General features: G+C 47.4%; 7 protein-coding genes across 12 annotated transcripts; 2 read left to right on the plus strand and 5 right to left on the minus strand.

Moving 5' to 3' along the window:
• Positions 1-1,294: 1,294 nt before the first annotated feature.
• Positions 1,295-5,059, minus strand: LOC133350128 (inhibin beta B chain-like). Its single transcript, XM_061564156.1, has 2 exons — positions 5,008-5,059; positions 1,295-2,160 (listed from the first exon to the last, which is right to left on the minus strand). Exons 1-2 carry the CDS (start codon positions 5,057-5,059, stop codon positions 1,295-1,297), a joined length of 918 nt encoding a protein of 305 aa, XP_061420140.1.
• Positions 5,060-5,116: 57 nt separating this feature from the next.
• Positions 5,117-5,686, minus strand: LOC133349900 (inhibin beta A chain-like). The gene has a single exon (XM_061563750.1). The coding sequence runs from the start codon at positions 5,606-5,608 to the stop codon at positions 5,117-5,119; it is 492 nt and encodes a 163-aa protein (XP_061419734.1). The 5' UTR covers positions 5,609-5,686.
• An 8,268-nt stretch (positions 5,687-13,954) lies between these two features.
• Positions 13,955-33,962, minus strand: LOC133349898 (coiled-coil domain-containing protein 142-like). Its single transcript, XM_061563749.1, has 6 exons — positions 33,170-33,962; positions 23,354-23,479; positions 22,105-22,219; positions 20,184-20,367; positions 19,287-19,504; positions 13,955-16,034 (listed from the first exon to the last, which is right to left on the minus strand). The coding sequence occupies exons 1-6, from the start codon at positions 33,245-33,247 to the stop codon at positions 15,877-15,879; spliced, it is 879 nt and encodes a 292-aa protein (XP_061419733.1). The 5' UTR covers positions 33,248-33,962; the 3' UTR covers positions 13,955-15,876.
• On the plus strand, positions 24,164-31,605 carry LOC133349897 (tropomyosin-1, isoforms 33/34-like). Of its 2 annotated transcripts, none has more exons than XM_061563748.1 (2): positions 24,164-25,241; positions 31,031-31,605. In XM_061563748.1, the coding sequence occupies exons 1-2, from the start codon at positions 24,443-24,445 to the stop codon at positions 31,186-31,188; spliced, it is 957 nt and encodes a 318-aa protein (XP_061419732.1). In that variant the 5' UTR covers positions 24,164-24,442; the 3' UTR covers positions 31,189-31,605. The 2 variants fall into 2 exon arrangements, with proteins under 2 accessions (XP_061419732.1, XP_061419731.1); XM_061563747.1 differs by lacking the exon at positions 24,164-25,241 and adding an exon at positions 26,225-27,214 and having other exon boundaries at positions 31,031-31,156.
• A 2,013-nt stretch (positions 33,963-35,975) lies between the features above and the next one.
• LOC133350104 (uncharacterized) lies at positions 35,976-44,150 on the minus strand. 2 transcript variants are annotated; one of them, XR_009756017.1, is made up of 4 exons: positions 43,678-44,150; positions 39,981-41,429; positions 37,515-37,601; positions 35,976-36,577 (listed from the first exon to the last, which is right to left on the minus strand). XR_009756017.1 is itself a non-coding variant. In XM_061564127.1 (2 exons), the coding sequence occupies exons 1-2, from the start codon at positions 43,782-43,784 to the stop codon at positions 40,559-40,561; spliced, it is 978 nt and encodes a 325-aa protein (XP_061420111.1). In that variant the 5' UTR covers positions 43,785-44,150; the 3' UTR covers positions 39,615-40,558. The 2 variants fall into 2 exon arrangements, 1 of the variants encoding a protein (XP_061420111.1); XM_061564127.1 differs by lacking the exons at positions 35,976-36,577; positions 37,515-37,601 and having other exon boundaries at positions 39,615-41,429.
• A 5,735-nt stretch (positions 44,151-49,885) lies between these two features.
• On the plus strand, positions 49,886-54,470 carry LOC133349901 (uncharacterized). Of its 4 annotated transcripts, XM_061563755.1 has the most exons (3): positions 50,831-51,382; positions 51,653-51,780; positions 51,957-54,470. In XM_061563755.1, exon 3 carries the CDS (start codon positions 52,084-52,086, stop codon positions 52,987-52,989), a length of 906 nt encoding a protein of 301 aa, XP_061419739.1. In that variant the 5' UTR covers positions 50,831-51,382; positions 51,653-51,780; positions 51,957-52,083; the 3' UTR covers positions 52,990-54,470. The 4 variants fall into 4 exon arrangements, with proteins under 4 accessions (XP_061419738.1, XP_061419736.1, XP_061419739.1 ...); XM_061563754.1 differs by lacking the exon at positions 50,831-51,382 and adding an exon at positions 49,886-50,072 and having other exon boundaries at positions 51,653-54,470; XM_061563752.1 differs by lacking the exon at positions 50,831-51,382 and adding an exon at positions 50,044-50,072 and having other exon boundaries at positions 51,432-54,470.
• Positions 54,471-56,647: 2,177 nt separating this feature from the next.
• On the minus strand, positions 56,648-100,980 carry LOC133349902 (guanidinoacetate N-methyltransferase-like). The gene is made up of 6 exons (XM_061563756.1): positions 100,419-100,980; positions 78,722-78,867; positions 77,359-77,422; positions 68,584-68,651; positions 67,538-67,648; positions 56,648-63,160 (listed from the first exon to the last, which is right to left on the minus strand). Exons 1-6 carry the CDS (start codon positions 100,600-100,602, stop codon positions 63,020-63,022), a joined length of 714 nt encoding a protein of 237 aa, XP_061419740.1. The 5' UTR covers positions 100,603-100,980; the 3' UTR covers positions 56,648-63,019.
• Between the last annotated feature and the right edge of the window lie 1,907 nt (positions 100,981-102,887).

Raw genomic sequence — 102,887 nt, forward strand, 5'->3', positions numbered from 1 at the left:
AAATAAACCTACCATTAAAATGATATACTGATCATTTCTTTGTCAGTGGGCAAACGTACAAAATCAGCAGGGGATCAAATACTTTTTTCCCTCACTGTATGTATGTTGAAGTTCATTCGCACCGTACGGAGTCAACCGTGCTATAATGGGAGGTGTGGGGATAGGACAAAAAACTAAACACAAAAAGCACTTCGAAAACAATGAGTTTTCAATTTAGATTTCAAAGTGCATAGCTTCAGTGGCTTCCTAACATTGAAAGGAAAAGCGTTCCGGACGGTCACAGAAGCGCATCTGAAAGTGCACGATGCAGTGACCGTCTTTATTCAATGTTTAGCCCAAAGCCGCTGCTGCGAGGATGACTGGAGTTTGCTAGATGGTTTATGCTCCTTGTGGTTAATTTGTGGCAAGCACTTTGAGTGTAACGAGGGCGACCTTGTGCGTAGTTCGGCCTGTGTGACATCGCTGCGGCACCCCTGCCGTCATCCTACGTGCATAGCCGGTCAAGAGTGACTGAGCAACGCGCTTGGGTCCTGATGAGATTACCGGAAGGATGAAGCTGATATTTGGCACAAAATATAGTTGAGTCTATGCTCATGACGAGATACGTCGGAAAGCCACATAATTTGATTTTAGATCCTTGAGAGAAAAAAAATCGATTCATTTTAGTTATATTTCATTAATCTTTTTAGTTTCTCACTTTTTAACCTAGGCATATAAAAGTGTGAAGGATTTGTATCGTTCTAAATTAAAATATGACTAAAGATTGTTTAATCCCCCCAAAACTGTACATGTTTTACCTCCGCAATAATTGAGCATTAACATTTCAATTGTTTGTTTTTGAGCCAAGATCCAAAAACATATTGCATCATTTCGTTTTCAAGAGGGATGAATCTGTATGTGACATCAAAAAAGAAAAAAATATTTTAGGCCCCCAATTTTTTGTCACTTTTTCTCTTCTGAACCTAGCCCGAGAGACATTTGTATCTGGGGTGTTTTGGAGGGCGCCGAATCCATCTCTACATATAAATATAAAAAGACATACGAAAACGGTTTAATGAGCGACTTGAGATTGGTGGGAGGGAAGTGGATCCTTTGAAAATAAATTTGTCCATAAATGTTCCCTATCACTATAGATGGGCATCTGCAAATTTGATCACCCTGTATTTGAGAAATTACCTTAAATTATTACGATTCTTTTTCCTCACGAACAAAGCTGTACACGTATGTGAGGCATATCGTGGCCTTGCGTACGCTTAGGTGCGTGACGGCACGACGAGAGGTTGTTTTTATCCTCTCAGATGCAGCCGCACTCCTCCGCCACCATGTCTGGCACGTCCTTCTTCATGATGTTGTTCTTATCGTCGTAGTAGAGCATGGACACCGAGCTGAAGCGGACGGGCACGCAGCAGGTGGTCTTAGCGGCCACGGACCCCAGGCCGCGCAGGTTGTACTGGTTGATGATCACGCTGCGCAGGGAGGAGGCCGAGATGGTGCCGTTCAGGACCTGCGCCGCCCTGCACTCGCCCTGGCAGTAGTTGCTCTGGAAACCCGCCGGCTGGATGATCCAGTCGCCCCAGTTGATCTTCCGAAACTCCACGTAGAAGCGCTGGAGGCAGCACAGGCTGGACGAGCCGTCGCACTCCACACTTCTCCTGCGCGTGCGGCTCCCGCCCTGAGACGACGCCATGCGCAGCAGGAGGAAGGGCCACCCGTGCGGTCCGAATTCCGCCAAGTCCACGTTCTTCTCGCCACCGCCGCCGCTATCAACAGCAGCAGGGGCGGAGGCGACGGCGGCGGCCTCGCCTTGACCTTTCGCGGCCCGACCCGACAGCACGACGCAGCCGTCGCACTCCACGCTGACGGCGAGCGCCCCGTCCGCCCTCTGCAGGGCGGCGCGCATGGCGTCGAGTAGCGGCACGGCGACCCACGCGTCCTCGGCGGTGACCTGGACGCGCCGCTGCACCTCGACGGCGGGGGCGCCGGCCGAGAGGACCCTGACGCGCAGCAGGGCGGCCACCGCCGCGCCGTCGGGAAGCCGCGGGCCCCCGTCCGCGGCGTGCACGTGGAGCCACAGCTCGGCGCTGCGCAGCCACGCGACGCGCAGCTGTTGCTCGGCGGGGAACTCCAGGCGCAGTTGCAGGGCGCCCGAGTGCCAGCCATCTGCGCGAGTTTGGAGTGTTGGGGTTGAGGGGGATAGCGGTTAGTGCGCCGCGTTACGCTCACTGTTCGGGGCGACACGGTGGCGAGGTGTTAACTCCCTCCACTTGGTATGCAGGAGGGCGTGAGTTCGATCCTGACCCTGACGCCTGCTGTATATTTGGGGTTTGCGTGTTTTCCCCGTGGTCGTGTGGATTTTTTTCCGGGTTTACGGTATTTGGCTGCGATACATGTCTACGTGATAAGCCACTTCGTTGAGCTGTCATTTGTGGTCAAGTCGCTTTTGAAAAAAAGCTACATAGCTCAGTGGACCCTATCTGGTAAAATAAAATAAAAATGTTTAGTTTATATAAAAAAAAAACTTTTCGTAATACCAGTGACGATTATCTGAACCGGTTGTGGGCCTCCTCTAGGTCGACTCAGCCTCAAATGCGTACCTGGTGGGGTGTAAATATCGCCACTGGAGAGACAAAGGCGGACAGGCGTGGTGCTGGCCACCCACTCCCTCGTGTGCCGTGCCCGCCTTCATAGGTGTTCCTCGCTAACAGCACCTACCCCGTAAGTCTTTTGAGGCTTTATGGGGGATCGTTGTCTTTGCACAGCGATGATGAACCGCAGCCGCCCCACTCCCGACGGGAGGCCAATTGAGGCCACGTGCGCGGACACATTCGGGTATTATTTGTTATGCCACTGGAGGGGAAATATGATACTGTAAACAGTGATGCTGCATCACATTATACTTAAATTTAGATTTAAATCTTCCGTGACTGCAGGGATTCATATGCTTGGTTCTTTCGGTAAAGTCACGTAGAAGGGAAAAAATATATAAAACACATTATACTTGTTGTAAATGTAGCAAAACCCAACATTATTCTCTAACACTGCCTTAAAAGGAAGGTAATATATAATAGACAACGTTTTGGGCAATGATAGAAATAGTTAATTTTAATTTGTATATATTTTTAAAGTGATTTGTTTACCTTTCCTATACTTTGCACTCATATCGTGTTTTTTGTGTTGTTTTTTGTTGTAACGTTCTGAGCTGCCCCTACAGGACATCTGTAAAAAAAGCTTCATAGTTTATCGGATTCCTCTAGTATGAACAAATATTCTGATTCTCAATGGCCTTTCAGCACACTTCTACACTGGCGTGCTATCAAGAAGGGCCATTACCCGAAACATAACCTATGATATATACAAATACTTTTAAGGCCACGGCGTTGTTGAAAAAAGCTATGCGTTTTTATCAGAATGATAATAATGCAACTTGCTTATCCAGAAAAAAGCCTCATTGAGTCTCATGATGCATTTTCAGAAGCCACTATCACAAGCGCTTCATGTGCGGGGGAAACCGGAGCACACAGATAAAAACCACGCACCACGAGAGGAGGACAGCGTTCTAAGTTCCGCATAACCTAGTTCACTAAATCCCCAACTCGCTGCACTGCCATCTACTTGATGCCCCAATTTTTTTGTTTAAGCTTTGGATTACGGCCATGCACCGCCATTGTTGCACAGGCAGTGTAAAGGGAATAATTCGGAATGTTCCAGCAAAATTGCTTTCACTTTTAAGAGACGCACTGCTCGACGCCTCCTTTGAACACGCGGACGGCTTTGACATTTTCACTTGACCCCGTGGTCCTGCGGTGGGAACGGGGGTTTGCTTTCCGCTGACGTACTCAGGCTGCTAACGCATTCACGCCTTCAGCCGAAACATTTTACGGCTGCACTCGCACGAGCTGCATTGACCCAACTGCCAGTAGCAACGGTGTGCTGGCCACACTGTGGCCCGCGACGATGCCCCCTTTGCGCGTATCTGCGGGATCAGCTCCAATTTAAGACCCACACCTGCCAGCAGGCTTATTTCACCAAATGATTATGATGTGCTCCTTAGGTTTCTGTTATTTAAATTTGTTTTACAATTATCGGAAGCTGCTTAATCACCCAGTTGCGATCTACACCAAAAGCTCAAATTGGTCAGTGTTGTAAATGTGGTTCATTCGTGGCGAATTTGACTCACGATCAGTAGCTATCGATCGAATGGAATGAAGCAGTGGAAATTGGAAGGGGCTCCTATCGATGAATGGCATTGCAGCTCAGAGCTCAGACCTTTAAAAATGTATCCACAATTTGAATGAGTCCATCCTGTGATGTTCCGGTTGAAACCACAGTAATCCTTTAAAGACAAAAGCTGGGTTTTCCCACACGACACAGGAATGGATCAATGAGAGTGCGACTCTGTTTGAGGATTTTGGTGCAAATGGAAAACTTGACTGAAATTGCCAGGGTTGGGAGTTTAAGAACCATTTGGGGATCAAATCGGCCCACTATCCCTGTGGGATCAGGCTAACACCTCCCTCGTGGATACCTGGACTTTGTGGAACATTGCCGGCTGCCATCCTTTGGAGAAAATTACATTTGCCAAAAGAATGTGGAATTTACACAACAGGGATGCAAGCCACTGCATTACTCATTCGTGCAGGAAGATCCTTTGAATTTGACAAAAACACAATTTCACCAGCTGAAATTGGAAATGAATGTTTACATTCAACACTTATCATTGACGCTGCAATGACTGAGACACTTCTTATTAAAGCACTCTTGCGGTTTTGAATTGAAATGCGGTGCTCAGCGAAACGCTAAGCATCACTATCAAAGATCGCCGCATGCCACATGCAGACAAGAACATCACGGTTGCGCTCCAGCTGTGTCCCCCACCTGCATTCACTTTTAGCGTGAAATCCGTCCACGCCTTGTAACAAAGTGGACACGCTCCTCATTGGGAGCCGCCACGGTCTTTTTCCCCCCTTCGACTCTTTTTAATTGAGCTGCCGTCCAACCGCTTGTTACTGTGAACGCTCACCCGCGAGGCAGCAAACACCACTTTCACGTGGGTTCTCATCGCAGCCTTTTGCCTGGATGTGTTTCACGGGTTGTGTGGGTGCAACGCTCGCGTAACTTACGCACCAAAGCTCGCAAAGCTTATGATCTCGGCGAAATCGTGGCCGCGCTGAGTCTTTTCGGTGTCATCGTGGCCTCGCCTGCCCCGCTTCGTGTGGTGCAACTTGTTCACCGCAGCGAGCATCGCCAGCCGCGGAATGGGTCGAATGGCGGTCGGCCTCTCGTGGAGTCCCAGTTTGTTGAGGATATGGCTTTTCACTGCCTCTACGAGCAGCGCCTCTCCCTGCTTCTCCTCCACGCGACGCAGAAAGTCCATACCACAGGACGGGCAATCGTGCTTGTCAAGCTTTGATCTTGCGGTGACTCCGACTTCCGCCATGGCCCAGGTACTGACCCTGGCTGCCAGGTCAGAGCGGCCTTGCGTGGCCACTTGCGGGACGAGAGGAGAGCCCACGGTGCACGCGGTGACCAGGAGAGCAAACGCGATGCCCGTGCGCGTGTGCATCTTGCGGCTTGCCACGATCCGCGCTTCGCACCTGGGGCCATGCATCTTCTTAAGCCGCGAGAACTCCCCACAGGCGTAGGAGCAACTTGTATCCAGGTGTGCCACCGTCAGCGGGTATCTAGTTCTGCAGAGTGAGCAGACAGCCGGTGCTGCAGTTAAATATATATACCCTCACGCATGTCGAGCTGTCTCTTGCTGCAGAGTGGCAAGGGATAAATTATGTCATATATGCGAGAGCCAAATGTGTGTTTTTGGCAGAGCAGTCCTCTTAAGTATGTGCCAACATTGCGAAACACCGTGGATGGCCTCCATATCGCATCGCGGAGAACGCTGATTTTGCGGTTGGTTCAACAGATGCGGAGGCTGGTGGAAATTATGGTTATGTAGAATTGCTATTACACTGGCTGTATTGTACGTGCTCCATTTCTGGCCCAAAAAAAGTTATTGCTTGAAAGTAAGTTTCAGGACGTTTTAAAAGTTGCACTTGTGCATAACTTGTAAGAGTGCACTCATGCGCATATACTATGCAATTAAATTCGTATACATTGTTTGTTCCAATAACTGTTAGACAATCATCTGCATAAAATGAGTCGTAAAATATTACATACGCAGTCGTCTGGTAGTGATATGCACATGTCAGAAGTATTTTATGGAAAATCCAGGCTGAGGCTACAATGGTCCTAAATTATGGACATCTGTCTCCAGTTGTAAGTGTGCACCGTGAATCCTAAAAATCGTGGTACTCTATTAAAGATGAAACGGTGCTCTATACATTTCCAAGTTTAAGCAACATTTCTTCCATACTTCTCAGGTGACTCTGGCCGTCTTGTAGGCATATTTAAATAAATCTTAGACGCGCAGCAGGTGGCCGATAAAAAAAATGTGGTTTGATTTAGAACATAGTTATTTGTATGAATTCGCACTCTCCTAAGATCATCACAAGAATCATGCCAAAGGAATTTGTCATGGCCCATGCGAGCTGCCCCCCCTCCTCCGCCCCCCCTCCCCCCGAGTTTCGCCCCCCACCCGCCGGGAAGCCACACTGGGGCAAGACGAGGAGAGTGACAGGAGAGGGACAGCCCCAGGGTGAGTGAGGGGCAAGGCGTGAGGCAGCACAGAATGGCCCTGCGGTTGTCTCGAATTTAATGTTGAGAGGGTGGAACATAAGGCAGGCAACCTCAATCCACGCCCAGTGCGTGCTGCCAGTGCCTCGGGGCGACGCGGTGCATCCGAGGAGCACGAGCCTGGGCTGCGGGAGGGGCAAAAGAGGCGCGCACAAGAGTTGCGGCCTGATGCCATGTGGGAGCCCTACCTCGCCTGAAAAAAGCGCGTGAGGTGCCAGTTTTGGTGAAAAGACGATCCGGGCTATGTGGTCTGATGAGCTGGGGGGTGCAGATAAGTGATGGACAGGAGTGTGAGTCATAGAATGCCTGCGATGAGCAGATTCAAACCGTTGCTGTCAGTATACAGGAATTTCCAAAGCATTGAGACAGCTCTACTAAAGATCACTGATGACCTCTGCAAGATCATGGATGACCGGTCTGCCACAATGTTGGTTGGTCTCGATCTCTCAGCCGCCTTCAACACCATCGACCATGAAATTAGATACTCATCGGGTAGCTCAGGTCAAGGTTCGGAGTATGGCACTGGGGTGAATTGAGTGATATCTACATGGTCGATCACAGTTTGTCAAGCTGGGTGGCAAACAGTCATCGCCTATGCCGTAACTAGTTGGCGTACCACAGGGGTTCGTCCTCGCATCCTTTCTATTTTCATTATACGTCTCTCCGATCGCTGATGTCATCTCATCGCCTGACATCAAGTTCCATCAATATGCTGATGATACACAATTGTACATCGCAGGGAACTCAAGTTAGATATGAAGAGTGTCTCGGCCTCGCTGTGCGCTGCGTTGCACCGCTACAGTGAGGGAAAAAAGTATTTGATCCCCTGCTGATTTTGTACGTTTGCCCACTGACAAAGAAATGATCAGTCTATAATTTTAATGGTAGGTTTATTTGAACAGTGAGATACAGAATAACAACAACAAAATCCCAAAAAACGCATGTCAATAATGTTATAAATTGATTTGCATTTTAATGAGGGAAATAAGTATTTGACCCCCTCTCAATCAGAAAGATTTCTGGCTCCCAGGTGTCTTTTATACAGGTAATGAGCTGAGATTAGGAGCAAACTCTTAAAGGGAGTGCTCCTAATCTCAGCTTGTTACCTGTATAAAAGACACCTGTTCACAGAAACAATCAATCAATCAGATTCCACACTCTCCACCATGGCCACGACCAAAGAGCTCTCCAAGGATATCAGGGACAAGATTGTAGACCTTCACAAGGCTGGAAGGGGCTACAAGACCATCGCCAAACAACTTGGTGAGAAGGTGACAACAGTTGGTGCAATTATTCACAAATGGAAGAAACACAAAGGACTGTCAATCTCCCTCAGCCTGGGGCTCCATGCAATATCTCACCTCGTGGAGCTGCAATGATCATGAGAACGGTGAGGAATCAGCCCAGAACTACACAGGAGGATCTTGACAATGATCTCAAGGCAGCTGGGACCATAGTCACCAAGAAAACAGTTGGTAACACACTACGCCGTGAAGGACTGAAATCCTGCAGCGCCCTGCTCAAGAAAGCACATATACATGGCCGTCTGAAGTTTGCCAATGAACATCTGAATGATTCAGAGGACAACTGGGTGAAAGTGTTGTGGTCAGATGAGACCAAAATGAAGCTCTTTGGCATCAACTCAACTCGCCGTGTTTGGAGGAATGCTGCCTCTGACCCCAAGAACCCCATCCCCACAGTCAAACATGTAGGTGGAAACATTATGCTTTGGGGGTGTTTTTCTGCTAAGGGGACGGGACAACTTCATCGCATCAAAGGGACGATGGACGGGGCCATGTATCATCAAATCTTGGGTGAGAACCTCCTTCCCTCAGCCAGGGCATTGAAAATGGGTCGTTGATGGGTATTCCTGCATGACAATGACCCAAAACACATGGCCAAGGCAACAAAGGAGTGGCTCAAGAAGAAGCACATTAAGGTTCTGGAGTGGCCTAGCCAGTCTCCAGACCTTAATCCCATAGAAAATCTGTGGAGGGAGCTGAAGGTTCGAGTTGCCAAACGTCAGCCTCGAAACCTTAATGACTTGGAGAAGATCTGCAAAGAGAAGTGGGTCACGTGATCAAACTTAGCATCAAAAACAGGAAATTCCTGTGTACATACGCCCCACATCTGCCGCGAGGCAAGACACCTGCCATGAGCCAGAACACTCCCCGTCTGGTATCTAGGAAATGCCACCATTTATTTCCTACTAGTGGTAAGTACCCGGCGTTGCTGGGGCGAAAAAGGCAGACATACACATGAACTTACATACAGACATCGACCCACACACATAGAAACACATTGACTTAGATGCACACAGACACATATGGTTAAACCCAGAATGGATCGTTAGCAGGCCAGCCTAAATGTTTCTAACCGGCGAAGATGTTCCATTAGGGGGGCGCACGTTTCGCAAGCGTAGAGAAGAGAGGGAATTACCGTGGCCGAGAAGACCTGGAGCTTCATGGGGAGCGAGAGACCAGGTAGGTTCCACACAGCGTAATGCAGCCGATGAAAAGATAATGGCGCTCGACTGATTTGGAGTGAGACCTCTGCTGTTAAACCGAAGCCGGTCAAGAGCACACTGGCCAGGTATGGGAATCTCTCCAATCTCTCCACAACTGCCGCATCACCAATTGTGAGTTGTCGGGGTGGATTGTCCGATGGTACAAAATACCCAGGCAGGTGATTAGTTTTGGTGGGGCTGATGGTGAGGCCCCACCTCTTCGTGGCCAGCTCCAGGTTCAGCAACAGTGCCTCAAACTCCTCCTCTGAGTGAGCAGCAATCACCAGAGCATCGGCATACATAACATGGTTGAGCAATAGGGAGCCATCTCTTGACCGCACCTGGGCATTGATCAGCCTCCCATTGTATCTGTACTATATGGTAATTCCTGCGGTACAGCCATTGAAGGCTTCATGAACTACCTGGCCAAAATATATGTTAAATTATGTGGGAGCCAGAGGACATCCCTGTCACACCCCAAGGTGTAGAGGGAATGGCTCTGACTGATGGCCACGTAGTTTGACGTGGGGCCGCTCACCAGCATGAAGGTACTTAAGGATTGTGAGCAAAGGGTGAGGGACTCCGAAAGCATGAAGAACAACCCAGAGGCCAGGCCTACTGATGGTATCATAGGCCTTGAGCAGGTCAAGAAAGCACATACATTCACTCACACGCACACATGCACCTCCAGACACGCAAAGAAATGAACTTACACTTACTCACATGGAGCCACGCACACAAAGCAACTAACACACACGCCCATGGACTGACACACATAGACATATCGACTCACACACAAACACATGCACTTAGACACACACACATATGGACTCACACACGCATAGACATCCACTTTAGATACACACACATGGAGTAACACACTCATATATCGACGTACACACATACAACGACTCTCACACACACACATCGACTCACACACAGATATACGTGGACTCACACACACATTGACGTAAACACACATGCACTTACACACACATATCGATTAAGACACACACACATGGACTTACACACACATACATATATAGACTGACACACACATTGGCCTACACACACATAGACATATGGACTGTGACACACAGACATCTACTTTAGAGACACACACATGGATTAACACACACACATCGACTGACACACAGACACATAAACGCACATTGACTTACACACTCAGATGGAGCCATGCACACACATCGACCCACACACACGAATTTACTTAGATACACACACATTAAGTGAAACACACACGTATGGCCTTACACACACATGTGGACTAACACACATCACAGCGACTGATACGCACACATATGGACTGACACACACACACAAACACTTGTACGTACACACACACATGGGGATTTGTCCGTTTGAAAAAGACAGACACACACATGGACTTACACACAGACATGGACCCACACACATAGAAACCCATCGACTTACACGCACACAAACACATATGGACTCACACACACAGACATCGACTTTAGGGACACACATGTAGTTTGTGCACACGAACATTATAATTGTAATATTAGGCAACTAATTAGTTTCATAATAATAAAGAATGAAGAGTTGTTATGTGCACATAAACATTTTCATTGTAATATTTGTAAACTTATTTGTTTAATAATAGTAAACAATAAACCTCAGTTCTTAGCGAAAGATGCAATAAAATTGTACTTTACATTGGCGTGGTGACGCCTCGTCCCGTGCAGAGCCCGCGGCCTCGCCTAGATTGGCAAGCCGGAGGAGGTGAGACATTGCCAGGCTGTGGGCTGGGCCGCTACCCCCCCCCCCCCCCACCATAGGCAGAATAATACCATGTAAGCGCTTTAATAATATGAAATGAATATCTAAGGACTTTATAGCAGTAACTGCACGCATTGGGGTGGGGGGGGGGGGAAGAGGACATGACACTGTGAAGAGAAATCGGCAGCGTGATGTGTATATTTATTCCATGTTAAACGCGTAAAAAAAAATGTCCCCATTGAGCTGGAGCGAACGCGCATCACTTGGCAGGGTCCGCCCCCCCCCAGGCAATTGTCGTGAGTTGTCATGGTCGATGTCGCGCAATAAGTAAATAATTAAAATAAGAATGCCACTAATTTGTAAATTAAACGAGTTTAAAATTTACGGACGTGAAAACGGAATAGCATATTCCCCCCACGGGGCTTAAGGCGTGCCGGCTGGCAAATTATTTCGGTCTTAAACCCCACCGTCCGAGAGCCAAATCCCCCGCAAGCGCGCGCGCGGAGACTTTTATATATAGAATAAAATAAGATCTCATAAACAAATGTATAACAACTTCAACGGGTCAACTTTATTGTCCATATCTTTGCGAGAGAGAAGTAGTAACTGTCTCGACTATGGGCCTGACGAAAGTTCTTGCAACACCTTGCTTCGCAATCATAACCTCGACTTTTCGAACTTTTCCATCGGCACTGAGAATTGACTTGAGGATGCGGCCCATTGGCCACTCATTCCGTTTGGCTTGTTTGTCCTTCAATAGGACAAGGTCACCTTCTTGGATGTCTGGTCTGTTAGACTGCCACTTGATGCGCACTTGGAGTGTCGTAAGGTACTCGTTTTTCCAGCGATGCCAGAACGCATTGGTGAAGCTCTGCACTTGTCTCCATTGACATCTGTAGAGATCTGCAGTGCTGACCTCCTCGGTGGGTGCTGTTAGCACGTCTGTCTTCTGGGTAAGAAGCATAGCAGGAGTCAAGATGAATGGTGACTCCGGGTCGGTTGAGATGGGGATCAGGGGTCTTGAATTAATTATGGCTGAGACCTCGGCCATGAGAGTGGTCAAGACCTTGTGAGAGAGCCGTGTGGACCCGACATCACATAGCATGGAGTCGAGAATGCGTCGAGCGATCCCGATAGCATCCATCAGCGCAGGTACAAGTTTGACTCGACTTATTCTATTACAAGGAACATTCACAATAAGGAAAGTTGCAGGCTTCGTTGTTAACTAGGCCTCGTATGTATCATAACAATTTAACAGCATTATAAAGGCATTTACAGCATTATAACGGTCATTCTAACACGAAAACAGCATTCCCAGTATTATAAGAACATAAACAAACTTACAGACAATGCTTCTTAAAGTCCCACAATGGACAATTACAGCTGTCTTCACTGGGATGCGATTTGTGCCGCCATCTTGAATTCTGTGTAATGGCTGCCTCCAGCCTCGTGGTTGAAACTGTCAAATCGTAACTTCCTGGTCACGTGACAAAACTTAGCATAAAAAACAGGAAATTCCTGTGTACATACGCCCCACATCTGCCGCGGGGCAAGACACCTGTCGTGAGGCAGAACAAAGAGCCTCGGTAACCTTGAAGATTGCACGCGAGCGGTGCACGTGTGGTTTGCACGGAACAAAATGCTGCTCAATCAAAAAAAATCAGAGGTTCTGCTGGTTGGCACTCAGACTCAGGCGAAAACATGATGGGAGGATCAGGTGTGATGATGACAGACACCGGGATTCAGTTTTCTACTGATCAAAAGAGTCTCGGCACCATACTCGACCATAATAAGTTGTTTGATCACCACATGAAAAATATAGTCAGATACTGCAATTATCACATCCGGGTTCTACGATACTATCGAGTCACGGTGGCGTATACCATTGTATCGACAATGCTCGATTGTTGCAACTCACTCTTCTACGGGATGTCTGGCAAAAACTTTCCCAAGCTGCGGCGTGTAGAACATAATCTGCCACGTGTCGTGATGAGTATTGCAAGATCCGACCATGTCCGTCTGGTGCTCACCGCGCTACATTAACTTCCTTGCCACAAATGATATTACAACGAAGTGGTTTATCATGTGAAAATGTATAGCAGCCAAATACTCTAAACGCGATTACAAGGGCTAATTAGAGTATTTGGAAGAGGATGAGGACGTGTTAACTCCAAATATACGGGCGTCAGGGTTGGGATCGAGCCCACGACCTGTATACCAGGTTAGGCAGTTAACAACTTGTAATGTTACACACTCAACACGCACAATGCAAATGTTCACATTTCCGTGTGCATCAAGCCGTCCACTCATGAACGTTAGACAGATGCCTAGGTGGCAAAGCATTAACGTTAAAGTGGCAGGCTGGGAAATCAGTGTCAGGGGCGAGCGCTGGGTGTGAGTGCGGTCGTGTGGGAAGAGTGGAGACGGGGGTTTTGTGTTGAGGTGAAATTAAAAATGAAGTGTACACACACGAAATGGAGAGCCACTTAGCATACTTTAGTACAATAACATGGGCAGAAATCATGTAGAATTAGTGAAAAAAAGAGAGAGGGGTTGATAATTTCAAACCCAGGAATGCAACCCTATTTCCCCTAAGGTATATTATTATTAGAAAAAAAATTTGTCCAACACGGTATTTCCAACCCCCTGCATTCGGCAAGGTCTGCCTGTACTGCAGTTTTGGTAATAAACCTGGGCTGACTGAGACATTTATCTGGGTTTGGTCTCCAGTGGAAAAGGTGGCGACCCTAACTCATCCACCCACATTCCCTCCACATTTAGAAATATGCGTTCAGATTATTTGGCTGCTATCATATTTGCACGTGATAAGCCACTTCGTTCAGCTATCATTTGTGCCCAGGTTACCTCTGAAATAGAGATAATAGTTTAGTATGCTTTACCTGGTAAAATAAAATAGTAAAAAAAATATAAACACGCCAAAATAGTATTCTTTATTCATTTATTTCGTCATAAAATGCACGAGTCATCAATCATAAATGTTTTCAAAGTAAAAAAGTTTAATCTGAACAAATAGGATGCTTCCTGATTGTGTAGGAACTGTGATAACCAGTGTTTAAATTCACAACAGCGAGCAACAGGTAGCCGGTATGAATCCCTGTGCAAAAGTAATTTCACATTCACGCTTTTATTTTAAAAAATTATAATCTAGCAATAAGGCTAAGTAGTGTGAGTTTGATCTCCTAGCCATATGACGCAAATGGGACAAACCGAACCTCAAAAGGTCAAAACTAAGCCAAACGCCAAGGCCCTTCAACACACTTGACAGGAAAAAAATATTTCCAGCATCATCCCATGCATCAGAGATGGACAGCATGGTTTAATGTATGTTTACGTTTAAGCCATTCACCTACAATTAGTCTAGCATGCAGTCAGTATCAATTCACAAATACACCAGGATGTCATTATAACGTGTTTGAATAGACTCAAGACACTCCTACAGTGTTATATAGCGGTGTTAAGTAAATATTGAACAGTCCAGGGCCAAGGACCGGAGCCCTGTGATTCTCCAGAAAAGGACAACAAATAGATTCAAATTTTTCCCAATACATATACAAAATTAGGTCGTTCAACGAGGTATGGATGAAATTGGTCAGATAATTTTTCATTAGAGTGATCTGGTTTGACCCGCTGAGTTTTACCTGAGTACCAAAGTAATTTTACAGTGCCTTCGTTTCTCTTGAGCCTGAGGAACTTTCTTCTGCTGCTGCTGCCAAAATATCATAGGTCTGTAAAGTGGTTACTCAGCCATCTGCCCCGTGCGTGTAGAATCTGGTTAACTTTACTCATCCCAGAATTTCCAGAGTTTTCTAGCACCACACCGTGTTCATTCTTGGGTGCTACACGTGAAAGACTATCCATCAATGGAGGAATTTCAAATCTATGTCCACGAAACACGGAGACGTACAACATACTTTTTGTACATTGTTGGGACAAATGAGGTGTGCAAGACACGTGAGTGGGGGGGGGGGGGCACACTTAAGTCACGTGTAGAATACCCATGTGCAGTGGCAGCAGGGTGCCTGTACACAACAGCCATGCATTTAGGCTGTGCAGTTGAAGTGTTCTTCACTCGTGCACATGTATTTCCTCCACACGCTCCGGTTTCCCGCATACATACTAAAACAAAGTCACCAGGGTTGAATATGACCAAGCAGTACACGCTAGCAGTCCAAGGCTTTGCTGAATTAAAAAAAAGTCTAAAGTCAATTCATGGGTCAAATCAAGCAAGTATGGGATTGTACTCAACTCTGATGATGGTCTTGAGCCAGTGTTGACAATTCTACATTCCCATGGTGGGGGGCAGTCTACCCATTGGACAATCACTATTGAATTTTCACAAAGTGGTGCTTATTTTATTTTCCCCCAGAGGAATGCTTGGCTTAGATGACCCCAGACTAGGATTTGACCTAATCACTTTCTTCTGTCAAGTGCTCTTAACTTACCGCAGCACCACCTAGCTGGACTGTTTTGCGTTTACAATTTGTTGAAATCGACCACGTTACAGCACACATGAGCCGCGCGCCTTCTGGGCGTGCGCGAAACAGTAGCGCGCCAACGCGCATCACAAGGATTCAGCTCCCCTTGTGCAGCAGGGCAGCCGTGGCCAGCGCCACCTCCTGACTTCTCCACACAGCCTCAAGGCAAGCCACACCTCGGGGCAATACACGTCCTCGCCACTGGCCAGTGGAAGTTCGCTCCGCAATTGGGCGGGGCTTCTCACCGTGCTTCCATCAGAGTAACACCGTTGCGACAGCGTGCAGTGTTTAACCCTCTGGTCGTTTGGCTGAAGAACGTGCTGTCCACCTTGGTGGTTGACGTGACTAAAGATCTCTGCTCCTCCTCGGTTGGATGATGCTGATGATGGAAAGTGCCTTCCCTCCGTCTCACTGGTGGAGGTGTTAAGGTCCATATCCCTGCTCCTTTCTTGGCTTCACGGCATCTGGGCTGGGCTGTGAAGGTTCGCTGGTCGGAGTGACCTGTGGGTCCACCGTGGAAAACTCCAGGTTCTCCAAGCCAAGGTCGCTGCTCATCTCCGGTGTGTGAATGCACGAACTACCTGCAATGGGGTCGTCATTGACACCATGCTCAACGTTTTATGAAGTTTAGGCAACGTATTATGTGAGTGGTATTTTGCATTTATTTAGGCCAGGGGTCGTAAAACTTTCAGAGAAGAAGAAGAGCCATTGTTTTTAGTTTTTTGTCTTTGACCAAAATAGTTCGAGAGCCAGATCACAAGCAGGGCGACTTGTACACAAACACAGCAGCAGGTATACAGCAGATGACAAACAAATTCTGACTTAAATAAACAAAACAGGTGATGGAATAAACTGCGTCTATTTAGTTCCCCCCCCCTCCTTAGCTATTCTTTCACAATAATTTGACTGTACATGTTGTCATCAAGATATTCAATAGTGACCAATTCCCTGCCATATTTAATCAATTATGTTGTCGGAAAATTATGTTTAAGATTTTTTTTTTACAAAAAACGGCTACCCGCATGGGGGGCAGCCAAAGAACCACAAGGGGGGGAGCCAAAGAGTCACCGCATGCAGCTCCGGAGCCTCAGGTTTCCGACTCCCTAATTTAGGGCAAGGGGGAAAAAGTGCAGCCTTGAAATTGCCACTGCAATGGCCCCTTATAGAGGGAACTCGAGTTCCTGGCAATCGAATAGTCTGGCCTACCAGTTGGGCGATAGAGTGCTCTGGCCTACCAGTTGGGCGATAGAGTGCTCTGGATTGACTCAGCCTTCCATACCTATAAGGTTGATACACTGAGTACTGTAGCACTTTCTGGGAAGTCGACAATGATTGTCCAATGGATGGGCTCATCACTGCCATATAAATGTAGAATTTCCACCATGCCCCAAAGAAGATCTTTGCACCATGCTCGTTTGAGCAGAAACAACGTTTGATTTTGACTTTGTTTTGCAGAAGACGAAGTTGAAATCACTAAAAAATAGTTCATGCAGAAACATCTGTGACTGAGATATTGTCAGGGTAATCGAGTTTTCAGGTCCATATGGCGTACACCCGTTTGAATAGGAGCAAAAATAAATTGTAAATTTTGACTTAAAGCTTTCGTGACTGAAGGAATTAATATTCTTTGGGTCTTTGAACCTATCTACGTGACTTTACCGAAAGACCCAAATAATATAAATTGTCAATTTGTTTGTGTTTCTCCCTTGTGATGGGACTTTGTAGGATGAACGTTGAGATTTATAAGGGTACGGGGTGATCAATAAGGTCTGAGTTGGTCTGTAATAAAATAGCCACTGATAAGGGGTTGACTGGTATGAAGTCGGATTAACATGAGATAAACGTCTTTCCAGGTAGACATTGTTTTCTTTAAGTAATTTTATTGAACAATTCATTCGTCGTGTGTGGTGAAGTAATGTGTCGGAACTTTCACCACTTCCAAAACAAAATCTCGCCAGTATTGAAGAGTAGACAATGGACTATAGAGGGGATCTCTAGAGCTCCCTCTAGTGTTGTCCCTTCCGCCAGCAGTTACATGAGCTAGCAATTGCAGGGCTGTACCTTGACATTTAATTCAATAGATCGTTTCCTATTGAATGCACGACTATAATCAGAAAACAAATGATAATAATTCTGGAATATTATAAGTGCAGACAATGTATCCGTCACATATCCATCTCTTATTGCTTAGTCAAAGTGTGAAGGCTCCTTGATTCCCCATGCAATGAAGGTAGTTATCGTTCCTTGCAGAACCGTGTCGCCGTCTAATAGACACGTGTCAAATGATGCTGTTGATTTCACCATTGCTATGGGATTATTATTTTAAACAACTTAATCCAATTGTTTAATATAGTAGTTTGCTTGCGTTAATATAGAAGTACCTTCAGTTTTAGTTGGTTGTATTAATCTAGAATTAATATCGAAGCCTCTCATGTTTTCAATACAATGTTTCGTTACTTATTTTATGTTCGTGTAATTTTAGTGAAGCGCCTTGAGTTACAGGAGCACATTAGATGACATCGGTATTTATTTACGCGGATAATACATATTCAACCTTCAGCTGTTTTACAAGAATGACAAAAATGGGAATTTACAGCCGTGAATAAATCAAAAACGTTCACAGACCGAGTAGTAACATCTTTTGGGTGGAGAACAACATTCAAGTCATGCACCACTCAAGCCACACGGCGAATTAGAACAACAATTCGCGCGGGGTTCGTTCACCACGTGTGCAAAAGCAGGGATATCTTAAGTCATGGAATGAGTTTTTAAAAAGCCAGGGAAGGGCAGGGCAGGGAAGGGCAGGGCTGTCCATAGGGAAGGGGGTGTAGGGCCCAGGGCAAACTCCACCTTGTGCCCCACCCCCGATGCCTTTCAAACTAAGTATTACATCTGACACAGTGACATCAAAGGGCGGGGCCCGGTGTGATCGCCTCGAACACGTTCCTTCGGAGTGGGCAGGTAGGAACTTGGTTGGACAGCGCATTCGTGCACGACAGACAGACAAATAATCCCTGGTGGGCAGTGTGGAACCTGTTGTTCGTAACCTGTATGTATAAAAGATAACTTGACTTTAGGTAGCCAGGCAGACAGCCCCCTTAACTATCGCCCCCCCCTCCCTTAGGCCCCTCCCCCCTTAGGCCCCTCCCCTGACCACCCCCCCCCCCCCCATATCCTCAGGCCCCTCCCCTGACCCCCCTTCCCTTAGGCCCCTCCCCTGACCCCCCTTCTGTTAGGCCCCTCTCCTGAGCACCGCCCCCCCATATCCTTAGGCCCCTCCCCTGACCCCCCCTCCCTCAGGCCCCTCCGCTGACCCCACCCTCAGGCCCCTCCCCTGAACCCCCCTCAGGCCCCTCCCCTAAACCCCCCCCCCTCAGGCCCCTCTCCTGACTCCCCCCTTCCTTAGGCCCCTCCCCTGACCCTCCTCCCTTAGGCACCTCCCCTCTCCGTACCCGGCAGTAGGTCTCCACCAATCAAAGAGCTGTTTACCTGACTCCCCCCCTCCCTTAGGCCCCTCCCCTGACCCTCCTCCCTTAGGCACCTCCCCTCTCCGTACCCGGCAGTAGGTCTCCACCAATCAAAGAGCTGTGTGTAAGGTCTCGACCAATCAAAGAGCTGTGTGTATTATATATTTATTTATGCACGACAGACAGACAGTCAGACAAACAGACAGCTAAATAATCCCTGGTGGGCAGTGTGGAACATTGTTCCTCCCTATATTATGCCATACCCTAGGGACGGCTCTGGGCAATTGATGGATTTAACACAGGGTGTGAATGTGTGTGCTGTGTGGTAGGTCTTCCTTTTGCAAGGGGTGCTTTGCAAAGACTCACAGCAGCGGCCACCGAGCAGATGTGCGGCGGCCATCTCCGAACGGGTCGGAGGGCGCCGCGGCTGCCGGAGGAGACAGCGCACGGCCTCCTCCGCCTGGAGGAAGACTGGCAGCGCCAAGACGTGACCACAGGGCACGGGGCCCAGGGCGCAGGCCTCGGAGGCCACGAAGTCGCGAACAGCCCACAAGTCTTGGCCCAGCTGCAGACCTCCCTGCACACTGGTGGGACGCCGCACTTTTGGTTCATCACCGGTGCCAGTCGGACGGAATATCAAGATGTCCGCTCTCCTCTCAGTGGCAGTGTTGGCGAAAGATAGTTTTGTTTTTAATGAAGCTCCGCTACTTGAAGTGTAGGTTCACCAAAATAGACGATTGGGATCTGCACTGTGTATGTTACAACAACAAATAGGTAGAGGTGCAGAAATGCAATTGTTTGTTCACACCACTTCTGGCGGTAGGGCCTCCAGATGCGGGAAATTAAGACAGCCTGTCTATAGGGTATTTGGCCTACTCTTCCAGACTGAAACAAAAAAAAACTTTTATTTTACCAGGTAAGTCCCATTGAGCTGTACTGCTCTTATTTCAGAAGCAACCTGGCCACAAATGATTGCTCAACGAAGTGGCTTATCATGCGGAAATTTAGAGCAGCTACAAACTCTAAACGGGTGATGTTGATTCTAAATGTGGAGGGAAAAACCGAAGGACCCAGAAAAAAATCCATGTGATCACAGGGAGAGAGAATGTGCAAACTCAGGGTCGGGATGGAACCCACGAGTTGCTGTATACCAGTCGAGGTATTTAACATCTCACCACTGTGGCCCCCGTGGTGAGATGTTGGCCAGACACCTTCAGCTGACCATCCCACAAACCCGATCCCTCCAAGTTTTTCCGCCGCTACCTGAAGACGATCCTGCTGCGCACAATGTGCTCCATCCAGGCGTGCAGCAGGGCGGAGCAGGCGAGGCCCATGGGCTGCGCCTGTCTGTCGACCTCCAGTGGCTGAAGAGCCTCGGCCACCGGTCGCAGAACGGTAGCCACCAGGGCCAGCACGTACGCACTGGGCCCCTCCGCACACCCAGCACCTATGGACGTGCGAAGCACTCAGTTCTGCAACACGGTTATGGGTTGTGCCGTGCGTTGAACAACAGAAAGGTAAAAGTGGACTTTATCTGTACGGTATTCCCTCACTTATTCACGAACTTGCTGTCCGCGATTTTGGCTGTCCACGAATCGCACCTGGAACTCTACATGACTGCATCGAGAGAGAGGAAAGCGAGAAAGAAAGTGATGAGATAAAGTGATGAGAGAGAATGTGATGCGAGAAAGTTTCGAGATAAAGTGATGAGATAAACTGAAGAGATAAAGTGATGAGATAAAAAGATGAGTGAGATAGAGAGAAAAAACTTCTCAAAGCTTTATAAGCATTTGCAGACATTGGATGTACGACATTCATAAGGCCAATATCATTTTCCACACAATTTGCAATTCATGAGCATCCTCGGAATGTATCTCTCGCGAATAACGAGAAAATACTGTACTGGTTTTGCCTTGTCATTTTTGTGACCGAGGTCACTGTTGCAAATGAGACTCTATCCTGGTCATGTTAATCTTTATTTTCTTTTGGTGAAAACTATAGTGTCCAGAAGAAAAAAAAAGCGTACAGCACGGATTTTTACTGGCTACACTGCTACCGTAGGACTTCTGCTACGCCTGCAACTGTTTAATGAATGTGTAGTGACGCAGATTGGAGACAGTAATACTTATTTTATTTAACAAGCACCGTCGGGATAATACACACCCTACGTGGGTGCACACTATTATAATTAAGACCGTCTATTGTCAGCAGCACTACTTAGTTAGAATAATTGGTAGGCTGTCTGACTAACAACACCCCGGGATGATGAAGATGGAGACGACGACGAGGAGATGGTGACGAGGACTAGATGTTGACGACGAAAATCTTGAACAGCACGACGGGGATCCTACTTCCAGCAACAGCCCTGAGCTCCTGCTCAGGGCATCCTCTGATACTCCCAGCGTGGCCTTGCTCCGCCCTGGCCACGCCCCCCTTCTGGAACCTACTAGCGGGTTCCCGGGGCTTCTGATGGGGCCCTTCTATGACCTTTCCCCGAGATGTCCCCCTCTGTATATATCGTGGCTTGCTGAAGCGAGTACTGCCGTTCACCGCAGTTACCCTTTTCTGCCAGCAGCCAGCGCTATACCACTAAAATGTGATGGTCTCTACATGACTCAATCATTTAAAGACTTGTGCCACCACACCCAGTCATTTTCTTTCGCAGCAATGGGGAAGTGTGGTTTAATTACGGAAGTGGACCAATATTTATATTTCGGATTTGTGCTACAGCGCCCACATACTACGCCCTACTCTTGTGGCCAATATCATTGCATCCGTCCATATCCGTGTTGCAGCACAGGCCACATTGATCACGTGGGCGGCTGAAGGAACCCAAACACTATAAAATCTGTCAAAACTGTTTCGGTGCTTCACAGCGACCGCAATGTTCTATGACATTCAGTGTTGACTCTTAACTTGCTCCTGTGTTCTGAACATTGCATATTAATGCTGCGTAAAACATCCTTTGCTATTAAAACTCAACGTTTGCCCAAGAGGCAATTATATATTACAATTTTGGAGCAGCACATATGTATGTATGTTGCATTTCTTTCGCACCGTGCATAGCCAACCGTGCTAATCGGAGGTAAGGACAACAAACTAATTTAAAAAAGCAGCTCTAAAGCAATTTGTTTTCAATATAGGTTTAGCATGACATAGGCATAGAGTCATTGTGGGCCCTTACTGAGATCGCTGCTGATCCTCCACTGCCTTCGGTCTGGCATGGTCTGCTCCAATGTCTCCCGAGACAGCTTTGTGCAGTCGCTCACAAAGTGCCGGAGGGCTTCATCCAACACGACCTGGAAGACATGTCAGTGCAGGACATTGCACGTGGATAAGCATGGGGCTGAATTGACCTCTTGCATCTCCCACGATTATCCAGAGGGTCTGACTCTCAATGTTCATTCAAAACCCTCAGAAGTGTTTTGTTGCTGGAATGTGAATCCGAATTGTGATGGCTCTTTTTGAATGACATTGGAGTGCCTGCTTGTTCATGGGGCATGCATTTCTTGTATTTGTATGCAGTAATTCTCGCTTTTTTTCGTGTCTTATCCCAATGTACAGTATATAACATATCCAGGTCTTGCTTACGAATATTTTTTGTATTGCTACCGCGCCCATTGTCAATTGACTTCAGCTTATATTTGCGGCTGCTTATTACACATGCATCACTCTGTAAAGCTTTTGATATAAACATAATAAAACCCAAGATTAAATTGGAAATATTATTTAAATTGCTTTAACATTAAAATATCTCTGTAGCACTGCTCTTGTTCTCAGTCCTGTAAACTGCAGTTATATAGCAATGGGATGTTAGTAATTTAATTGTAATCCACAGCCCATTTAAATCCACTGCTGGAGGAATGCCTCCCTATGCTTTGTCAATCATCGTGGTTACATGACCATATTTCACCATGTTGGTCAGTGCGGGTTGATGAAAGGAGCGGGCAGACACAATTCTCGGCCATGGCACAGTGTGCTATGAACCGCGTGACAAGAGTTCAATTCCCAGCGGCTGGGACTTGGAACGTCGGTCACCTGGTTCAAGTCACCCGTTGCACTGTGCCACAATGCGCTCACCACTGCACCACACCGCGTTGGCCCCAGTGGGCCTTGGTATCGTTCAAAATTAATTATGTAGACTTTATGGAGGCACTTGTAAAGGTGATTCAGCTGAAAGGTTTCACATTTTGGTGTATAGCCCTAGTTTTGACAGATTTTGCAAATTTGTGTTAAATTGTCAATCACTTTTAAAATCACCAGTTAAATAGAACCAATTTTAAATTCGTTTTTTTATTTTAAATATGAAACGATAATTTAGTTTAAAAAAAAAAAGATCAGCCACTCCAATTTATTTAAATATAAATAATGACACCAAAAACGTGAACAATAATTCGTTTTACAATAAAAAAAAACTGTGTCACCACATTTACCCCAAAATGTGCTGTTGATCGTTGTAGCTGCTGAAAAATCCTCTGTGACGTCTGCTGCTGCCTTTCCATAGCCTCGCACGTGGCTTGAGCCAGGGACAGAAACTCTGCACTCACTTCGATGAAGTCCTGGAACACAGCGCAAGCACGACATCAGCCAGCTGCGTGATGTTGGACACTGCGCCACAGCATCAGCCCAAGTTATGTTGAGGTCCGTATGTATACAATTCTCTAACAATTTGCTGCGTATGTTTGAATGTATGTTTAAATTCTTTCACACCGTACGTAGTCAACCGTGCTAATCAGAGGTCTGGGGGGAGGAGGGGGGGGGGGGAACAAACTAAAAGCAAAGTACGAATGTGCTACATATGTAATTTTTACAAATTGTTATGATGTATCATCATCATTACAAACCATGCGTAGATAGCCCATTTGTTTCCACTTTCCTCAATCTTGTGTCAATATGCTCAAGTGGTGCCACATCTTTCTGGCACCAAACTCTTCTTACGTCACAAAAACTCTTCTTACGAGCATATTCCTCTTCTTACGTCGTCGTCAAGCCATTATATGTGAGATCTTCATCTCTTTCCGATTCCTTCCTTTTTTCCGAACAACACACTTTTCATACTCTTTGCTTCTTTCGGTAAGTCACGTAGTTAGAAAATAAATAAATAACTAGCACGACGTTTCGATTGCAACACAAGCAATCATCATCAGGTGGGAAAATCACAGCAATATTTTTTTTTGCTGAAGTGGGAGAGAGATGCCGTGGAAAGAGGTTATATAGGTGTAGAGGAGTAGTGGAGAGTGGTGGCGTCGTGTGCGCTGTCAGGTGCGGTGACCTCACGGGACGTGGGGTCGCACGCGCTGGGCAGTGCACGTGACATCACCCCTCCGAGGGTATATAAGGGAGACCCCGTAACGTAAGCGGGGTCACTGGAGGAACGGGGATAGTGGAAGGGGTAAAGAGGGAACCAGGGATAGTGATAAGTGTTAATAAACCCTGGCGGAAGCCCCTAACTCAACCTCCGTCTCCGAGTACCTCCGTCTACGATACAACAACTGGTGTCAGAAGTTTACACCGTCGCCAACATGTATAAAGCGGGCGCACGGCGTAGGAACCCACCGGCACATGACTTGGAGGGTGCCGAAGGCGGAGAGGAGGCTCCAGCAGTGACCCCGGAGCCCGGGACCCCGGTGACGGTTCCCGTGGAGACGAGCGGGCCGGAGCGGGAGGAGTCGGCTGCGGGGAGTGCCAGCTCACCGCCGCCGCCAGAGACGGAGAGCGTCCCCGCAGCTCTGCTGCAGCAGCTCCTGCAGGCGGTGGGGCAGCTGACCGCCAGGTTGGCCGAGGTGGAGGCGCGGACGCAGCCAACCGCCCCGCACGCGGGACGGGAGCAACTGTCAACTGCCAACGTTGAAAGCGCCGCAGTTTTCCCAGCGACCGCTCCACCGGAAATGGCCGCCATGTTGGCTGCGACGCAATCCGCGGCGGCCATGTTGGCTCGGGAGCCATATGCGGCCGCTGCTACGGCTGCCATGGCGACCGCGACGCCGCGTCTCTCCACCGACGCGGCCGGGATTTCTCGGCACGCCGCTCCTGCGAGACCAGCCGCCGGCGACGACGCGGCTCTACATCAAGCTGCACCCGCCGGGGGGGCCCCAGCGACCGCTCCACCGGAAATGGCCGCCATGTTGGCTGCGACGCAATCCGCGGCGGCCATGTTGGCTCGGGAGCCATATGCGGCCGCTGCTACGGCTGCCATGGCGACCGCGACGCCGCGTCTCTCCACCGACGCGGCCGGGATTTCTCGGCACGCCGCTCCTGCGAGACCAGCCGCCGGCGACGACGCGGCTCTACATCAAGCGGCGCCCGCCGGGGGGGCCCAGGGTAAGTACGCGCGTGCCGTCCTCGCCGGGCCGCCGGGGTGGGCAGCGGCGGCTGCTGCTGCCCCGTACATCGCTGTGCCGCCGGAATGGGCCGCGGGTGCTGCCGCGGCTCAACCTGTCGCTGCGCTCACGGGGCCGGACACCGGCGATGCCGCGGCTCTGCACCTCGCCGTGCCTGCGTCCCTTCTCATGGATGACGCCGCAGCTGCGTGTTATTCTGCCGCGTCTTCGGCGTGGCCCATGGAGGCTGCAACGCCGTGGCGCCTCGCCGCGTCGCGAGAGGTTGCCGCGGCTGCGGCCGCTGTCCCGCACCTCGCTGCGCCGGCGGGGAGGGCCGCGGGGGCCACCGCGGCTCCGTGTTTTACCGCCGCGTCTTCGGCGTGGCCCGGGGAGGCCGCAACGCCGTGGTGCCTCGCCGCATCGCGAGAGGTTGCCGCGGCTGCGGCCGCTGTCCCGCACCTCGCTGCGCCGGCGGGGTGGGCCGCGGGGGCCGCTGCAGGCCCGAATTACACCGCCGCGTCTTCGGCGTGGCCCGTTGAGGCTGCAACGCCGTGGTCCCTCGCCGCGTCGCGGGACGACGCCGTGGCTTCGTACGCCGCCGCTGACCGGTGGGTCGCGAAAGCGCAGGCGCCTTCACACTTTGCTGCGTCTACGGCGTGGCCCATGGGGGCCGCAACTCAGCCACAATTCGCTGCGCCTACGGCGTGGCCCATGGGGGCCGCAACTCAGCCACAATTCGCTGCGCCTACGGCGTGGCCCAAGGGGGCCGCAACTCAGCCACAATTCGCTGCGCCTACGGCGTGGCCCATGGGAGCCGCAACTCAGCCACAATTCGCTGCGCCTACGGCGTGGCCCATGGGGGCCGCAACTCAGCCACAATTCGCTGCGCCTACGGCGTGGCCCATGGGGGCCGCAACTCAGCCACAATTCGCTGCGCCTACGACGTGGCCCATGGGGGCCGCAACTCAGCCACAATTCGCTGCGCCTACGGCGTGGCCCATGGGGGCCGCAACTCAGCCACAATTCGCTGCGCCTACGGCGTGGCCCATGGGGGCCGCAGCACCACCGCACCTTTCCGCGTCTTCGGCGTGGCCCGCGGGAGCCGCAATGCTGCCACCGCCGCAACACGTCGCGTCCGCTGGGTGGCCCGCAGGTGCCGCTTGGCTTCCACACCTCGCGGCGCCGCGCGGCCAATGGCAGCGCAGGTTACCCGACGTTGCGCCGTTTGTCGCGCAAGGGGGCGACTGGTCGGCCTTCCAGGACCGGTTCGACGCGGCATACATGTCGGTCGGCTGGTCCATGGAGGAGGCCTTGCCGGCGCTTCCGACCTGCTTGGACGAAAGGGCTCTGCAGGCCTTCAAGTCCATCCATCCGGCCAATCGGGCTACACTCCCGGCGGCCTATATCCAAATGGCCAACGTTTTTGAGCCGCCGTCCACCGCGCAGCTAAAGTTTTCATTGCGGCGGCGGGAGGAGGGGGAACTGCCGCTGGCCTTCCGCTGCTCGCTCCTGGCCCTGGCGCAGGCTGCATACCCTGACCTGTACGGCAGGGCACTTGATTCTATGGCCTTGGGGAAGCTGCTTGACCTGGCAAGGGAGCTAGGAATTGCTCTGTCGATCAACAATGATCGGCAGATCACATCCTTGGCGGTCGCAGAAAACATTCAGGCGCACCTCTCCCTCCGCCAACGGCCTCAGATGGCGGCGTGTGCGGGGATCCTGGCGCCGGACGGGGGGGACACCCTCGCGGCCCTGGCGATGCCCGATCGTCGAGGAAGGGGGACGGGTGGTCGCCGTCCGGAGCAGCGGGGGCGGCCGGGACCTTCCCGTCCACAGGAGGCGGACACGGTGGCCTGCTTCCGCTGTGGTCAGCGGGGCCACATTGAGCGGGGCTGCCGGAATGCCCCGGGGGCCTTTGGAAAAGGGACTCCACCTTCTCCCAGACCCTCCTTGGCATCGGGTTCGGGGCCCCAGGCGAGTCGCGACGCATCATCTGCGCGGCCGCTCCCTTCACCTCATGCATCTAGCGGGGCTAGGGCCCATCGTCATGGGGTTGTCCTCGAAGGGTCGGGTGCACCATCGTCATCACCCCCTCAATGGCCCAGACAGACCCGCCACTGGGATGCGCTTGCGCATAGGATGGTGGCGGCAGCTGCCGGCTCCTCAGCGGTGGCAGGATATGTGCAAGGGGTGCACGTTCGCCTCCTGGTGGATACGGGGGCGTCGGCCACCATTATTTCTGAGGCCATTTTTGGGCTGCTACCCCGCAGCGTGGGTCCATTAAGGCCGGTTCGCGGGGCTTGTGTCGCCGCGAACGGCGGCAGTTTGGGCATCCTGGGCCACGTTGTAGCGTCGGTTCGGGTTGACGAGATTGAGTTGGCCGGGCCGATTTTGGTCTCCAGGACCTTGGCAGTGCCATGCCTCTTGGGGACCGACTTTTTGTCTAGGATGCCCATCCGAATTCTCGTTGACCAGGGCTGTGTGGAAATGCCGTCAGGGAGGCGGCTGCAATTCCTACAATCACCTACCGTCCTGTCTCCCTTGGTCGCCGGTGTACGGGCCTTGAATAAAGTGCCGGTGACCGTACCACCGGCGTCACAAATCCTGATACCCCTTAGGTTGCGCAAACCGCTCGAAATGGGCTCCACGGAGACGGGTATCCTCCTGTCCCCGTCAAGCTACTTTTCAAGGACGAAGGGGTTGGTGGGCGCCTTGACAGCCGTGTCGGGGGGCCAGGACCTTTTTTTGCAGGTCCTCAATTCGGGACCCTTGCCGGTCATAGTCCCGGCCGGCGCCGTCCTGGCACACGCAACCCCGGCTCCTCCACCCGAGAGCGCTGCCCCGGATGGAGGGGTCGTGGCGGGCGTGATGCGCACGGGGGACCCCGACGCATCATGGATCGCCACGTTGTGCGACGAGAATGCCTCGTTGTCCTTCGGGGAACGTCGGCAACTCCGCGACCTCATCGAACGGTTCACCGATGTGTTCAGCCAAAGTAAGTTTGATCTGGGTCGCACTACTCTTTTGGACCACCACATAGACACGGGCGACGCGGCCCCCATTCGACTTAATTCCCACCGCTTTAGCCCAGCGGAAAAAGATCATGTCCGCTCGGCTGTCGAGGAAATGTTGGCGGCGGACATCATCTCCCCATCTACTAGCCCTTGGGGTGCCCCCATTGTGCTAGTCAAGAAACGGGACGGGAGTCTCCGGTTCTGCGTCGATTTTCGTAGATTGAACAAGATCTCGGTGGCTGATGCATATCCATTGCCTCGCATGGATGATTCCTTGGACGCCCTCTCGGGCGCGCGGTTCTTTTCGACTTTAGATTTGCTCTCCGGCTTCTGGCAATTGCCACTGGATGAGGCCTCTAGACCCAAAACAGCGTTCCGCACGCCCCAGGGGTTGTTCGAGTTCAATCGGCTTCCTATGGGTCTCCATTCGGCCCCGGCCACCTTCCAGCGTCTCATGGAGATGGTCTTGGCGGGGCTGCAGTGGGAGTCTTGTCTAATCTACTTGGATGACGTTATTGTTTTTGGCCGTACGTTTGGCGAGCACTTGCAACGCCTTGAGGCGGTGTTCGTCAAAGTGCGTGCTGCTGGCTTGAAATTCAAACCCCAGAAATGCCACTTGCTACAACCATCGGTGAGGTATTTGGGACACATTGTTAGCACGTCAGGTGTCGCCACGGACCCGGATAAAACGGCTTGTGTCCGGACGTGGCCGACTCCCACATCTGTCGCGGAGGTGCGTAGCTTCGTTGGATTCGCATCGTACTATCGCCGGTTTGTCCGCGATTTTGCGACAATTGCGAAGCCACTGCACGCCCTTTCCGCCAAAGGACAAAGGTTTCACTGGGGCGCGGAGGAGGAGGCGGCTTTTGCGGCGCTTCGCACGGCCTTGGCGGATGCGCCGCCCTTGGGGTACCCGGATTTTACGAAACCCTTCCTGCTCGATACCGATGCCAGCGACACGGGAATTGGGGCTGTCCTGGCCCAGGTGGTCGACGGGGTTGAGAGGGTGGTAGCCTATGGCAGTCGCGTTCTGTCCTCGACGGAACAGCGATATTGTGTGACCCGGAGGGAGCTTTTGGCCATAGTTTATTTTGTTCAGTTGTATAGACCATATTTGTACGGTAGGCTGTTTACGGTCCGAACCGACCACGCGGCCCTGCAATATTCGCTGAAGATTAGTCAGCCCTCGGGTCAGCTGTCTCGCTGGCTCGAAGTGCTCCAGGATTACCCTTTTGATGTAATCCATAGGAAGGGGACACAGCATGGAAATGCGGACGGTTTATCCCGATTGCCGGCAGGCGGCGGGTGTGCTTGCGCCCTGGGCTCTAGCCGTTGCAAGGCCCCAGGGGACGCCGCGGCCCAGTTGGTCGCGTCGGCCGAGGCGGACACCCCTCCAGGTGCGGCGTCGACCGCAGATTTCGGCCTTGGACTTCCCCGGGAGGTATGGTCCGGCTTGCAGATGGAGGATTCCTCTCTGCTGAAGCTACGGCGCCGTGTCGGACATAACGCCCGGAGCTTAGCTTCGTCGGCTGCCCCGGCGATCGCCGTGCATGACGGACTACTCATGCGTTGGGATGCCCAATTGGAACGCTATTGTGTGGTTGTGCCCACTAGCCTGCGTGGTAAATTAACCCGAGCCATTCACGAGAAGCTTATGCACCTTGGCTACCACAAGACCTTATTGACCCTTAAGCGGGACTATTACTGGCCGGGTGTTGAGGGTGACGTAGCACTGATTTTGAAGGGTTGCCACGACTGCGCGCGGAGGAAGGCCCCAGTTGTCCAGGACCGGGCCCCGCTGCAGTCCATCCGGGTTTCTCGCGTTAATGAGCTCGTGGCGCTCGACATTTTGGGGCCATTCCCTGCATCCCAACGGGGCCACAAATACCTCTTGGTGGGCGTTGAGTACCTCACACGTTGGCCCATGGCATGGCCTTTGGTCGATCAGTTGGCCTCTTCTATCACCGAGGCCTTCGTCCAGGGATACGTGTTTGACAAGGCGCGCCGGAACAATTGTTGACTGACCAGGGGCGGAATTTCTCGTCTAGGTTGCTCAAGGAGGTGTGTGACCTCCTTGGCACCAAGAAAATCCGCACCTCGCCCTACCACCCCCAGTCAGATGGGATGGTAGAGCGCTTGAACCGCACCCTTACGTCCATGCTGTGCCACCAGGTGAACACGTCCCAGTCAGACTGGGACCTGTTCGTCCCGGGGGTCTTGGCGGCGTATCGGTTGGCCCCTCATGCCTCCACGGGATTTTCGCCTTTTTATTTAATGTACGGTAGGGAACCGGAGCCCCCGGTGCACGTCCAGATGGACGTTGGCTCCTCCAAGAAGGGGTCGTCGGTGCCGACCCCTTTGAAGGTCGCACTTGACCGGCTGCGCGAGGCGCGACAGGCCGCTGCCGAGAATTCCGCAAGCCGGCAGGCGGCTAATGAGCGGCTGCCAAAACACCAGGCAGCTGGCCTCCCGTGGGTAGCGGGTCAAAAAGCGTGGCTGCATTGTCCCCAGGTCCCCGTTGGCACATCGGCCAAATTGCATCGCCCTTGGCAGGGACCAGTGGAGGTTGTGGAGGTCCGCCGGCCGCAATGCGTCCGGATTCGATTCGGTCGCAGGCAGTGGATAGTGCACCCGTCCCGGCTCAAACGTTATGTTCCATCTACCCTGGGGGATCCACCCCCAATTCCGGAGCGGCCGGCTGATGATGTATCCGGCGTGCCTGACCGGCCGGGTCTCGTTGACGGAGGTGACGTCCGACCTGTGTGTGTGCCCCCAGGCCCCTCCCGAGTGAGGCCGACAGAGACCCCCCAGGCACCGGAGGCCACGGCGGTGGGCCTGTTGCCCGCTGACGGCCCACCTGCACGGGTGGCGGACACCGCACGAGGGAGCGGGCCAGCAGCGCATACCCGCTCGAGGGGGGTGCGGCTCCGGTGACGGCCCTGATGGCCGTTCAGCGGGCCTAGCCCCTGGCGCCCGTTCGGCGCTATCCGGCGGATGAGGCCTTCGGGCTCTATTTGTTTTGTTTTTTTGTTGTTACTGTTCTGCTTGAAGGGCCGTGCTGCCCTAAGGTTGATTGCAGCCGGGTCGGCTGTTTTTTTTTACGGGGGGGGGTGATGTAGAGGAGTAGTGGAGAGTGGTGGCGTCGTGTGCGCTGTCAGGTGCGGTGACCTCACGGGACGTGGGGTCGCACGCGCTGGGCAGTGCACGTGACATCACCCCTCCGAGGGTATATAAGGGAGACCCCGTAACGTAAGCGGGGTCACTGGAGGAACGGGGATAGTGGAAGGGGTAAAGAGGGAACCAGGGATAGTGATAAGTGTTAATAAACCCTGGCGGAAGCCCCTAACTCAACCTCCGTCTCCGAGTACCTCCGTCTACGATACAACATAGGTAAGAGAGGGGGGAGGGGCAAGGGGGGAGAGAGGGGGGGCGTTGCGTGGACGCTAGGAGAGGGACGAGAAGCTGGACGGGGAGAAGTGGGCGGGGCTGGAAGTGGGAGGCCGAGAGAGCTGGGGATGTATAGGAATGGCTTTAAGTACAGTATTAACAACTATTTGTGTACTTTTTATGTCACTAAATTACAGTGACAAACAACACGAAGTATGATTTACATTGCAAAAATCTGTTCATGAATTATCTTTATTTGATTCCAGTTGCTACAAATAAATTGACGTGTACTCCTAATAAAAAAACATTAACTGCTGCAATATCTCTTCTGAGAATAATCACAACTTTTGAAATGTTTTTTAGAGCCTGACAGCTCCCACCTTAATTATATTCTAAAAGACTGCCTGTAAACACACTCTTCTTGAAATTGTCTTTTCCGAGACCAAGGTTCTCTACAAACCTCCTGGCTACCATCAAAGGTTTGTACACGAAGCCATACAAATATACAAACACAGACATAATTTCTACCGTGATGATGGTTACAAACTGAGTAATCATTGGAAAGATGTGATTAACCATGCAAAAAAGATTTAACTATACTTATTTGGACCATCTTATTTGACAGACAACTATTACAGGTTATTGATAGACAACCAGGCTTGTTTTACCAGGTTTATTTTTTTCTTTTTTCACACTATTGTTATGTAGGCCAGGCTTAGTCACAAACCGTACCTCTCCATAACAAAGGCTCAGCCTCTTAAGCCTCACCTTACCATATTAATAAAAAGTGTGCCGTAGTTGGCCCTTCCCCCCCTCTCCAACCATTATATATACGGAGTGGTAGCTCTTGTAATCTCTCATTGACTTGATACAGCTGTCGTGGCTGTGACGGTTCCACCTGAAGACGGAAGCTTGTGTTGCCTCCGAAACGTCGTGATTTTTATTTTATTTTACTTTTATTACTTTTAATGTTTTACCTACGTGACTTTACCGAAAAAACCTAAGAATATGAATCCTTGCAGTCACGAAAGCTTCAAATATAGAAACACTGCACGTGGCTAAGTAAAGCTACACCCGACAAAAACTACAAATTCAGAGGAAATGTTTTTAAAACACCCTCGTGTGCTCATCTATGGCTAATATCTGATTCAACTCTTGTCTAAATATCTGTTTTTTTTGTTTCAAATGTGGTGATCCATGCTAACCAACCACACACTCACTGGCCTCAACATCGGGTTGTTGGATATTGATGAGATCACGTGTGTGAAAAACCCAGATGCATCGGTAAAAAAGTTCCTGCAGGAAGTGGCAGTACAGAAAGTTGTGTTTTTGGCCTATTTGTGCAGAGTTTGAGGACCCAATTTATGAAACAATTTTTGCCAAAGACTGCCACTACTATATTTGACAGAATGAAGGCCATTTATGCGAAAAACAGACCATTTTCACACTTTAGGAACAAGAATATCATTATTATTATGCAGTGTAGTTACTTCTTAAGTAAAATTGGTTTAAGACATTAAGTGCATACCTTGAGATCGCCCTGTGTGATTACGAAAAATCTCTGCAGGGACCAAGTAGCCAGAAAACGGGAAGCTTGCGTTGACATCCAATGGGACGCAGACGTCAGAGTGGCGACCGCTCGTTCAGTGATGCCCCGCAGGACCGGTTCACTGGCAACTGGAGCGTGTTCGTGACTGGTGAACCTTTCTAGAGGAAGCAAAAACTACCTTTGTGAGGTGAACAGTGCAGCCCCTTACAATTGAATGTAATGTCGATGTTGCCTGTTTTGAACCGGAGGAATTATTCTTAGTTTGGAAAAGGAGTATTAAGCCCAATTAGAAAACGATAAGAGGGGTGATCTGGTTATTTGACGATTGTGGACAGGGCTGCACACTGTGTAACAATTTATTTTTTTATTTATTTTGATCCTGGGTAGTAAGTGTTATTTCCTAATTTCTTATGCCTCAAAAGTACAGAACATGGCCATTATTCCCCACAAACTTTGCTTTTGTGACCAGGACAGTGATATTTTGAAATTTACCTATTTTCCAGAACATTGCAGATATATTCAGTGCAGAGTAAACTTGGAGTAACTTCTAGAACATTATAGAACTTTCCAGTAATATAAATAGTAGTATAAATACAGGGGCATTAAGCCCACTGATTCAGTTTAGTACCAGCTGCCTAAGTGGATACATATCTGCCTTTTTCTGAGATGGCATCAAGAGGCTGCAAGCATCTGGCAGACGCATTTTGCTATGTCTGTGGCCAATTTATCAAGACAAGAGCGAAAGTACTCTCTGGAAGTATCTGCTAAGATGTGTGAGGCCTACAAGGCATATTTCGGCATGCTTGTCGGGGATCAAGACAAACCCTGGGCACCTCATTTCACCTGCGAGCAATACAAAAAACACTCTGGAAGGTAAGATGGACAATTGTTGCTCGGAATTTTATGTTATAAAATTTGTTAAAACTTTTTTAATTTAAAAAGGTTTTTAATTTGAAAATGTTTTACAATTTTTAATGTTATTGAAAAAATATATCATATATCAAAAATGTTGTGAAAATCTCTTACACATTAATCATGGGTGAACTAAATGTATTTTTGTAGGATGGTACAGAGGGGAAAAGAGATCCATGAAGTTCGCTATCCCAAGAATTTGGCGGGAATCCACTGAGCACTCACGCAACTGCTACTTCTGCATGGTGGACCCTTCAAAACGTCGGACTGGCAAGAATGCACCTGCTATCACGTATCCGGACCTTCCTTCATCCATCACCCCAGTGCAATACTGCCATGAGCTCGCCGTACCCACTCCTCCGGAGAGAGAACAGCCATCTTTAGAAGAGAGCAGCAAGTCAGAGAGCGAGGAAGACGTAGATCCAGATGACAATTTCAGAGGTGGAGCTGAGGTGAGAAACCCATACTACCCCAACCAAAATACCTCAATGGCTTGATCAGAGATCTTGGTCTCACCAAGTCCAATGCCGAGCTTTTGACGTCGAGGCTCAAGCAGTGGAACTTGTTGGATGAAAATGTGGAAGTCGCAGATTAGAGGAAGTGTTACCAACCTTTTTGCAGCTTCTTCACCCGTTAAGATGGGCTCTGCTTCTGCCACAATGTGACCAGTCTGTTCGAGGCAATCGGAATCGCCTATAACCAGAATGACTGGCGCCTCTTCATTGACAGCTAATCCAGGAGCCTCAAAGCCATGCTGCTTTATCATGGTAACAAGTACCCATCTCTTCCCCTGGCTCACTCGGTGCACCTCAAATAGGATTACAACAGCATCAAGACCTTGCTGAACGCCTTGAAGTATGATGAATATAGCTGTGAGATCATCAGAAACTTCAAAATGGTGGCATTCCTGATGGGTCTACAAGGCGGTTTTACCAAGTGTTCCTGCTATCTTTGCCTTTGGGACATTAGCGACACCAAGGCGCACTACCACAGGCGGGACTGGCCACAGCGTACCGAGTTCTCTGTGGGGAGGAACAACGTCAAGTGGGAGCCACTGGTGGACCCCTGGAAGGTGCTGATGCCACTACTACACATTAAATTGGGCCTTATGAAACAATTTGTCAGAGCTGTAGATAAGGAGTTGGCAGCCTTCAAGTACCTTCAAGACTTCTTCCCTAAGCTGTCTGAGGCAAAGGTCAAAGCCGGTGTCTTCGTCAGACCACAGATGAAGAAGATCCTGGAGTGCAATGCATTCCCCAAGAAGCTCACTAGTAAGGAGAACGCGGCTTGAGACAGCTTTGTCGCAGTGGTTCGTGGCTTCCTGGGCAATCACAAGGTCGAAAACTATGTGGAGCTGGTTGAGAACTATGGCACAATGGGCTGTAGGATGTCCCTCAAAGTCCATATCCTTGATGCTCATCTTGATAAATTCAAGGAGAACATGGAAGCATACTCGGAGGAGCAAGGCGAGCGCTTCCACCAGGATATACTGGACATTGAACGCCCATATCAAGGACAGTATAACGAGAACATGATGGAAGACTGCATTTGGGGGCTGATTTGTGAAAGTGATTTACAGTATAATCGTAAATATCGAAAAACTACTCACTTTTAAATGTTTTTGTAGTAATTTTTGTATTACTTTAGTATAATTACATGTTAATTTTGATTCATATGTTGTTTTTTTCTGACTTTATGTGAACGAAAAGACACAAATTCGCCCGTTTTTTCATTGAAAACAGGTAAATTTCAAAATATCACTGTCCTGGTCACAAAAGCAAAGTTTGTGGGGAATAATAGTCATTTTTCTATACTTATTAGGCATAAGCAATTACGAAATAATACTTACTACCTAGGAACAAAAATTGTGTTACATAATGAATTATCACACTGCTGCTGGATGAGGCCTCCTCCAGGCCAGGTTGGTCATGGAGGTTATTTATTTGATCGCCATGTTCATCAGTGCGGGTTAGTGAAGTGGGAGGCCCAGGACCTGTTCAGATATCACTCACTACTAGTGTGTTAGCCATGGGTTCAAAACGTGGTATGCTAACCGCCACAACCCCACGTAAGGTACAACTAAATCATGTGTCCCCATTTTCATGAATATTGGGCAGAATTCATCTCCATTGGGGGACCTTAGCCAGTAGTATACATTACAAATTGTTGTTGGAATCATTCTATAGCACAAACGACAGTTGGCTTCTCGCAAGGTGGTATTCATTTTATACAACCTAAAATGGTGATAACCTGAGTTGATGATCATCTGAGTTTATTCATGAGCAGCCTTATCGCTTGTGAGTCAGTGGGGTGAGGTAAGGTAATATAAATGAATGTGTTACTTGCCCATCACAGATCGAAGAGGAAGCAATGATTGATGGAACATCCTGGCCGTTCTGGTTCTGCAGACACCGGCTCCCTCATCATCCAGGGAATGGCGATTGCTCAAGGTTGAGCCCAGAGCTTGACAAAACTCTACACTCCACCGAAACACATAGATAATGATGATCCCATTTATAATCACCCGCATTGCCAGGGCTGCTCAACTGAATGCAGAAGCCACTTAAATTGCTTTCATATTTCCCAAATTATCATAGACTCATAAACAAATCGGTCTAGAAGAGAGAAAAAAACCACTCGGGGAGCTCCAGAACTGGATAACATCCTGGCATGGCAGTGCTATTGGTTGTTGTATGGGAGCGGTAGTGCAATGGCTAGCGTGCTGCGCTACAAATCCGGCGACCCGAGTTCAATTCCTGCTCACAGCCAACACAAGTGACGATTATCTGAATCGGTCCTGGGCCTCCCCTAGATCGACTCAGCCTCAACTGAGTGCCTCGTGCAATGTGTAAACATCGCCAATGGGGAGACAAAGATGGCCGGGCATGGTGCTGGCCACCCCACTCCCTTGTGCACCGTGCCGGCCTTCATAGGTATTCGCTAACAATACTTGCCTCAACAGTTTGTTAAAGCTATTCAAGGTATCATTGTCTTTGTATGGATAGAAAGGTCACTCATAAAAACGTGGAAATTGCACGACTGGCTCATGACCAAAGCTTTGCACCAATTTGATATTTTTTGGTTTTCCTCGGCGAGTATAAAATTGATCAGCAGACATCTGTTTTGAATTTAAATTGGCGTTTAATTTTAATTCGACTTTAATTGCGTGAATTAACAACCCGAAAAAAACCATCCAAGTAGAAACGATGGACACGGGCATCAGTTATGTGGTATAATTCATTTTGCTCACAGTCTCTTACTGATAAAGCAGAGGCTCCCGTTTCCTGCAAGTGAAGTTCCTCATCGCCACTGTACACAAGTTATTATAGTTGCGTAATGCCTGCATTATTCAGACCAACCACACCCCCAACGTTCGAACGTTCAGAGATGATTGACACGTGGCAATGTTTACCTGTGTCCCAGCACGTAATGGCAAGCCAAGCTTGCGCGTATGCGGAGAGGGCTTGTAAACAGTTCCGACACTCCAACTGCAAATCCTCTGCGCAATAACATTTGCCAGGAAGTGAGACAACTTGATTTAAAAAAAAACATAGGGATATAAATATGCATTTCTAAGCAGGATTGCTTTAAATGTAGAGTACAAATAAGTAGTTTTTTTATGTATTTTGCTGTGCTTTGTCTAGAGAATTAAGCTGTTCTAATCATAGAGGTGACATTGGGGATAATACTATTGAAGTACTCTTGAAGACGCGTGGACAACGTGGTAAGGCACACGTATTTATTTACACAATGTCTTACAGCACTGGAGGGATGTATCGGCCCCCTCACCCGTATAACTGGGAATTCACCTCTAGCTAGCCTTCCTAGCCGAGTCCTCCGCTAACGGGCTAGGGGAGGCTGTCTGGCCCGACACTGGTCAGTCGGGCTACGGTACCCAGAATCCCAGAGGTCTAACTCTGGTTCCGGGACCACGCCACTGGCTCCAGCCTGCGCTGCCCTTACAAGGGCGGCGTCCCAGGGGGAGTCCAGGGCCTATCTGGCCGGTCTTCCGTCTTCCTTTAACTACACTAAGACTGAACCCCGAGCTCTCTGGCTCATCCCTTTTTATACCCCCCTAGAGGATCGAAACCCCCCTCACGCCGTCCAGTGCGGACGTCGTTGCGGGCACCACCCCGTGTGCTCACGGAGTCCCCGCCCACTGTGTTTGTTATCCGTTAGCTCCTATGCAAACAGCCTTACACCAACAGCCCCTCTGTAACAGCCCTACACTATGTTAGATTACACAAATATTCGTTTGTTTATATTTCGTTAAGTTGATAACAGCCGTCTACGGGAAGGATTTGCCGTGTTTGTTTCACACTTAACTTCTAATTTAGCAAACTTTGGAAGAACGTAATCAACCAAGCTACGCGTTAACTGTGTGTTAACCGATTCTCCTAAATTTACGAAACTTGCTTTCTCCGTACTTGTTTGTACGTCCAGTGTCGCTCCTCCGCCCGCTATGGGCAGGAATTCCATACAACTCTCTCATTGTTTTCTACCCCCCCCCCTGCCCCACCCCCTATCTCTATTTAAGGCCTCGACACAGAGGCGTTCTTGCTCTGTGTGCCTATGTGTGTGTGTCTTTTTCTGTGTGTCTCTGTGTCATCTCTCTCTGCTTATGTGTCTATGTGTCTCCGTGTCTGCTATTATTTGATATGTTTTCTTTCTTCACCGAAAGAACCAAAGAGTGATAACAGCGCTGTTCATCACAACATTGCAATACAACTATAGTGGCTTCATTTACTTTCACCCGCAGATGCAAACAGTGATGATTTATGTGCAAAGTCTACGGAGGGAGCGGATGCAGTGTTTCTGTTTATCTACGCCGTGTGTGTGGTTCATTGTCACTTAAGAATGAACGTTAAGCGCCCTGTTAACATAGACTCATGAGCATGTAGCATTCACTCTATTGACAAACCACATAGCAAATAAACTCGTTGCAATATTTACATTGGGCTCTCAACCAAAGATATCTACGTTATACAATACGCAATTGTAATTAAATTACAATTAAAACATTTCAGATATGACCTCAACAACCTTATAAAATTCGCACTCTTTAAAAAGGAGATTTTGAATGAGTTATACAAAAATTGGTTTTGTCTTTTTGCACAATTTATTTTTATTATGCTATCGATGTCAGAGCAGTGTAATTATTTTTTCTTACAGAATGAGTCATGGAAACGAACTTAATGCGGCGATATCTCTAAGATCCCTTCAAGGGACATCAAGTTAACACAGGTGGGGAACAGAACATCCACACCCACTTTGTTCATCATATGATAGTAAAAACAATATCTATATATAAGGGAAATTTGTGAATATGCGTATCTGTTCGAAATGTTTAGCATACTTCCCAACATGCAACAAACTTGAAATTTGGCATGTGGGTAGCTTCCAGACTGTACACAATGAAAAAAGTATAAAAATAGACTTTTGTATTTGGGGGGGGAGGGCGCAATAATGGATATATTTTGCACAAGTAAGCGGTGACGTCACATCTGTGATGTCACCCACATGCGGCAGCGTCACGCAGTGTGCCTGCTGACGTCACGCATCCCCGCCCCACCCGCTTCGTAGGCCGTGTATTAATCCAAGACAAGAATCCAAGTCTCGGGCGAAGCCGGGTAGTAAAGCTAGTAATTGATAAAACATTTGTGGAGCTGGAATTTAATCAAATTAAACGCAGAACCAAATTTTGCATCATTTTTGTTGTTGTTGTGTAGTCATTGGTGACCGGAGTGAGACCATTAACTCATGACAAATGCCGGTTTAATCACAGGTGGCTATTAGGACTCAAATCCAGTATCGGGGCACTGAAACATACACAAGCTTTAAAGATACAGTTTGAAAAAATATCTAACTATTTACTAACCTTGCCTGCTTGCCTTCTGGAGGTCTTCAACCAGGGTGGACACCACAGAGGCAGGGTGGTAGGGGAGATAGCCCAGACTCTCACCACAACTGTGGCTTTTGACTGGAACCAGTGAGAAGAGACATTCCACGAGACTCCACGACAGTGCATGCCACAACCATTGCTGGTATTGCCAGGCCAAGTGTTTCCCGTCCCTCAGTGCCATGGCACGAGCAGTGTCTACCACCTTACCTTGGTCCACTGCTTGGCTGTGTGATTCAAAGTGGCTATCATCGTTGCTGTTAATCCATTTTGCACCCCTTATGCTTGTGTATGACTGTTGTGTCTTTCGAAAATCAGAATGAGCAAATGGAAGGTTTGTGACACATGTAAGATTTGGCAAAATATTGTGAATGAAATCATATTCATAAAAAAACTGCTGTTTAAGGTCACGAACAATGCCTGGTGCTTTCTTGGAAGAATCAACAGTTTTACTCTTAAAACCCGCACTGTCATTGGAGAGCATCTGGCCTAATGTTGCCTGATTACCATCAGAGCTAGAAAAACTTTCCAAATAATGACAGTCTCCTTCTGGATTGTCACTTGAACCAACGATTTTTTGCGTTTCTCCCCGTTTTAAAAGCGGTCTTAACTTGTGAGATTGTGTCGTGCAGAGTCAGCGCGCACGTTGATGCACGTTCGTTTGCCAGCGTCTTGAGAATCCTTTCCATGGAGAAAACCTTCACATTAAACTCTGCACTCTGCAGACAGTGTCCATGAGCATTGCCCGGCAGGTCATAAACACAAACAGTCTTGTAAATTAAGCAATCAAAAATATCGCTAGCCTTTAACTCCAGCACCGTTTTGTTAAACTCCGCAATGGATTTGCAGACATCGTTTTCCAACGTGACCTGAGGGCATATGGCAATTAGGCATAGTCTGGTGCTCAGCAATTTCTCCATGCAAGTCAATCCCTGCAGCGCCTGCTTGGCCAAAGGGAAAATGTTAAAGCAGCACATCGGCCGAGGCAGAATGCTGCAGGTCCAACTGTCCATCGTTTCAGGGCAGCTTGCGGCCGTCTGCACGCGAGTCGGCACGTCCAAGTCGCTCATCGCACTCCGGCAAAGCCCGCTCCACCGAGCCGAGAAATCCATCAGCTCCTGGGTGAGTCCGTTCAGCAGTCGGGCTCGCGGTTGGCACTGCGCGGGTGGCGTCCTGCCGCCGGCCTGCAGCTGGGCACGCAGGACGCGGAGCCCTTTCCGCTCGCAGCCCAGCAGCCCGGCCGCCCGGCGCGCAAACGCGGAGGCGGAGGCCAAGCACCGAACGCGGTCCCTAGCGAGCAGCAGCCGCGAGCGGCGCTCGGCGAGACCGCGGAGCCTCCCGCGGAGCTTCCGAACGGCGGCGAAACCAGGGTGGCAGCCAAATACTCCTCCCGCAGCTTCGCCGGCGTTCGCTGCACGTTGACAGCTTCTGTATGCACCGTGACCAAGAGAGCAATGTACACCTTGTGGGCACGTAGGGTCCTGTCGCGCCGGGGGTTTGGAGGGAGCTGAACCCTCCCTGTTGAAAGCTCAGCCCCCCTCCTTCTGCTTTGATGATAGACAAACTGCAATCGCAGGAATGGGGCTGTATGTACGTATGTTGAACTTCTTTCACACCGTACGTATCCAACCGTGCTCATCGGAGGTGTACGGAATGGCCAATGAAGTACAATTAAACGATGGGTGTCGCAGCCTCTCATTGTATAAACAGGGGGCAATCGCTAGAGCTGACTGCATGATAGACAGTTTAACACGTAACAGGCTTTCGCAACCAATATCATCCATAAGTATAGAGGTTTTTTTGGGTTAAATATGTAAATGTGTCATTAAAACCCCCCACAGCCAACTAGTAATGTATGTTGGCTCATTAATCCCCCCCCCCCCCCCCCACTTTGCGCAAGAGCGCAGAAGCGTGATCACCACATCTACGCTTCTATATAAGGAGCGAAACAGGTGGACTTCACAAATCTGGCTGTCGCCTGATGAAGCTATTTGTAATTACTGGCGAAACGTCGTACTCAGATTGTAAATGTTGTGGCTTGGCTCTCCAATACACCGGTGTGCTGTACTAGTGACGAATTGGCCACATTCTTCTTCTTGGTTCTTTCGACAGACCTGGTCTGAAATTCAGACGCTGTTGCCTCGACAGACCTGGTTTTCACCTTAGGACGGCTGCTTGCGTTGTGGCCGAAACGTCGTGTGAATTATTTTTATTATGTTTTATTATTTTATTACTTCCCTTCTACGTGACTTTACCGAAAGAACCAAGAATATGAATCCCTGCAGTCACGAAAGCTTTAAATATAAATTTGGCCACATTCTGTTTACGTGACAACCCTTACTAGTTACTGTGTCGGGTGGTGGCAGGTTTTAACGACACATTTATATATTTACGCGATCTAACCAAAAAAACCCTCTATTATGCATGATAGACATCAACAGATGGTATCGCTGTTTTGCACTTCACATTTTTTAAAAGTTTAAACGTCGTCTCGTCTCCCTTTTCTACCTGAGTTTGTGTATGGCCCCCCTCCCACTTCAGGGCTGCGTTCATGGCTTTTATACATTCGTGAATGCATATTTTGGGAGTAAGAGTAATACCATACCTCGATATGCGTATCCTGTATTCGATTAACGAAGTTTCGGTATCATGAACATTGCATTTTTTATCATCATTTTGCATAGAAAGCTAAAAATAAAGATAATTAATAAATGAAGCATTTGTCGATCAACTACTATATAAATAATACAATTATTTTTCTTAAGTTTTTTTTCACGTTAGATGTTTTCTTTTAATACTGTACGGTAGAACATATATTATTTTCAATATAAATTGTATTTTTCTTTACAATATGAATGGTCAGTTATCAAGTGTTTATAGTGTGAGATGGTAAGTTACGAAGGCTGGGAACGCATTCTCATTGTTTTAATGTTGTAAGCTAATATACGAACAAAGATAGAGGAACGCATCTACTTCGTATATCGAGGTATTAAGGTTAGGGTTCATCAAGACTTGATTTGTATATAAACTCATAACTATAGTACATGTGGTAACCATCTGTGGTGATGTGAGTGCCCAGAACTGGTTCGTATAGCACTCAGTATTGGCCACGAATTTAATAGAGTGGTCCGGGTATATAGCACAACACGCTAACCACTGTGCCACAGTTCACTCCATTATAACATCGTGTTACGTCAGATTATTTACCCATAGCTCACACTAACATTCAGAGAAGTCCTGGACGACACACTTCATACACACCAGAAGTTCCCTGCATACGTGTGTATACATTTACTAATCCTTGGGTTGGAATTACAGCTCCTATGACGGAGCAGCTCTTGAAAAACTGAGATAAAACACGTCTTCACATAAGATACTTGTAAATAACCTTCCGAGTAAATATGAAACGACAATTATTAAGCATACTGTAGACAGTGGTGCAATCTTTAAAATATCTTCCCGCTTGGAGATCTTGATTTATTTCTCCTTCTGTCCAGTATAGATGATGTATCTAATGTTCGTATAGATTAGTCGATTTTAAACACAATGCATCATATGCATACTTTACCCTGATTCGCGTTATAACCTACTCGCCTTCTATACGAGTAGGTTGCACTATCGCTGCTTAAGGAATCAATCAAAATGCGTGTAAAGTAGATGGTAAAACACGTCTTACCTGCTGTGTGGGGGCTTTAACATGCTCGCATCGCGATAGTGCTTGTCCAGATGCTGTAAGCAGCTCTGCAAGAATTCCATGGGTTCCATCTCAATTTGGTTGGCCATTATTGCCCACGTCAGCCACGAGTTTAAATCCGTCCCGTTTCTTCTCAACTAGACAATCTCGCACCTGCGCTCCGCTCCCTTCAGCTGTTCCTTTCAACCACCACCGCTCACGTTTGGGTCAGGCAGGGCTCTTCTCACCTGTATTTAAATCATAACCACCAGCACCACCTCTGCAAACGATGGATGGATCCTTGAACGGCCACTGGAAATCAGTGCCAAAAAAAACTTTGTTGAGTATATTTACAAGTTGCATCTACTCAGAGAATAAGCACTCGTGCTTTAGTGACAGCCCTCATCGAACTTCCAACTTCAGATTGCACGGTACGATGACTTCACATTCGATATCTAAGCATAACCGGCATTTGGTGTTGGGGGGAAATAAGGAGGATGTTGTTCAACCTTAATCGTGAAGATGTACGGTCAAGCCCACTTACATTGCAGCTCAAAAGCACTCGAGCACTCAAGTGTTACAGCATGGAGCTTTATTAACAGGCAGCACGTGGCGCGGGGCAGCGAAGCCGCTTGGGCGGCAATAATTCCGTAGTGAGAGAGAGACAACCAAGCTGTACCAAAGATTTATTAATTAACGACTCAAGTTCGTATTGTGTCGGAGCCACTTATTACACCAGTAACAAATTGGCATGTTCTGTTTACGTAACAAACCTCACTAATTGGCTGTATCAGGTGGTGGCGGGTTTAACGACACATTTATATTTACGCGATCTAGCCCAAAAAACTCTATTATGGATACTATTGGTCGGGAAAACCTATGTGTTAAACCGAGGTAGCAACCATACAGTAGCTATCTTCCACCATGGCTCTGTAACCGTATAATAATAGTCTACCCAGTTTTCTCTTCACCACTTATAAGTGGTGTAGTGGTGGTGAAAAAAATCGATGTCACGGAGAGCCAGGCTTCAGTCGTATTAATGTGGAATTTGAACTTCTGGCTCAAGGCTGCCAATGGATATGACTGCTGCCTCACACTTGATTGAGAATGGAGGCATTTTAGGTGTTCACTATACAGTACTTGCCAAAGAGGTCCTTAGAAAACACAGTTTTAGATATATACAATGGGAGACAGTATGCAAGAGGAAACCCATTTCAGAACTAAATAGCAGCATTAGGGGAAAAAAGCAGCCTGATATCTCAAGTTAATATTGGCCCAAACGCAATACTGTACAAACATTGCAAAAGCAGGTATACAGTGTATGTCATTAAACATCATTATAATATTAAACACTTCAAAATGTAAACTGCTGTAAAGAAAATAGCCTATTGTTTTTATCATTTTGATACTAGTAAAAAGGTCCCATAAATATTTAGACAATATTGCTATATACATACCGTGCATGAATTTGCACTCTTCTAAATGTAATCAGTCGTACAACATTAACAAAGCATGTCAATTAAAATACATTTGCTGAATTAAAATACTGGAGTGTGGTCGACTCAGCACCATATTATGTAGTGACATAAGAAGGGAGGGGCTGCTGGGGGCTCTGGGTCCCTGGGCGGGCCAGGTGCTTAATCCCCTGGGCGCCAGGCGCTGGGTTCCCAGGGTGGTCCAGACGCTTAAGCCTCTGGGCGCCAGGCGTTGGGTTCCCAGGGGGTCCAGACGCTTAAGCCTCTGGGCGCCGCCAACGGGGGGGGGGGGGGGGGGGGCTGTGTGTGCTCTGTGGGATGTCTGGTGGCACACACGGCCCCACCCCTCGTTGGACCAGGCATAAAAGGAGAGCTCCCTGGACGATCGGGGCCCAGTTGTAACTCAAGACCCAAGACCCATGACCAGCCATCTGAAGACCCTGGGATGCTGTGAGAGCCAGCGCTGGTACTCTGGAACTCCCGACTCTACGACCTTGTGAGGGCGAGTTCCAGAGCGTAGCCAGAGTAGAGTATCTAGGCTGTGTACCTAGGCTGTGTACCTAGGCTGTAACAGAGTATCAGGACTGTTGGAGAGTTGGACTGTTGGAGTGTTGTATTGTAATAAAGAAGTTACCTCTACAAGTGTCTCCGGAATCCGTTACATTTGGCGTCAGAAGTGGCTATGGAGACAAGAAGTAAGCCACGTACCTTCAGTCCTGACGGCGATGAAGAAGAGCAGGCAGCGATGGGGCGGCCAACGCCGGCCGACAGCGACGCTGCACCGCCGGCCGACAACAACGCCGCATTGCCGGCTAAGCAGCTGTCTGCTCCGCCGACCGTCCCCTCTCCAGCGTCGGGAGCAGAGATGGAGGAGGCGCTGCTTCGCCTCGCAGAGCTGCTCTGCGCCACCGCCTCCCTCCTGGGCGAGATGCGGTGCTCGCGGCCGATGGCGGGAGGGAGAGAGGAGGCGCGGCGCTCGCCCGAGCCCGCCGCCGCCATTCCCCCCACGGATGTGAGGGATACTTCCGGGAATGACATCACTTCCACCGGAGGAGCAGTGACCACTGGGAGCGACGTCACTTCCGGGCCCAGCGTGGGTCAACCCGGAGACGCCGCGTCATCAGCGCTGCGTGAGCTGACCACTAGGGCCCCTAGGCCCCTGAGGCTTAAAGCGTGATCTGACCACTAGGGCCCCTGGGCCTCTCGGCACCTACAGTGTGAGGGTCCCTGGGCCCCTCCACGCTTAAAGCATGAGCTGACCGCTAGGGCCCCCGGGCCCCGCAGTGCTTACAATGTGAGGCTCCTCGGTGTTTAAAGCATGAGCTGACCACTAGGGCCCCCGGGCCCCTGGGTGCTCACAGTGTGAGTTGACCACTAGAGCTCCCAGGCCCCTCGGTGTATACATCAAGCGTAACACCTGGGCCCCTTGGTACATACAGTGCATGCTTAAAACGAGAGCCTCTCGGAGATTACAGTGCTTCTCTCTCAGACCATCACCAGGACTATGCCCCCTAGGGCTGGCTGACATGCCGTACTTACTCTGGTGCTAGAGAGAAGCTCCAGACGCACAGTTGCACTCCTGTAACAGTTGCGTAATCACCCTAGTGACACCATTTACGTCACTACACATGCAAACTGTTCTCCAGCAAGATCGGTGGCTTTAGTCAGGGGTTTAGTAGAGTGCAGAACACAGATCATGCATGCTTGCTTTGCACCAGCAGACAAAGGACAGTGGTATAGATGCAGATCTCATGCAGCAACTTGATGGGGAACGTAAATACTGGAGGGACATTTTGAAAAGAGTTGTTGCAGTGATCAAGTTCTTGGGTGATAGAAGACTCGCGTTTAGGGGATATTATGAACGGTTTCGGTCAACCCATAACGGTAATTTCCTTGGCATCCTAGAATTGCTATCACAATTTGACCCATTCTTAGCTGAACATATAAAAAAATTTTGCGGAAAAGGAAGAGGTACAGTGTCTTATTTGTCATCGACAATATGTGAAGAACTCATTGAGCTAATGGGCCAGGAAACTCGCCAAACAATAGCAGATGAGATTCGGGATGCCAAATATTTTTCTAAAATTGTTGACTCCACCCCAGACCTGTCGCATGTGGACCAATTTATGTTCATATTCCGGTTTGTAAACAGCAGCGGGAATGTGGTGGAGGTATTCCTGGGCTTTGAGCCAATTGAGAGCCACACTGGTAAAAGTTTAGCAGACTGTATGAAACTAGATTCGAAGCTTTCGTGACTGCAGTAATTACTCTTTGGTTATTTCGGTAAAGTCACGTAGAAATAAATTAAATAATGATCGAATACGACGTTTCCATTGCAACACAAGCAACCATCATCAGGTACATGATGTTGGTCGACTCTCTGTGTTGTATTGCATTATATTTCCAAGTTTACTATGTTTGTTTTCTCATTAATTTGCACCTGATGATGGTTGCTTGTGTTGCAATCAATACGTAGTATTCTATTATTATTAAATTTAATTTGTTTCTACGTGACAGACTGTATGACTTTGATGGCGGAGGGCCTTGGGTTGGACCTCTCAAACTGTAGAGGTTCGTTATATGACAATGCAAGAAATATGTCAGGAAAATACAAAGGGCTACAGGCCCACCTGAAACGAACAAAAAACCCTCTGATAGAATATGTGCCTTGCGCAGCGCATTCACTTAGTTGGTGTTAACACTTTAGACGGCAGTAGCCCAGAGGCTGACGAGTTTTTGTTTACATGTTGAAGTCATTGTACACATTTTGCTCTTCATCCACGCACAGATGGGGGAAAGTCTTTCGGAAGACAGATGTCAGACTGCCAATACCATCGCTGTCAAGCACTCGGTGGAGTGCTCGGGCAGAGTCAACCAAGGCACTGTGGAGAAATTACACCCACATTAGAGAGGCCTTCGGTGGTATGTGCAATGATGATGAGAAAATAGATACTCGAATTGAGGCCGCTGGACTATTTGCTAAATTGGACACCTTAGAGATGGTGTTCATGGAACATTTCTGGGACGTCATACTTTACCGGTTCCACGCTACAAGCATGCATCTACAGAAAAGTGACACTGATATCTCTGAAGCAGCACAGCTTTTGTCTTCGTTGAGGGATTTTGTGGCAGGACAGCGAGACCAGTTTGAGGCTTTTGAAAGGGCAGCCTTAAATGTGACAGGTGTCTCTCAGTCATATAATCAAGATCTTCAGCGAAATAGGAAACACAAAAATTTGCAGATGAGAGCTCCGAGCCAGGTGTGACACTTGAGGGGAGGGAGAAGTTCAAAATAGAAACATTTTATGTGGTCAGTGATGAGCTCGTGGCATGCCTTGAACATCGCTTGGACGTTTACAAGCGTTTGACCAGTCTCTTTGGAGTTATGTTTATGTCAGATCAGGTGTCTAACAGTGATTTCAGTGGAAAAGGTAAATGCACTCTCCACTGTATATCTGTCAGACCTGGACATGAACTTTGTCAACGAACTCATCCAATTCAAGTCTTTCATGTCTGACTCTAAGGGTGAGAAGTGCCCAACTAAATTGCTTGAGACGTTGCAGACATATAATCTGCAGTCAGTGTTCCCCAATGTTTTCGTGGCACTTCGGATTTTTCTAACTTTCCCAGTGACAAACTGCCAGGTTGAGCAGACATTTTCCCTTTTAGGCAGAATAAAAAATGAGCTGCGGAGTAGCATGTGCCATACACGTCTATGAGATCTTCACTCAAAACTGCTCTAGAGGAGTTGTACACCCCTAGCTGCCAGTGCTATTCAGTGACCTAAAATAAAATGTTTCGCTCCGGATGATCGCTACAAAGTATGACCTGTGTTTTGATTTAGTGTGCTGATCTTAAAGGTGCATTGAAAAATTACAATACTCCGATTGATGCTCCTGCTGTTGTGGAGTGACTCATGCAGCCAGCTATGGCTGCAGGGTTTTGGTAGTACATGTTGTTTATGCCATTTATTGTGAAAATTCCGTCACAGTTCCTATGATTGCTTTTTCATTGCTTTCATGGCTTTATTTTGGTGATTTCGAAAAGTGTATTGGTTTAGCCATGTTTGTTTGTTGTAGTACAGAGTTAGACTGATGGCCTTAATCTAAGCTGTCTTGTGGTTGTTGTTGTTGTTTGACTTGCATCCCACTGAGATTTTTGCACACAGCGTTGGTGTACGGTGTTTTTTCTGCAATATTTTTGCTGTCTTTTCTTGAATTTTCTGTTTGCACTTAGTCACATATTCACTTTAATATGTTTTTTGTTCATGTTTTTGTTTTTTGTTTGTTGCGGTTGCACCCGATTCAAGAGCTGAATGGCTCACAGGGCTATACCTAATAAATGAACTTGAACTTGAACGTCTCAATTCATTGTCACTTATGTCAGTAGAGTCAGACCGTGTCAGACAGCTAGATTTTGACGAACTAGTGGATAACTTTGCGAGGAGGAAGGCAAGAAAGACACCAATATAGGAAAGCGGGAGCCTCCAAAAGACATGTGCCCAGGGGCCTCACAGGACCATGATCCGGCCCTGCCCACGACCTCCTGCCTACCAGGCGAGGTAGTTAACATCTCGTCACAGTGGCACGCCTCACGGTGGCGAGAAGTTCAACATACATGCAAAGCTTAAAGTGTAAAGCTTATCATCACATCCTGGAACACTGAGCAACCAGAATGTCGTGGCTACTGAAGGGGTGGGGAGGTTGAGGGCTCATGGGGGACAGGGGTAGGGGGGATTAGCCTTACGTCGTGACGTCACCGCACACTACCACGCTCCTATTGGTGGACGGTGCGGGATGACGTCATCACGCAGCCACGCGCGTGACGTCACGCGTATGTCGATGAGGAACTTCTGGCCCCACGAACCCGCCCGTTTTGTTTTCCTCTCGCAGCTGTTGTCGGGCTTCTTCATTCGCCGAATAGGTAAAGGCGAAGCTCCGTGTCTCACCTCGTCAATGTTTCTGTTCTCACGTCCTTGTTTTTTTTACCAGACAGCAACATCTGCAGCGGCGGTTATCGCGCGGCAATGTGGAAGTCGCCACTCTGCCCCCTGTGGGCAACGGAGGAGGCGGCTGGGTCGTGTGGACGGTAGATGATGATGATGAGGATCGATGCCTGTGCTGCCAGAGGCGTAGCTAGGATATTTTGCGCCCGGGGACAAACTATAAAATTGGCGCCCCCCGCCCCCCCCCCCCCCCCCGTTTAATCACATTTTCCTATTACATCGAATAAGGAATAACAATTTAAATTTAAATGAAACATTGTATTTAAAGAAGCAAATTTAAAGAAATTATATTACATGGCTCACTCAGTCACTGTCGTAGACTGGTTGACATAGTCTACAAAAGATACATTTTTCTTGATTTCACTGTCGCAAACTGGTCAATCACGTAATCAAAATCTGTTTTTTCCAATGTTTCTCTTTCAACGCTAAGAAGAGCAAGATCGCTGAGACGATCTTGTCCCATTGAAGTTTTAGGTTGAGGTGTAGATTTGTGCAGTAGTTTCAGGCTGCCGCGCCCGCCGCAATAACTTATAATGTCACGTTGTAAGCCTCATTTTGGTGCCCCTTTACCTTGGCGCCCGGGGACACGTGTACCACCCTGCCCCCCCCCCCTAGCTACGCCTCTGTGTGCTGCTGCGTATTATAATTCGCCTGTACGGAATCTCCGATAAAAACAGATTTGTGACAAGTCGTGACCAATATACATAATAGAGGGGGTTTTGTTTGGGGTTCGATCGCGTAAATATTTAAAGACCGAAACTGGCAGGAGTTCTGCATAATTATGGCTATCGCTTGATGATGTTACGGTACTCAAATTGTAAATGCTGTGGGTTTACTCTCCAACATAACCGGTGTGCTGTACTGGTAACGAATTGGCATGTTGAGTTTACGTGACAAAACCTCACTAATTGGCTGCGTCGGGTGGTGGTGGCAGGTTTAACGACACATTTATATTTACGCGATCTTATTTAACAAAAAAACCTCCTCTGTTGGCCTTCATTGTAGAGGGTGTGTGGCCTATTCCACGATGGCCCCACGCGACGTGCCCATTGACTCGCCGTGTATGTACAGTATGTTGAATTTCTTTCGCACGGTACGTAGCCAACCGTGTTAATCGGAGGTGCGGTGTTGTCCCCATGTGTGCTTCTGGATTTGTATAGGCGGTGGGAGAGGCGTTTATACTGGACATACAGTGGAAAAAAGCTTGAAAGCTCATGATTCCATCAGTGTAAATACGTATTCAAATTTTGTTTAAGAAATTTGCACCATTGTTACAGCTGCCGAAGTGGTACATGGCATCGTACCAGTGACCTCTGGATTGCAAGTCTGCTGTGCGCAACGTTCCACCACAGTAGTATTCCTCGCCTCCAATCTGTAACGTTAAAGAACTTCTCTTACAAGATAAATAACAATGTACACTTCTGAAGCGTCGTGGCATGCACACTTGTGCAAGGGTCAAGGATAAACCGGACCTAATGTTTCATGGAATATTTTCTAGCCCCCCCCCCAAACCCCTAGCTTCTCAGACCCTGCGGGGAAACATTTTCTGAAGCATGGTCCCAGAAAACTCCAGCTGAAATTCAGCCCCGAGAACTCTACAATTGAACACACTGCACTACAAAACCGGTGAGATAAATTCGATTCCTGCCACGGGTATGATCAGTCGAGTGATTATCTGTCCTGACCGCCCCCCAGCTCTGCCCCCCCACGAATGGAGTGCCACCCAGTTCTCAAATTAACAGGACACACACTTTGACTAAATTGACCTTCCCCCATCTCTCCTGTTGTCACTGTTGTTCCAGTCGTGACAAACAGACAGACCCAGGAAGGCAAGCAATATCAGTGCCCTCAGAACGGTGGCTTTGTACGTGAGCAACAGCTCGTCATTGTCGTCGTCGTCGCTCCTGTCGCCTGTGCACTGCAAACCTCATGCAGACAAACTCATCAGCACTGCCCTGGTGCGCTCAGGCATTGCGCCAGGGTCAGGAGCAGCGTCATGCTTTGGACACTGAGAAGGATGAGTCGGTGTCTCTGGAGAGCAAGAAGCAGAACTTGATGCAACACCTGCAGTGCCTGAAGACGAGCAGCATCGATTTAGACAATCTTAACGGGATTTACTTGGCCGTGGATACATACGCCACTCTGGAGGAGCGGCAGCAGTTGTCAGAAGTGCTCATGCAGGAAGGTGGGGCAGAGATAATTATGAGGGTGCTGTTGTACCTCTCGTCCAAGGGAACACACATCCCTGACTCCAGCCTCCGTCGCATGGAAATGGCCTTGTGGATTCTGCAACGGTATACGTGTGTCCACGCACCGATCAGACGGCGTCTGGTAGAATGTGGTGCGGTCAAGTACCTGATGAAGCTGTTGAAACAATTGCGGCTAGAAGCAAGATCCACCAACGCAGACATGAGGTACATAGTCCGATCTACACTGGGTACGCTTGCGAACATCTGCCTGAACCTGGAGTTTAAGACGTGCTTCCGACAGGAGAATGCTATGGATGAGATAGTCGCTTACACCAAGCAAGGCGACAACGTGTGTAAGTTGGACAGCCTTGCGGTACTGTCACGTATAACCAACGAAGATGAGGTGTATCTGATCAGTGAATCTATTGGTGCTATAAACGTTCTGGTGGAGGTACTGAACATTCCCACTTATAATGACTACACACGCTTTGAGGGAAAGGTTTTCTACACTCATAAGCTGTTCGCGAATTTTACATGCATATGCATAGCAGGGGGTGTTCATAAGAAAACGATAGAAGCTTCAGCACTTTCAGGACAGAGTCTGAAAATAGTAGCAGATGAGCAGGAGGAATCATCTGATCCGTAGCATTTTAGCACATGATTTAATGGGCTGGACAAAATGTAGTGAGTGCATTTTTATAAATCACAATCTACAGCGGGCACTTCATGAAGGTGTCTGCACATTCCTAAAATATTTTGAAAATTCTCTCACCCAAATTTGCCTGCCTGACCATATTAGAAAAAGGTCCACTGTGATAGAATATGGTGATTACAATGACGTTTGAATGATATGGTTATTCAATTGTCAGAATGGTTCCAACAGTGCTGGCACATGGAGATTTTATTAAATGCGCTATATAAGCTGTAAATAGCCACATCTATCTGGTCAAACAGAAGCTGCTTGGGCATGTGGTGGCTGGGCTACATGACACAGTCAACGCCTCACTTGCTGGAGCTCATTGAAGGGACTGTCCAGGTCTTTCAATGATCTGTCAGCTCCTCACACAATCCACTCTGATTAAACCCAGGGATGATCGGAGGCAAGCTAGCCTGAATGTTTCAAACTGGCGCAGATGTTCCTTTATAGGGCTGCACATTTAGCAAGCATATAGAAGGGAGCGCATTACTGTGGCCAAGAAGAGCCGAAGTTTTGTTTGGAGGGACAGGCCAGGTAGCTTGCACACAGCATTATGCAGCGAATGAAAAGGTAATGCATGCCGCTCGACTGATTCGGAGTTAGACCTCGGCTACCAAACCGAAGCTGGTCATAAGCACAGTGCCCAAGTACTCCACTGTCCACACAACTGCCCCGTCAATCATGGGGAGTTGACCATTGGGCAATATATTTCCGAACACAGTAGCAGTTCTTTAGTAATATCTTTAGTAATATTGATATCTTTATATTTTTCATGCATTTTTATGACCTTATTCCAATTTTCCTTTTTTGCATATACAGTTTAGTATATACAGTCTAGTATATACTGCATCGTCTTTAGTGCTTAAAGTTGTTTGCCATACCATTTTCGCACATGTTTTTGACAAATGCTCATTTGAACCTCTGGCAGGGGTTTTTCTTTGCATGTAAGTGTTGCTTAATGAAATATGCCAACTAAACATGGCTCACTAATTTACAAAAATGCATTTACTCTATTAACTTAAGGTATTTTAATTTTACGGCTGTGAAATATTTCACTCCGGTTGGTAATTTTTTGGGAAAACAGTATTTATAAAATAAGAAAGTATAATCTGTGGGACTATTTACAGCCGTTGCTTTCTGCAGGAGCACAGGAGATCAACAGCTGAAGGAGCTCGTTACATTATCCATGTGAGAGAGACACAAGGCAATGATACTCCAGGCCAGATCGATACCCATTGTTTCAAGTGGTGACTTCTGCGCACTATCATCGCCGTACAGAAAACTCACCTTGGCCACATTTAGGGTGATGTTCTGTAATTCAACATGTGCACGAGTTGTAGGCAACAGAATAACGGCTTAGCACGAGTTGTGAGTCAAGCTTCTGACAAAGATGAAATTAATTGTACAATACTGTGAATGTGTCTTGACTGTGAAAATCATTTTGGCATAAGTTTTGAAACGTAACTGTCCCCAGCGAGTTTGAGTGTGTCCCGGTGAGCTAACTTTCAGTTTGTTGCTGGGTTCACTATTTACTATTTTATCAATAAGTACATTATCATATTTGCTCAAATGTTGAATACTGTATTGTGTATTAGGTTGTACTGCTTTATTCAAATAAAATGAAAATACTTTCATTTAATTGTTCTTAATGTGCTCTGCTAAATATTTTTACACCTTCAACGAACGTGAAAGAATAAAAAAGTGGACCATGCTATTTACGGTTACACCGGTGGTGAGTGGTAGCTGAACTGGTCCTGGCCCTCAAGCGTGATGGTGGTGTAGGGGTCCAACAACACCATCTAAAAATGCACTAACAAAGGGCTATTAAGTGTATTCGTTTTCATCGTATTTAAAAAAAAAATTTACTCTAAAATAAGTTTAATACTTCACAGTATGTGCAGTAACCATAGTGTGATTAGGTTAGTGGACTGATTTACGTAGGTTACTACCGATTAGCACGGTCGGCTACGTACGGTGTGAAAGAAGTTCAACATACATATACTCTACCTAATTGTAGTAATCCACACCATATATCCGTGTCTCTACTTCGGCGTGAAGAAAGTGAGCTTCATCACCTCTGGTGCCCCTGTTAGACCATTTGCTTCACAATTGGAATGCAACTTTGATTCCCGGTTGGGATCTTTGTAGCTCATCAACATAAGGTCAATCATGCAGGTACTACGTTTTGGGAAGTCAACAGTGGTTGTCCTTTAAGGAATATTCCCCATAATAGGAATATGGAATTTCTACCATTGTCTGAGGGCTCTTAAAGATGGGCACTGCTCCAGACTAATTTGAGATAGAGCAGAATTCTCTTTTATCCACGATTATTTTACTCACTACATTAGCCAGTTCTGTTATAACGCGTGCTTTATCACGCGGTTGCGAATTTGATAGAACGCTATTGAGTTAATGGAACTACGTTACGCAAGTAGGAATACGCAGATGCTTCTAGATGCTACCCACGCGCCTTAGTCTTTGTTCAGCCTGCTACGCTTCTCACGTGTTATCGCAGACTGCTTCGCCTGTTATCATCAATCATTCTACATAACAGGGAAATTTGTGAATGTGTCTGTTAAAAATGTTTAACGTACTTCCCGACATGCAACAAACTTGAAATTTGGTATGTGGGTACTTTCCAGACTGTACACCATGCAACATTTTTAAAAATAGACTTTTGTATATTTTTTTTTGGGGGGGGGGGGGCGCAATGCATATATTTTGCACGGCAAGTGAGCTATGACGTCACATTTCTGTCATGTCACCCGCATACGGCATCGACTCAGTGTGCCTGCTGACACCCCCGCCCCAACCCTCCGCGAGTCAAGTGCCATACAAATGTGTTGCAGGTGTAAGGCGTTCTTCGGGCAGCATTGCTTTATTATTTGAGTCGTTTACTGCCGTACGCACCCGGAAAGTTGTGTCTGCTGCAAGCGCGTGTATGTGTACCTATGGACGCGCGCATGTCTGTGTGGGAGGAGCGGTAGTGTAGTGGTTAGCGTGCTGCGCTACGAACCCGGCGACCCAAGTTTGATTCCCGCTCATGGCCACCACCGGTGACGATTATTTAAACCGGTCCTGGGCCTCCCCTAGGTCGACTCAGCTTCAAACGAGTAACTCGTGTAGTGTGTGGACATCTCCACTGGGGGGACAAAGGCGGCCGGGCGTGGTGAATCCAAGTCCCAGGCGAAGCCGTGTAGTAAAACTAGTTTAATATAAAGCGATTTTTTCCATAACGCGGTGTTCTTCAGGAACGCAACTACCACGTTATAGAACAGACTATCTGCTGGGACTGTAGAATCTGCAATAACTCCTACTCGTAGCTCAATTATTCCTCGTATCCACAAATATCTGCAGTTTTTTCCCCGTGGATATGTGGAGTCAATTCACAGGATTACCCTTTGCTGATCATAGCATCTTCCTCCACATCACCACAAAAAGTTTGACTGTGTTTTTTATGGCATGGCCATGTACCCCTGACAAAAAAACCTGTTCTATAAAATGTGGGCAGATTAGAATCTGCCCTTCAATTGTTTGCATTCTGTCCGCGCGTTTCGTGCCAAGAGTGAACTACAAGCAACACCACGCAAAGACAGATGAAAATGTGTAAGGGGACTACATTTTTTTAAATTTAATTTTCAATGCAAGGTGAACACTAGCTGATGCACAGAGGCACACCAACGTGTGCAGTTCCATGGAGCAAATTGGACAACATCACGCAGCAAAAGGATCATGTTCGTAGACTGCTCTCATCAATCGGGCATGTCTATGAGTGAAAAAGCAAAACGACATTAAACAACACTCGTTTTCATCGTTACAAGCTAACTGTACAATCACATCTAATGTCTATTATTTTTTCTCGCGCACTACATCTTGATCGCCAACAAGAAGCTCAACAGAGCCCTTTCTATGGCCTCAGCTGCTCACGCATTAGCACCATTCATCAGTGTCTCATTAAGCTGTTGTGAAACAAAAGAATACAACACACGTCATGTAATTAAAGTACAAAACTAATTTCTACAAGATTACAAGTTCATTTTTAAAACTGCTATCTTGTCCTGCACACGTTGTTAAGGTAAGCAGTTGCTGTAAACTGACGGTTATGTGCAACATGCTGCCCTGTCATGCAAACACCTGCATAGTAAACAGCAACTATTATTAAGCCAAGGATCGAGATCTTGGTGAATTTGAAATATAACACTTTTGTATAAATAAAAAAGAGCTTAATTACTTTTAGCATATTCACAATGTAGGTACAGGAACTTGTCTACTTACGAACATTCGACTTACAAACTTACAGAGATACGAACAAACCTGTCCGTATGTCCAGTTGTCTGTTCGGATCGAGAGTTGTAAGTTTAACTGCCGCGCAACAGATGATGGTGGTGGCATCTACATATGCAGAACATTACGAACCAGGGGAATCTACATCTACAGGAGATTATAATTGTTTTAAAGTAATTCCCCGTGTCTTGTGTACATGCCGTGCAACATGTTTGCAATTAACAAGAGTAAAGTTGGATTTACGAACACATCGACCGACGAACAGACCTCTGCAACCTAACTCGTTCGTAAGTAGAGGAGTGCATGTACACGAAATTTATGTAAACCATTTGAAAGCCTTTTGTGACAGCGTACTGTTTTGTTTTCCGAGGATATCTTGACGTAGTAAAGTAATGTAATTTCAAATTAAATTTGGTCATTAATGCCACATTGTCCATACTTTATATGAATAATATACAGACCTCCAATAAAGTAAACCATAATTGATATGGGGGGCATATCGCAGATCCTGTCATCTGCGGATATTCGTTCCATAAACCGCGAAAAAGGTGCAGATTACATTTCCGTTAAAAATATTCAATTTATAATTTTAAAAAAGTCCGGTATAAAACAAACAAAATTATTATTTCCTTCATTCAGACCTTGATCCTGGCTTTTCATGTAAAGTTTCCCAAATGTGACCCCGATTGAGTTATCGGTGTCGTGTCACGAAATGAAGAGCAGTTGTTGCCACCCTTCGTGTTTGAGAATGGTTCACTGAAGCGGGGTATCACAGAGCTACTACCCTCTTGAGATCCCTGCAAGTGACCGCTGGTCCATACAACAGGGTGCAGAACTTTCCCACCCGCCTCTGCATATGAGAGTGGGTGGGGTTCGTCGAATGACAGTGAATCAAATATTGTTTTTTTCCTCGGAGCAGGAACTTGTCCAAATCCGAGTGCAGAACCAATTTTTTATGCTATGTTTTCTCTTTGTGCAGTCATTATTGACCGGGATGAGACAATTAACTCACTACGGCTTGAGAACTCAGTTTAATCAACATGGGCAACTGCCTGGATTCGAATCGAGGACCTCAGCTATACCAGCTCAGTGCTCCGACTTCTGAGCCATCCGGCCACTCCCTTGATTCTCTGGCATTAATATTAACGGACAAGACAGACTTAGGCAGTTCAATGTAATGCTACAATGTCCACTTAAAATTATCTGTGGTACTGTATTACCATACGTAATTTTAATGTCTAACATTAATACAAAATATTACATAGTACCGAATTTGCTTTAAAATACTGAACACTTAACAGCGTATGAACAGGCATGTACAACTACACGTGTAAATACCGCTATAAAGAAGGGGGAGTTAACAGTGTTACAGTTTAATACGTGACTCTTACCAACTACTCGACGAACTACTCTACTTTGTTATCCCCCTCCAATAGAATAATAACGACAGTTAGAAATCGGGTTAAAACATCGATACGTTCTTATACAAAATACTGCTTTTTAAAATTGTAAAAATACTATTTGCTTAAGATGACGCGAGTGCTGTTGTGTTGCAGGAGCGGAGTGTTTAGAAGCAGCAAGTGAATCTCTTGAGTGGAGCAGTGGTGATAACCAGGCCAGGGGTTTGGAATCTGCAGGATAATTCCACCAATGGCTACGTATGCAGTGCTACAATCGCCATTGATCACACCACCTTTGAAACACTACAGGAACGTCTCGCTTTAAAAGTTGAAGGGAAACAATTGTGAAAAGCATGGGCGTGCAAGCATTTACTGGACAGCATGTGTAAATAATTCCTGACATTGTCTCTGCATGCGGCTGTGGTCGTTTCAGTTTACCGAGTTTCATCGCTAAATCAAAGTATGGGTTGACCTTTAATGCGAACGTTTTGGGGATATTCTGTCCACATTTTGGCTGGCATCTCTCCTCTGAATGAATGCGCTTTCTCGGGTGGTGAAACGTCTCAGCGCAGACACCATTCACACTACTGGCAGCTGTCGATGTGCGGTACAATATGACTCAACGCCTGGCTCGGCGATGGCCATTTGTTTGCCAGTAGGGGAGTGGGGGGGGGGTTGTTACTTTTTAAGAGTAATTTTTCAAATTGGGCAAATTTGAACCGGGGTTGACATTGCATATTTCATAGTTATGTGGGGGAGGGGGGGGGGACCAGGATAACCCAGAAGCAGTGGCGGCTCCTGCAAAATCTCTCAGGGGGGGCAAATGTCTGGATGATTGATAAGGATAAGGTCCACCCATGTAATGGATAAATTAACAGCTTAAGCATGTAAAGGCAACTTCACTACTTTAATATTAATGAAAAATAAAGTGACTCTTACAATACATCTTGTTTGTTTATATACTCACTATTAAAACAAACCACTCAAGTTTATTTTATTAAAGACTCCACTAGGTAGCGATAAATTATATTGTTGGATGAAACGTGCTTACGTATGATGACAGTAAGCACGTATGATGACGTAAGCACGTTGGGGCTTGCCCTCCCGGAGCCATAGAGAATGCATGGGAGCGCCCCCGTTCGAAAAAAAACATCTTTCAATGTAAGTCTATGGGACCACTCGGGGCGATTCTCAGCCGTAGTGAAATCGCCCCAAAAGAGGCGGTACTCCACAGAACGTGACATGACGCTGATTGGACTATATCCAGAGGCTGCAGTGACGGCTAGCGTGACTGTGGTTGAATGACATTGGTGGTGCGTCGCCCAATCGCCCTAATGAAGAAACCGCCCCTGCCCAGAAGTAACCCGTGCAGAACAGGGGAAGAACATACAAACCCCACACACAGAGGCGCCCAAGTCAGGAATGGATGCCCGGGGATCATTTTGAAAGTGGATAAAGTATTTGATTTTGCTGATGTGTGATCTAATGTCTTCTAGTGATCTAATGTCTTTCACCTCGGCGTGCATCGTGCTAGACAGGTAACAAGTTGCCCCTACAGTGAGTTAATGCATTGTCACGATCTTGATTAATAATTTGATCACGAATTCACTTTTTTATTTTCAAATTTTAATGTCTCTTTATTGTTTCTCGGTTTTTTTAGGTCTCACTTGTGTTGTTTGGTCTGCCCAAATTAACCGAATTGTAATATCAGCATATCGTTGGCATATAATTTTGTGGAATTGTAAATACAGTGAGCATATTTTTTGGGTCTTTCGGTAAAGTCACGTAGATAGGTTCAAAAAAAATAACAAAAAAAACTACGACCGCTTGTGTTGTGATCGAAACGTCGTGGTTTTTTTTTATTTGAACCTATCTATGTGACTTTACCGAAAACCCCAAAGAATATGAATTCCTGCAGTCACGAAAGCTTTAAGTCAAAAGAAGGCATAATTGCTTGTTACCAACGCAATTCGATGTGCATATCGCGATAAGAGTTGATTTTAATCAATGAATTGGTGCATTGCTCCACGCCTACATTTTGTACAACCACCAGCAGGAAGTTGTTTCACTTCCTGTTAATCGACAAAACAAGTATTTGGCATGAGGGTATGTTTCTTAGCTACACAAATACTACTCACGTTTTGTTTATGTACTATTTATACCTCCAACAAAGGCTAGAATACAAAGACGAGAGGTGTATGGAATGTGTAGCAGTTCGTAATGTATGTTATTTGGTTCGATACAAAGTACTACTGTATTAGCTTTTGCACCAGGGAAAACATTTAAGTTCAGTTATGCATAGCCTCATTTGCAAGTTAGATGGGGTTTTTTTGTTACACACCATATCAGCACATTACGGATTGTTTTTAAACCACCACTGGGAGACTGACGATGACACTCGCCGTACCTTGAACCGTTGATGAGCAGTCAGGGGTCTTTCAGCCGAAAAAATACCACTTTTGCAATCTCTACTTTTGTTGTACCTTTGACAACCGTACTACACACGTAACAAGCTTAACCACTAACATACAAGTCATACGTAAGCCATCAATCGGGAATATAATTAAAATGTACGAATATTATTTAAAGTAAAATAACCTCATGATGCAAATAGTTCAAGAATATAAGGCATCAAACAACTCCGTTTTTACGTGTTTGAAATTAGTTTATATTTACAAAATTGGGGTCCGTGCAAAACTATAGCGCCTAAACTAGGAATACACTGACGACGAGCTAACGTACAGAGCATATGGCCCCTGCTAGAATAAAATGAGGTTTCCACCATAGGTTTAGTGAAAAACGCTTAAAACAAGTAAAAAAATACCGTACACGGTATTATGATTGTGCTCGCCATGGTAACAACATGACCCATGAGCATCCTGCACGCGAGATGTGGCTCCATCTGGTGTCCTTCGAGTTGTCGATTTCCTCTCCACTGTGCTCCAGATAAAGATCACCCAACTATTCTACTTAAGGGTCTACATTTTCAAACAAAATAAATCCAACATTTTACAAAATTACTACTGAAGTCTGACGTCTATACTTCTTAGCTGCACATTCAGTATTTATTACACGATTTGTTGTTCAAATCCATGCAACCGTGGCTCCATGTTACCGGTAGCAAAAGTGAGATTCTGGTTTTAGGAAAAAGCCTGATGTGTCTGCCGTGTGATATACACTGCTCACACAGCATTATGGCTAAATGAGGTCACCTGGATTGGTCAGCCACTTGTGGTACGTGTGATCAGTATGAAGCTCAGTTCAAATATCAGGCGTAGCCCGGTAACTCGATTTACGCCGACTAGTTATTACGTTCATAAATTAACACTTTTTTCTAATTACGTCTCGTTTGTTCTAAATTGTATTGTTTTGTTGGGGGGGAAAATCAAAACACCTGCAGTAAATTCACGTCTGCATTTTATACGGCTCCAGGCCATATGCCTGGCTGCCACGTTGCATAGCCTCGCCACTCGTTTACAAACCAAGCCGTGAAGTTCAAAACTAAATATACGTTCCACCACGCTTCGGCCTGTACTTACCGTATGTACTGTGCATACTATACATATTGTAGGTACGTCCTCACGGGGGGGGAGGGGGGCAGCTGCGCGCACTGCCCCATCCTCACCTTTCCAGTTACCCCTCCCCCCACATCCTCAACATCTCACATTGTCTGTCTACTTATTATTCTCCATATGTATGCATGACAATATCTTGTTTGTGCTGGAAAGTGTTATTTTAGTCGGTTTTGGGTCAAAAATATTTTCTTAGGAACGCATCTTCGTTTAGATAATGGGACCTTATGGGAATATACGTTTCGATACAGTGCGATGTTTCACTTTACGTTCAAGTTTCCAAAAACGCAACCCTAACGTTTATCGAGATACGTCTGTATCATGATTTTAGTTTTTTTTTTTACAGCCAAAAGCTAGTAACCTCAATCACGCTACAGCAGAGGGAGCAAACACCAATCCTGTGATGTCATCTTTTGCTATGAGAGCATGGCAGAGGGCAGTGAATCTACCTGATATGGCAACACAATCGCCGCCATTGTTGTTGCCAGAACTAGTAGCACATGACACCACGACAGTGCGACAGCAAAGCGGCAATACATTTATCGTTTTGTACGAACTGCAGAGTGACAATGGTGCGATGCTGGAGATGACAATCTCCCTCTCGTAGCGTCGGGGAAAATTGTTACACGTGGACCAGGCTTAACACACGGCAGACATAAATCTTGGCAACAAACCAGAGTCGCACCCTGGCTGCATCGAGCTGCCTGGATGCCGGCCAAATGCCTACAGCTTGACGACAGTAGGGGCGATCATCTGCGCGTGAGAGTAGTATCTGCAGTCGGCAGGTGGAACCAAGTCCATGACCTCGGTGCTGATGTTTTCCCGCTTGAACTTGGCCTCCTCGAGTCGAGGCAGCTGTGTCTCCTGCGTGGACACAGGGAGCAGCAGTGGGTTGGCAAAAGGGGCCCGTAAATTGTTTTCATTATCGAAGGCATGGGACACAGCGTTTGTTGCTAGTACGTATCACTAATTATCAGTAGACATGTTACAACAAACAAAGGTTATACAGCAAAGTACACCAGCGGGTATGTAATAAAGACATGTGTTAGTGCAATGAGAAGATTTTCTTGCACCGGGCTAGTATTGCAGAAGGATAAGGTATTAGGGTAAAGTATTACAACGGACATGTGTAACCGCAGATACGAGTGTAGCGCTTACTGTTGTACAGCATCTGCAACTGCAGGTGGGCACTTAGTGCACACGCCATTGAGCATATACATGGGTGTGCCGGCAGGGCAGAGGAACAGGGGCAAGGATCACGGTCGATCTCGTGGGGAAGCCCCTGGAACCCTCTGGTGGGTTCGAGAAGGGAGGCACGGCTAGAGCGGAGCCAAGCAACGCCGAGGGGAATATAAGCAGCAGAGCGTGAGAGCTCCAGGCTGCCGGTTCTAGGAGTGGACTCATCGCGTCGTCGCTGTCGTCGTCGCCGCCTTCTTTGCTGCCGCTTTGACCGATCATTGCGCGGCCAGACAGTAGTTGGCTGTCTCGGTCGATGCCGTCGGTGCAACGTGGACAGGGTCGCATCTGGGCCGGGTCGTGCGGCAGCATGGACGTGAGAGAGAGGGGACCGGAGTTGGTGGTGTGAACACATCAATAAAAGGGGAGGACGGTGCCTCCTGTGACCACCTCATCTCCGACTGAGTGTGTGTGTGATGCATGCCACCCGCACACACACACAAGCCTTGAGCAGAAGGAAGAGGAGACCTACAACACTACATTTGGTGTCAGAAGTAGGGTATTAATAAACCCACCTGTAGTGTCATCGGGACGAGGACGGCGAGACAGTCATCCCTCCAACAGCCCCGGGACTCGGGATCCCAGTTACGAAGCCCGTGGGCTGTTGGGCAGCGGAGGAGCTGCCGCGGATTGGCGGGACAGCTGCTACGCAAAATTTGCGGGGTGAGCGGCTACGCATCCGCGAGGGGAGAGTGGCTGGGCATCAACGGCGGGAGCGGCTACGCAAGGAGGCGGGAGCGACTACGCATCGTTAGAGAGGGAGCGGCTGGGCGTCGACGGAGCTAGCGGCTACGCGAGGAGGTGGGAGCATTTCGATTTAAAGCTTTCGTGACTGCAGGGATTCATCTTCTTGGTTCTTTCGGTAAAGTCACGTAGAAGGGAAATAATAAAATAATAAAAATAAAACATAATAAAATATTTCTCAGGACGTTTTGGCCACAACACAAGAAGCCGTCCTCAGGTGAAGACCAGGTCTGTCGAGGTGACAGCATCTAAATGAAACACCACCACGCTTGGAGCGTCTATTTAAGCTTATTTAAGCTTAAATAGACGCTCCAAGCTTATTTAAGCTTAAATAGACGCTCCAAGCTTATTTAAGCTTAAATAGACGCTCCAAGCGTGGTGGTGTTTCATTTAGACGCTGTCGCCTCGACAGACCTGGTCTTCACCTCAGGATGGCTGCTTGTGCTGTGGCCGAAACGTCGTGAGAATTATTTTATTATGTTTTATTTTTATTATTTTATTACTTCCCTTCTACGTGACTTTACCGAAAGAACCAAGAACAGGTGGGAGCAGCTATGCGTCAACGGCGGGAGTGGCCGAGCGTCGACGGCGGGAGTGGCTACGCCAGGTGGCGGGAGTGGCTGCGCGTCGATGTAGAGAGAGGCTGCACATCGACGGAGAGAGAGGCTGCACGTCGCGGGAGGGGGAGCAGTTGCACGGCGACGGAGAGAGCGGGGGCTGCACGTCGACGGAGAGAGCGGTTGCACGGCGACGGAGAGAGCGGTTGCACGGCGATGGAGAGAGCGGGGGCTGCACGTTGACGGAGAGAGCGGCTGAGACTTTCCCATGGTCACACACCGACCAAGCAGCATGGCGGAGGACCGCCATGTGGAGAGGGGTGCGGGCTGGAAAAACCAAGCGGGAGCTTCCATCGAAGCGGGAGCAATGGGCTCCGGACGGGGGACCGCGCACATGGTAGGCACCATTTTGACGCCGGAGGACCTCCCATGGCTGGCGGATGCAATTTTGAGGCGAACGCAGGAGCGCACGGAGATGGTGCGAAGAGTGACGGAGCTGCAAGAAGCTGCTCCTGATCTGGCATGGGAGGTTCGCGCAAGATTCATCCAGAGGAAACGGATGGAGGACGAGATGCCCTACGCCTTCCAGGCAGTGCCGCTGGCGCTGGGACGTGAGGCACACTCATTTTTTGGTGAGGGGGCATCGACCTTCGAGTGGTGGAGAGGCTGCAGGAGCTGGCAAGAAAACTGAGGGTTGCCTTGCCCTCTGCCGTCAGCACAGAAATTTAATCCTCAACGGTGGCCAGGAAGATACAGGTCTTCGAGGAGATACAGCAGTTGGCAAGGTGGGAGGCCGCGACATGGAACCTGCAAGATATAGTGGCAGCGGGGGGGGCCAGGGGGCTCAAACAAGAACATCCCCATGGGAGGACCCGCAACGGGGACAGCTCCCACGGCCCTGGGGACCCACGCCCAAGTGCTTCATCTGTGGTCAGTCTGGCCACACTGCTTCGGAGTGTCCAGGGGACAAGTGACCACCTGCAAAGTCACCCGCGCTCGCTGGCCCGCCGGCATAGTCAACTCAAAGCCCCAGCGGACCGGGTCTCTGAGGCCTACCGAGATCGCCAAGTGCGAGGTCTCGGGGACCAGATTCCAAGCAGGCGCTGCCGAGCGGTCAGGGGCCACGCCCTTTGAGCCGAGGACTCCGTCTCCATCGTCTCTTGGCCCTCTGGGTTCCGGAGGTGCAGGACCCCACTGAGACGGGGGTGACCGACATCATGGACTGGATCACGTGAGCTATGTCCCGGTATGGGGGGACTCTCCCTTGCACTGAGAGGAGATCTGAGGGTGAGGGGGTGTTGGGTCTAAGGGCCTGGGTTAAAGGGAAATTGAGGACGTGTGTCGGTTGCGGGGGGGGGGGGGGTGCCGCGTTGTGTGGGGAGTGTTGCCGATTCGCGGATGGGGGGCCCCTGTGGAAGTGTCGCCAATTCGCGGATGGGGGACCTGTGGGAGAGTTGCTGATTCATGGACGGGGGGGGGCGTTACATTGGGGTGAGTGTTGGTTTGTTATCGGGGGGGCACCGGCGAATAGTAAGATGTCTTGTTGATTGCGGGGGATGCCGCGGTTGTAACGGGATTGTGGGGAAGGACGTGGAGATTGCGCATTTAACAAAATGAAGCAAAACAGACAATGGACACGAAGGACTCGAAAATGGAGAAATTGCTAACGTAGATATAAAAATAATAAAAAAATCACGACGTTTCAATCGCAACACAAGCAATCGTCATCAGGTGAAAATATATAGCGGGAGAGCTGCTGAAGCAGGATGTTACATAGGTTTGAGATGGGTTTAGCCTAAGGGTAAGTGGGTGGGGCTAGAGATGGAATTTGCATGTAAATGTAAGATCGGAGAGCTGATATACCTCCACGCCCACTTACCCTTGGGCTAAACCCATCTCAAATCTATATAACATCCTACTTCAGCAGCTCTCCCCCTATATATGTTTCACCTGATGACGATTGCTTGTGTTGCGATCGAAAAGTCGTGATAATTTTATTTTTTTTCTATCTATGTAGCTTTACCGAAAGACCCAAAGAATAGTCTTTGAATAGGCTATACGAGGATTCTTTGTCTTTCTGTGAATTTCTGTATACTCTATGTGTATTGTTATTGCATTTACGTAAATAAATACAATAATCACAGCCCTTTGTCAATCCACTGCCGGATGAAGATCTCCACAGGTCATGTTCGTTATTTGATTACACTTTGCTATATCTACACGTGCGGGTTGGTAGTGGGTGGGGAGACAGAACTGAAACAGTTATCGATTGCTCATCGTTCATGTTAGCAGGAGCCGAGAACTCAACCCAGGTGCCAGGTGAGTCGCTGCACGTTGCCCAAGTCACATCAGACCATGCTTACGATTCCTCAGATTTGACGTAAATGCCAAATATGTATTCGGTGTAAACGTGCGCGGCAGTGAAATGCATTTATACCGAATCAGCCAAACTACAGCAACTCATCTGAGATCCTAATGGTAGCGGGAGAAACATTCCGAGCCATTTTGCACAGCTGTCTTGTTTAAAACGGGCTTAATATGTTAATTATGAAAGCCCTGTGCCATCTGTCAAGAGATAAGCCGTCTCCATAATTGTGACTCAACCAATGAGCCAGCAGTCTTATTTAAGCTTACAGCACACACTGCCTGTTTATTGACGGTGTGACATGTGCAGCCCTCTGATAGTAAGCACTAAGCGGTCTACCTGGAACATCTTGTTGATGTCGGTGAACTGACTCTTCATGAGCTCGCCCCAGGAGGTGAGGTTGCAGTAGGTCAGCACACCGCCCGGTTTCAGGAGGTCATACGCGTAACCCTGCCACATCAGACACAACTTTAGTGTGCAGCATATCTCTGGCAAGTGCAGCATACAGACTGCACAGTACAGTCGCTGTCTTGTAGCCTCATACACATCATGGGCAACAGGATAAGGAACCCTGAATGCAGAATAATTATAATAAAAAAGATATGTCCCCCTCTATGCTCGAATGAGTGTTGGGCAACCCAAGAAACTCGGTGCACACCAGACACAAGGACATTTAACATCAGGGGAGGAGGGAGGGACCTTGCATGGTGGCATCTGGACTCGAAAACATTGTGTGGCGGTGATAGCCCAACACAGTACACAGCGCTACCTGGGCACCAATGCACCAGACACGCTACCCAGCAGAGTAGTGACCCGACAGGGACTGGCGTTTATGTCGAGCTCAAATACCAGGAAGCAGCCCTACACTTGCACACAGGATGGCGCTGCCAAATTTAGCCTGGGCAGACGATTCCCGTGTCCGAACTGTAATATGTTATAACGGTTTCAGAGTCGCCCAAGTGTCTACAATTGACACAGATGCTGCCAGAGCCAATGAGGTAGACACTGCTCTGGTAGAATGATTTAAAAACAACTGAAGAATCACAGAATTCAGAACCAACTCTCACTTGTCCCACACACACAAAACTCGTACAACCGACACAGGTGCAGGAGCCAGTGACTAATGAAAGTGCCAAGTTACTTTCTGAAGGAAAAGCCAATCACAAATAATAGGATCATAATTGGGCAGTTTTAAAGCACTGTCTACATCAAAGCACCAGCCATTCCACCAGTCAAAAAAATCCAGCAGGCTCAACAGGCTGGGAAAAGTAATGCTCACACGAGATCGCAGGATCCCAAAGATTGCCAGCATTTCAAAATATTGAAGTTCTTTTCAGACATATAGTGGATGATAATGCTACTCATATTTCGAAAATCAATGTCACCTGAATGAAGTTGAACTGATGGGTGTGCCAGGTCTCCTCTGACAGAGGGTAAGTGTCGTACAGGATCCCTGTGAAGAGGAATACAAAGACAAAGATTCCCCATATAGCCTTATAAGAAAGTTGGAGCAAGTGCTGTTAGGGATACGGCACACGAGGGGGTGGGTGGCCAGCACCACACCCGGCTGCCTTCGAGTCCCCAGTGCTGATGTTTACAGGTACTCATCTGAAGCTGAGTCGATCTTGGGGAGGCCCAGGACCAGTTTAGATAATCGTCACTGATGTTGGGCCATAAGCAGGAATCGAACTCGAGTTGTTGGGTTCGTAGCGCAAGGCGCAAACCGCTACACCACTGCTCCCCACTGAAGAGCAATACACAGATTCACACACACAGGAATGGCATTTTGTGTTCTTCCTCTCTCATTTAGCAGGTGCTTTCTATTAATGCACCATTACCGTGAAGCTGGAAACACAGCTCATGTTAACCAGCCCTGCAATCGCTGGAAGAATGGCCTCCATGAGAGAACCCCACCAAATGGTATTTGGTCTACTCTTCCATGCTGGCCGCATGTCTTGGAAAAAGCAGGAATATGCACACACACGACTGTGCTGTCCCCATTTATACTGCTGAGAGGACAGTGCCGGGGGATTTCAAGATCTTTCAAGATCTTCGGATTCATCCTGAATATTTACGTGTATGAAATACATTATGTTTTAAATTACCAGACAATTCACCACATTCAGGAAAATGACACGAATGCCTCATATATTTGTCCTGCAGAGGAGAGGGCAATTGTTGCAAATTTAAATCTTATTTCCATATGCTTGAGGCTGATGACTTTACAAGACTGAATGCTGTACAGAGCAATTGCATTTTCTTCCCTGTGCTTGGCGAAGCCCCATCTGTGCCCACGCTTGACATTTGGTCTCCGATTAGCACGGCTGGCTACGTATGGTGCGAAAGAAGCTCAACATACATACATCTGTTCTCACCACATCCCCCCTCGTGAGATACACATGACCGTACGTATGTTGAATTTCTGTTGCACCGTACGTAGCCAACCATGCTAATCGGAGGTTCGGGGGAACAACAACAATCTAAACACAAAATCGGTTCTAAAGAAATTCGTTTTCAATCCAGATTATTTAAAGTGCATAGCTCCAGTGGCTTCCTAATATTGGAAGGAAGAGCTCTCCAAATGGCTGCAGAAGCGCATCTGAAAACGCGCGATGCAGTGGCCATCTTTGTTCGATGGTAAGCCAAAAGCTGCTGTGAGGATAACCGTATGTTGCCGTTTGTATTCATGCAAAAGTTGGGGGCGAGGGGGGGGGCATAGCCCCCCCTTACCTCTTGGATCCACTTTTTCAGGAGGGTCCTGCCAGGTTATTGTAGAGGGTGATGCTGCTGTTTGTAATCCCATCTGAGAAATTTGCAGGTAATGTTTCAGCATTAAAATAATTGGCCAATGTCAATTACACTAGTGTAGGGGTTATTACGGGAGAAACGGCGGACAACAAACACAGGGCTGTCGGCACTCACATACACGGGGGGTCACACCGACGTCCGCATCAGTTATTGCCCACGCCCCCAGCCCTCGGAGGCGATCCCTATAAAAGGTGGAACCCAAAGAGCTCGAGGCAGTTCGACACGAAGCTGACCAGTGAAGATCCAAGACTCGGAGATTAGGCCCTGGGACTCCCCGGTCTCGCCGTCCTTATAAGGGCCGAGCCGGGTAAGCCAGTGGCGCGGCCCAAGAGCTTCCAGACCGCTGCCCTTATCAGGGCAAGGCTGGTTAGCTGGTGCCGAGATCTGTGCTTGCCAGGGCCAGATCAGTCAGCCTCCCGTAGCCCAGTAGAGGAGGACTGGGGGACAGGACAGAGGGCTTAGTACTAGGGTGGGTTTCCCATAGTACGGGTGAAGGGGCCGATACCCCTTCAACTATTGTATCTGTCCCGGAGTTAATAAACAGTGTGTCTCAACTTCCTCATCGTCTCCTCATCAACTTACTACATCTGGTGTTGGAAGTGGTCCAAGCATGGATACGAGACGGAAGACTCGTGCCCAAGACCCAGGAGAGGATGACGACGAGGGAGGGGCAGTGCAAGACATCGCCGCCGACGTACCTGCACAACAGCTGCCGGCTCCGACATCGGCGGGGTCGTCGGAGAGGGCCGGGACGTCGACTGACGAGTTGGCGTTGGCTCACTCGCGGCTGGCGGAGCTCTTGTATGCAGCGGCCGCTATGCTGGAACAAATAATTCGCCTGGGGCCGGGAGGAGCGACGCGGCGGGAAGATGGACAACGCCCGCCAGAAACTCCCGCCTTTACAACAGCGGGGCGACTCGAAAATCCCGCCACGAAGACAGTAGGGGCGGAGGGAGGAGTCCCAGCTCGTCACGCGGGAGACGGTGCCCAACCAGCAGCCGCCACGTCATCGGCGGAGGCGGGTCGCGGTGGCAGCCTATCAGGGGTTGATACGTCACCACCAGCGGACGCCAGCACCGACCATACAGTACGGGGACGCGCTACGGATGCTGCAAGAGACGCTGCAAGAGGATCGGAGACGGAGCCGACATTCCAGCAACGCCTGCCGGCCCTGCAGGTATTTGTTGCAAGCGACGGCGATTGGGGGGGGTTCCAGCGCCGGTTCTTGGCCCACCAAGAGATGGCAGGCTGGTCGGACAACGAGGCGCTGTGTGCTCTCCCGGCGTTATTGGACGGCGACGCCCTGGGCACCCTCACTGCTGCACCCAAGTCGGCACGCTCCACCATTCAGTCGGCGCTGCAGCTGCTGGCCACCGTTTATGGGCCGCCCTCCGATTGTCGCCAGCTCTTCTATGAACGGCAGAAGGGTGATAAGGAATCGCCACTCGCTTATCGCACGGCCCTGCTGTCATTGGCGAAAGACGCTTTCCCGCGTATGGATGAAGAGGGGATCGATGCGATGGTGGCCGAGAAAATTTTGCTGCTGGCTGACGATCTGGACTTCACCATCTTAGCGCAGGACGATGCGGATATGTCATCACTGCGGGCTGCAAGGCACATTCACGCCAATCTCATCTCCCAGCGGAGGAAGGCGAACAAAGCTGCTGCACGACACACCGTGGCGGCAACCTCTTCTGGAATGGAGGGAGCCTTCGCTGCGGATCGTTCTGCAGGATGGCGATCTGCCGAGCGACCGGCTCGGGACGTTCCAAGCCACCGAGACCAGCCCAAGTCCTCTGGAACGCTCGTCGTCTGCTATAATTGTGGCCTCCGGGGCCACGTGGCGTCCGGATGCCGGGCTCCTCGACAGCGCGGTGCGAGACCTGGAGCTGCGGACGGCCCTCCTCACAAGCCTTCGCAACATCCTCGGGCAAGTCATGGCACCCCACATGTTCGGCCTGCACACACACCCACTTTCCTATCACATGGTCCGATACACAATTCTCGGGGGTTGGGTGCTGGTGCGTCGGGTCGCGGCATGTCGGGGAGGGCGCTCCAACCGGGCCAATGGTCCGAGTTGGCTCACCGAGTTGTGGCTGCATCAGCGGGGTCGTCCGTTGTCGCGGGGCATATTGACGGGGTGGAGGTACGGCTATTGGTCGATACGGGAGCTTCGGCAACTATCATTTCAGATTTGATTTATAATATCCTGCCCGTTCAGAGTCGCCCGTTGCTCCCTGTCGATATACCGTTTTACGCTGCGAATGGGGGCTCGTTGGGTATTATCGGTCAAATTCGAGCGCAAATTTCGATAGGGGACATTAAACTATCTGGCCCGGTGTTCGTCTCCTCCTCGCTGGCTATTCCGTGCCTGTTGGGGACAGACTTTTTGGCCAAATTGCCCATCAAAATTCTGATTGACCAGCAATGCATCGAGCTTCCATCGGGCCGACGTATGACGTTCCTACCTGCCACCCCTGCCGTGCGTGTTGCCTGTGCTACGGTACAGGCGCTTGTTGCTCGGACGGTGCGTGTACCCCCGGGGGCACAGATGTTGGTACCCCTGCGCTTGCGTCGACCGTTCGATAAAGGAGTCTCTGACCGGGGCGTTATTTTGGGACCATCTAGAGCCGGGGTGAGTGGGCCAGATCTGGTGACGGCCCAGACTATTGTTAAAGGGGATGGGGACCCGTTTATCGCGGTCCTCAATGTCGGGACACGGACGGCAGTGGTTTCGCAAGGTACCGTGTTCGCACATGCGGTTCCGGTACCTGCGGAAACGCCGATCATTGGCCAGGTGGCCACCGATTCTCAAACGCGATTAGCCTCAGACGCTGACGAGGGTTGGCTGGATGCGTTGTGTGCTGAGTCACCTGACCTGTCTGACGCACAACGTGCTAGATTACGCGCCTTATTGCGAGAATTTTCCGACGTTTTCAGTAAACATAAATACGATATCGGATGTACCGAATTGCTACGCCACCATATTGACACCGGTGACAACGCTCCTATCCGCCAGAATCCTTTTCGGTTAAGTCCCGCCGAAAAGGATCATGTCAAATCGGCTGTAGATGACATGTTGAAATCGGACATAATTTCTCCCTCAACCAGCCCTTGGGGTGCACCCATAGTGTTGGTTAAAAAGCACGACGGGTCCCTAAGGTTCTGCGTTGATTTCCGGCGATTAAATAAGATCTCGGTGGCCGATGCTTATCCGCTTCCTCGAATGGACGAATCGCTGGATGCCCTCGCGGGATCGCGATTCTTTTCCACTTTGGATTTGCTCTCAGGATTTTGGCAACTTCCCTTGGACGACGAATCTAGACCCAAAACTGCTTTCCGAACGCCGCACGGCCTCTTCCAATTCAATCGCTTACCCATGGGATTACACTCTGCTCCCGCGACGTTCCAGCGCCTGATGGAATTGGTCCTCGCTGGCTTGCAATGGGAGGTGTGTTTGATTTACCTGGATGACGTTATCGTATTCAGTAAGACGTTCGAGGAACACCTTGATAGGCTTCGGGCCGTCTTTCTCAAGATGCGCGCTGCAAATTTGAAATTCAAGCCACAAAAGTGCCATTTGCTGCGCGAATCTGTTAAATATTTGGGTCACATCGTCGGCCGGTCAGGTATCTCAACCGATCCCGCCAAAACGCGTTGTGTCAGCTCCTGGCCTACCCCAACCTCGGTGGGGGAGGTTAGAAGCTTCATCGGCTTTGCTTCATATTACCGTCGGTTTGTTGCGGACTTTGCTTCCATCGCTAAGCCACTACATGCCTTGACGTCAAAAGGGGTCAAATTTCATTGGGGGCCGGTGGAGAACGCCGCTTTTGTCTCTCTTCGGGATGCCCTGGTGGGGGCCCCGCCGTTAAGCTACCCCGATTTTTCCATGCCGTTCGTGCTCGACACGGACGCGAGCAATACCGGGATTGGAGGCGTGCTGTCACAAATTGTGGGTGGCGTGGAGCGCGTTGTGGCTTATGGTAGTAGAGTACTGTCCCCGGCCGAGCAGCGGTACTGCGTCACCCGCCGCGAACTGTTGGCTATCGTGTTCTTTATCCAACAGTACCGGCCATATCTGTACGGCCGGCATTTCACCGTCCGTACAGATCATGCGGCATTGCAGTATGCCCTACGAATTAACCAGCCATCGGGGCAGTTGTCCCGATGGCTCGAGATCATGCAGGATTTCGATTTTGAAACAACTTACCGGAAGGGGATTCGCCACACCAATGCCGATGCCCTATCACGCCTGCCGATCGCCCCGGATTGCACTTGTTTCTTGGGTTCGGGCCGTTGCAAATCGGCAAGTGACGGTCAGGATCGGGTTCTTGCGGCCGCAGTTGATACTCCTTCGGACGCTGGTCCTTTTTCGGAGGGTGGGAGTGATTCCCTACTTGGCTTGTCGAGTGCTGAGTGGGGCCGCCTCCAAATGGAGGATGCGACCCTCCTGGCACTACGACGTCGCGCGGAAGGATCGGGTCCAGGGAAGTCGGGCGTTGACTCATGGGGGTGGTGCCAGGGCTTACTCATGCATTGGGACGGGACGATCCGCCGTCACAGGCTGGTGGTGCCTTCCACGTTGAGGGGTAGGGCTGTATGGGCTGCTCATGAACGGCTCCTGCACCTGGGTACCCTCAAAACACTTGCCATGCTCCAGCTTAATTACTTTTGGCCGGGCATGGCAAGAGATGTGGACGATCTGCTGCGGTCCTGTACCCAGTGTGCACAACGGAAGCCGCCGGCGAAGGGAGCCAGTCCACCGCTCCAGTCCATTTCGGTCACCCGGGTTAACGAGCTGGTCGCCCTTGATATTTTGGGACCGTTTCCTTCCACGCCGAGGGGTAATAAGTACCTGCTGGTTGGCGTGGAATATTTCACGCGATGGCCTATGGCTTGGCCCCTCGCCAACCAGTCCGCAGCGGCCGTTGCGGAGGCTTTTGTTCAGGGCTACGTCCTCGACAAAGGCGCTCCGGAACGGTTGTTGACCGATCAGGGAAAGAATTTCACTAGTACCCTTTTACACGAGGTATGTGGCCTTCTGGGTACAAAGAAAGTTCGTACCTCGCCTTACCATCCACAAACGGATGGGATGGTGGAACGCTTGCATAGGACTCTTACGTCCATGCTATCCCACCAGGTATCTGAGTCCCAAAACGATTGGGATCTACGGATCGGGGGAGTCTTGGCGGCATACAGGATGGCTCCTCACGCGGCGACCGGGTTCTCGCCATTTTTTTTGATGTATGGTCGCGAGGTTGACCCGCCTGTCGCGACTCAGCTGACGATTGCCGCGCCTCATGCTAAGTCGAAAATCGCCGACCATGTTAAATTTAACATCCTTCGCTTGGCGGAGGCACGGCAGGCGGCCATGCAAAACTCTGACTCTCGCCAGAAACAAAACGAGAGATTGCGGTCGCGCCGGACTCACACGCACGAATGGCACCCGGGCGACCGAGCATGGTTGCACTGCCCCCAGGTGCCATTGGCCACCTCGGCTAAGTTGTTGCGACCATGGAGGGGCCCCGTTGAAATTGTGCAGGTTGTGCGGCCTCAATGTGTGCGCATTAAGTGGGGGAAGCGTCGGTGGTTTGTGCACCCTTCACGGTTAAAGCCATTTTTTGCTCCGCACGCTTCCTCCCACGTAAATGGCCGAACATGTGGGGAGTCCTCTGACTCCGGGGGGGCGGGATCGATGCCAGCCTCTGATCCACTAATGACTGTCCCGTCTTCAGGAGCCCCAGGACTGAAGCCCTCTGGGCTGCCAGCCTCCCCCGTGGGGGGCGGCGCTGGCACGTCCGGGAAACCGGACGACCAGGCACCTGCTGATGCGACACCTGCCACCGACTCTACCAAGCCGGCCCCTTGTGACGGGCCCGCTGCACGGACTCGCGCCAAAACGCGCCGGTTGTTATGATTAGCTTTCCGCGCGTGTTCCGTTGCTGCGGAACCCGCTCATTGTATATATGTTTTTTTAATGGTTGTATGTGTGTGTAATAACGATGACCACGCTATCTGCTTGTTGCTTGCTGTCCATGTAAGTGTGTGCGTGTGTTGGGAATGGACGGAGAGTCTGCTGTGGTTGCTGAGTTTCAAAGGGAGTGTGTGCGCTGCTGCGTGGAGTTGTTATCTTGATGGTAAAGTTAATTATTAACGTGGGAGCGTCGGGTATCCTGTGCTGTACCATCTCGTGGGTCACCGTGCGCGATGGGCTTAATTGTAAAAAAAAAAATGTTTTTTTTGGGCTGTATTATGCTGCGAGGTGCTGTGTGCGATGCGGTCGTTGCATGAGAGGGAATAACTGTGTTGTGGTTGAAAAGTTACGACGGGATTGATGGTGTGTTGGTCGCCTGCAGATTTGCTTGCTATTGTGCTTCAATGTACGCGTGTGATCGCGATATGCTGATTGCATGTGCTGTTATACCGTTCTGTATATGTGTTGCGGTTCCGGGTGGGGGTTTTTTTTTTTTTTTAAGGAACCATCGGTTGATGTTACGCTTGTTCTTGTTATTGTTACTGTTACGAGGCACACGTGTATTGACGGTGTTAATCTTTATTCTTGGGGGTTGAGGGATTGTTGCAGCCGGGACGGCTGCGAGCTGTACAGGGGGGGGTGATGTAGGGGTTATTACGGGAGAAACGGCGGACAACAAACACAGGGCTGTCGGCACTCACATACACGGGGGGTCACACCGACGTCCGCATCAGTTATTGCCCACGCCCCCAGCCCTCGGAGGCGATCCCTATAAAAGGTGGAACCCAAAGAGCTCGAGGCAGTTCGACACGAAGCTGACCAGTGAAGATCCAAGACTCGGAGATTAGGCCCTGGGACTCCCCGGTCTCGCCGTCCTTATAAGGGCCGAGCCGGGTAAGCCAGTGGCGCGGCCCAAGAGCTTCCAGACCGCTGCCCTTATCAGGGCAAGGCTGGTTAGCTGGTGCCGAGATCTGTGCTTGCCAGGGCCAGATCAGTCAGCCTCCCGTAGCCCAGTAGAGGAGGACTGGGGGACAGGACAGAGGGCTTAGTACTAGGGTGGGTTTCCCATAGTACGGGTGAAGGGGCCGATACCCCTTCAACTATTGTATCTGTCCCGGAGTTAATAAACAGTGTGTCTCAACTTCCTCATCGTCTCCTCATCAACTTACTACACTAGTATAGGTTGGGGTTTTTTTTATATATTGGGAGGAAACCAGAGAACCCGGTGGAAAACCGTGGCAGAACAGGGGGAGAGCAACACACTATGCAGAAATGTACCTACGTGGGGAATCAAATACAGGCCTTTCTTGCTGTGAGGAACAATTGCCACCACTGCGCTAGCCTGCCGCCCGATATGAGAGTGTCTATACTTAATTACCGTCAAAGTGTCCTTTCGGCAGCGTAGGCACGACGTCTTCCCACAAGCCCTTCAGTGGGACCACCTGAAACAACAATGGCATCGCGAATAAAGCAGCTCTGTCTGTTAAACCCTGCACTGCCTTTCCCATTCCTGGGAATGATCGCAATTACTGACAAAGCCACATCGCACAATTCAGTTTCATTATGCTTTAAACATCAATTTCAATGTCCATGCTTGCCAACTTTTTTCAGTTATAGACTTGCATTTTTTTCCTATGAAACAAAATTACTGAGCATAGGGCCCGAAGGCCCAAAATGTCAAGCAACAAACATTATGACTATCAGATATGTAACAGTTGAAATACTTGGTTAGGGTTGACTCGCCTATAGGGTCAGCAAAGTAGCTTTGCAGGGACGAACTCTACTTTGGCAAGGTATCCAACAGTGTCTGTCCGATTGACCTAAAAAATACTGATCCCCGTTGTGGGAATGCAGAATTAACATGAGTCGTTCAGGACTACCGAATCAACTAACAGAGTAAATTGTCCCTTTATTTGATAAAATCCTCGCCGAGTCTTGAAAATAATGTTTCGTGTGTGGAAAAAAGACTAGGGCGCTCAACGAGGAAGTCGACAAATATGAGGGGTGGTATTGAAAAATTAAATCTGCACTGATGAGTTACAATCCCACTTGCTGCACTGCCATATTGTTGAGCATGCTGAGCATGCTGAGGGGGTCACAACACGTGATGATTTACTGTACGTGCGCTCCACCAACCCTGCCTCCAAAGAGGCTGCATTGTGGGCGTATGCCCACCATGACCAGCCGCCATCTGAGATGCTATGCTGACGAGAACTGTACTTACTCTCGGTGAACCCCTTTGTCTGAACCCAATCTGGGACAATCGGACGGCAGCAGGAAACGAAGTCTTGCTGGAGTATTGATCCACACCCGGGCGAATCGTTGTCATGATCAGCAGCAAAAAGCAGTGCTCCTCATAGGCTACTTTGTGGCACGATAAGCAACGACAAGCAATGTCGCAGTACCCAAATTGTAAATGTTGTGGGTTTACTGAAATAGTAATTATCCGTAATACATTTTTTTTGCTTAAATGACATGAATATAAATGTGTCATTGAGTCTGAAATGCCAATTAGGTACTGGTTGCAGTAACGAATTGGCATGTTTTGTTTACGTGACAAACATTACTAATTGGCTGTGTCGGGTGGTAGCAGGTTTAACGACACATTCATATTTATGCGATCTAACCCCCAAAAAACTTATATTATGGATAAAGTGTGCATGCTGCAAGTGCCCCCCCCTCCGCTACCAAAGCTGCCACTTCTCTGCGGCAGACGCTGACACCTGCCCTGCCGCTCTCACCTTGTGCAGCTGCTGCCCTGCCCATCGCTGCAGACGTGCGAACACCCCGTCGTTGCACTCGACGATCCAGTGCTCGGCGATGTCGTGCTCCTCGATCTTGGTGGCCGCAATGGCCATGCCGAAGCCAATTTCCAGCACCCTACCGCCTGGATGTCCAGTATAGCAGGGCACAGGGCAAAACGTTACAACAAGAAACAATACAAAAATACGATGAGAGTGCAAATTATAGGAAAAGTAAAAAATCACAAAAAAAAAGATCCAAATAAAACCAAACTATTTTTTATCTTACCAGGTAAAACCCACTGAGCTGTATAGCTCTTTTTTCAGAAGCGACCTGGCCACAAGTGATAGCCCAACGAAGTGGCTTATGATGTGGAAATATACAGCAACCGAATACTCTTAACGCACGTTTCTAAATGTAGAGGAAAAAACTAGAGGAGCTGGTGAAAAATCCACGCGACCACGGGGAGAGCGTGCAAACTCCAAATATACAGGCATCAGGGTCGGGATCAAACCCACGACCTCCTGCATACCAGGAGAGGTAGTTAACATCTAGCCACAGCAGAAGTGGCTTATCACGTGGCAGAGACGACCGCCGGCCACTCCCGTCAGTGGCTGTCGGCCCCCGGTGCATTGCACCCATCTCAGTCACAGGCGTCGACTGTCAACTGTAACTCTGATTAGCATGTTTGGCTACGTACGATGCAAAATAAGTTTAACATACATATGTACGTACATACACGCAGCTCCGCTCCATCAAAACAGACAAATAAATATATCCATGTTGTTTAAGTGCACAAGGAACCGAGTAGCAGTAAATATTTTAAGCGTTGTTGACAATGTTTAGATATTCGTTTTCACTGACCATTAAATGTGTTAGATAATAGTTTTCGGTAGATGTAATTAGACTTAAGTGATTATGAATGGATTGTTTGTGGTGTACCAGACATTCCACATAACAGGAAAGAGTCTCCCCCTCAATTGGTCTGGCTTTGAGAGGTTTCCACTGCCTTACAATCCTACATTAATTTCAGAAAACATATAATGAACTACCCTGAGTAGCATAACTAACTTTAGTTGTATGTGACATATGTAAATACCAGCCCAATGATGGGTCAATCTGATAATCAAATACTGTGTATAAGTGTAGCTTTTTAAGGCATGCTCATACAAATAATATTATTTCCCTGCAGGTTTAATCTCCACTATGTTTTATGGCAACATTCCAAAGACAGGGATATGTTTTAACAGGAAAGGCTGTACTTTTCTCATGGTGTTAATTCTTGCAGACCGGTCTATTAATGACCGATGGCACACGTAAGACCAAAATACACAGCATTCACATCTATATAATATGCGGAGAACGTTTGAAATTTCAGGCTGGCTTCTCAGCTGTGTACGGTGTGCAGTGGAGCTTCAAATGAGTGGGAGCTCACATCTACTAAATGCAGCTGATTTGGAGTGTAGTTTTAATTGTACAATGTGTAGGTGGACCCCAATGGAGAATGGACCAAGTGGACAAAGTTTAAAGAAATGTTTAATTGTAAAATCCTAACAAATAACATAAAACACATTAACACGTCTTCATTAACACTAAATTATGACAGACTTAAATTTTAGGCAATGACTGCATTTTAGAGCAGCTCTAAAGAACAGCCATTGTCCAAACAGCCCCATAAAAAGTGGCATCGTCTGAAACCGCTGGATATATTTTCTTCCTCTAATGAGGCCACGTTAATGCTGACGTTTGGCGACATGTTCTCATTTGCCTGTTCACCCAGGAAAGGTTCATCTGGTCATCGATAACCTTTTGAGAAAGGTCACTGTGCAAAATGTAAGGCCAATTCTCTCAAAACATTTCCCTTTGTGCCCAGAAAAAAAACCTACACAGGCAAGGGAAGCAAATCTCGACCAGCACCACCTAGCCAGTGAGTTGGAGCACGTACACCAAGCCCTCAGGTTGAACGGATACTTGGACCATACAATCCGCAAAGCTGTCTCCCCAGCCATGCAGAGACAACCTTCTGAGGATCCAACCAAAACCATCACTTTACCGTACATAGCAGGGGTTACCAAAAAGATTTCCAAAATCTTAAACAAACACAAGATCCAGGTTCGTTTCAACACAGTACGCAAAATCCGTGATTTAATCCCATCTGTAAAGAATGATCAGTCTATAATTTTAATGGTAGGTTAATATGAACAATGAGAGACAGAATAACAACAACAAAATCCAGAAAAAAGCATGTCAAAAATGTTGTAAATTGATTTGCATTTTAATGAGGGAAATAAGTATTTGACACCTCTGCAAAACATGACTTAGTACTTGGTGGCAAAACCCTTGTTGGCAATCACAGAGGTCAGACGTTTCTTGTAGTTGGCCACCAGGTTTGCACACATCTCAGGAGGGATTTTGTCCCACTCCTCTTTGCAGATCTTCTCCAAGTCATTAAGGTTTCGAGGTTGACGTTTGGCAACTCGAACCTTCAGCTCCCTCCACAGATTTTCTATGGGATTAAGGTCTGGAGACTGGCTAGGCCACTCCAGGACCTTAATGTGCTTCTTCTTGAGCCACTCCTTTGTTGCCTTGGCCGTGTGTTTTGGGTCATTGACATGCTGGAATACCCATTCACGACCCATTTTCAATGCCCTGGCTGAGGGAAGGAGGTTCTCACCCAATATTTGACGGTACATGGCCCCGTCCATCGTCCCTTTGATGCGGTGAAGTTGTCCTGTTCCCTTAGCAGAAAAACACCCCCAAAGCATACTGCTTCCACCTCCATGTTTGACAGTGGGGATGGTGTTATTGGGGTCATAGGCAGCATTCCTCCTCCTCAAAACACGGCGAGTTGAGTTGATGCCAAAGAGCTTCGTTTTGGTCTCATCTGACCACAACACTTTCACCCAATTGTCCTCTGAATCATTCAGATGTTCATTGGCAAACTTCAGACGGGCATGTATATGTGCTTTCTTGAGCAGGGGGACCTTGTGGGCGCTGCAGGATTTCAGTCCTTCACGGCGTAGTGTGTTACCAACTGTATTCTTGATGACTATGGTCCCAGCTGCCTTGAGATAATTGACAAGATCCTCCCGTGTAGTTCTGGGCTGATTCCTCACCGTTCTCATGATCATTGCAACTCCACGAGGTGAGATCTTGCATGGAGCCCCAGGCCGAGGGAGATTGACAGTTCTTTTGTGTTTCTTCCATTTGCGAATAATCGCACCAACTGTTGTCACCTTCTCACCAAGCTGCTTGGCGATGGTCTTGTAGCTCATTACAGCTTTGTGTAGGTCTACAATCTTGTCCCTGACATCCTTGGAGAGCTTTTTGGTCTTGGCCATGGTGAAGAGTTTAGAATCTGATTGATTGATTGCTTCTGTGAACAGGTGTCTTTTATACAGGTAACAATCTGAGATTAGGATCACTCCCTTTAAGAGTGTGCTCCTAATCTCAGCTCGTTACCTGTATAAAAGACACCTGGGAGCCAGAAATCTTTCTGATTGAGAGGGGGTCAAATACTTATTTCCCTCATTAAAATGCAAATCAATTTATAAAAAAAAATCCTGTCTCTCACTGTTCAAATAAACCTACCATTAAAATTATAGACTGATCATTTCTTTGTCAGTGGGCAAACGTACAAAATCAGCAGGGGATCAAATACTTTTTCCCGTCACTGTACCTTTGCCGTTGCCAATCATTGTTTTAACGCTGTGGGCTCACACGAAATAGATGTTTCCAAGACAGAGGTACTCTGCAAACCTACCGGCTACCTTCAGATATTTGTTCATGAAGCCATCCAGATATATAAACACAGACACAACTTAAACCGAGAGGATGGGGACAAACTGAGCAATCATTGGAAGGACGTTATTAACCAGGTAAAGTCTTAACTGTGATGCTTCCATCCTACCTGCCTATGTCAGCTGTTATTTCCGACTCTCTGTGTGTCTCTCTCTATGCCTCTCTCTTAGATCTCTCATGCTCACATGTCCTTTGCATTGCACTCTCATACCTTTGGATTGCACTCTCATGCTCACATGTCCTTTGGATTGCACTCTCATACTCACATGCCCTTTGGATTGCACCCGTTGGGTTCCACTCATGCCTTTGGATTGCACCACTCTTCGATTTTACATTAACATGCTAATCTCTCACATTAACATAGCCACTTCTGTGCCCTCGTCGAGGGGGCCGCTCTCCTGTCTTACAGTTACATGCTAATTTTTCACATTAACATCACTAGCCTCGGCCACTTCTTGGGCTACACCCATTTCAAACCTTTTAAAACAGTCTGCCTCAGCAGCAGGCCATGCTTTCCCACCTGATGACGGACGCTTGTGTTGCGCCCGAAACTTCGTGATTTATTTTATTTTATACCTACGTGACTTTACCGAAAGAACCAAAGAGTATAATTTACATTACGTTAAGTACTCTCTTTAAAATATCTTTGTGCGAACAAAAGTGATGTCACTCGATGCCTCGTGACATGACTTTTGGCAGAAAAAGCGTGCAAGCGACGTTGTGAAAGCGCCGTCATTCCCTGCGATGTCGTGTTATTGAATTAATCTCATAGAAAAAAACCGTTGGGATTGTTCTAAATTCTCCCAATCTAGTCTCGATTTGTCTGAGGTTTTTTTTCAATACAATAATTAGAAACATACCCCTACCACCTCGTGTATTAAGTTACACAAGTCCTCATATATTTCTCAAAAAGTCAAAGTGTTCCCATAACTCAAATGAGCTGGGCAATGATCAGTGGACTGTCTTGAGCCAATGATTGGACTCCGGTATTCCCTCGTTATTCACGAACTTGCTATCAAACTTGATTTGAAGCTTTCGTAACTGCAGGAATTACTATTTGGTTCTTTTGGTAAAGTCACGTAGAAATAAAATAAAATGAAATAATAGAATACGACGTTTCGATTGCAACACAAGCAATCGTCATCAGGTAGAACTAAATTTGAGAGAGACAAAACACAGACATGGAGACACATAGACAGACACACAAGCAGAGAGAGACAACACAGAGACACACAGAGAGAGATACACAACATAAACACACAGAGACCCAATGCCTCCATGTCATGGCCTTAAATAGAGAGAGGGGGGCACAGAGAGAGGTGGGTCTGCTGGAGCAGAGAAATTAGCATGTCAATTAGAGAGCTGCGTTGAAATCCACCCCGCAGTGGCAGGGGGAGAGAAAGATCCAGCAAGTCTGGTAAATTTTAGAGAGAGTTGTGTTTTGTCTCTCTCTCAAATTTAGTTCTACCTGATGACGATTGCTTGTGTTGCAATCGAAACGTCCTATTCTATTATTTAATTTTATTTTCTTTCTACGTGACTTTATCGAAAGAACCAAAGAGGAACTTGCTATCCGCAATTTTGGCTATTTGCGAATCGCATCTGGAACTCTACACGACTGCATCCAAAGAGAGAGAGAAATAAAGTGATGAGAGATAAAGTGATGAGATAAAGTGGTGCGGGAGAATGTGATGCGATAAAGTAATGATATAATGTCCACGTATATAATAGCTTATTTGTGTTTTTATTTAAGATAATTCATTAATAAGAGAGGTTTTTCTAGGCCAATATCATTATCCGTGAAATGTGCTATTCATGAGCATCTCTGGAACATATCCCTTGTGAATAACGAGGGAATACTGTCCAATTTACTACAACTGCAGTTTTCGCACAGAGTTGTACTTATTTCATCGACTCTGGAAGGATCATGAACTAATTAATTCTGACAGGGATTTGAATGTATAACTTTACATTTTATCCTGAATATTGTCAGTAAAATATTTTTTTTACATTCGAATTGTATAAAGAGGTTTATGGGAATTCAGACACCCTTGTTGTTTTATCCCATGTGTGTACATATAGTGAAGCTGTTATAACAAGTTAATAAGTACATTTAAATATTGATCATACACTATCAAGGGATTGACCAAATGTATTGTAATATTTAGGACGTTTTATTTTCCCCTCCCGCTGCTCTTCTCGGGCTGCGTGTCTCACCCCATGCCTCTGTCGTGCTGCCTCGTCTCTGGGTTTAGTTTCTTCATGCGCGGTGCCATCTGCACGAATGTACAGTGCAGCGTGGGGCGCTGATGAACGGACCCGTCGTTAATGACGCGTGGCTGAAAAAAAAAACAAATACCATGGGGGTGCGTAGCAGTTGTGAGTTAACTAAACGCATCGTCCTCCGATTATTTACACGGTTGGCTACGACCAGTGCGAGAGAAGTTCAACATACATTGAATCATTGATTACAACTTCATGGAAAGTCACCATTGGCTACGTTAAGAAGAGAGTTCGCTGTACCTTACAAATATTGAAATTTCCACCACTGGCTCTGTGCTTCAAAGTTCAAATTGAGATGAGTGCTGGTCATATGAGTGTTTGGGAAGGGATTCAGTTTGGTTGTGGCTTTTAAAAAGTCTGTTCATTGGACAAATATGCAACATTATTGACTGTGTTACATTAGCACCGCAATGTTGTACTCTATATCTGATGGGTATACAACTATGTCTGAATGTGCTAAATCAGATCTACTTTTGAAGGATACAGATGACTCAGTCTACACGCTAAGTGCCTAGTTTCTAGCCCGTGTTGAATTTCAATGGTCGTGGTAACACTGTGATTATCATCACTTCATCGTAAGCCTCTAAGTCTGCCTTTTTTTAATTACCAGCTGCTACCAGTGTATACCCTTCATTAAAGGAAACCGATCATTACATTGAAACCCGTATCTGCAGTAACTACACGTAGACCTCTATAAAATAGGGCACTGCGTTCTACCGCAATGTTTGAAAATGTGGCGTACAAATCGAACCATATGCACGTGGTGCACAACATGTAAGTGTTGGGTCACATTTCACATCCGAGTGCAGATGAACAATGATCCCCTTATTGTCTGGTTAGACTGTCAGGGCCAGGAGCTTTTTGGCAAGCGTCTATTCAGGCCAGAATGCAACATTGAGAGGGAGGAGGCGATGCTGCCGAGTTACCAGTCAGGAGCTGTCCTCCCTACATGCACTGCAGCATGTACAAACATTTGCATATTTGGCAAAGTGTTTCCATAAATACACAGGCAATAAATCTCCGTCATTTACCTGTCCCTCAAAAAATATAAAAGCAATGTGACTCTTCCTGTCAACCACTAAGCCTAATGAATATTTACGACACGCGATTATTTTGTGTTATTGTCTATCAAGGTATATAATTGTCTGTTGGTGGGTATGCTGCTGATGATGTACATACTGTATAGTGTACATACGACATTATGAAGGGGTGTGTGTGTGTGCATCGATTCATCAATTTATATAGATTTTTCTAGCTCACAATACACACAATAAATAACATTTGTATGGCTCAATGTGCTGAGCTGGCACCGAGATCCCAGGCTCAATAAAGGCAGCCAACTGTGATAAATTTGCATTTTCATATGGAATGAATTTATGGTATCAGCCCAGTCACCAATGGCTGAACAAAAAAAATATATTCACATTTGATTTCACGAAGCACTGAACTTGCCAAAATTTTAGCTTTGAGAACTGTCATAAAGATGGAAACTACTCTCTATAGTAGAATGGATGGAAAAGTGCTGTCTCTGAGCATAAGATGTTACTTGAAAGGATATCAGAAGTGCTTCTGTGATATCTGCTTCTGTTGACTGTTCTCGAGCACACTGCTCTGCCTTTTTAAATCCTTTATATTAAATTTCGATTTAAAGCTTTCGTGACTGCAGGGATTCATCTTCTTGGTTCTTTCGGTAAAGTCACGTAGAAGGGAAGTAATAAAATAATAAAAATAAAACATAATAAAGCAATTCTCACGACGTTTCGTCGAGGCGACAGAGTCTGTCGCCTCGACGGACCTGGTTTTCACCTGAGGACGGCTGCTTGCGTTGTGGCCGAAACGTCGTGAGAATTGCTTTATTATGTTTTATTTTTATTATTTTATTACTTCCCTCCTTTATATTAAGTTCGCTTGCGTGCTTGCTTGCGTGCGTGCTTGCTTGCTTGCTTAGGACCGTGCAAATCTTTGGGTCGTTTTTTAACCCACTTCCCGTGATCCAATCGAGCTGACATTTTCCACACAGACTCGTTGTGCCAGACAATTATTGTTCGTGAAAAAAAATTCCCAAAATTTTACACTTTTTAGGCAAAAAAAATGTATTTTACATATATTCAAATAGAACTCATTCATGGCTTTGGCTGAACGTCAAAGTGTAAGAGCCCAGAGCGTAACCCCTCCACAGGCCGTGGCGGAGTAGCGCAGTTGGTAGTGCCCTCGCTTCCCATGCCAAAGGTCGCGGGATCGATCCCCGCGTCCTCCACAGGCGAATATATTTTTAAATCCTTTATATTAAGTTCGCTTGCTTGCTTAGGACCGTGCAAATCTTTCGCTCGTTTTTTAACCCACTTCCCGTGATCCAATCGAGCTGACATTTTCCACACAGACTCGTTGTGTGTGACAATTAATTTTCGTGAAAAAAAATCCAAAATTTTACACTGTTTAGGGAAAACAAATTAAATATTTAATTACCAATTGCTTAATGGTGGCAGACAATCATCTGACCCATAGGTGGCAGCCATCTCAAGCCAGAGGACGAGAGGACTCTAGCCGCCACGCATATAAAGGATTTATAGTGAAAAACTTTGTTTTTACGAGTTTACTTGTTATGAAGCACAGACAGGGGTTCCTTTTGTCGAGGCTTCCCTCGCTACTCCAATTTGTGCATGGGATTTAGCGTGAGAGACCAACGATCGGGAAAGCATGTCGTCCTAGGGACCTCCCTTGAGCGAGACACTCTTTGTTGCCCTCCGTTTCACCCTTTGGGTCCAGCAGGTGTACCGTGGCAGATCTGATTCTGGCCATTACCTCTGCCAAGAGGGTGGGGGTTTTGCAAGCCCTTTGTTGCATCTCTCCATATCTGATTCTGCAAGAGGAGATGTGGTGTAAATTACGAGCCCACGTGGCGTTTTGTGCTGAAGGTGGTGTCTGATAACATTGTCCCTCTCATCTTTATTTTAGAATTTCTCGTCTAACAAGGAGGTTGATAGATTTCAGAGAGATATAAAGTTGGCCGCTTTGCAGATTGATTATTTGTACTTTATGGTAGGAAATAGAGATGAAAGATTGCTTCCTATAGTCCAACATTATGACTGCATCTATGTATTACATTGTAAGGTTGGAGGATGAATTTTCACCCTTTAGTGTCATCATCATTATCATCATCATCCAACAGTCAATCCACTGCTGGATAAAGACCTCCCTATGCCATCACCATCTCTCTTGGTCCTGCGATGTCATAGTACATCTGACTTATGCAAATTAGTTTATCTCATTGCTCCATCTCCACAGTAGTCATTCTCTTGGATGTATTTTTTTTTATCTTCCGGCTGCCATTCTGTCACTCATCTTGCCCATTTCCCATCTTCACTAACTTTCTTTGGTAGGAAACAAGATGGCTCTGATTTCCGTGTGTTCCCTCATCGTGCATACCCCTTTTTGTATGCTGAACTGCTTTCGCACCGTACGTAGCTAACCATGCTAATCGGAGGTGCTGGGGAACAACAACAAACTAAACACGAAAAGCAGTTCAAGAAATTAGTTTTCAATCTCGATTTAAAAGTGCATAGCTCTAGTGGCTTCCTAATATCGAAAGAAGGAGCGTTCCAGACGGCCAATGAAGCACCTCTGAAAGCATGCGATACCGTGACCATCTTTGTCCAGTGTCATTTGTATCTTAGTGTCATTCCAAGTATGGAACTATCCATGCTTCTTTTTGTTCTCTTCAACTTTTGTTAAAATGTCTTGGTCAGTGTCCATATTTCTGATTCATGTCATAGATAGTTGATTGATTGAAATATTCCTCGTCAAGAAAATCCTGTGCTCGTGATTCCGATCTGCCTTCAAATAATTGCCCAAACAGACGTTGCCTGTTCTGTTTTCCAGCGGAGTCCCTCTGTCAAGTCCACAATCTTATTCAGCAAAAGGAAAAGAGACGATAAAACAATAAAGAAACAATAAAATATCACGACAATAATTTACCCCTCGTGCTGAGAAACGCTGTACCCTTTGACCCTGACAGCAATGCCTCCAGCGTGTACGATGCAAAGGGGACAATAACTTTCATTTACATCTCCATAAAGGCCTTTTGTGCTTTGGCCGTTCAGGTATTCACCATGCATGGCAACTGTGTGGTGCGGACGTCCCACACAAGGGCCTGCACATCATGCGTGCCCCACTCCACACACCCTGTGTGTGCCCACACCGCACACGCCGCACGTGCACCACACCACACACACTGCATGTGCCCACACCGCACACCATGCGTGCCCAAACCGCACACCACACAGCGAGAACCACGTAGCAATGCAAACAGGACGTGGGACCCGCCTGCCATCCACCCCACCCCCCACTGCATTCAGCACACAACCAACTCCCTCCTCCACCGCACCATCGGCTTTGCATGTCTGATTAGGTCTGCACACATTGTGACCGCGGTCCGCTAAAGGGCGCCAGCCAGCGCGGTCATGTCAAGCTTAATATGGTACAATCACGCGCACACACACACCGGTGTACGCCTCAGTGGAGGTTCCAAGGAGGGGGCGAGTGGTGGATATTCCCCCATCTATAGTGAGGTCCCAAAAATTGGGCTTTTCATTCATATTTACCACGGAAAGTACATTCAATTGTTTTTATTATGACTATTAATGTAGGACCCTACTTCAAATTGTTTAAATATCAGGACTATGCCCCCCCACTACTGGGAAGTTTCTAAATCTTCCTCCGGTATGCACATGTTGTTCATATGGGCACACTATATATTGACGTTCATACTTCTTGTGCATACATGCATGATGTGTTTAGGTCATTAATTGCTTCATATTCTATATTTTGCATTCCTGAAATGTCAAGAATTTTAACTAGGGTCCTACATGAAAAATAATTTAAAAATTAAATATTTTTATAGCCACAGTTTGTATGTGTAACTAGACACTTTTTCAGTTTAGACCTTTAGCCACAAAGAACATTAATGTTTTCAAAAAATGAATCTTATCAATGATGAAGTGGTTATGTAATGATTATTCTATAACTTATTTGGACAAGTTTAAACAAATGTAATCTCTTTGGCATGTATAGTTTAGAAGTGTACTATCAGTATGATATACAGCACTAAAGCAATAACAAGCAATTTAATTTTTACAATGTCTTAAAAAGAACTTTCATCTCATCACACCTACTCGATTACTACAAATTTGTAGCACTTTTTGAAAATCAACAGTGGTGTTCACATGAAAATATTTACCCCACCATAAGAATGTGGAATTTGCACCCAACTCAGGGCAGCCAATGGAGTTGCTCGTCACAACCATGTTTGCTTTAGCACGGAGGCAATTTGGTTTGCCTTGTCAGCAACCATCACCATTCCTACGCAGAAGCACATCCACATGCACAAGAAATAGCTATGTACTTGCGTGTTTCACATAAAAATGCACAAATATGTACGCAAATAAAAAAAAGTGTAACAGATGGGCTTCATTAAATCCCCACCCAGTTATGCAAGGCTAATTACATTCTGCATGCAACGGTGCACCAGACAGTCGGGCTCATTGCCCCCCCCCCCACTCCCGCTATGTGCACGGAGGAGTGGATGTCGAAGGCAGTCGCCATTGGCATGACATGTGCGAACCACTCGGCCATTTGCTTTTCACAGTTCACATCAAAACTGAAGGCTCTCTTCTGCCTACAGGGTTTGAGAAACGACGCTACGTGCCGCAACGCCCAGTGGTTGGCGAGCTATCAGACTATTCGGATTGCCTGGCTGCTTACAACCAGTATGCTGACGTGAAAATGATGGGTCGAAATGGGTGCTTAGCATGGTAAAAAAAAAGGCGAGAAACACATGTGTCCTGAAACATGGGACCCTTTTATGCCAGTATCAAGTATGAAAAAAATAAAAATCAAGTTATACCCTTTCTGGCAATAAAACAGATGTTAAGATTTTCACACACCAAAATAGAAACCCTTTGCAAGGAGTCATGTCTGAATTAACCACACGTACTTGTGGTGAAGTTGCAAACAAAAATATGCTCTGATAATATATGGCATTGTCCTTGAAACTGATTGGTCTACACCAGAGACAGACTTCTTTAGGGCCTAGTCTCACCAGTGTCAGACCAGAGAACGCCACTGTTCGCCTTTTGGCGCCTTTTGGCGAACACCACATTATGCCTATATAGCCATAGGAATCGCACAATTTCAAAATACTAAGAGAGTTCTTGTAATGCCCTATTGTTGGCTTGTTGAAAAAACGATGTAAAAGTTGTGGGGCTGGTGGTGGGAGGGGCTACCACCGGCTCGCCGTGTGTCCTGGTTGAGCCTCCCAGAGATGTGGTAGCCTTAACTAAAAGGCCTTAATTTCTAAATCCCCATGTTAGGAAGGCCAGTTTCGTTGTAGGGTGAATAGTGTTAAGTAGAGGTTTCCAAAAAATGGGAGATGGAGATTGCAGTGTAGATGCCACTCAAAATTGTGTTGCGGGACATCACTGCCTGCCTCTGGTTTTATTTGGTCATCTGGGCAGAAAACGTGGTAAATCAAAGCCAATTAAAGCAACATGTTGCACCTCCGATTAGCACGGTTGGCTATGTAGGGTGCGAACGAAGTTCAACACATATACATCTACATACATGTTCAATAATTCAATAAAAATTTAATGTTGACTTTAATTTAGGCTGAAGAGCACAGCCTTGCAATTATAATTAAGGGAAAAAATACTTAAATTATGACAAGAAGTGTAATTGCTTGTGTTTGGACCAGCAGGTTGCACCTAATTGCTTGTGATTACAGGTGTGTACAATTGTATGCCAAGTTGCATACATAGGAGGACCAGAATCATTCGACCCCCTGAAGATTCGATGCGTTGGGTCGATAAGGGGCGTTGATTCGTTTATGAAATCCAATCGGCTATTTCCGAAAAAAAATACATAGTTAAAAGGATTACAATTTTGATTGTTTCAATGTTTCCATCGAGCACGATAATGAATTATCCAAAATACTGCTCACAAATTCACCCAGATTTTGGTGACAATGAAAGAATATTGAACAGAAAATATTCTTTAATTGTGCAATGGCCTACAGTATTCCCTGTCTGGCCTACAGTATTCCCTGTCTGATTCCTGCTCTCTCGCCTGGATTGAGCGGTGCCAACCATTCTTGTAATGCAGTTTTATACCCGTGTTGTGTACCATTTTATGTTTATTTTGTCCTTTCTTGAAAGGCCTCCTTCTTTCGGACGTTCGTACAAGTGGCACGAATGATCACCCACTGACTATATACAGCAAATGCGTTTGGCAAGCTGCCAGATTTAGATTTTTCCAGGCTCACAAATTTCTGCATGAGTGTACTGTAATGTATTATAAATGCATAAACAGTACAGTGGATGTTTATGTTTTTAAATCCAGAGGTTTTGTTCCACCGAGCCTGGCTATGTTTGTCATGTAATGGTCTTCGTGAATACACTACGACCACTATGATTGGTCGTAAAAGCCCCAAGGCTCAAGTGTTCCGTCATATTGGCAATTAATGTGATTACAGCGATGACGCACACAAGCTTTCTCTAATTTATGTTTATTGACCATGCATTTCATCGGACCTATTGCCAACTCAGTAATTCAGCACTCTATATAATTTATCAAGAACAGATTTACAATCCTGCTCGTAAGTGCCCCTTACTACCAGGTGATATGTCAGAGTAATATTTCAGCGCTCTTTCAGCAGCGTTCTCCAACCCTCCTGGACCCTAAAACAAACTTTCGCGAACCAGCACAACAGAAACTATGGTGATTTGGGTGGTTTTAAGGCTCACACGGTATATGTGAGCATATATCATTAGATGTATAAGTGTTATATAGATTTTGTTATTATGGATAAGTATTATTATAGATTATGAGTGTTATTTTACATTATAAGTGTCATGGATTATAAGCGTTATTATAGATTATACAGCACCCAAAATGCACTGCAATTGCTGGTGAATGCCAATGCTGGCGGTAAGGCCCCCTTTGGAGGGCGCTCCGGAGAGGCCCTCTAGTCGAATGGTATTTGGTCTACTCTTCCACACTGTCCAGGTGTTTTGAAAGATATAGGTGGGAGTACCCACACTTTACCCCACCACACACACGATCAACTCTGGCGTCTCCATTTATACTGCTGGGGTGGACGGGAGGCTGTGTGTGGGTGGTAGTAAACTGGCATGCCGGGAGTATAAAATCTGCCTGCCTGCAAACGAGCTGCACTCACGTCTGGGCACGCACACATTTAGCAACTGAAATAGGACGAGCCGCTCATTAAAAGTTGCAGCCGCGGTGCAATTAGGAGACAAACCCGTCCCCTCCCCCATGTGTAGAGAGAAGTCATGCGCGTGTGTGGGGTGTGTGTGTGGGGGAGCGGTGGTGTCGCGGTTAGCGCGCTGCACTACGCACTTGGCGTCCCGGGTTCGATTCCCGTTCACGGACAACACCGGTGACGATTATCTGAACCCGATCCTGGAGCCTCCCCTAGGTCGACTCATCCTCAAAATGAGTATCTGGTGCGATGTGTAAGCATCGCCACTGGGGAGACAAAGGCGGTCGGGCATGGTCGTTGGCCACCCACGCCCTCGTGTGCCACAGCGCCGGCCTTCATAGGTGGCACTCGCTAACAGCACTTGCTCCAACAGTCTGTTACAGGCTACAGGGGGGATCTTTGTCTTTGGTGTGTGTGTTCCCTCTCTGCCGTGTCCCCCCAGCACACCCCATTACTGTACACGTAGCTCTCACCCGGCGAGCCAGCCCTTCCCTTCCCTCCCATCATCATTCCTTCCAAGCTCCACACAACACCACTCCCCATTCTCTACATAGGCCGGTTTTGTATAATCTGGCACCGGGCCAAAATGCCACGATAATTTAAAAATGCCCTACATCTGCGATTATTTAACCGTTTTTTTCTTTTTTGGGTTAAAACTGTAGATGACGTTTTTCATCGTCGACGTCATCAGCCATGATCTATTAACTGCTGCATGAAGGCCTCCCCAAGCCAGCGCCATCACTCAGTCTCATACCGGTCAACTCCTTATCAGTGCCCTACCTTATTACAGACAAATTCACACCTTATTGGTCACCCCTTGCCCCTTAAAAATCTCAACGGTCATCCTACAAAGTCCCATCACAAGGGAGAAACACAAACAAATAGACAAACATGTATTAAATTTGACCGTATTGAAACGGCTGTACGCCGTATGGACCTGAAAACTCAATTTCCCTGTACAAATATACGGGCAAACCGTATGGATTGACAGGTATGCAGTCTCATGATGCAACAAACCATTTACTGTGGGCCCCTGTACATACATTTATTTCATATCTCCATCTCTGTGGATATACAGTTTTCCCTCGTTATTCATGTACGTGCTATCCGCGGTTTTGGCTATTTACGAGCATCTCTGGAATATATCCCTCGCAAATAACGAGGGCATACTGTACTATAAGGCATGTTCCCCTCCTTTGGCTGTCGCTCAATCATTGGTTTCAACCACAGGCCATCAACCTTAGCAGTGATGTGTCCTGACCAAGTTGACATTTTTATTCCAAGTCTGTATCATGTCTCCATCCTGCAGACGCTCTCTAAACTGTGTTCCTTTGTCTCTATAACTGCAATTCCAGACGTGCATCTCTACATGCTTCTTAGTGTTCTTGTCAGTTTTTGTTCCATTTTCTTTGTCGGCATCCAAGCTTCTGAGCCCACGTCATACCTGGAAGCGTGCACTAATTTAAACTTTATTATGCAGGCATAATGATTGGCATGCTATTTGTCATTATCCCGCTCAAATGTACACAGACACTGCACCCTGCTCTTGTTCTCTTTATTTCATTCAACTTCAGTAACTGCGCCTCCGATTAGCACGGTTGGCTACGTACAGTGCTAAAGACATTCAACAATAGAAACACATTGTCTTTTTGTCGAGTAGTCCTGTTAAGTTACTTTTGTTCATTTGTATCTAAAGTCGTATGTCGCAGCCTTCTTTATTTTCACACCATTGTCCTCTTCAATTACTCCATAATGTCCCAATCCAAACCGTTGTAATGCAGAATCTACATACAGGGTGTTTTAAAAAATGGACCCGATTTGAAATCGCTATATCTCTGAAACCACGAACCGCCCATGAATGAAACTATTACCACTTGAAAGGGCCGGGCATAGAGTTTCAAATTATTCGATTCCTCTCCCAGCGCACAAACAGCCCCTAGCCTCAGTCATTCGCAAGATGGTGACCTCGCAACACAAAGCGTTTTGTGTTCGGCAGTTCAGCAAGACTGAATCCGTAATTGCGGTGCAGCGTGGGTTTCAACGGCGTTTTGGCATTGATCCGCCAATGTCAAAGAGCATTCGTCGTTGGTACCGACAATTTAAGGAAACAGGCTGTTTATGTAAGGGGAGAGCACAGGGCGACCACGCACCTCAGAAGAAAACGTGAGAAGAGAGGCGTTTGGGACGAATTCAATTATCGTCTCGATGTTGTCTGTACAGCAGGTGGAGGGCACAGAGCATTAATAAAATGGTTAGTAAAACTTGATAACTCATTAAACCGTTTGTAACTTTTTGTGTAATTGTAGCATGTTGTCATCGTGAAATATACTGCTTTGAAATTGGGTCCATCTTTTTAAAACACTCTGTATTATGCTATATACATTGAACCATCCTTTGGGTAAACTGGGCCCTACCATAGGAATGTGGAATTCCCACGAGTGCATAGTTGTGAGTCAGATTAAGAGTTGGTTCATTGCTCGTTTGAGCAGACACTAACTCAACTCACATTTACAAATGCACAGGTATTGTGGTGTAAGAGTAGGCCAGATACCAACAGGGCCTCTCTTAAGCTTGCGATGGTGGTGGCAACCTGTGACGTGAACAAGAAATTGCAGGGTTGCATCTTTATTAAACTCCTGTAAATAAAATCAGGTATTTCTACTTGGCTGAATTCTACGTGGCGAAAGCCAATCGACTCAGGCAAAGGAGAAATGTTTCCTCGGGAAGGTCTTGATCTAATTGAAAATAGACTCGCATAGCTTGACACACTTGACCTAGCCTTCTGCATTATGTTAACGAGTTTGGCTAAGGAGAGGCGACTCCGTTACTCCCGGTGTCTTTACAGGAGGGAAAATCAGGCCACATTATATCGATAGGTATGCGTGCGTATATAGTACCGTAGTGCACATTCTGAAATAAAAGGATAAATTGGAATATAGTACAGCGATGTTTTGGGCGGACTACCATCTTTCACCTCGACTGCCAGATTGAATTATCATGATCAATATGGACCTATGTAGGCTACAGTATGCCTTGTACAGAACTGCATATCGTCAGTACACAATACGTGCTCTAGTATAGATTTTTAATTTATTGTACTGCACTGCGTGTGGTAGGCTATGAAGCCTGATACTGTAAATCGCAATGCCTGGTTTAATAATTTTCAGGTTTAAATCCAGGAACGATATCTCAAGAACATTTCCAAATTAACAATGCATGCATATACATACTATAAACTATATTTATTTTTCTTGGTTCTTTCGGTAAAGTCACGTAGAAGGGAAATTATAAAATTATAAAAATAAACATAATCAGATAATATTCTCACGACGTTTCGGCCACAATGCAAGTAGACATCCTCAGGTGAAGAACAGGGCTGTCAGAAATTTATAGCTGTAAAATACTGTCAACGCGTGATATCGATTCAAAATGTTGGGGGGAAAACTGGAGGACCCGGAGAAAAATCTACGCGACCACTGGGAGAATATGCAAATTCAAATTATAGAGGCATCAGGGTCGGGATCGAACCACGACTTCCTTTATACCAGGCGAGGTAATTAACATCTTGCCAAGGTGGCGACAAAGAAAGACTCTGACATTCACAACAAAAGTACATAGTGTGTTAATGTAAATATAGCCAGTTGGTCAGTTGTTTTGCAATTGCCTCTGCTTGTGTTGTATCCCACGTCGCAAGGAATCTTTCACGCAGTAACTCTCCCATAGTGTTGAATATTTTATACGTCTCCACATACAGCATTCTGTGTACGAGTGCATAAAATACTAACGGTGAAATTTTATGAAGTATATTTCTGCGGCATAAACGCTTGGCGTTAGAATATGTGGCAGCACTCGCATGAAGCAGACACTGCGCGGTGAAGCTCTGCGCGGTGCAAATCGCGTTGGCCTCGGCACTGGGTAAATCATGGCTCTAACGGAATCCAAGCTGTAGAGCTTGTCACACCGTAATACCGTATGCACAACGTGTCTGCAGTACGCAACAACATTTTTTTTTACATATCAGGGCAACGTACAAAGGCAGGTCATTCTTCTCCGAGGCGCTGCCTTGACGTGGTGAATACGATGGAGAGGCTCTAAAATCTGAGATGCCACACGGGCATAGGTAGGGGCACCCACGGTATAAGCAGTCAGATACTCGGTGAGAGGCGACACAAAATGTGCACCCTCCATCAACCTGAGATGGAGTCACGAGCGCGGCTCATGTATAGCGGCAAGGTGACTGGCGATGTGGGGAGGCCTTCATTCAGCATTGGACAGATAATAGCTAATGCTACGAACAGTGCATTTTATCACTCGGGACTTGAAACGGCTTGCTCAACCGTGGTGCAATATAGGCAGGTAATGATTCACGTAATGCATTGTCAGAGGTGGGGAGAACCAATGCTGTACCCCACCACATCAATTCACTGTGGTGTACACATATCGCTGGATGGCCAGTGGTAGGGGAATTTAGGAAACTTGCTCCATTCTTTCAACTGCCACGCCATGAGATGTGAATTGGCGACCTCTGGATTGCAAGTTCATCCATTACCCCTAGGGCAGCTTCCCCTGTATTGCATATGAACAAAGTACACTTACACAAAACTTTTATATATTTTTTTAATAACTCATCTCCAAAGGCACATTTTAATCAGTTGCTGCACATGAGTAACTCCAGGTTTTGTGACCAACCAATGATCCAGCTTTCCACGTAAGCCCAGCGAGCCGGGCACAATGCCCATTATGCCACATACAGTTTGTACAATGCGACACGGGACGGAATGTGAATGGAAGAGATTGAATGGTGTGAAAATGGACACGGCCTTTTTGGGTCAAGAGACTTGAATTTTGCAAACTGCTGTCTTCGTGCCTAAAATGGTAATTACCCTACCCGCTGCTGCATTGTAATGCAAATGCGGTTCACTTTACAAGCTGCACATGGCCTTTTCTTCCAGATAAATGCTGTAACCACTCACACTAAAAACTGAACAGACGGCCATATTTTACATGCCTTTTGATTTTCTTCTGAGCCGCGTATGTACACCTAGAACCTTGTCTAAAATATAACCTCTCCTAGACATATGTGTTACATATGTGTGTCCGCTGTATGATAAGATACTGTAATAGTAATTGCAAACACAGCAAAGCATCAGAGTCACAAGGCTTATTTTGAGGATCTTGCATTGGGATGTTTCGGCCAATTACATTCATGAGGTGTTTTCCATCATTCGGCAGGAAACCAGAGTACTGATTGGATTCCCTCAGCATGATTTTATCATAATTTATTAAAATAAATATGGCATGGTGAAACAAAGTGCCAGACCAACGTGGCGTATGGAGGCCTTCATTCTGCACTGTCGATTATTACTGATTATTCTACATATACACTCGGCTTGTACTAATTTATCCCCCTTGCACTTTAATAAATTATCACGATCCTGTGTTCCTGATTTGATTCAATAATTAGCGATGGATTACACGGGCAATACACATTGCGCGAGACGTGTCGTTGTCTGTGGTTGATTTCAATCAGGCGAGAGGTGACTGGGTGGCTCAGACGTCAAACTTCTTTATCTAACAGTCTGGAGCAAGGCAGGTGTCAAAAGTCCATTGTGTGGAAAAAGGTAAGATATTTCAGAAGTTGTTATGTAATATCTGCGTCTGCGGACTGTTACCTAACATGGGCGCATGTATTGCCCTGAAATAGTTCCAAGTGGAATTGTCATGTATTGACATGAAACTGACAGCGCAATCTGCATACAATTTGGGGGAAAGGCATTTGTTTTTATTAAAAGCCCCACCAACCTTAGGAACGCTTTTAGGACTGCATTGATTTTTTAAAAACATTTTTTCTCCAAAGATTTCAGTCTAAAGGATGTATCTTAAAGACGCTCCCTTCAGTGCATTGTTCTCTGCAAGCAGGGCTTAATTTCATCCACAGCTATCTGGGGCTGAGTACTTAGAACATATCTCCCTCCTCCTCACCGCTGTTAACAGTTGGGGACGGTGCCCGGTCGAATGTGAGGCTTCGTAAAATATTTTATGCGAAATCAAGTCCTTTTTATAAGGAATTAGGGTTTTTTTGCTTCTGGTTAGTACTGTACTAATTTGTCTTCAGAGGTCAGTTGCTCCTTTAAAATTAAAGATCAGTGAAAATACTAGACATCTGTGAAAAAGAGCTTTGTAGCTCATCGGATTCCTCCAGGACCAGAAAATAAATATTCAGATTTTTAATAATCCCCACGGAGTGTGAAGAGACGTGAAGTTAGAAACAAGGCAATGTGTTGTCTTGGGTTCCCCGAGGCACGACTAACGTTTGGGTCTGCTGCAATCGTGTTTCTCACGTTGTCTCGTGAGCTACAATGCGCTGGCTCCTGGGCAACAAAAGCCACTGGCAAGCAGGGGACGCTGCAACACAAAGGGGAGGAGGGGGGGGGGGCATCCCGGCCCGTCCCATCCCTCCTCACTGCCGAGGCTGACAGCAAACGACGGGGCCCAGCCATGCGGCTCGACTCCATTATAAGAGGGCACAACTTCGCCTTGATGGCAGTACATAGCCCCTACCATCTTCTTGTATAGCTCGATCCCTCTAAAAATCCAAAGGTGGCCACGCGAATACTCGACACGCTTAGCTTTTAAGCGCGTGTACGCGTGCGGCGGTAAAAAAAACACGGCTAAAAACAAATTTGTGGTGTGCTGTGAAAAAATAAAATGCATATTCATTAAGGACAGTTCTGTGTGGCCACGGTTGCCCATAACTGCCATTGTGTGACAACACTGAATATCGTCGAGGTTTCTGACCTGGATAAATAAATACAATCAACAGATTATTCAGGTAAAAGTTATGAGAAAATGAATTCAGTATCGGTACACGGTCAATGCTGAGATAGGATTCAGTGTATATATACCCTTTAGATGACCCATCTGGGCAAACATTCATTCCATCTTTTCTGCAAAGGAGTAACAACTCTTTGAATACCATAAATGTATCATTTTTTTAACTGCACTGCGCAATAATGTGGAAATCATCCTCCCTATCCGATATCTATCCGGTGTAGAGATGTGATCATACAAATGTGTCTGTGCAGAGGCGTGATCATACAAATGTGTCCGTGGAGGGGCGTGATAATACAAATGTGTCCGTGCAGAGACGTGATAATACAAATTTGTCCGCGTAGAGACGTCAGAGTACAGATATGTCCGTGCAAAGATGTGATAGTACAAATGTGTCCGTGCAGAGACGTGATAGTACAAATGTGTCCTTGCAGCGACGTGACAATGCAAATGTGTCAGCGCACAGATTTGATAATACACGGGGCACATATGCAAGTTCAACCCACCTTTGGAACTGGCGATGGACGCCAGCTTGTGCATGTAGGGTGCCTCCCAGCGCTCCATCACGGGCTTGCCCATGATCTGCAGATGGGTGTCAGTGTCATCGTACTGGGCGCCCGCCTCCTTCCAAGACGTCTTGCAGTCCTCGCCGTACGTAAAGATCCGTCCTTCACTCACCACAGCAGCCATGGTGTGCGTGTGTGCCAGTAGGAGAAGACGAACAATGGGGGAGAACGCCTCCCCACCTCCCCCCCGTCTCCCCACCGCAGAGAGCTACACGAGACGATGATGACATAAATGGCGCGGAGAGAGGCAAGGTCTCTCGCACAGTGCGGCTCGCCCGGCTTTAAAAGCCACCGTAAACGTGCGGCGCTTCGCAAAAAAAAAATGCTCGGCCCGACCCTTCTTCTCTGTTCTGTTCATGGCCAGAGGCTGGCCCCTAGCCCATCCCTTCTGGCCAAGCCCCCTCCCTCCCGGAGGGAGGAGGTCGGGTGAGATGGAGGCAGGGAGAGGGATAGGGGAGAGAGTGGGGTTGAAGCAGGACTCGGAGATGGAATGGGGGGGAGGGGAGGAGTGTGGATGGATGGATTGGGAATGTGACAACCGGGCTGGAGAGCTATTGGGGGTAGGTGGGGGGTTATCTTGCGGCTAGGTGGAGGTTATCTTGCTGGAAAGGTCACCCACAAACATACATTACCTTCAGCCTATATGCAAGTGCTGCACATTCCTTTATTCGTGCCCTTGTGGCACATTTTTTTCTTCGTCTACATGTGGTTTGGCACCGCTTGTTAGGTTATACTACACATGATTGCCGATTAACCAGAATGGATCATAAAAACCTTGGGAAATGCTAGACTTCAAAATGGAACCAATTTCTTTTGTTCTCTCATCTGCAGCTTTCACCAATCATAATTAGCACGCATGAATTTATCACTCAAATATGTTTCTCTGATTCTCGTCCGGTTTCTTCTATTACAATTTCTTACATCTTTGGTTCTTTCGGTTAAGTCACGTCTAAAAATAAAATAATAAATTAAAATAAAAGCATATTACGACGTTTCGATTGCAACACAAGCAATCATCATCAGGCAAAAAAGAAATAGCAACAAAAATCTAACTAGAAAACTATAGACAGACATACAAGCAGACAGACATCACAAGGACACACAGAGAGAGGACACATATCGACACAGAGAGAGGGGTCGTTTCTGTGACGGTCCCTTAAATATAGAGAGGGGGGCAGGGACGGAGAGAGGGAGGGGGCAGAGAAAATTAGCATATCAATGAGTGGACGGCAAAGTGCTGCTGCTGCGCAAGTAAGATGACGACGTGGCACGGCACGCAAGCTTGTAAATTAGGAGAAAGGCACACTAAAATTAAATAACCTCGCAAAATATCGAAATGTGATGTAATACAACACAGAGAGTCGGTCAACACACAATTAACGCATAGCCTGGTTGATTACGTATCTCAAAGATTGCTAAGTTAGAATTTAAGTGTGAAACTTCCAAAGAGAGGACAAAGGCAGAGAGAACAAATAGCCAGAGAGAGAAAAAAGATAAGCTTAAAACTTCCCCGTAGAAGTGGTTCAATCTTAATTATGGAGCTTTCGTGACTGCAGGAATTAATCTTTGGTTCTTTCGGTTAAGTCACGTCTATTTGTTCTCTCTGCCTTTGTCCTCTCTTTGGAAGTTTCACACTTAAATTCTAACTTAGCAATCTTTGAGATACGTAATCAACCAGGCTATGCGTTAATTGTGTGTTGACCGACTCTCTGTGTTGTATTACATCACATTTCGATATTTTGCGAGGTTATTTAATTTTAGTGTGCCTTTCTCCTAATTTACAAGCTTGTGTGCCGTGCCACGTCGTCATCTTACTTGCGCAGCAGCAGCACTTTGCCGTCCACTCATTTATATGCTAATTTTCTCTGCCCCCTCCCTCTCTCCGTCCCTGCCCCCCTCTCTATATTTAAGGGACCGTCACAGAAACGACCCCTCTCTCTGTGCCGATATGTGTCCTCTCTCTGTGTGTCCTTGTGATGTCTGTCTGCTTGTATGTCTGTCTATAGTTTTCTAGTTAGATTTTTGTTGCTATTTCTTTTTTGCCTGATGATGATTGCTTGTGTTGCAATCGAAACGTCGTAATATGCTTTAATTTTTATTTTTTATTTGATCTTTAGACGTGACTTAACCGAAAGAACCAAAGATTAATTCCTACAGTCACGAATGCTCCATAATAAAAAATTCTTACATATTTTCTATTTACATGTAAATTGTTATTGTCTTCTTTCACTTCGTCAACGTGATTTTCGATACGCTGATCAGATGCCTCCGAATAGTAATTCCGAAACACAGGGCACCAAAGTGTCAAGATGTTAACTACCTCGCATGGTATACATTCGGTCATGGGTTCGATCCCAACCCTTGACACCTGTATATTTTGAGTTTGCATGTTCCCTCCCCATGGTCACG

Source organism: Lethenteron reissneri, chromosome 32 (assembly GCF_015708825.2).
Source record: "Lethenteron reissneri isolate LAM-NWPU_2019-01 chromosome 32, ASM1570882v1, whole genome shotgun sequence".
Lineage (NCBI taxonomy): Eukaryota > Metazoa > Chordata > Hyperoartia > Petromyzontiformes > Petromyzontidae > Lethenteron > Lethenteron reissneri.

Coding starts and splice junctions, on each gene's coding strand:
- LOC133349901 (XM_061563754.1), top strand. CDS start 52,084: ATGCAGACAAACTCATCAGCACTGCCCTGGTGCGCTCAGGCATTGCGC.
- LOC133349897 (XM_061563747.1), top strand. CDS start 26,240: ATGGGGGCCGCAACTCAGCCACAATTCGCTGCGCCTACGGCGTGGCCC.
- LOC133349900 (XM_061563750.1), bottom strand. CDS start 5,608: ATGCATGGCCCCAGGTGCGAAGCGCGGATCGTGGCAAGCCGCAAGATG.
- LOC133350104 (XM_061564127.1), bottom strand. CDS start 43,784: ATGGCCAACCAAATTGAGATGGAACCCATGGAATTCTTGCAGAGCTGC. Junction 41,430..43,677: donor TTAAAGCCCCCACACAGCAG/GTAAGACGTGTT, acceptor CGGTGCATACAG/AAGCTGTCAACGTGCAGCGA.
- LOC133349898 (XM_061563749.1), bottom strand. CDS start 33,247: ATGTCAACGCAAGCTTCCCGTTTTCTGGCTACTTGGTCCCTGCAGAGA. Junction 23,480..33,169: donor TCACACAGGGCGATCTCAAG/GTATGCACTTAA, acceptor GCTGTGTTCCAG/GACTTCATCGAAGTGAGTGC. Junction 19,505..20,183: donor CGCAGCAGGATCGTCTTCAG/GTAGCGGCGGAA, acceptor GCGTCCCACCAG/TGTGCAGGGAGGTCTGCAGC.
- LOC133349902 (XM_061563756.1), bottom strand. CDS start 100,602: ATGGCTGCTGTGGTGAGTGAAGGACGGATCTTTACGTACGGCGAGGAC. Junction 68,652..77,358: donor GCCGAAAGGACACTTTGACG/GTAATTAAGTAT, acceptor TCCTCTTCACAG/GGATCCTGTACGACACTTAC. Junction 63,161..67,537: donor ACATCAACAAGATGTTCCAG/GTAGACCGCTTA, acceptor GTGTCCACGCAG/GAGACACAGCTGCCTCGACT.
- LOC133350128 (XM_061564156.1), bottom strand. CDS start 5,059: ATGAGAACCCACGTGAAAGTGGTGTTTGCTGCCTCGCGGGTGAGCGTT. Junction 2,161..5,007: donor CTCGCGGGTGAGCGTTCACA/GTAACAAGCGGT, acceptor AAACTCGCGCAG/ATGGCTGGCACTCGGGCGCC.